This window comes from Chiloscyllium punctatum, chromosome 15, assembly GCF_047496795.1.
Source record: "Chiloscyllium punctatum isolate Juve2018m chromosome 15, sChiPun1.3, whole genome shotgun sequence".
Lineage (NCBI taxonomy): Eukaryota > Metazoa > Chordata > Chondrichthyes > Orectolobiformes > Hemiscylliidae > Chiloscyllium > Chiloscyllium punctatum.
The window spans coordinates 18,825,704-18,969,882 of NC_092753.1; the positions used below are offsets into that span (position 1 = coordinate 18,825,704).

The window sequence follows — 144,179 nt, forward strand, 5'->3', positions numbered from 1 at the left end:
AGCTCGCGGACACCTCCTCCTATTGCCCCCTTGACCATGACGCCACCTCCCACCACCAAACCATCATCTCCCAGACCATCCATAACCTCATCACCTCAGGGGATCTCCCATCCACCGCCTACAACCTCATAATCCCACAACCCTTCACCACCAGTTTCTACCTCCTGCCCAAAATCCACAAACCTGAATGCCCCGGCCGACCCATTGTCTCAGCCTGCTCCTGCCCCACCGAACTCATCTCTGCATACCTTGACATGGTCCTGTCCCCCTTAGTCCAAGAACTCCCCACCTCTGTTCGGGACACCACCCATGCCATCCACCTCCTCCAGGATTTTCGCTTCCCTGGCCCCCAATGCCTTATCTTCACCATGGACATCCAGTTCTTAAAAACCTCCATCCCCCATCACGAAGGCCTCAAAGCCCTCTGCTTCTTCCTTTCCCACCGAACCAACCAGTACCCTTCCACTGACACCCTCCTTCGACTGACTGAACTGGTCCTCACTCTGAACAACTTCTCTTTCCAATCCTCCCACTTCCTCCAAACCAAAGGAGTAGCCATGGGCACCCGCATGGGCCCCAGCTATGCCGACCTCTTCATCGGATATGTGGAACATTTCATCTTCCGAGGCTACAATGGCTCAACTTCCCCTCCCACTCCACCAAGGACATGGAGGTCCTTGGACTCCTCCATCACCAGACCATAGCAACACGACGGCTGGAGGAAGAGCGCCTCATTTTCCGCCTAGGAACCCTCCACCCACAAGGGATGAACTCAGATTTCTCCAGTCTCCTCATTTCCCCTCTCCCACCTTGTCTCAGTCAAATCCCTCGAACTCAGCACCGCCTTCCTAACCTGCAATCTTCTTCCTGACCTCTCCGCCCCCACCCCCCACTCCGGCCTATCACCCTCACCTTAACCTCCTTCCACCAATCACATTTCCAACACGCCTTCCCCAAGTCCCTCCTCCCTACCTTTTATCTTAGCCTGCTTGGCACACTCTCCTCATTCCTGAAGAAGGGCTCATGCCCGAAACATCCTGTTCCTTGGATGCTGCCTGACCTGCTGCGCTTTTCCAGCAACACATTTTCAGCTCATCTAGTGATCCCCAGAATAACATGTACATGTGTTCTGGCAGTTCGGTTCACTCTATGTGACATCAAGAAATGGTTGAAGGCATTGGATAGTGCTCAGGCTATGAGCCCTGACAACATTACGGCAATGGGTGGGTGGTGGCATAGTGGCTTAGCAGTTAGCACTGCTGCCTCAAAGCACCAGTTCAATTCCTGCCTATCTGTGTGGAGTTTGTGTATTCTCCCCGTGCTTGCGTGGGTTTCATCCGGGTGCTCCGGTTTCCTCCCACAGTACAAAGATGTGCCGATCAGGTGAATTGGCCATGTTACATTGCCCACAGTGTTAGGTATGTTAGTCAGGGGTAAATATAGGGTAGGGGAATGGATTTTGGTGGGTTTGATCTTGGGAGGGGCAGTGTGGACTTGTTGGGATGAAGGACCTGTTTCCACACTGTAGTGAATCTAATCTAATAGTAGTGAAGAGCTGTGCTCCAGAACTTGCAGCTCCAAAGGCTAAACTCATCCAGTGCCATTGCAACACTGTATTAACCCAAAAAAGTGGAAAACTGTGCATATATGTCCCGAACGCAAAATGCAAGACAAATCTAACCCAGGCAATTACTGCACCATTAGTCTACTCTTGAATTTCAGTAAAATGATGGAAAGCACCAGTCAATATTTCCATCAGGCAGCACCTGCTTTTATTGTTCAGTGACACCCAGTTAGAGTTCAGTCAGGGCCACTCAGCTTCTGATCTCATTGTTTCAAAAATGACAGTGTTCTGTGTGAGACATGGTTTGGAGATGTCGGTGTTGGACTGGGGTGTACAAAGATAAAAATCACACAACACCAGGTTATAGTCCAACAGGTTTAATTGGAAGCACGCTCCTTCCAATTAAAGCTGTTGGACTATAACCTGGTGTTGTGTGATTTTTAACTGTGTGAGACAGGCTGTGTGTCAATTCTTGATTGCGCATTTGTGCTTCTGTACATGTGAGTGAGTTTGTAAGCATGTGTGCTTTTTTGATTGTGCAACTCCATGCACGTGTTTAGATTAGATTCCCTACAGTGTGGAAACACATGATTTGGCCCAACAAGTCCACACTGACCCTTTGAAGAGTATCCCACCCTCCTCTGACAAACTCACCTAACACGATGGTCAATTTAGCATGGCCATTTCACCTGAACGACATATCTTTGGATTGTGGGAGAAAACCGGAGCAAACCCACACAGACACAGGGAGAATGCGCAAACTCCACACAGGCAGTTGCCCAAGGCTGGGATCGAACCTGGTACGCTGGTGCTGTGAGGCAGCAGTGTCAACCACTGAGCCACATGTGAGCACATGAGGGCCTCTATATGTGTGAATGCAAGCCTGAAGTTGTGTGTATACATGTGTGTTTCTTGAGTATGAATGAGTACGTGCGAGTGTATTACTGCCTGTGAGTGTCTGAGTGTATGGGTGTGTGTGACAGAGTTTGGGTGTGTGTGACTCTGTGAGTGTGAGGGAGTTTGCATTTCTGTGTCTGTTTACTTGTTTGAGTGTGGAGAAACGGTGTTAATAGTCGGATTTGTTGAAGTATTTGTGGAAAGTTGGTTGGGAGGCATGGTGTAACAGTGGTTAGCACTGCTGCCTCATAGTGCCAGAAACTCAGGTTCAATCTCGGTGTGTGGCTTTTGCACATTCTCCCTGTGTCTGTTGGGGTTTGTAGCAGTTTCCTCGCACTTCCTAAAAAAATGTGCAGCAGGTCAGGTGAATGAGCTGTGCTAAATTGCCCATGGTGAAGGGGTAAATATAGGGGGGTGGGTCGTGGGTCTGTGTGGACTTATTGGGCCAAAGGGCCTGTATCCACGTTGCAAGTAATCTAGTTTTTATACACATCCGGACGACACAAGTTTCCATACAAAGGGAGATGCTTTATTATCATACAGACAGTGAGAGATTCTCAGTGACACAAAAGAACTCGTGTAGCTACTTGTGGTGGTACTTTGCAACGAACTCTGCTCCACACATGGAGGCAGGATATTTTACAGGAATAATACAGAGTTCGACAAGTCACATGGTTGATTGCTGTTACATTGTTTAAGACAGGTAATTACAATTTTACAATGTCCAGTGATTGCCAATTTCCTGTGATAACTAGCGAATGGTTTACAGGGACTGGTTATTGTATTCTTCATCAGCATATGTTGATGGGTAGAGATTTAGACAGAAGGATTTTGCTTTGTTATCATTGTTGGATTCACACACCTACGTTAATAGGTAGGGGACACATAATAATGGGAACAGGAGTTAGTTAATAAGGTAATGGCCAAGGCTATCAGTCTTATCCAGGGAAGACAAACACCTTTGCCTGAGGCTGGAACTGAATTTCACATGCATGGCTCCAGAGGATTCGGTTCTCCGGGAGTCAGCCAGCAGTGGAATGCTTAACCCTTGAGTTCCCAGAATGTCAGGAAAAAGAAGTAAAAATTGAACTCCTTCTTTTCTGGCTTTCTAACTTCCTCACATTTGTGACATTTATCACATTTCTCTCACTCAAAAGATGTTGCCAGAAATGATGAGTTTCTGCAGAATATTGTGTATCCTGATTGGTTCTGGTCTCCAACAGGTTTTTTTTTGTTTTCAATCTGTGACAGACCAATTTGTTTACATTTAGTTCCAGTATAGTCTTCAAAAAAAAAATCAACAATCGACATATCAATAAAATGGTCTGAAAGTTAATATGAATTAGGTCATGATTGTCATTCTGATGCAAAGTATGTGTTTAGTATCTCCCCATCTCCTGCAGCTCCACACAAAGGCCGCCTTACTGATCTTTAAGGGACCCTATTCTCTCCCTAGTTACCCTTTTGTCCTTAATGTATTTGTACAATCCCTTTGGATTCTCCTGAACCCTATTTGCCAAAACTATCCTGTGTCCCCTTTTTGCCCTCCTGATTTCCCTCTTAAGTATTCTCCTACTGCCTTTGTACCCTTCTAGAGATTCATTGGATTTCTCCTGTCATATGCTTCCTTCTTTTTCTGAACTAAACCCTCAGTCCAGTGTTCCTGACACCTGCCAACCTTGCCTTTCACTCTAACATGTACATACTGTCTCTGGACTATCATTATCTCATTTTTGAAGGCTTTCCATTTTCCAGCCGTCCCTCTACCAACGAACATCTGCCCCCTAATCAACTTTTGAAAGTTCTTGCCTCATACCATCAAAATTGGCCTTCCCCCAATTTAGAATTTTAACTTTCAGATCTGGTCTATCCTTTTCTATCATGACTTTAAGATTGATGAGGAGGTGCCTGTGTTGGACTAGGGTAGACAATGTTTAAAAATCACATAACATTAAGGTTATAGTCCAACAAGTTTATTTCGAGGCACTAGCTTTCGGACCGCCGCTCCATCATAAGGTAGATAGTGGGGCAGGATCATAAGACTTGGAATTTATAGCAAAAGATAATCGTATCATGCAACTGATACGACATATTGAGCAAACCTAGATTGCTGTTAAATTTTTCATCTTGCAGATTTCGGTTCATTAGTATGTAAATCCCAGAACTTCATTTAAGTCACATTCTCGAGATGACTTAAGGTTTTATTTAAAAAAGGGTGATATCTCAGCTCAGAGAATGCATTAAAGGTGTGAGGTTAGAGTCTGTCTGTATCCCAATCTTGAGTCAGACTGGTTCTATTTTCAAAGTAGGAATTTATAAAATGTCAGATGGATTGACTGCCTGCAGACTGTGTGCTTTTTGAGTAGAAATAGAATGTATTTCCAAATACAATTTTACAAATGCAAATTCACACCAGAGACTTATATGTGTGTGTGCGAGCAGGTGAGGGAAAGAGAGAGAAAGAGAGAGAGACAGAGAGAGAGTGAGTGAGACAGAGCGTATGTATGAGAGAGGATCTGTGTGAGTGTGTGTATGTAAGTGTGTGTGTGTGTGTGTGTGTGTGTGTGTGTGTGTGTGTGCTTGTGTAAGAGTTTATAGCGCACTGGGGTCACCTGCAGTGTGACGTGAACCCCAGGTCCTAGTTGAGGTCATCCCCATCGGTACCCAACTTTTCTATTAGCCTCAGCTCGTCTGCTCTATGTTGTCAAAGCAAACAGTGTGTCAGAATATTTGATAAGTAATCAAACTGGAAGGCTGTGGCTAGTGATGTCCCAAAGGGATCTGTGGTGGGGCCCTCAATTATTCGCCATTTCATTTACACTTTGGTAATGGTACCAAAAATCAAATATCCAAGTTTGCTGAAGACACAAAATTGGGCAAAATTGGAGCAAGTGTAATCAAATTGCAGCATAATGTTAATAGATGAGGTGAATGGGCAAAGCTGAGAGTGATGGATTTCAATGCAAACTAATGAGAAATTACCCATTTGGTTCGAACAAGGATAGATTAGGATTATTTTTAGAAGGCAATTTGTTGAATGCAGTGAACGTCCAACAAGATTTTGAGGTTCAGTTTCAGAAAATAATCAAGGCAGCTAATGGAATGCTGGCCTTCAAATCTAAAAAGCTGGAGTAAGGGGATGCATATGGTATGGAAAATCCTAGTTAGATCCCACTTAGATTACTGTGAGCAGAGCTGGGCATCATACATTAGGAAGACTGTTTTAGCTCTGGTGGGAGTTCAACATAGGTTTACAAGGATGATACCTGGGATTCAGGAGTCCAGATATGCAATCAATTTAATCAAATTAGGCTTTTATTCTCCAGAATTTAGATGGTTCAGGAATTAGTTTATTGAGCTCTCCAGCAAATTAACAGGAAAAGACAGAGTTGATAGAGATAACTTTTGCCACTGGTTAAAGTTTCTAGAAACGGGGGCATAGTGTAAGAATTAGGGCCAGGCTATTAACGAGGGACGGTGGTAAGCACTTAGTCACACAAGACTTCAGGAGAATTGAATTCTCTTCCTCAAATTGGTGGTTGTTCCTCATTCAATTGTTAAATTGAAATCTGAGATAAACATTTTTAGAAGCAAGGGTTTCCAGGAATATAGGTCCAAGGCATATGGAGTTAGGCCATGGATCTGGCTTTTGAATTGTGGAATACGCTCCAGGGGCAAAACAGCCCGTTCTTGTTCCTCTGTTTCGAAACCAACTTTCCAATCATGCAAATATGAGTCCATCGTTACCTTTCACTTTGGTGTCATTATCAATCTAACCTGTTACTTTACCTTGCTACCACACAGTTACATGGGGTCATGGAACGAGAGACAGTTTATAGCAAAGAAAGAAGCATTGTCATTGTGTCAGTAAAAACTAAATCAACTCTTGTCCAACACCAGGTCAGATCTTCAGGCTAACGTTCTCACAACTGTGCTATTTCAGCCAAGAACATATACCACTATTCCTGTGATCCATTTGAGCTACATCACAAATGCTATCTCAATTAATAATATTGTTCCTTCAAAGATAATCAGTTAAGTTCATCAGTCACGATCTTCTCTTAACGAGTCCATGCTGACTCTCCTGGATTAAAATTTCACACTCTATTTGATCATTTCTATTGTAGGTCAGAGATTTTCCAATAATTTTCTCACCACAGGAAATATAATAGCAGCTGGTCTCCACTCCTTATTTCTAACTTGAACTGTCCGATACAAGGGGAACAAGCCAGGGTGGGCTGTCCTAGAGGAGGCCGGAAGGTGTGTCAGGGTGGACTGAGAGCTGGAAGGGGCATGAGGTAGGTCAAGAGCTGGAAGGGGTGTAGGGGCAGGTTGCCTTAGAGTGGCCGGAAGGTGGGAGGGACTGGTGGGTTGCTTGTGGTCTATATTGTATACATTTTTTAAAACGTAATTGGACTGTCTTATATGTACAAATATTATTGGTAGTGTTTTGTAATGATTGAAAGTGGGATTTGAGGTTTGTCCTCATTTCCCTGAAAACTGGTTGAACTGGTAGGGTTGGGGCCTGGCTTTGCCACTACTTTCCCTTGTAAAATTGCTGTTTCTCTGTGTGCAGCTGTTAATGGTAATTCATTTGCAAACTGTGCATTGTTTAATAAAATAAAAGAAACATAGTCTGTCGGGAAATAGATGGTGACATCTTGCAAAATGTTGAGATTACAGAGGAGGAAGTGCTGGATGTCTTGAAATGGTTAAAGGTGGATAAATCCCTTGGACCTGATCAGGTGTACGCGCGAACTCTGTGGGAAGCTAGAGAAGTGATTGCTGGGCCTCTTGCTGAGATAGTTGTATCATCGATTGTCACAGGTAAGGTGCAGGAAGACGGGAGATTGGCAAACATAGTGCCACTGTTTAAGAAGGGTGGTAAAGACAAGCCAGGGAACTATAGACCGGTGAGCCTGACCTCGGTGGTGGGCAAGTTGTTGGAGGGAATCCTGAGGGACAGGATGTACTTGCATTTGGAAAGGCAAGGACTGATTAGGGATAGTCAACAAGGCTTTGTGTTTGAGAAATCAAGTCAGGCAAACTTGATTGAGTTTTTTTGAAGCAGTAACAAAGCGGATTGACGAGGACAGAGTAGTAGATGTAAACTATATGGACTTCAGTAAGGCGTTCGACAAGGTTCCCCATGGGAGACTGGTTAGCAACTTTAGATCACATGGAATACAGGGAGAACTAGCCATTTGGATACAGAACTGGCTCAAGGGTAGAAGACAGAGGGTGGCGTTGAGTGGTTGTTTTTTAGACAGGAGGCCTCTGACCAGTGGAGTGCCTCAAGGATCGGTGCTGGGTCCACTACTTTTTGTCATTTACATAAATGATTTGGATGTGAGCATAAGAGGTACAATTAGTAAGTTTGTGGATGACACCAAAAGTGGACATGTAGTGGACAGCAAAGCGGGTTACCTCAGATTACAACGGGATCTGGACCAGATGGGCCAATTGAATGAGAAGTGGCAGATAGAGTTTAATTCAGATAAATGTGAGGTGCGGCATTTTCGGAAAGCAAGTCTTAGCAGGACTTATACGCTTAATGGTAAGGTCCTAGAGAGTATTGTTGAACAAAGAAACCTTGGAGTGCAGGTTCATAGTTCCTTAAAAGTGGAGTCGCAGGTAGACAGGATAGCAAAGGAGGCATTTCGTACGCTTTCCTTTATTGGTCAGAGTATTGAGTACAGGAGTTGGGAGGTCATGTTGCGGCTGTTGGAATATTGTGTGCAAATCTGGTCTCCTTCCTATCAGAAATATTTTGTGAAACTTGAAAGGGATCAGAAAAGATTTACAAGGATGTTGCCAGGGTTGGAAGATCGGAGCTACAGGGAAAGGCTGAACAGGCTTGAGCTGTTTTCCCTGGAGCGTCGGAGGCTGAGGGGTGACCTTATAGAGGGGCACCTATGAGGGGCATGGATAGGATAAAGAGACAAAGACAGCTCCCTGGGGTCGGGGAGACCAGAAGTAGAAGGCAGAGATTTAGGGTGACAGGGGAAAGATATAAAAGAGACTTAAGGGGCAACATTTTACGGAGAGGGTGGCACGTGTATGGAATGAGCTGCCATAGGATGTGGTGGGCACTGGTACAATTACAACATTGACGAGGCAGTTGGTGGGTATATGAATAGGAAGGGTTGGAGCGATATGGGCCAGGTGCTGGCAAGTGGGACTAGATTGGGTTGGGATATCTGGTCGGCATGGACATGTTGGACCGAACGGTCTGTTTCCATTCAAGACATCTCTGTGACTCTATGACTCTGACTTAAATATCACACAACACCAGGGTATAGTCCAACAGATTTAAGTGGAAGCTCGAGATTTCGGACAACCACCTGGTGAAGGAGCAACGCTCAAAAAGCTAGTGCTACCAATTGAACCTGTTGGACTATCACCTGGTGTTGTGTGATTTTTAACTTTGCATATTCCAATCCAACACTGGCATCTCCAAAACATACGCTCCTGATAAAAAAAACACTTACTGCTGAATGACACCTTCCCCTCTTCTACAAAGTAAAAGAGAAAACTGCAAATCATACAATGGCATCGAACTTCAAATTAATACATATTCCTCAAGAGGGTTCTGTTTCGGGAACTGTTACCCAGAATTCACTCCTCTCCACAGTTACTGCAGGATGGCCTCACTCTGACAAATCCTTTTGTCTTCCAAAAACCCTTCCTAAGTTTTAACACCCGAAAGAACTGCGGACGCTGTAAATCAGAAACCAAACCCGAAGTCAGTGGTAAAGGTGTATGAAGAGAAATCAGAGTTCACGTTTCGGTCCGATGAACATTTCTGAGAACTTCACAAGTTTTAAATGTGTGATCGTTCCAGGGTTGCCCTGGGATTTTCGTGCTATTTTTGTTATTGATTGATTTCAGATGATGATAAATCCGAAATGCTGCTTTATGTGTCTTAAAAAGTGAGGCGGGGCATCAGGAGACCGATCCACTCAGTAAAACACGGTCTTTTATGACTTCTCAATTCTAATATTTCACTGCAAAATTTCCAACAAAACAACAACGAAATTTAGAGTCAAGAACTATTATGGCACATCAGCTGATTTCTAGAGCGCTTCTGGCCGTAGCGATGGTGGTATAGTGGTGAGCATAGCTGCCTTCCAAACAGTTGACCCGGGTTCGATTCTCGGCCATCGCAAGCAGTGCATTTTAAAACCACTCCACAACCAAAAGAGCCGATCGATTCAGTGGTAATGAAACACCTCCATCTGCACATCACATTGAATCTGCCAGATCTCTGGAGTGCAGACACAACTTTGAAGTTGAGGATGTCCCCAGGAGGATTAAGGAGTCAAGTCGATCACGGTTCAAATAAACTAGAGTCATGGCAGAATTCCTTGGTTTTCCATCTTATTTCGAAAGAAATGTTTCCGGATTTCACTCATTTCAACATTACTCTCATTTTGTTTTTTGTGAACGACAGCCCAATATCAAGTGAAATGTGGGTGGACAGTTCACAAATATCCAAACAACGTTATTTCTCATATCGAATCGGTAATGTTATTGTTTTAGGTGCAGGTCAGAAATAGGAGGAGTGGACACCAGCTGCTTTTATATTTCCAGTATGAGAAAATGACTCGATAAAACTCTGAGAGATGATAGAAATGACCACACAGTGAGTGAAAGTTTAATCCAGGATAAAGTTAAAAATCACACAACACCAGATTACAGTCCAACAGCTTTATTTGGAAGCACTAGTTTTAGGAGTGCTCCGAAAGCTACTTGGACGATAACCTGGTATTGTGTGATTTTGAACTTTGTCCTCCCCAGTCCACCACAGGCTCCTCCACGTCATCATCCGTGATAGTCATCATGGATTTGTTAAGGGAAGGTAGTGTCTGATGAAGGTGACTGATTTTCTTTGAAGGATAAAGAATGGATGGAGTGTATCCGCTGTAGATCAACCTGATGATAAGAAGGACCATAAGACGCAGTATTTATAGCAAAAGTATTACAGTTTCATGCAGCTGAAATGATATATTAAACACATTTAGGTTAAGCCTTTCATCTTTATAATGGGTTTACTAGTTTCCGTTCCTTTATATAAGAACCTCAGAACCTTTTTAAAGTTACGTTGTCGAGATAACTTCAGGTTGTCTAACAAAAGATGCCATCTCAGCTCAGACAATGCATTAAAGGTGTGAGGTTAAAGTCAGTCTGTGTCGCAATCTTGAGTCAGACTGGTTCTAGCCTCCCAGTCGGAGAGCACTTCAGCTCTCTGTGCCTTTCGGTCTCCGACCCCTGGGTGACAATCCTCCAAGGCAGACTATGGGACAGCCAACAATGCAGAGGCATTGCCAAGCAGAGGTTGATAGTCAAGTTCGGTACCCATGGGGATGACTTTAACTGGGCCCTTTGGTTCATGTCACACGACACGTGACAACACTGCACTGTATACTATTTCACGGACACGCACAAGCACACGCACACACACAAAAGCACACTCCTAACGACCCACACACTCATGCATACCCTCTCTCAAACACAAGCTCACTCTCATAAACTCACTCAAACACTTCCACATTCACAGCCACTCACGCACCTTCTCACAAACTGATACCCCAGTACACTCACACACATGCACCGACACACACTCTCACAGACCCGCATATCCCTACATGCACACACATACAGACACACACACAGACACACACACCCACACATGCACGCACACACACACACACACGCAGCCACACACACACACGCATGCACGCACACACACACGCAGCCACACACACACGCATGCACGCACACACCCACACACACACGCAGACACACACACACGCATGCACCCACACACACAGGACACACACCACACATGCACCTATGCACACACATGCAGCAACACACTCACACACGGCCACACACACCCAAACATGCACCCTCACTCACACACAGTGATTCTGGGTTCTCATGACTCTCAGCTGGAGACTATCATTGCCTGCAGACCCGACCTTCATCCCCCCACCACACCATGAAGGTTAACACTTGGTCATGCCCTTACACAGCCGTCTGTGCCCTCCCTTGACCCCGTCCTTTCCATCTTGTCCACCGCCCCTCCATACCCCTCTACCTTATTCCTGCGCTGGGTTTCTCTGACAATGTCAATTTCACTTCCGATGTCAATTTCAATTCCTATGTCAATTTCACCGCACTGCGTTTTCTTTTTCCCCTCACGATCCGGGATCACCCTACTCTGTGCTTGCTGACCCTTTGTGTCGCAGAGAATTCTCCGCTCAGACTAGTGGGGTCATTACACAAGTGAAAATGTACAAACTGATAGTGAGAATGCTACTGTTCTACATTGGTGATTGGTTTATCAACAAGTCACAAACATTCTGCGTTTCTGGTATCAACAGGAGGATATAAACTGTTGTTATAATGGAAATTAAAGTCTATGTACTTGTTACAGATTTGAGCATTAAATAAAATCACTTCTGTGACCTCTAAATAGGAGTTAAAAATCACACAACATTAGGTTATAGTCCAACAGGTTTATTTAGAAGCACGAGGTTTCAGAACGCTGCATGTTCATCAGATGGTTGTGGAGAATAAGGTTGTAAGACACAGTTTGGAGCAAAAGTTTACAGTGTGATGTAACTGAAATTATATATTGAAAAAGACCCAGATGTTTGTTAAGTCTGTCATCTGTTAGAATGACCATGTTAGTTTCACTTATTTCATATGTAAATTGCAAAACCTGGTATGACATCCAGCTTTCTGATTCTTGTTGGAGGAGGATTCATCTGACGTAAGTGAAGTATTCCATCACTGTGTTGACTTACACCTTGTAGATGTGGGAAAGAGTTTGTGGATTTAAGAGGCAAATACTGACTCACACACAAATATCTGAAGGATTCTATCAAAAATAAGACATCTACATACTAAAAATTAAAATAAAAAGCCTTATAATAAGATTTTGAATTAAAAGTTATGTCCCAGAATCCAGCATTTCTATTCTTGAGCATGTTGTTTCATAACAGCAGTGCGGGCAGTAATGTTCAATATGGAGATGTGAGGAAATGATGGTACATTGATATTCTCACCACATCAATACTCTCGAACCCTACATTAATGCTTTGGGGACAGGGGTTCAAATCCTACCATGGTAGATGGCATAATATAAATTCAATAAAAATCTGGAATAAAAAGCAAGTCCAAAATCAATCATGTAAATATTGCTGATTGTCATATAAATCAAACACGTCTGGTTCACTAATGTTTATTTAGTAATGATTTGGAAATGCCAGTGTTGGACTGGGGTGTATAAAGTTAAAAATCACACAACACCAGGTTATAGTCCAACAGGTTTTACTGGAAGCACTAGCTTTCGGAGCACTGCTCCTTCATCAGGTTTATTTCATAGTCATCCTTATCTAGCCTGGTCTACAAGTCACTAAAGACCCACTGCAATGTAGCTGACTCATAACTACTCTGTGGGCCGAGTCAGTAACATTTACACTCCCTGTAAAGGAATATAAATCTTATACCTCCTAGCTTCTGGAGTAGAGTCAATGAGGGGCCACTTGTGGTGCAGTGTGTGTCCTACCTCAAAGGCAGGAAACCCAAGTTTACGCCCTCACTACTCCAGAGCTATGTCATAACATTACATTACCTACAGGGTGGAAACAGGCTATTTGGCCCAACAAGTCCACACCGACCCTCTGAAGAGCAACCCACCCTGACTACTGCACCTAACCTATGGGTAATTTAGCATGACCAATTCACCTGACCTGCACATCTTTGGACTTTGGGAAGAAATCGGAGCACCCAGAGGAAACCCACGCAGACATGGGGAGAAGGCACAAGCTCCACACAGTCACCCAAAGCAAGAATCAAATCCAGGTCTCTGGCACTGTGAGGCTAACCACTGAGCCACCGTGCCGCAACATCTCTGAAGAGGATGGTTAAGAAATATCTAATATTGATAAACTCCAGTCCCAAACAGACATTTAGACTCACAGACATTTGCAGCCCATTATTTCTGTGATGTGACTCTTAATACCATTTTCCAATAGTTGGCCTGTATCTAAATATGACTTCATGATAAGCTAATGTCTCACTCAACCACCCTTTGAAGCAGAGCCAAAATGTGTGGTGCTGGAAAAGCACAGCAGGTCAGGCAGCATCCGAGAAGTAGGAGAGTCAAAATTTCAGACATAGGCATTCAATCAGGACATTCCTGATGAAGAGCTTATGCCCAAAATGTCGACTCTCCTGCTCCTCGGATGCTGCCTGACCTGCTGTGCTTTTCCAGCATCATGGTTTTTGACTTTGACCTCCAGCATCTGCAGTCCTCACTTTCTCCCACCTTTTGAAGCAGTGACTCTCTCGACTCTCTCTGCTCTGAGTGAAAATAATTCTCATTCACTCTCCTCTCGGTCTTCGATCTTAAATCAATGCTCCCTGGTTATTGATCTATCTAGTAATGGGAAACATTCCCTCCCATCCTTATCTATGTCTCACACAACCTTGCATGTTTCTATAAGATCCTCTCCCAATCTTTACTGCTCCAAGAAAATCAACCACTGTCTCTCCAAACTTTTCTCATTGCTCAGACCCTGAGTCCAGGTGATATCCTGGTAAATTTCCCAATGCTGTCACATCCTTCTTATAATATGGTGACCAGACTGCAAAAAACATAAAGCTAGCACATAAAACATAAATTTAGGGGAGAGTGGGCTAGGTTTATTGGGCATATGGACAAAAAGCTATGGTGACAAATAGAAAGCTGGAAACATTGAAAGCAACAATTGAAAAATATTCAACAACAAAAAAAAATCAATTTAAAAACAAAACCCCACTAGGAAAGGTCCACCATGGCCTTCTAAGGAAGACAAAGATAATATTTGAAAGAAGGTGCAAATAAATGTGGCCATAGAATCATACAGCACAGAAATTGACCCTTTGGTCCAACTCATCCAAGCTGACCAGGTTTCTTAAAGTGAACTAGTCCCATTTGCCTGAATTTGGCCCACTTCCCTCTGAACCTTTCCTAATCGTGTACTGTCCAATGTCTTTGAAATGTTGTGAACTATACCTGCATCCACCACTTCCTACGGCAGTTTGTTCCACACATGGACCACCTTCTGTGTGAATAAGTTGTCATTCAGTTCCTTGTTAAATCTTTCTCTTCTCACCTTTAAAATATGCCCCAAGTTTTGAAGTCCCCCAACTGAGGAAATAACTTTTCTATTCACCTTTTCTATGCCCCTTTATACGGTCATCCCTCAACCTCCTACATGCCAGTGAAAACCATTCCAGTCTCCCCTTATAACTCAAATCCTTCAGTCACAACAACATCATGATAAATCTTTTCTAAACCCTCTCCAATTTAATAATATCCTTCCTATATCAGGGTGACCAGAAATGTGCACTGTCCTCCCAAGAGGACTTACCAATGTCTTGTACAAAATGATGTCCCAACTCCTATATTCAATGGTCTGAGCAATGATGGCAAGCAAGCCTTCTTAAACCTCTTGTCTACCTGTGACACAACTTTCAAAGAACTATGTACCTGAACCCCTAGATCTCTGTTCTACAACAGTACTCGGGGTGCTACCATTAATTATAAATCCTGTCCTGGTTCACTTTATCAAAATGCATTTATTCAAATTAAATTCCAACTGCCACTCAGCCTGTTGACCCAACCGATCAAAATTCTACTGTACTCTTGGCGAATTTCCACTATCGACTCCACCACCAGTTTTGGTGTCATCCACAAACCTACTAATCCTTCCTCCTAAACTCTCATCCAACTCGAAGTTCTTGAGAAGATTTGTAGCTCAGGTTGTAGACTTGTTCGCTGAACTGGTAGGTTTGATTGCAGGCATTTCGTCATGGGAAGCATCATCAGGGCGCCTCTAATGAAGCATTGGTAGATTAGATTAGATTACTTACAGTGTGGTAACAGGCCCTTTGGCCCAACAAGTCCACACCGACCCACCGAAGCGCAACCCACCCAGACCCATTCCCCTACATTTACCCTTCATTTAACACTACGGGCAATTTAACATGGCCAATTCACCTAACTGCACATTTTTGGATTGCGGGAGGAAACTGGAGCATCCGGAGGAAACCTACGCTGACACGGGGAGAATGTGCAAACTCCACACATAGAGTCACCTGAGACGGGAATCGAACCCAGGTCTGCTGGCGCTGTGAGGCAGCAGTGCTAACCACTGTGCCACCCATTTCCTGTGTTCTTCCCACTTGATATTTGTGTGTTTGCTGAGGTAGGTGGTAACATTTCTGGTAATGTTTCTTAGTGGTTGGAATATGGGATCTGACTCAAAATGTTTGTTAATGGAATGCCAGGTTGAGTGCCAGACCTCCAGGAATTTCTGTGCATTTCTTTGCCATACGTCAAGGACATTTCTGAAACAAACACCAGACTACTCTGACCCCTAGGTATTATGGTAGCCCGCAAATCAGCAATTACGCTACAACAGCTACTGATGAGCATAAAGGATCCCATACCTGCAACTAACAGAATCAACATTATATACAAAATACCATGGAAAGATTGCCACAAAAGGCACACTGGAAAAAAAACTAGCCATCAGGATACATGAACACCAACTAGCCACCAAGATATATGATCAACTATCACTTGTGTCCATACACATGGACAATGAAGGAGACCAATTTGACTGGGACACACGTACCTATCCACGGACAAGCCAAAGACATGCATGGGAATCCCTGAAGGCCTGCCACTCAACCTTGAACTCCATTAACAAACATGTAGAATTATACCCCATACACCAACAACTAAGAAACAAAACCAGATATGAAACAACCCACCTCAGCAAACCGGAAGACATAAATAACAACCAGGACAGAACACCAACGCTTCACGGGAGATGGACTGATTATGTTACCTGATACGGTGTTGAAAAGTCTGCAAACAAACTTTCCAACAAGCAAGTCAACAACCTCTGATCCAAATCGTTTTGATGAACAGCAGTGGACCCAGCACCGAAACTTGCTGAACACCACTGGTTACCAGCCTCCAGTCTAAAATTAACTCTACAATCTTCCTCTGTTTTCTATTGTCAAGCTAATTTTGTATCCAATTGTATCCCATGTGATCTAACTATACTAATTAGTCTACCATGTAGAACATTATCAAAGGTTTTACTAAAGTCTATGTCAACAACATCTAATGCTCTACTTTTATTAATCCTTTTAATTACGTCCTCAAAAACCTCAATCAAATTGATGGGACACAATTTCCCAATCACAAAGCTATGCTGACTAACCTTAATCTGTCTTTACCTCTCCAAATGCAATGTATTTTATAATTTTATTTTTATAAATATGATATTTTATAATCTCTTCAACAACTGGCTCGAGGGAAGAAGACAGTGTGCTGACGCATGATTGCCTTCAGATTGGGGGCGTGTGACCAGCAGTGTGCCACAAGGATCAGTGCTGGGTTCATTGCTTTGTGTCATTTATATAAATAATATGGATGTGAAGTGTCGTTAGTCAGTTTGCAGGTGACCGCAGAATTGGAGGTGTAGTGGACAGCGAAGAAGGTTACCTCAGATTACAACAGGATCTTGACCAGATGGGCCAATGGGCTTAGGAGTGGCAGATGGAGTTTAATTTAGATAAATGTGAGGTGCAGCATTTAGGAAAGGCAAATCAGGGCAGGACTTGTATACTTAACACTAAGGTCCTGGGGAGTGCTGCTGAACAAACAGACCTTGGAGTGAAGGTTCATAGTTCTTTGAAAGTGGAGTCGCAGGTAGATAGGATAGTGAAGGTGGTGTTTGGTCAGAGCATTGAGTAAAGGAGTTGGGAGATCATGTTGCGGCTGTACAGGACCTTGGTTAGGCCACTTTTGGGATACGGTGTGCAATTTTGCTCTTCCTGCTATAAGATGGATGTTGTGAAACTTGAAAGGGTTCTGAAAAGACTTACAAGGATTTTGCTAGGGTTAGAGAGTTTGAGCAAAAGGGAAAGGCTGAATGGGTGGGGCAATTTTCATTGGAGTATCTGAGGCTGGGCGGTGACCTTTTCGAGGTTTATAAAATCATGCAGGGGCATGGATAGGACAAATAGACAAGGTCTTTTCCCTGAGATGGGGGAGCTCCAGAATTAGAGGGCATAGGTTGAGGGTGAGAGGGGAGATATTTAAAAGGGACCTAAGAGGCAACTTTTCCACATAGAGGGTGGTGCATGTATGGAATACGCTGCCAGAGGAAGTGGTGGAAGCTGGTACAATTACGACATTAAAAGGCATCTGGATGAGCACATGAATAGGAGGCATTTAGATGGATCTGGACCAAGTGCTGGCAAATAGAACTAGATTAGTTTAGGATATCTGGTCAGCATGGATGAGTTGGACTGGAAGGGTCTGTTTCTGTGCTGTACATCTCTATGACTCTATAACTCCATGTGGCACCGATGACAGATTCACTGGTCTATAGTTCCCTGGCTTCTCCTTCGAGCCTTCCTTAAATTAAAGGCACATTAGTTGACCTGCAGTCCTCTAGTGCCCCATAGATATCTATGGTAGTGGGCCCACAATTTCTTCTCTGTCTATCCACAACGTCCTGGGATACACTTGATCAGGTCCCAGAGATTTATCCACGTTTAAGTGTTTTTAAGATTTCCAGCACCTCCTCTTCTGTAATGTGGATTGTTTTCAAAACATCAATATTTATTCTCAGTTCTCTCGCCTTCATGTTTCTCCACAGTAAAAACTGGCACAAAATTTAGTATGCCTGCCATCATCTGTGGTTCCACACAAAGATAACCTCATCCATCTTTAAGGTGCCTTATTTTTTCCTTAGCTGCTCTTAACATATGCGTTGAATCTCTGGATTACTGTTAACCTTATCTGCCATGGCAATCTCATCTCCTTTTGTCCCCTGATTTCCCTCTTAATAATGGACCTATCTATCTTTCTTGAAATACTCTTCAAAGGATTCACTTGATCCCAGTTGTCTATACCTAACATATGCCTCCTTATACTTGTTCAAACAGAGCCTCAATGAAGGCGGCATTTGGTATACATGCCGTTATTGCATAGTGCATTGAGTATAGACTTTGGGAGGTCATGTTGCAGCTGTACAGGACATTTGTTAGGCCATTATTAAAATACTGTGCGCAATTCTGGCCTCCCTGCTATGAGAAGGATGTTGTGAAATTTGTAAGGGTTTAGGAAAGTTTTACAAGGATGTTGCCAGGATTGGAGGATTTGAGCAATAAGGAGAGGTGGAATACACTGGGGCTATTTTCCCTGGGGGCTGAGGGGTGACCTTACAGAGGTTTATAAAATCATGAGGGGCATGAATAGGGTAAATGCACAAGGTACTTTCCTCGGGGTGGGCGAGTCAAAAGCTTGAGGGCACAGGTTTAGCATGAGAGGGGAAAGATTTAAAAGGGGCAGTTTTTTCACGCAGAGGGTGGTGCATGTATCGAATGAGCTGCCTGAGAAATTGTTGGAGGCTAGTACAATTACAACACTTAAAAGGCCTCTGGATGGGTATATGAATAGGAAGGGTTTAGAGGGATATAGGCCAAGTGCTGGTGAATGGGACTAGATTAATTTAGGGTATCTGGTTGGCATAGACGAGTTGGACCGAAGTCTGTGCTGTATGTCTCTATGACTTTATGTCTTCATCCACTGAACCGGAATTTACCAGCTTTACTCTAACAGGAACATAATGGTGTCCAGAAAGAAAAGCACTGCCAAGATGCTGCAGGAATTAAAATCCCAAGTTTGTGATGATTTTTGCATCCCCAGGATTAAGAGGCGATTGGTGAAATCTCTCTTTTTCTGGAACAGTCTCAGTGGAATGGAATTTGTTTTTAGTCACTTGTGGGACATGAGCATCACTAGCTGGCCAGCATTTATCACCAGTGCCCAGTGGCTCTTGAGAAGTTGGTGATGAGCTGCCTTCCTGAATTGCTGCAGTCCATGAGATATAGGTAGACCCCTCAGGGAGGGAATTCCATGATTTTGACCCAGCGACAGTGTAGGAATGGCAATATATTTCCAAGTCAGGATGGTGAGTGTCTTGGAGTGGAACTTGAGGGGTTGGGGTTCAATGTATCTGCTGCCCTTGTCCTTCTAAATGGAAATGGTCATGGATGCTTAGATATCTATTAATCTGTCTCTTCACCTTCAGGGATCTGTGGGCAAGACCCCTGTTCCTCTGAGTTTCCTAGTGTCCTATCATTCACTGAGTACTCCCCTTGTCTTGTAACACAGGAACAGGAGATCATTCCGTTCCTCAATCCTGTTATACAGGAACAGGCAGGAGACCAGTCAGTCCCCCAGCAGATAAGATCAGTGAGCTCAGAATAAACCTTGGCTGATGGTAGGGAGATGGAGCAATCTGGGATCATCTTGCTGTGTGTGAAGCCTGCACCCTCACCCCGCATCCCTTATGACAACCCGTGAAAAGAATGAGTTCTGAAGTCAGACAGAATCTTTTGCTTTATTTAGGAATCGAAACGAACTTGTTGCGATGCCTTTGCCCCATCTCACCTTCGTTCCTAAATTCCCATGCGTCGACTGGTACACTCTCCGTGGTTCGCTGAGGATCAGCCCACTGTCTTTTAGTGCAGAGCGGAATCGCTGGACCTGCAGAGCACAGAGAGATGGAGATGAGGTGAGTTTATTCGCTGATAGCCCCTTGCTGCCCTCCCTCTCTCTACCCCACAAGGTAGCTGTCCCTTCTCTGCCCAATCCTGAGGCAGTGATTCTTCTCCTACTGTCAAATCTACCCTCTTCTTCTGTAATACCTCTCCCAGACAACTATCCCTATGGGATTGTGATTCCTACCTCAATCGATGAGCCTAAAAAAATTCTGATTGTTTCCTCCTCCCCCACAACATTTCTTTCATTATTCCAGGGTTTTGTGATTGCTATTTCGACTGACAAACTCCCATTTTTATCCCAGGTTAAAACTCAGTTTAGAAGATTGCGATACTGCAGACTTGAACTGTTTCCTGAGATGTAAGGGACAAGGAGAAATTGTTATGAAGGAATTAAAGGCAACATGCCAATTAACCATCCCTGGGAGAAAAAGGAGTCAAAGCAACATAAATAACCCGTTTCCAGGGTTAGCAAAGTTAATTGTTTGACAACCAGCTGTCTTGTGACTAATAGGTAATTAATATTCCCTGCATGAGGGATGTACTGAAGTGAAGGGGTTACTGGCACAACATGCAATGTTTTGAATAGAAAGTTGGCATCAAGTGTAACAAGGAACAGAAAAGCTACTCCCAATAAGAAGGCAATCCAAAGACTTGAATACTCCAGAATCAATATTGTGGATGAACAAATCTAAAGGAGCATCAATCATGTCACATCACAAGGCAGAAAATTCTAGTAGATTTCAGATTCAGGATTCCTCAGCAGCAGAACTCTGAAGAACGGCACTGTACAAGGATGATACCCTGGACATCCAAAGACAGACATTGTAGGTCGGAATCGTAGCTAAATTCCACCATGAATCAGGTAATACCCAAGCTGGGTTGTGAGGCCTAACTCGCTGACCGGAGGTCCTTATTTTGGCTGCCACGTGCAATAAAGATTAAGTACAGACTAACCTCAATTATCCGTATTTCAGATTATCCGAACAAGGTCTCAAGGTCAAATAAAAATATTACATCAAAGAGGTAGGTGAATTTGGATTGCCTGTACTGAAGAACATGTGAAAACACTGGCAAAATCAAAGAAACACAATCACCTCAAGCAACAATGAGTGGAGTTTTTGGTTTCACGTAAGGATTATTTACACAGTCCTTTTCAAACGTAAGTGCTTTATTTCCGTCACTTTACTGGGCAGTTCTTGAAATAAATTGCCGAGAAAGTAAACATGCGCAAGGCAGTGCTTCTGATTTCCTACTGTGACACTGAGTTCACAGAAACTTGACAAATGCTCTTGTGATTGTAGAAGCTGTTCAGGACCTTGCTTCATGCAGGGATTTCATATATTTATGTGATGTTAAGGGTTTAAGTCCTTCTCAGTTTAACCTGCAATTTGCAGAATGCAAAGATTAGTTTGTTCAAATAGCAGACTCATCAAAATTATTGATTGAAACAAACTGTCTGGTAGAGCACTGCAATCCGAACGAGAAGGTGCTCGCCCAACTCATTCAGATAATAGAGGTTCCTCTGTTTTAATACTGGATTGTCTTGGAGATTCCTTAGTAAGTAGCCAAATTAAAGGTAGCTTGTGGTAATTCACCCACAAGATCTAATTGAAGTTTGTAAGATGCTAAAGGAGATTAACAAAGTAGACGCAGAGAAGATGTTTCCCCTTGTGGGGCAATGTAGGTTAAGAGGCTGAAAGATTTGGGAGGATGTCCTGCAACATTGAGTCAAAGTTAAAATCAGATCGGCCATGATCTTATTGAATGGCAGAGTAAGCTGGAGGAGCTGAGTGGCTTCCTTACGGTCCTCGTTCATATGAGAGGTCATCGTTTTAGGCTTAACATGTGGCACGTTTAATAATAGACATGACGAGGGTTGGTACCTGGGACTTCGATGTTGTGGCCATTACAGAGACGTGGGTAGAACAGGGACAGGAATAGCTGTTGCAGGTTCCAGGGTTTAAATGTTTTAGTAGGGTCAGAGATGGGGGTAAAAGAGGGGGAGGTGTGGCATTGCTTGTCAAGGATAGTATTACAGCAGTAGAAAGGGTGATGGAGGAAGACTTGCCATCTGAGGTAGTGTGGGCGGAGGTTAGAAATAGGAAAGGTGAGGTCACCCTGTTAGGAGTTTTCTACAGGCCTCCTAATTGTCCGAGAGAAGTAGAGGAAAGTATTGCCAGGATGATTCAGGAGAAGAGTGAAAGTAGCAGGGTGGTTGTTATGGGGGACTTTAACTTCCCAGATATTGACTGGGAAAGCTATAGCTCGAGTTCGTTAGATGGGTCGGTGTTTGTCCAATGTGTGCAGGAGGGTTTCCTGACACAATATGTAGACAGGCCAACAAGAGGTGAGGCTATACTGGATTTGGTTCTAGGTTATGAACCAGGCCAGGTGTTAGACTTGGAGGTAGGTGAGCACTTCGGGGGCAGTGACCACAACTCGGTGACTTTTACTCTAGTGATGGAGAGGGATAAGTGTGCACTGCAGGCCAACAGTTATAGCTGGGGGCAGGGAAATTATGATGCGATGAGGCATGACTTAGGATGCGTGGATTGGAAAAATAGGCTTCAAGGGAAGAACACAAATGATATGTGGAGATTGTTCAAGGAACAGCTAATGGGTGGCCTTGATAAGTATGTACCAGTCAGGCAGGGAGTAAAGGGTCTTGTGAGGGAGCCATGGTTTAATAAGGAATTGGAATGCCTTGTGAAAGGGAAGAGGGCGGCCTAAGGTTCAGTTGGGGCGATTGAGAGTTATAAGGTAGCCAGGAAGGATCTAAAGAGAGAGCTAAGAGCAGCGAGAAGGGGTAATGAAAAGTCCTTAGTTGGTAGGATTAGGGAAAACCCAAAGGCTTTCTACATGTATGTCAGGAATAAAAGGATGACTAGGGTAGGTATCGGTCCAGTCAAGGATAGGAGTGGGAAGTTGTGTGTGTGGAGGTGGAGGAGATTGGTGAGACACTGAATCAAAACTTTTCTTCAGTATTCACTCAGGAACAGGACACTGTTGCTGATGTGAATATTGAGTCACAAGTGATTAGAATGGATGGCCTTGAGGTACGTAGGGAAGAGGTCGGGGGAATACTGGAAAGGATGAAAATAGATAAGTCCCCTGGGCCTGATGGCATTTATCCTAGGATCCTCTGGGAAGCTAGTGAGGAGATAGCGGATCCATTGGCCTTGATTTTTATGTCGTCATTGTCTACGGGAATAGTGCCAGAAGACTGGAGGATAGCAAATGTGGTCCCCTTGTTCAAGAAGGGGAGCAGGGATAGCCCGAGTAACTATAGGCCAGTGAGTGTCACTTCTGTTGTGGGCAAAGTCTTAGAGAGAATTGTAAGGGATAGGATTTAATGAACATCTGGATAGGAATAATGTGATCAAGGATAGTCAGCATGGCTTTGTGAAGGGCAGGTCGTGCCTCACAAACCTTATTGAATTCTTTGAGAAGGTGACCAAGGAAGTGGACGAGGGTAAAGCAGTAGATGTGGTGTATATGGATTTTAGCAAGGCGTTCGATAAAGTATCCCATGGCAGGCTAATGCAAAAACTACGGAGATATGGCATTAAGGGTGCATTAGAGGCTTGGATTAGGAATTGGATGGCTGGAAGGAGACAGAGGGTAGTAGTTGATGGTATAGTTCATCTTGGAGCGCAGTTACTAGCGGTGTTCCAGAAGGATCTGTTTTGGGACCATTGCTGTTTGTCATTTTTATAAATGACCTGGAGGAGGGGCTTGAAGGCTGGGTGAGCAAGTTTGCAGATGACACGAAAGTCTGTGGAGTTGTGGACAGCGAAGAAGGATGTGGCAGGTTACAGCGCGATATAGATAAGTTGCAGAGCTGGGCAGTAAGGTGGCAAATGGAATTCAATGTCGCTAAGTGTGAAGTCATTCACTTTGCTAGGAGTAACAAGAAGATGGATTACTGGGCTAATGGTAGACTACTTGGTAGTGTGGATGAGCAGAGGGATCTTGGTGTCCATGCACACAGATCTTTGAAAGTTGCCACCCAGGTAAATAGTGCTGTGATGAAGGCATATGGTGTACTGGGCTTTATTGGTAGAGGAATTGAGTTCCGGAGTCCTGAGGTCATGTTGCAGTTGTATAAGACTCTGGTGTGGCCTCATCTGGAGTATTGTGTGCAGTTTTGGTTGCCATACTATAGGAAGGATGTGGAGGCATTGGAACGAGTGCAGAGAAGGTTTACCAGGATGTTGCCTGGCATGGTAGGAAGATCATTGAGGAAAGGCTGAGGCACTTGGGGACTTTTCTCATTGGAGAAAAGAAGGTTTAGGGGAGATTTGATAGAGGTGTACAAGATGATTAGGGGTTTAGATAGGGTTGACAGTGAGAACCTGTTTCCGCGTATGGAGTCAGCTGTTACGAGGGGACACAGCTTTAAATTAAGGGGTGGTAGGTATAGGACAGATGTTAGGGGTAGATTTTTTACTCAGCGGATTGTGAATTCATGGAATGCCCTGCCAGTAGCAGTGGTGGACTCTCCCTCTTTATGGTCATTTAAGCGGGCATTGGACAAGCATATGGAGGTTATTGGGCTAGTGTAGGTTAGGTAGGCTTCGGTCGGCGCAACATAGAGGGCCGAAGGGCCTGTACTGCGCTGTATTTTTCTATGTTCTATGTTCTCATAAGGGGATTTGCTTCTCCAGAGTGTGACAGTCACTGAATAAATTTGAGGTGGTAGACAATTTTTTAGTCAGTAATGGTTTCAAGACAGTGGGCAGGACTGTGGAGTTGAGGCCGGATGCAATCAGCCACAATCCTGTTTAAGTGATTCACCCATCTTTCCTCCTAAACTAATCAGGACCCTCATTCTCTTAAAGTTCTCGGGACTTTCCGACTCTGCCCGGTATTCCCAAGGGATAGCCCGGAATTGGAGGTAGCCGATCCCGGCCTCAAGGCAGCGTTGAGCTAGCACACGGCCCACAGTCTCGGCTGCAGTGACGTCCCGGGTGCTGTATAGGTGCTTCTTGATGGACCACTCTTGGGTCGAAGCTGAGATGACCACCTCGCCCTGACTGCTTGCTGCCTGCACACAGGCTGTGACGTGCCTCTGGCTCTTCCTGAAACGCAAGCTGGCATCAGGCAGTAGAGAGAGAGAAAAATCAATGACAAAGGAAATGAGAGATATCAGCAGCAAATCATCCTGTGAGACACCACTTACCAGAACTGCACTCCCCTACTCCAGCCCCAACACACTGGTATGCTTCCAAACAAAAACGTGGAAAACTTACCCGAACGTGTCGATATCAAATCAATGGTGGGATGAAGACAAGTTCAGCGAATGGGCAAATGCAAGGTGGTATAATATATTTCAACGAGAGGTCCGGTAGCAAAAACAGGAAAAAAAATGAATGTTGATCAACTGAGAAAGGAGACGCTACAAGAGCAGGGTGTCCCTCATACACGCAAGTCTTTGAAAGTCAGTGTTGCCGGAGCAGCAGGCAGTGAAGGTACGTTGGCTTTGATGGTGAGAGGATTGGATTACAGGAGCAGAGATGCCTTTCTACAATTGTACAGTGTGAGTCCATACCGTGGTGTATCGCGTGCAGTTTTGGGTTTCTTATCTGAGGAAGTACACAGGGTAGCACTAAGGAGGAATGCCTCCATCTACAGAGTGGAGAGCTTGTGGAAGTCTCTGCAGCAAAAAAACATTACATGAGGCTAAAACATCACATAGACATAGAGTCAAAGGCAGAGACAGCACGGCAACAGACCCTTCAGTCCAACTCATCCAAGCCTATCAGATTAATCTAATCCCATTTGCCAGTCTTTAGCCCATATGCCTCTAACTCCTTCCTATTCATATACCTATTCAAATGCATTTTAAATGTTGTAATTGTACCAGCCTCCACCACTTCCTCTGGCAGCGCATTCGATACACATACCACCCTCTGCATGAAAAAAGTTGCCCCTTAGGTTCCTTTTAAATCTTTTCCCTTTCCTCTAGTTTTGGACTTCCCTACCCTGAGAAAACACCCAGGCTATTCACCCTATCCATACCCCTCTTGATTTTTGAAACCTCCACATGTGTCAACCCTCCGCTCCAGGGAAAAAACATTCCTAACCATTCGGCCTCTCCCTATAGCTCAAACCCTCCAATCCTGGTAACGCTCTTGTAAATCTTTTCTGCACCCTTCAACTTGAACAGCATCTTCCCTACTGCAGGGGGACCAGAATTGAACGCAGTATTCCAAAACTGGCCGAACCAATATCCTGTCCAGTCACAGCATGACATCCCAATACTCAATGCACTGACCAATAAAGGCAAGTGTATTAAATGCCTTCTTCACTACTTTATCTACTTGTGACTCCACTTTCAAGGAACTGAGTGAATCTGCACCCCCAGAACTTTGTTCAGCAACACTGCCAAGACTTTACCATTAAGTGTCCAAGTCCTGTCCTGATTTGCCTTGCCAAAAATGTAGTACCTCACATTTATCTAAACTAAATTCCATCTACCACTATTCAGTTCATTTGCTCAACTGATCAAGGTCCTGTTGTACTCTGGAGAAAGTGAGGACGGCAGATGCTGGAGATCAGAGTCAAGAGTGTGGTGCTGGAAAAGCACAGCAGGTCAGGCAGCATATGCGGAGCAGGAGAATCAACTTTTTGAGCATAAGCTCTTCATCAGGAATGAGGCTTGTGGGTCGGGGCTGAGAGATAAATGGGAGGGGGGCTGGGGTTGGGAGGAGGTAGCTGGGATTGGGAGGAGGTAGCTGGGAAAACGATAGGTGGATGAAGTTGAGGGAGGTGATAGGTTAGAGGGGGCAGTGATGGACGGTCCGGAGGGTGGTGCTGAGTTAGAGCCTTGGGACTGGGACTGGGACTGGGACTGGGTTGGGGGCGGGGGGCACGGATGAGGAAACTGTTGAAATCCATGTTTATCCCGTGTGGTTGCAGGGTCCCAAGGCAGAATGAGGCATTCCTCCTCCAGGCTCTTGAGTAGTGTTTGGACAAATAGGCAGAAAAATAGCCACTAGGATACATGAACAAATAGCCACAAAAAGACACGACTCATTCTCACTAGTATCCTTACATACAGATGAGGAAGGACACCACTTCGACTGGGACAACACATCCATCCTAGGACAAGCCAAACAGAGACACGCATGAGAATTCCTAGAAGCATGGCATTCCAACCAGAACTCTATCAACACACACATTGACTTGGACCCCATTTACCATCCCCTGAGTAAAAAAACAGGAAATGACATCACCAACCCAAGGAAACTTGAAGACATAAATAGAAAGCGGGACGTAACACCAGCACTTCACCAGAGGCTCATTGATGATGTTACCCAGTATGGTGTCAGAATGTCTGAAAACAAACCTTCCAGCTCAGCGAGCAAACTTACATCCAGAACCTCAACCTGAGCTACAAATATTCTCAAACTCGCCTACTGACCATTCCTCCCCTACTTCCATCCAAATCATTTATATAAATGACAAAAAGCAATGGAGCCAGCTGATTCTTGCAGTACACTTCGGATCACAGGCCTCCAATCTGAATAACAACCCTCCAGCACCATCCTCTGTGTCTTCAAGCCAATTTTGTATCCAATTGGCTAGCTTTTCCTGGCTTCCATGTGATCTAACCATGCGAACCTGTCTACCATGAAGAACCTTGGCGAATGCCTTGCTTAAATCTGTATAGATAACATCTGCCTTCTTCAATCGTCTTTGTCACTTCATCAAAAACTCAATTAAGTTGGTGAGATATCATTTCTCATGCACAAAACCATGTTGACTATCCCTAATCAGTCCTTGGCTTTCCAAATGCACATAGATCCTATCCCTCACAATCCCCTCCAACAACTTACCCACCACTGACATCAGTTCCCTGGCTTTTGCTTACCACCTTTCTTAAATAATGACACCACATGAGCCACCCTCCAATCTACTGGCACTTCATTCGTGGCTATCGATGATACAAATATATCAGCAAGGGACCCAAAAATCATTTCCCATACTTCTGAGGCGTTAGATAAAGTCCTTGGGATTACAGGAATGAAATGGGATCAGGGAACCGGGTTGGCTGATCAGCCATGATCACATGGATTGTTAAAAGGGGTAAACAGCCTCCTCCTTTGCTTATACTGTATGTTTCTATGAACCCTGTGTGACCTTATTTCTAAGTCAATGAATGTGAACATGGCGCGACAGCTAGCAATTTGGAAAACAAGTAGTCCTTTGGCCTTTTTAGGAGTAGTAGTGAGTGCAGCCGTTAAACTGTCGTCCATTTTCTTCCACGCAGTTTTGGTGAGATGGAATATTCCATCTAGTTTTGACATTCCTGATAAATGGCTTTCCCCCGGAACGTCAACTCTCCTGCTCCTCGGATGCTGCGTGACCTGCCATGTTTTTCCAGCGCCACACTTTTCGACTCTAGTTTTGAGGCACAGTCTCAGAGTAAAAGGGAAGCATGAGGAGGAATTTCTTCTCTCAGAGGGGAGTGAATCTGCGGAACTCTTGACCATAGAGGGCGGTCGAGGCTGAGTCATTAATTATATTGAAGGCTGCGATGAGATTTTTAATCTGGAAGGGATCAAAGATTATAAAGAAAGACAGGAGAGTGGAGTTGATAATTGCCAAATCAGCCATGACCCCATCGGACGAAAGAGTACATTCAATTGGCTGACCTCTGTTCCAACATCATATGGACTGTCAGGTAGATACTGCGGTTACTCAGGGAACACAGCAACTAACGTGCAGACAGCAAGAACTGACTAACAGCACTGTGATATCGGGCTGATTGCCTGTTTTCACCAACTGGACACAAGTTTTAAAGATTCAGATTGGCATTCACAGTGCTTCTTCCAAGGAGGTCACGAAATCTTTAATATAGACTTCAGACAGCAGTCAGCCAGTTAGATGTCACAGAGGGACACAGTCTGGCACTCCCTCAGCACTGACCCTCCAACAGTGTGCTACTCCAGTACAACAGTTCTCACATCAGCCCAGATACCAGTGGTTAGATTTCTGCTCTCCCATCTAACCCAGAATCTCGGAAGTCTGAGACAAGAGGACTATTCACTGAAGAATTTTCACATTCACTCGGCCAGAGGCAGAACTCAGGGACAAAGAGCTGACAGCCACTGGCAATGGAAACGGGAAATTGGCAGAAACTGACACAGCAGTGAACCTGCACAGTTACTGCCTTTGCTGTTTGAATTCGTGAATCACTGGACATTGGAATACATCTGGGAAAACAAACAAGTGAAATTCACAACTAATCTTGGAGGAACCTGTTTGGGAGAGGGGACAGCACAGAAACAGGTAAGTGGATATTTTAAGCATGGCCTTACAGTAAATCTGCAGTTGTGAGTAGAGTTGGTTTTTTATTATGTTTTTTTGAGATATGCCTCTTGATTAAACTTAAAATATAAGCCACAAGTATTAATTTAACCTGGAGCAGTGTTTTGTAGAGGAATAAGACAGTGCTATTTTCTGTGTCTGTAGACTAAAAGCAAAAATGGCCTTTAGTAGAGTGATATGCTCTTCTTGTCGGATGTAGGAGTACAGGGAGAGTTGAAGGGTAACTGAGGATTATATCTGCAATATATGACGTTGATTACGAATCCTTTCAAATTGAATGGATCGTTTGGAGAGACAGTTCGAGGTAATGAGGAATTTACAAGAGCAGGGAGACATGATGGATGGCAGTTATAGGAAGAGGGAAAAGATGCAGATACAGTCACATAGATTGGTTAACTCCAGGAAAGGTAAGAGAGGTAGACAGTTGGTGCAGAAGTCTTCTGTGGCTATCCCTATTTCAAATAAGTATGCTGTTTTGGAACATGTGGGGTTGATGGATTCTCAGGGAAACGTAGCAAACAGCCAAGATTCTGGTACTGAGACCAGTTCTATTGCAATGACAGGTACATCAGGTTCCAAGAGATCGATTGAATTTGAGGACTGTCGAGAATTAGAGGACAGATGGTCCTGTGGCCAGCAGCATAAAATCAGAATGGTGTGTTGCATTCCTGGTGCCAGAGTCATGGATGTCTCAGAGGGGATGCAGAATGTTCTCAAGTGGAAGAGGGGCCAGCAGGAGGTCATTGGAACCAATGACATAGGAAGGGAAAAGGTTGAGATTCTGAAAGGAGATTCCAGGGAGTTAGGCAGTAATTTAAAAAGGAGGCCCATGAGAGTACTAATATCTGGATTACTCCTGGTGCTATGAGCTAGTGAGGGCAGGAATAGGAGGATAGAGCAGATGAATGCATGGCTGAGGAGCAGGTGCACGGGAGAAGGATTCACAATTTTGGATCATTGGAAGCTATTTTGGGGTAGAGGTGACCTGCACAAGAAGGATGGATTGTACCTAAATTGGAACAGGACTAATATACTGGCAGGGAGATTTGTTAGAGCTGCTTGGGAGGATTTAAACTAGTATGATGGGGGTGTGGGACCCAGGGAGATAGTGAGGAAAGAGATCAATCTGAGACTGGTACAGTTGAGAACAAAGGCGAGTCAAACAGTAAGGGCAGGCAGGAACAAAGCAGAGAACAGAGTAGGACTGATAAATTAAACAGCATTTATTTCAATGCAAGAGGCCTAACAGGGAAGGCAGATGAACTGAGGGCATGGTTAGGAACATGGGACTGGGATATCATAACAATTAGAGAAACATAGCTCAGGGATGGACAGAACTGGCAGCTTTCTGTTCCAGGATACAAATGCTAGGAAGGATAGAAAGGGAGGCAACAGAGGAGGGGGAGTGGCGTTTATGATTAGGGATAGCATTACTGCTGTACTGAGGGAGGATATTCCTGAAAATACATCCAGGGAAGTTATTTGGGTGGAACTGAAATAAGAAAGGGCTTGTTGGGCTTGTATTATAGACTCCCTCATAGCCAGAGGGAAATTGAGAAACAAATTTGTAAGGAGATCTCAGAACTAGAGCATATAAGCTTCGGGTGAGAGGGGAAGACATAAAAGGGGCAACTTTTTCACACAGAGGGTGGTGCGTGTATGAAATGAGCTGCCAGAGGAAGTGGTGGAGGCTGGTACAATTACAACATTTAAAAGGCAATGAATGGGTATACGAATAGGAATGGTTTGGAGGGATATGGGCCAGGTGCTGGGAGGTGCCAGACTGGGTTGAGATATCTGGTCGGTATGGACAAGTTGGACTGTTCCCATGCTGTACATCTCTATGACTCTTTGACTTGCTATCTGAATGCTCATCATTTGGAGATGCCACTGCTGGACTGAGGTGTACAAAGTTAAAAATCACACAACACCAGGTTATAGTCCAACGGGTTTAATCGGCCACCGCCGATCGCTCCAGCTGCAACCGGAGAGCGGCCAGCACAGTCGCCATTGCGCTAGGAACCCCGCCCCCTAACATCACTACGGGACACGTAGCCCCGCCCCTGACTTCACTACGGGACACGTAGCCACGCCCCCTGACCTCACTCCCAGACACTCAGCACTGTCCCCTGAAGCATCCCCCTCCGCCAATGGACACCAAGCCCCGACCACTTATTCCCCGCCCTGGCAACTAAGCCCCGACCCCTAACGCCTCACCCGGATTGCCAAGCCACGCCCACGGGCAACCAAGCCCCGCCCCCCTGGACATCCTCCCCGGACACCTCGCCTGGCCTCCGACGCTTCTGCTGGATTCCGCGCCCCGCCCACGGACGTCTCTTCCCCAATATCAAGCCCCGCCCCAGGACGCCTGTCCCGGATGCCACGCCCCGCCCGGCGACCGATCCCCGTCGTCCCCTGACAACTTGAACTGGTCACTAGCCCCGCCCCCTGACCGCTTAGGCGGAAGCTGGCCTTCACGGCAGTGACGGAACCGTCGCAGTGGGCGGGGCTTCCTTTCGTATCCTTCATTTGATTGGCGTTTGGATGAAGTCCCATCTCCAATCCACACACCATCCCCTTCCCTCACAACTATCCTCCAATCTGTCCCCATTCCACACATCATCCTCAATCTCTCATAACTGGCCTCATCCCCTGCTGTTATTAGACTGCTGCAAGGACCCCTCTCAGTTAAAATAATGTTGATATTGCTGTTGTTGAAACTGCTTTGTGCACCTTCTGTGCAGTGTAACGTGTATGCCTGGCTCTGCCCAGACACCCTCTGATCTATATGTCCTTGCTTGTTATGATCTCCATGTACTGCTCACAAAACAAAACTGCACTTAGATTACGACAAAAAATACTGCAGGAGGCTGGAGGACACAGCAAGCAAGGCAGCATCAGGAGGTCTTGAAGAAGAGTTATACCCGAAACATCGACATCTCCACCTCCTGATGCTGCCTGGCTTGCTGTGTTCTTCCAGCCTCCTGCCTGTTTATTTCACTCTACTTGGGTACACGTGACTACAATAAATCAAGATGTGGAGGCACATTCTCTCCCAGTCAGGGAACACTTCAGCAGTCAGGGACATCCGGCCTCAGATCTTCAGGGGACTGTCCTCCAAGGCCGACTTCGGGATACGCAACATTGCACTGTGGCCGGGCAGAGGCTCATATAAGTTTGGTACCCATGAGGATAGCTTCAACCAGGATTTTGGGTTCATGCCACACTACAGGGGACCGCACTACACAATACCCACACACTGTTACATACTAACATGGACCCTATCATACACACACATACACCACCCACACTCACACCCATGTACACACTCTCTCACAGGCTTATTCTCCGTCATACTCATGCACACACTCTACTAAGAATGCACACACGCAAACACACCCTCTCACAAGCATTAACACTTACATGCACACACTCACAGTCTTTACCACACACCCACATAAAATCACTCAGAATCTTTGAGACTTACATGCACGCACACACTCATGTAAGTCTATGGGGTGATTTTGCGTTTACAGTATTGTAATTGCAGATAGATTCTATTTTGTTCAAAAAGCACACAATTTGCAAGCAGTCAATGCAAGCAGTCAATCCATGTAACATTTTACAAATTCCTACTTTGGAAATAGAACCAGTCTGGCTCAAGATTAAGATACAGACAGGCTCTAACTTCACACAGTTAATGCATTGTCTGAGCTGAAATGTCATCTCTTTTCTAATAAAGCCTGAAGTTATCTCAAGCATGTGACTTGAAAGAAGTTCTGGGATTTACATATTAATGAACTGAAACCTGCAGCCCATTCTAAAAGATGAAAGACTTAACAGCAATCTAGGTTTGTTCAACATATCATTTCAGTTGCATGACACTGTGATCTTTTTCTATAAAGTCTGTGTCTTATAGTCCTGCTCCACAGCTCCCTCATGAAGGAGCAGTGCTGTGAATGCTGGTACTTCCAAATAAACCTGTTGGACTACAACCTGGTGCCGTGTGATTTTTAACAATCTCCATCCCCTGCCTTCATCCTCCACACTATCACATATCTCATATCATTCCCATCCCTACACTGTTCCAAACCTCCACACCATCCTCATTCCACACACCATGTCCATCATTACTCTCACTTTCCCACACCATTTCTCTCATCCCATTGGACAATCTCCACGTCAAGCAACACATTCATCCCAACTATTAGCCCCAATCGAATTGGCCATTCCCCTCATCCAAGGTAACTGTCTATAATTTTCAGTGAGGCCCCACATCATCTATCTACTCAGCCTTGTGTTCTGGCTCAGATTCCTCAACTTCTCCTCATATGACAACCCAGAACCATTCTTGTAGACCTTCTCTGGCACTTCCTTGGGTAACACATCCCTCCTTTGACACAGGGCTCATAGCTGCTCACAGTGTAGAAAATGCCGTCTGACCAGAACTTTGTACAGCCTCAACAGTTCACTTCTGCTCTTGTCTTCTAGTCCATTCAAAACAAATGCAAACATTGCATTTGCCTTCCTAACTGTTCACTGAATCCACTTGATACCTCAAAAGATTTCTGAATTAAAACTCTGAAATACAGTATCCACATCCTTCATCCTGTGTCCGACTGCCCACCTCACCATCACTGCTATGTTATTGGCGAGTTTCCATGTTCATCACCAAACCTCCTCTGCACTATCTCCCACATCCTATTGGCCATTCCCAGAATCCAACATTACTGGCATCCCAATGGTCAGTTACCATGGCCATCATAGCACTCCATACCTAACCCACCATCACTCTAAACCCAGCATGCACATCTCCATGTCCAGTCTCCATGTACGTTATCACTCTCTTTCTCACATATACCTCACCAAAATTCCCATCCTATTGGCATTCATGCCATCATTCCTCTGCCTCACCGCCCACATCATCACACCAACACCAATGGCCAATCACCATGTCCATTATTACTCTGACAGCTCACCATTGTTGCAAGCCCAGTCACTCATCTCCGGAGGCAGCATCATTCTGTCTTCTGTGATGATACTATGGCTTTATGTATTGTATTATGACACGGTGGTGAACTCCTCTGTTAATTAAACGAAACACCCAAAAAAGTTCACCTCACCTCATAATCTGTTAAAATATGAGTAATAGAGAACATCCAAATTCCACTATTTAGAGAAAATAACATTAATTTATTCCTTAACTCTAAAACTGAACATTAAACAACAATTCACAACTCTAAGCTCCTTCCTCCCTCTCTTAACTGCTTATTGTCTGCCTACAATTCTATAACAATGAACTCTTCCGATGAAAAAATATTAATATTACATCAATTTAGTTTCAAAACCATACAGTGGCTGTCGTCTCCAGTGTCTGTCTTCTTTTGGCTGAAGATCTCTCTTGGTTGCTTTCTGCCTTTTAATGTGAAGATATTTCATATGAAGAAGATACCTCTGACAGAGAGTGTTTTTGAATGGCAGTCTTTCTTGATAGCAGTTACTCTCTCAATAACAGTTGCTCTGTCAGAGTTTCTAAATGCCGGCTTTTTTTTTAAATACCCCAACATCAGATCATCTCACTGGTTGTATGTTTGCAAAAACAATAAATACAAACGCGATTGGGTTTTAGTATCCTGGGGCATAATTCAAAATGATTGGTTAAGTTTGAATTCTTGTCAAAGCAGCAACCAACTCATGTATCCATTTCACAGCCAAATTATACATATTTTCAAATTTCCAATACTCTCTGAAACTGCCATCTAGTCACCACAGCTGCGTGTCAGCTCTCAGTTCAGAACAGCATTTACTCTCTCTTAAACTTCAACTTCATAACACCTCCCCCGCCCGACTCCGTTCAGAAAAAGATGGACCATCATAATGAAACAACTGCTTCATCTTTTTTCTAATTCTTAAATCCCATTACAATAAAATACATAAGCAATTAATTTAAGATCATATTAAATTTCTGCACACATATACATAACATAAGGTATCTGTCCAATCTTAGTTGTAATTTATCTGTTGAATTCACAATAACACGTGCTGTCAGATGAAATTCCTTGATGGCCTTTGTCTTTGCGATCCTTGAGGTCAGCCTTCCATGACAGATTTTATGCCCCAAAAGCATCACCTCGGTTTTCGCAAATTCTGTTTTCTTTACATTTATTAGTGTTTAATTTCTCTTAATTGTTCAAAGAGCTCTGCCAACTGTACCATGTGATCTTTCCATGACTCGCTAAACATCAATATATCATCCAGATAAACTGCACAGTTTGTTTACTCAGCCACGACTCTGTTCATAAATCTTTGGGATGTGGCTGGTGTGTTCTTCATTCCATTTTGAATTGATATAGCCCATTTGGGATGACAAACGCAGAAACCTCTTTCACTTTCTCTGATAAAGGTACCTGTCAATAACCACACAGTAAGTCCAACTTTCTGATGTAACTAGTTTATCCAACCTTCACACTACAGTCCTCCAATCTTGTATGAGTCTGGTTTTGTTACGGCATTGATCTTCCAATAGTCCACACAAAACCATTGAGTCTTGTCAGGTTTGGGAACTATCACGTTCGGCGAACTCCACTTGCTCTGACTCAGTTCGAAGATATCTCCGTTAAGCATCACATCCACTTCCTTCTGGACCTGTGTGGCTTTGAAATGAAGAAGTCTGCAGGGGTGTTATTTTATGCATCAGCATTCCCAACTTCCAGCTCATGCACAACAGTATTAGTCCTCCTCATCTTATTCCTGCATATGTTGTCATGCTGCTGCACCAATCATTTCAACTGGATTCTTTGCTCCTGAGACAGAGAGTTCATTCACCTATCCCACTCCTCAAGGACTTCCTCACTGAGACAATGAAATGTCCCCCCTACCTCCACGTGGATTGGATTCGCAGACGCGGAGTGTGAGGAGCGTTGAGAGACAGCCTGTATAACCTCGCTCCTGTCGTAGCCCAAGGGTCTCGCGTGTTGGGGAAATGGCTCAATCATAATATAGGAGGCCTGCGGAGGCTCTCTCTGTGGATGGGCACCGTTTCGCTGAGTACCTGAGGGTAGTGCATGGGTGGACTGCTACAAGAGGGGCTGTGATCCAATAATCCCTTGTCCAGTGTCCCTGCTCTCTGTGTCCCCTGCATTGATCGGTATTCCTGCCCCGACATTACTGTGCCTGGCTACGACTTCCTCCCAGTCTAATGGTTCCTCTGTTTTTGCCGTTTTTGTTTTCTAAGAAAACTCTTGAGAAGTTTTAGAAACTGAAAGAACTGCAGAATTATGTGGGGCATGGATAGGATAAATAGACAAAGTCGTTTCCCTGGGGTCGGGGAGTCCAGAACTAGAGGGCATAGGTTTAGTGTGAGAGGCGAAAGATATAAAAGTGACCAAAGGGTCAACGCTTTCATCCAGAGCTTGGTACGTGTGTGGAATGAGCTGCCAGAGGAAGTGGCGGAGGCTGGTACATTTGCAACATTTTCGAGGCATTTGGATGGGTATATGAATAGGAAGGGTTTGGAAGGATATGGGCCGGGTGCTGGCAGGTGGGACTAGATTGGGTTGGGATATCAGGTCGGCATGGGCAGGATGGACCGAAGGGTCTGTTTCCGAGCTGTACATCTCTATCTCGATGACTATGACAACGCTGTAAATCATAAACCAAACCCGAAGTCGGTGGTAGAGCTGTATGAAGAGAAATCAGAGTTGACGTTTCGGTCCGGTGAACCTTTCTGAGAACTTCACAAGTTTTAATTGTGTGATCGTTCCAGGGTTGCCCAGGGATTTTCGTGCTATTTTTGTTATTGATTGATTTCAGATGATGAGAAATCCGAAATGCTGCTTTGTGTGTATTAAAAAGGGAGGCGGGGCATCAGGAGACCGATCCACTCAGTAAAACTCGGTCTTTGATGACTTCTCAATTCTAATATTTCACTGCAAAATTTCCAACAAAACAACAACGAAATTTAGAGTCAAGAACTATTATGGCACTTCAGCAGATTTTTAGAACGCCTGTGGTTGTATAGGTGGTGCTATAGTGGTGAGCATAGCTGCCTTTCAACTTGTTAACTCGGGTTCGATTCCCGGCCGTCGCAAGCTGTGCATTTTAACACCACTCCACAACCAAAAGAGCCGATCGATTCAGTGGTCATGAAACACCTCCGTCTGCACATCACATTGAGTCTGCCAGACCTCTGGAGTGCAGACACAACTTTGAAGTTGAGGATGTCCCCAGGAGGATTAAGGAGTCAAGTCGATCATGGTTCAAAGAAATTGGAGTCATGGCTGAATTCCTTGGTTATCCATCTTATTTCGAAAGAAATGTTTGCGGATTTCTCTCATTTCAACATTACTCTCATTTTGTTTTTTGTCAACTACAGCCTAATATCAAGTGAATTGTGGGTGGACAGTTCACAAATATCCAAACAACGTTATTTCTCATATCGAATCGGTAATGTTATTGTTTTAGGTGCAGGTCAGAAATAGGAGGAGTGGACACCAGCTGCTTTTATATTTCCAGTATGAGAAAATGATTCGATAAAACTCTGAGAGATGATAGAAGTGACCACACAGTGAGCGAAAGTTTAATCCAGGAGAAAGATAAAAATCACACAACACCAGAGTATAGTCCAACAGCTTTATTTGGAAGCACTAGTTTTAGGAGTGCTCCGAAAGCTACTTGGACGATAACCTGGTATTGTGTGATTTTGAACTTTGTCCTCCCCAGTCCACCACAGGCTCCTCCACGTCAATTTCCGAGATAGTCATCATGGATTTGTTAAGGGAAGGTCGTGTCTGATGAAGGTGACCGATTTTCTTTGAAGGATAAAGAATGGATGGAGTGTTTCCGATGTAGATCAACCTGATGATAAGAAGGACCATAAGACGCAGTATTTATAGCAAAAAGATTACAGTTTCATGCAGCTGAAATGATATATTAAACACATTTAGATTAAGCCTTTCATCTTTTATAATGGGTTTACTAGTTTCCGTTCTTTAATATAAGAACCTCAGAACCTTTTTAAAGTTACGTTGTCGAGATAACTTCAGTTTGTCTAACAAGAGATGCCATCTCAGCTCAGCTGGGGTATCAGTTTGTGAGAAGGTGCGTGAGTGGTTGTGAATGTGGAAGTGTGTGAGTGAGTTTATGAGAGAGAGCTTGTGTTTGAGAGAGGTTATATACATGAGTGTGTGGGTTGGCAGGAGTGTGCTTTTGTGTGTGTGCGTGTACTTGTGAGTGTCGGTGAAACAGTATACAGTGCAGTGTTGTCACGTGTCGTGTGACATGAACCAAAGTGCCCAGTTAAAGTCATCCCCATGGGTACCGAACTTGACTATCAGCCTCTGCTTGGCTACTTTGCATTGTTGCCTGTCCCATAGTCTGCCTTGGAGGATGGTCACCCAGGGGTCCGAGACGGAAAGGCACAAAGCGCTGAAGTGCTCTCCGACTGGGAGGCTAGAACCAGTCTGACTCAAGATTGGGACACAGACAGACTTTAACCTCACACCTTTAATGCATTGTCTGAGCTGAGATGGCATCTCTTGTTGGACAACCTGAAGTGATCTCGACAACGTAACTTTAAAAAGGTTCTGAGGTTCTCATATTAAGGCATGGAAACTGGCAAACCCATAATCAAAGAAGAAAGGCTTAAACTAAGTGTGTTTAATATATCATTTCAGCTGCATGAAACTGTAATCCTTTTGCGATAAATACTGCGTCTTATGCTCCTTCTTATCATCAGGTTGATCTACATCGGAAAAACTCCATCCATTCTTTATCCTTCAAAGAAAATCAGTCACCTTCATCAGACACTACCTTCCCTTAACAAATCCATGATGACTATCTCGGATGATGACGTGGAGGAGCCTGTGGTGGACTGGGGAGGACAAAGTTCAAAATCACACAATACCAGGTTATCGTCCAAGTAGCTTTCGGAGCACTCCTAAAACTAGTGCTTCCAAATAAAGCTGTTGTACTGTAATCTAGTGCTGTGTGATTTTTAACTTTATCCTGGATTAAACTTTCACTCACTATGTGGTCATTTCTATCATCTCTCAGAGTTTTATCGAGTCATTTACTCATACTGGAAATATGAAGCAGCTGGTGTCCACTCGTCCTATTTCTGACCTGCACCTAAAACAATAACATTACCGATTCGATATGATAAATAACATTGTTTGGATATTAGTGAACTGTCCACCCACATTTCACTTGATATTAGGCTGTAGTTCACAAAAATCAAAATGAGGGTAATGTTGAAATGAGTGAAATCCGGAAACATTTCTTTCGAAGTAAGATGGAAAACCAAGGAATTCTGCCATGCCTCGAGTTTATTTGAACCGTGATCGAATTGACTCCTTCATCCTCCTGGGGACATCCTCAACTTCAAAGTTGTGTCTGCACTCCAGAGGTCTGGCAGACTCAATGTGATGTGCAGACGGAGGTGTTTCATTCCCACTGAATCGATCGGCTCTTTTGGTTGTGGAGTGGTGTTAAAATGCACTGCTTGCGATGGACGGGAATTGAACCCGTGTCAACAGCTTGGAAGGAAGCTATGCTCACCACCACACTACCATCCCCACATCCAAGGGTGCCCTACAAATCAGCTGATGTGCAATAATAGTTCTTGACTCTAAATTTCGTTGTTGTTTTTTTGGAAATTTTGCAGTGAAATATTAGAATTGAGAATTCATAAAAGACCGAGTTTTACTGAGTGGATCGGTCTCCTGATGCCCCGCCTCACTTTTTAATACACACAAAGGAGCATTTCGGATTTCTCATCATCTGAAATCAATCAATAACAAAAAGAGCACGAAAATCCCAGGGCAACGTTGGAACGATCACACAAATAAAACTTGTGAAGTTCTCACAAATGTTCACCGGACCGAAACGTGAACTCTGATTTCTCTTCATACAGCTTTACCACCGACTTCGGGTTTGGTTTCTGACTTCCAGCGTCCGTAGTTCTTTCGGGTGTTAAAACTTGTGAAGGGTGTTTGGAAGACAAAAGGATCTGTCAGAGTGAGGCCACGCTGCAGTATATGTGGAGAGTAGGGGATTCCGGGTAACAGTTCCGGAAACAGAACCCTCTCGAGAAATATGTATTAATTTGAAGTTCGATCCCGTTGATAGATTTGCAGTTTTCTCTTTTACTTTGTTGAAGAGGTGGAGGTGTCAGTCAGCAGTAAGGGGTTTTCACGGGAGGTGCATGATTTGGAGATGCCAGTGTTGGACTGGGGGAAAACAAAGTTAAAAATCACACAACACCAGGTTATAGTCCAATAGGTTTAATTGGAAGCACTAGCTTTCGGAGCGCTGCTCCTTCATCAGGTGGTTGTCCAAAATCTAGAGCTTCCAATTAAATCTGTTGGACTATAACCTGGTGTTGTGTGATGTTTAAGTTAGAGTCATAGAGTCGTAGAGATGTATTGAATGGAAACAGACCGTTCGGTCCAACATGTCCATGCCGACCAGATATCCCAACCCAATCTAGTCCCACTTGCCAGCACCCGGCCCATATCCCTCCAAACCCTTCCTATTCATATACCCACCAAAATGCCTCTTAAATGTTGCAATTGTACTAGTGTCCACCACATCCTCTGGCAGCTCATTCCATACACGTACCACCCTCTGTGTAAAATGTTGCCCCTTCAGTCTCTTTTATATGTTTCCCCTGTCACCCTAAACCTATGCCTTCTACTTCTGGTCTCCTCGACCCCAGGGAGCAGACTTTGTCTATTTATCCTATCCATGCCCCTCATAATTTTATACACGTCTATAAGGTCACCCCTCAGCCTCCGATGCTCCAGGGAAAACAGCCCCAGCCTGTTCAGCCTTTCCCTGTAGCTCTGATCTTCCAAACCTGGCAACATCCTTGTAAATCTTTTCTGAACCCTTTCAAGTTTCACAAAATCTTTCTGAAAGGAAGGAGACCAGAATTGCACGCAATATTCCAACAGCCGCAACATGACCTCCCAACTCCTGTACTCAATACTCTGACCAATAAAGGAAAGCATACAAAACGCCTTTCTTGATATCCTGTCTCCCTGCGACTCCACTTTTAAGGAGCTATGAACCTGCACTCCAAGGTCTCTTTGTTCAACAACACTCTCTAGGACCTTACCATTAAGTGTATAAGTCCTGCTAAGATTTGCTTTCCGAAAATGCCGCACCTCACATTTTTCTGAATTAAACTATATCTGCCACGTCTCAGTCCATTGGCCCATCTGGTCCAGATCCTGTTGTAATCTGAGGTAACCCTCTTTGCTGTCAACTACATCTCCAATTTTGGTGTCATCCACAAACTTACTAATTGTCCCTCTTATGCTCACATCCAAATCATTTATGTAAATGACAAAAAGTCGTGGACCCAGCACCGATCCTTGAGGCACTCCACTGGTCACAGGCCTCCTGTCTAAAAAATAACCACCCAACGCCACCCTCTGTCTTCTACCCCTGAGCCAGTTCTGTATCCAAATGGCTCGTTCTCCCTGTATTCCATGTGATCTAAAGTTGCTAACGTTTCTCCCATGTGGAACCTTGTCGAACGCCTTGTCGAACTTAAACATCACACAATATAGATTACATCTACCACTCTGTCCTCGTCAATCCTCTTTTTTACTGCTTCAAAAAAACTCAATCAAGTTTGCCTGACTTGATTTCTCACACACAAAGCCTTGTTGACTATCCCTAATCAGTCCTTGCCTTTCCAAATACATGTACATCCTGTCCCTCAGGATTCCCTCCAACAACTTGCCCACCACCGAGGTCAGGCTCACCAGTCTATAGTTCCCTGGCTTGTCTTCACCACCCTTCTTCAACAGTGACACCACGTTTGCCTATCTTCAGTCTTCCGGCATCTTACCTGTGACTATCGATGATTCAACTATCTCAGCAAGAGACCCAGCAATCACTTCTCTAGCTTCCCACAGAGTCCTCGTGTACACCTGATCAGGTCCTAGGGATTTATCCACCTTTAACCGTTTCAAGACATCCAGCACTTCCTCCCCTGTAATCTCAACATTTCGCAAGATGTCACCATTTATTTCCCTACAGTCTATGTTTGTTTTTATCTTATTAAATAATACGCAGTTTGCAAAAGAATTAACATTAACAGCTGCACACAGAGAAACAGCAATTTTACGAGGGAAAGGAGTAGCAAAGCCAGGCCCCAACCCTACCAGTTCAAGCAGTTTTCAGGGAAATGAGGACAAACCTCAAATCCCACTTTCAATCATTACAAAACACTACCAAAAATATTTGTGCATACAAGACAGTCCAATTACGTTTTAAAAAATGTATACAATATAGACCACAAGCAACCCACCAGTCCCTCCCACCTTCTGGCCACTCGAAAGGCAGCCTGCCCCTACACCCCTTCCAGTTCTCGGCCTACCTCATGCCCCTTCCAGCTCTCAGTCCACCCTGACACCCTTTCCGGCCTCCTCTAGGACAGCCCACCCTGGTTTGTTCTCCTTGTATCGGACGGTTCAAGTTAGAAATAAGGTGTGGAGCCCACCTGCTATTATATTTCCTGTGGTGAGAAAATGATTGGAAAATCTCTGAGCTACAATAGAAATGATCAAATAGAGTGTGAAATTTTAATCCAGGAGAGTCAGCATGGACTCGTTAAGAGAACATCGTGACTGATGAACTTAACTGATTATCTTTGAAGGAACAAGATTATTAATTGAGATAGCATTTGTGATGTAGTTCAAACGGATCACAGAAATAGTGGTATATGTTCTTGGCTGAAATAGCTCAGTTGTGAGAACGTTAGCCTGAAGATCTGACCTGGTGTTGGACAAGAGTTGATTTGGTTTTTACTGACACAATGACAATGCTTCTTTCTTTGCTATAAACTGTCTCTCGTTCCATGACCCCGTGTAACAGTGTGGTAGCAAGGTAAAGTAACAGGTTAGGTTGATAATGACACCAAAGTGAACGGTAATGATGGACTCATATTTGCATGATTGGAAAGTTGGTTTCGAAACAGAGGTACAAGGATGTGCTGTTTTGCCCCTGAAGCATATTCCACCATTCAAAAGCCAGATCCATGGCCTAACTCCATATGCCTTGGGCCTATATTCCTTGAAACCCTTCCTTCTAAAAATGTTTATCTCAGATTTCAATTTAACAATTGAATGAGGAACAACCACCCATTTGAGGAAGAGAATTCAATTCTCCTGAAGTCTTGTGTGACTAAGTGCTTACCACCGTCCCTCGTGAATGGCCTGGCCCTAATTCTTACACTATGCCCCTGTTTCTAGAATCTTTAACCAGTGGCAAAAGTTATCTCTATCAACTCTGTCTTTTCCTGTTAATTTGCTGAAGAGCTCAATTAACTCATTCCTGAACCATCTAAATTCTGGAGAATAAAAGCCTAATTTGATTAAATTGATTGCATATCTTGACCCCTGAATCCCAGGTATCATCTTTGTAAATCTGTGTTGAGCTCCCACCAGAGCTAAAACAGTCTTCCTAATGTATGATGCCCAGCTCTGCTCACAGTACTCTAAGTGGGATCTAACTAGGATTTTACATACCATATGTATCCCCTTACTCCAGCTTTTTAGATTTGAAGGCCAGCATTCCATTAGCTGCCTTGATTATTTTCTGAAACGGAACCTCAAAATCTTGTTGGACGTTCACTGTATTAAACAAATTGCCTTCTAAAAATAATCCTAATCTATCCTTGTTCGAACCAAATGGGTAATTTCACATTTTTTGCATTGAAATCAATCAGTCTCAGCTTTGCCCATTCACCTCATCTATTAATATTATGCTGCAATTTGATTACACTTGATCCAATTTTGCCCAATTTTGTGTCTTCAGCAACATTGGATATTTGATTTTTGATACAATTACCAAATTGTTCATGAAATGGCGAATAATTGAGGGCCCCACCACAGATCCCTTTGCGACATCACTAGCCACAACCTTCCAGTTTGATTACTTACCGAATATTCTGACTCCTTGTTTGCTGCGACAACATAGAGCAGACGAGCTGAGGCTGATAGCCAAGTTGGGTACCCATGGGGATGACCTCAACTAGGACCTGGGGTTCATGTCACACTGCAGGTGACCCCAGTGCGCTATAAATCCTTACACAAGCACACACACACACACGTACAAACACACACTCACACAGATCCTCTCTCATACGTACGCTCTGTCTCATTCACTCTCTCTCTGTCTCTCTCTCTTTCTCTCTCTTTCCCTCACCTGCTCGCACACACACATATAAGTCTCTGGTGTGAATTTGCATTTGTAAAATTGTATTTGGAAATACATTCTATTTTTGCTCAAAAAGCACACAGTCTGCAGGCAGTCAATCCATTTGACATTTTATAAATTCCTACTTTGAAAATAGAACCAGTCTGACTCAAGATTGGAATACAGACAAACTCTAACCTCACACCTTTAATGCATTATCTGAGCTGAGATATCACCTTTTTAAAAATAAACCCTGAGTCATCTCGAGAATGTGACTTAAATGAAGTTCTGGGATTTACATATTAATGAACCGAAATCTGCAAGATGAAAAATTTAACAGCAATCTAGGTTTGCTCAATATGTCGTATCAGTTGCATGATACGATGATCTTTTGCTATAAATTCTAAGTCTTATGATCCTGCCCCACTATCTACCTGATGATGGAACGGCGCTCCGAAAGCTAGTGCCTCCAGATAAACTTGTTGGACTATAACCTGGTGTTATGTAATTTTTAAACATTGTCTACCTTAGTCCAACACAGGCACCTACTCATCAGTCTTAAAGTCATGATAGAAAAGGATAGACCAGATCTGAAAGTTAAAATTTTAAATTGGGGGAAGGCCAATTTTGATGGTATGAGGAAAGAACTTTCAAAAGTTGATTAGGTGGCGGATGTTTGTTGATAGAGGGACGGCTGGAAAATGGGAAGACTTCAAAAATGAGATAATGATAGTCCAGAGACAGTGTGTACCTGTTAGAGTGAAAGACAAGGTTGGCAGGTGTCAGGAACACTGGACTGAGGTTTTAGTTCAGAAAAAGAAGGAAGCATATGGCCGGAGAAATCCAATGAATCCCTAGAAGGGTATAAAGGCAGTAGGAGTATACTTAAGAGGGAAACCAGGAGCGCAAAAAGGGGACACGGGATAGTTTTGGCAAATAGGGTTAAGGAGAATCAAAAAGGGATTCTACAAATACATTAATGACAAAAGGGTAACTAGGGAGAGAATAGGGTCCCTTAAAGATCAGCAAGGCAGCCTTTGTGTGGAGCTGCAGGAGATGGGGAGATACTAATCACATAATTTGCATCAGAATGACAATCACGATCTAGTTCATATTAACTTCCAGCCCATTTTATTGATAAGTCGATTGTTGATTTTCTTTTGAAGCCTATACTGGAACTAAATATAAACAAATTGGTCTGTTACTGAATGAAAAACCAAAAAAAAAACTGTTGGAGACCAGAAACAATCAGAATACACAATATTCTGCAGAAACTCATCATATCTGGCAACATCTTTTGAGTGAGAGAAATGTGATAAATGTCACAAATGTGAGGAAGTTAGAAAGCCAGAAAAGCAGGAGTTCCATTTTTACTTCTTTTTCCTGACATTCTGGGAACTCAAGGGTTAAGCATTCCACTGCTGGCTGACTCCCGGAGGAACGAATCCTCTGGAGCCATACATGTGGATTTCACTTCCAGCCTCAGGCAAAGGTGTTTGTCTTCCCTGGATAAGACTGATAGCCTTGGCCATAACCTTATTAACTGCCTCCTGTTCCCATTATCATGTTTCCCCTACCTATTAACATAGGTGTGTGAATGAGAACAAAGCAAAATCCTTCTGTCTAAATCTCTTCCCATTAACATATGCTGATGAAGAATACAATAACCAGTCCCTGGAAACCATTCGCTAGTTATCACAGGAAATTGGCAATCACTGGGTCTTGTATTATTCCTATAAAATATCCTGCCTCCGTGTGTGGAGCAGAGATTCGTTACAAAGTACCACCACAAGTAGCTACACGACTTCTTTTGTGTCACTGAGAATCTCTCACTGTCTGTCTGATAATAAAGCATCTCCCTTTGTATGGAAACTTGTGTCGTCCAGATTTGTAGAAAAACTGGATTACTTGCAGTGTGGAAACAGCCCCTTCGGCCCAATAAATCCACACCGACCCACGACCCACCCCCCTACATTTACCCCTTCACCATGGGCAGTTTAGCACAGCTCGTTCACCTGACCTGCACATTTTTTTAGGAAGTGGGTGGAAACTGCTCCAAACCCACACAGACACAGGGAAAATGTGCAAACGATACACAGAGTCACCTGACACAGGAATTGAACCTGAGTCTCCAGCACTGTGAAGCAGCAGTGCTAACCACTGTGCCACCATGCCAGCCAACAAGCTTTCAACAAATACTTCAACAAATCCGACTGTTAACTCCGTTTCTCCACACTCAAACAAGTAAACAGACACAGACATGCAAACTCCCTCACACTCACAGAATCACACACACCCAAACTCTGTCACACACACACATACACTCAGACACTCACAGACAATAATACACTCACACGTACTCATTCATGCTCAAGCAAACGCACATGTATACACACAAATTCAAGCTTGCATTCACACAGGCAGATGCACTCACGTGCTCGCATGTGGCTCAGTGGTTCCGACTGCTGCCTCATAGCACCAGTGTTCCGCGTTCGATCCCAGGCTTGGGCAACTGTCTGCGTGGAGTTTGCGCATTCTCCCTGTGTCTGTGTGGGTTTGATCTGGTTTTCTCCCACAATCCAAAGATGTGTTGGTCAGGTGAATTGGCCGTGCTAAATTAACCACAGTGTTAGGTGAGTTTGTCAGAGGAGGGTGGGTTGCTCTTCAGAGGGTCGGTGTGGACTTGTTGGGCCAAATCGCCTGTTTCCACACTGTAGGGAATCTAATCTAAACACGTGCATGGAGTTGCACAATCAAAAAAGCACACATGCTAACAAACTCACTCACATGTACAGTAGCACAAACGCGTAGTCAAGAATTGGCACACAGCATGTCTCACACAGTTAAAAATCACACAACACCAGGTTATAGTCCAACAGCTTTAACTGGAAGGAGCGTGCTTCCAATTAAACTTGTTGGAGTATAACCTGGTGTTGTGTGATTTTTAACTTTGTACACCCCAGTCCAACACTGACATCTCCAAACCATGTCTCACACAGAACACTGTCATTTTTGAAACAATGAGATCGGAAGCTGAGTGGCCCTGACTGAACTCTAACTGGGTGTCACTGAACAATAAAAGCAGGTGCTGCTTGATGGAAATATTGACTGGTGCTTTCCATCATTTTACTGAAATTCAAGAGTGGACTAATGGTGCAGTAATTGCCTGGCTTAGATTTGTCTTGCATTTTGCGTTAGGGACATATATGCACAGTTTTCCACTTTGTTGTGTTAATACAGTGTTGCAATGGCACTGGATGAGTTTAGCCTTTGGAGCTGCAAGTTCTGGAGCACAGCTCTCCACTACTATTAGATTAGATTCACTACAACGTGGAAACAGGTCCTTCAACCCAACAAGTCCACACTGCCCCTCCCAAGATCAAACCCACCCAAATTCATTCCCCTACCCTATATTTACCCCCGACTCATATACATAACACTGTGGGCAATGTAACATGGCCAATTCACCTGATCGGCACATCTTTGGACTGTGGGAGGAAACTTACGCAGGCACAGGTAGAATACACAAACTCCACACAGATAGGCAAGAATTGAACCCAGGTCCCTGGTGCTGTGAGGCAACAATGCTAACCACTAAGCCACTATGCCACCCCCCACCCATTGCTGTAATGTTGTCAGGGCTCATAGCCTGGGTACTATCCAGTGCCTTCAATCATTTCTTGATGTCACATAGAGTGAACTGACCTGCCAGAACATTTGTACATGTTATTCTGGAGATCACTAGATGAGCTGAAAATGTGTTGCTGGAAAAGCGCAGCAGGTCTGGCAGCATCCAAGGAGCAGGAGAATCGACGTTTCGGGCATGAGCCCTTCTTCAGGAATGAGGAGAGCGTGCCAAGCAAGCTAAGATAAAAGGTAGGGAGGAGGGACTTGGGGGAGAGGCGGTTGAAATGCGATTGGTGGAAGGAGGTTAAGGTGAGGATGATAGGCCGGAATTGGGGGTGGTGGCGGAGAGGTCAGGAAGAAGATTGCAGGTTAGGAAGGTGGTGCTGAGTTCGAGGGATTTGACTGAGACAAGGTGGAGTGAGGGGAAATGAGGAAACTGGAGAAATCTGAGTTCATCCCTTGTGGGTGGAGGGTTCCTAGGTGGAAAATGAGGCACTCTTCCTCTAGCCGTCGTGTTCCTCTGGTCTGGTGATGGAGGAGTCCAAGGACCTGCATGTCCTTGGTGGAATGGGAGGGGAAGTTGAAGTGTTGAGCCACAGGGTGGTTAGGTTGTTTGGTTCGGGTGTCCCAGAGGTGTTCTCGTATAGAGGAGGCCACATCGGGTGCAGCGGATGCAGTAAATGATGTGTGCGGAGGTGCAGGTGAATTTGTAGCGGATATGGAAGGATCATACAGAGGAGGCCACATTGGAGAGACAGGCCGCCCACTTGCGGAAATCAAGTCAGGTCAAGAGGGCAATGCCGAGTTGGAAGTTTGGATCCGGGATAACGTGGGGAGAGGGGAAATTAGGAAACTGGCGCAATCCACATTGCTCCCATGTGGTTGGAGGGTCCCTACCATCCAAGATGAGGCATTCTCCTTCCAGTCGTCGGGTGGTTAGGGTTTGGTAGTGGAGGAGGCCCGGGGCCTACACGTGGAGTGGAAGGTGAGGTATCAAGTTTGGCCTGATCCTGACATGCTCCGCTGCAATCTTCATTGAGTAGAAAGTGAGGACTGCAGATGCTGGAGATCAGAGCTTAAAAATGTGTTGCTGGAAAAGCGCAGCAGGTCAGGCAGCATCCAAGGAGCAGGAGAATCAACGTTTCGGGCATAGGCCCTTCTTCAGGAATGAGGAGGGTATGCCAAGCAGGCTAAGATAAAAGGTAGGGAGGAGGGACTTGGGGAGGGGTGTTGGGAATGCGATAGGTGGAAGGGGGTTAAGGTGAGGGTGATAGGCCGGAGAGGGGGTGGGGCAGAGAGGTCGGGAAGAAGATTGCAGGTCAAGAAGACGGTGCTGAGTCTGAGGGTTGGGACTGAGATAAGGTGGGGGGAGGGGAAATGAGAAAGCTGGAGAAATCTGCATTCATCCCTTGCAGTTGGAGGGTTCCTAGGCAGAAGATGAGGCGCTCTTCCTCCAGCCATCGTGTTGCCATGGTCTGGCGATGGAGGATGCCAAGAATCTGCAATAAGACTTCTGCCTATTTCCCACTGTCCATGACCAATAAGACTCCAGCCCTATTTCCTATTGTCAGTGATCAATCAGACTCCTGCCCTGTTTCCTACCATCCATGATCAATAATAATCCTGCCCTATTTCCCACTGTCCATGACCAATAAGGCTCCTGCACTATTTCCCACTGTCTGTGGCCAATAGGGCTCTTGCTGTCTGGCTCCTTGTCTGATTCCCTCCTGTTGCACACTCCCGGGATTCCCGTTTTTCCTCTCCCCCTTCCCGCTCCTCAATACAGTTTGAGATGAATGCTTTGTGTCTTGTGATGCTCGCTCTCTCTTTCTCTTCATTCGCTGGCCTGAGACTGAGAGTCATGCTTCACCATTTCTCCTACATTTACGAAACCTGGAAAACAATTCTAATTTAACATTGTTTCCATCTGTTACTTAAATAGATCTGTCGTTTAAATTGAAAGAATGTGCGATATTGGATGGCGCAATATATTAGATCACTTACAGCGTGGAAACAGGCCCACACCACCCGACCGAAGCACAACCCACCCCTACATCTACCCCTTACCTAACACGACAGGCAATTTAGCATGGCCATTTCACCTGATCTGCACATATTTGGAGCACCCGGAGAAAACCCACACAGACACAGACACTCAACACATTCAATCGCCTGAGGCAGGAATTGAACCCGGGTCTCTGGTGCAGTGAGGCAGCAGTGCTAACCACTGTGCCACCATGGCACCCGAAAAATTCATGTAAAAATATGCGTTAAAAATTCATGGCTATATGTGTTCAGAGCACAATGCTGACTCAAAAATATGTTTGTGTCGATCAGAGAGGAAGTGCTTTCAAAAAACAAGAGAATGCTCTGGCTGTTGTCTGCAGTGCTGATATTCTGTAAGTTCCAAATTACCAGACAACCCTTCTCAATCATTTACAAACAACCTGGGCATTATTTCTTTGTGTTTATTTGTTATTGCAGAGGTGTCTTTATTCATCCCAAAGAGGTCACTGTCACTGGCTACTTCCATTGCTGTTCAGAGATTGGTGCAGAAATCAGTCTTGAATTGCTGCAGTCCATGGGGGTCAGGTATACCCAGTGTGCAAACTCACTGCACCACTGCAATTTTGAGAGCTTGGGATTCCTTACCCCAGTCAGGGACTCGCCCTCCCTTTCAGAGAGGATCAGTCACTGAAGTTTGACACTATTCTGCCCCTTCTGATAACAATTGAATTGCTCATCTTAATCTATTTTTATATGATGATCATTTGTTGGATTTTCAGACACCTTCACCTCACATTCTTTGAATGTTAACATGGAACATATTGCAGAAAGAAACATCAGAGAAACAGGGGGTACATTTAAGAGAGGTTCCATGCTTCAGCAAATAATTCCTAGCTGATCCTCTCTCTCAAAGGCTGAGTTAAACGGGATGTTGCAATAAATTGGAACAACATTATTAGTTTGCAATAGAGTCAACTGGGTTTTCAGATGGGTTGTCAGTCTGTGTTCTGTAATCTTTTGTTTGTGTTTCATTTGATAGACTGTAAGTTAATTCTGTTTTGCTTAAAACTGATTGGTTTGAACCAGCAACATAATTCCTGGAATATCTACCTTACATCTGCATAAAACAAGTGACCATCTGGGCTACCTTCTTAAAAAGTTTGGAAGGGGTCTGGTCTGATCCATTACAGATTGGAGTCCCTTTTTTAGGATTTATTCTCTCGTTCCAATTTAGGACTAGGGTTGCTAGACTCAAAAGCAGCAAGTGGTAGTGTTAGTGTCTTTTGTTCCGCATGTTATATTTGGTTAGTTTAAACAGTGCTTGGTGTGGTAATGGATCTTCCAGTCACTAGGAATGTTCTGGAGGTGGAAGAAATGACATTGGGGCTTTCCAGAAGGTGAAAAAGGCAAAGCTGCTGGAAATCACAGTCAAGCTGGAGCTGAAATTGCTGCGTCTCTGAAAAAAGATTTGGTTATTACAAAAATCGCTCAACATTTAAATGTGCTGCAAATGCCATTAGAATCTTTGGAAATGGCTCTTGACATTGCTAAGGACGTCCTGGGGTTTGCAGGTGTTTCCCAAATTTGCCTAGAAAGTTTAGAAAGACAGAGGAAGGACATACATTTAGAATTAACAAATACGTTAGGATTGGGTTTGTCCCAAAACCAAAGCTGAAATGGTAATGGAGTTGGTCAATTGCTTGGATATATCAAAGAAAGAGGCAAGTGCAGTGGAGTTAGAAAAATTCAAATTGCAAGTTAGGCAACAACAGTTAGAAGACAAAGAAGAGGAAGAAGACATGAAACTGTTTGAATTCCAATTAAAAGCAGAGGAAAGAAAACATGAATGGATCGCATGAGCAGAACAAAAGGAAAAGGAAAGAGAGAGGAAAGGGAGAAAGAGAGAGAGTTTGAACTTCAGAAATTGGTACTTACAAAGAAAAGTTGGCTTAAAAGGGTAGAGGTGAATGCAGAAGGTAAGCTTAATGAGGATGACCAAACCCATCATAACAAAAGGCCTGGTGGGGATCTGTTCAAATATATACAAACATTGTCTAAATTTGATGAGAAAGATGTAGAAGCCTTTTTCACCTCATTTGAGCAAGTGGCAAAACAAATGAAGTGGCCAGTGACCATGTGGGTTTTGTTGATCCAAACAAAGCTCGTAGGTAGAGCTAGTGAGGTATTTGAATCACTATCACAAGAGGCATCTGGGGAATTTGAGGATGTGAAGAAAGACATCTTAAGTACATATGAGCTTGTGCCAGAACACTACAGATAACATTTCAGGAATCCTAAGGAGGGACCCTGGTCAAACATACTCTTCAGTTTGAAAGGATCAAACAACATACATTTGATAGGTGGTTGAAGGCAATAAAAATCGAGCATACCCATGACATCCTTCCGAGGATGATTATTTTGGAGGAGTTCAGAAATGCACTTCCAGCAATAATGAGAACTCATGGAAGAACAGAGAGTTAAAACAACGAGTAGCTGAAATGGCTGATGATTGCGAGATGGTTCTTAAATCAAAGTTTGGTTTCCAACAATTTCAACCCATGAGGGATAGAAACTGGGGGAAGAGAGAAATCCTCACATGATAATGGAACTGAAGACCTCAGTGAAGATTGTAAGGATAACCTACCACAGGGTAAAAAGAAAACCGTGATGGGGAAAGAGAAGTTAAAAATCTCTGGTGCTTTCACTGAAATAAAGGAGGCCACATGAACTCACAGTGTTGGTCAGTAAAGAAAAGCACTGGGAAAATAGGATAAGCCCGTGAATTTTGTTGGAGTTGTAAAGTAAAGCACAATGGAGACCGGAATGCACAAGCTGATTGGAGGTTGGTTCAGGAGGAAGTGCCAGATCTTCTAAAACCATATACTTGTGAAGGTAAAGTTTACTCACATATTCAGGGAGCAGCAGGATTTTGAATGATGAGATATATACCTCCGAAGGACCAGTGCCAGAAAATGTGCTAGTAAGTGGAACTCACGGTGAGACAAGAGGGCTCAAGTATTTAAAGTGAGGTTAGAGTGCAAAGTGAAGAAGTGACAGTCGAAGTACTGGAAAAACTCTCAGCTCCAGGACTACAATTTGTGCTTGCTAACGATATAGCTGGTTCACAGGTAGGAGTGCTGCCTACTGTGGTTGATAAGCCCAGTGGACAATCAGGCAACTGAGCTATTACAAGAAGCATGCCCTGGGATTCTTCCTGACTGTGTGGTAAGGAGGTCGCAATGTCAGTCGTTCAAACAGGAGAGATCAAAGAGAAGTAAGAAACAGGAAATGAAATTATCAGACACGCTGGTATGATCAGATGGTTGAGAACAAAACAGGAGCAGATGGATGACAAAGCAGACATCTTTAGTTCAGAGCAATACCCTTTGTTTGGAAGGGTGTATGAGCTACAGCAGGAAGATGAAAAACTGAAGCAATTGTATCGAAAAACATACACAGAAGAGAAACTGAATGTATCCCTGTGTACTACTATCTTAAAAATAATGTCTTCATGAGGAAATGGAGACCATCACGTATTCAGGAGGATGAGAAATGGGCAGAAGTTCGTCAAGTTTTATTGACAGTGGGTTATAGAAAGGAGGTGGTACTGGAGGTGCATGAAATACCAGTAGAAGGTCATTTAGAGTCATAGAGTCATAGAGATGTACAGCATGGAAACAGACCCTTCAGTCCAACCTGTGCTAAAATACAAATATATTATTACTGACCTGGACTGCACAAGGAGGTAGGTGAATTTTTCCAGACGTGCCGTACATGTCAAGTATTTGGAAAAAAACACAGGCAATAATAAAATCATTACCTTTAATACCCATTCCTGCATTTGAGGAACTTTCCACAAGAGTCTTGACTGATTATGTAAGACCCCTACCTGAAACAAAAGGTGGGAATCAATATTTGGTAACATTGATGGATGTGTCCACTAGATTTCTGGAGACATTCCATGAGGCAATATTACAGCTAAAAGGATTGTAGAAGAGTTATTCAAAGTTTTCTCAAGAATGGGCTGAGGAGTGGCAGATGGAGTTTAATTTAGATAAATAAGAGGTGCTGCATTTTGGGAAAGCAAATCCCAGCAGGACTACTGCACTTAATGGTAAGGTCCAAGGGAGTGTTGCTGAACAAAGAGACCTTGGAGTGCAGGTTCATAGCTTCTTGAAACTGGAGTTGCAGGTAGATAGGATAGTGAAGAAGGCGTTTGGTATGCTTTCCTTTATTGGTCAGAGTATTGAGTACAGGAGTTGGGACGTCATGTTGAGGCTGTACAGGACATTGGTGAGGCCACTTTTGGAATATTGCGTGCAATTCTGTGATTCAAAGATGTTGTGAAACTTGAAAGGACTCAGAAAAGATTTACAAGTATGTTGTCAAGGTTGGAGGATTAAGGTATAGGGCAAAGTTGAATAGGCTGGGGCTGTTTTCCCTGGAATGTCGGAGGCTGAGGGGTGACCATATAGAGGTTTGTAAAATCATGAGGGGCATGGATACGGTAAATAGACAAGGTCTTTTCCCTGAGGTGGGGGAGTTCAGAACTCGAGGGCATAGGTTTAGGGTGAGAGGAGAAAGATATAAGACTCAAGGGGCAACTTTTTCATGCAGTGGGTGGTGCGTGTGTGGAATGAGCTGCCAGAGGAAGTGATTGAGGCTGATACAATTATAACATTTAAAGGGCATCTGGAAGGGTATATGAATAGGAAGGGTTGGGAGGATATGGGCCAGGTGCTCCCAGGTGGAACTAGATTAGATTGGGATATCTGGTTGGCATGGACGAGTTGGACTGAAGGGTCTGATTCCATGCTGTACATCTTGATGACTCTATGACTCTGTATGGGCTACCCAAAAAGATACAATCAGATAAAGGGTTCAACTTCACGTCAAAATTATTCAAGGAAGAAATGGACAGCTTAGGAATTAAACAATTCAAATCCAATGCATACCATCCAGAATCACAGGGAGTGCTGGAAAGGTGGCATGAGATATCAAAGACCATGTTCAGGGCTTATAGTCAACACTACCCAGATGATTAGGGTAAAGGATTTCCATTTGTACTATCTGTAAATCGAACAAATTCAATCCATTTGAATTAGTTTTTGGGCATGAAGTGAGAGGGCCACTAAAATTGATTAAGGAGAAATTGGTAAGCCAGAATTCAGAGACCACATGTTTGAACTATGTGTCAAATTGTATGGAATGACTAAATGGAGTGGGGGTGCTGGCTACATAGCTTTTAAAAAACATCACAACATATAATGAAACAGGAAGTAGCCAATGAGTTAAAAACTCACAATTTTGCTATTGGAGATAAAGTTACTTCCAATGGTAGATGAACCTTTTAAATGAAGGTTTAATGGACCTTATTACGTTAAAATGAGAGTGAGTGAGGTGACCTATTTGATAAAGACTCCAGACAGAAAGAAATCTTGTCGAGTATGTCATGTGAATCTATTCAAAAGATATTTTGATCAGGAAGGAAAGCAAAAGGGGAATGTGAAACGAGTTACAACACAGAGTGAAGAACTAGTTTAGAGGATTCTGAATTGGACATTCCTCAAATTAAATTGGACAATGAGGAAGTTGTCAAAAATTGAGATAAATTATTGAGTTACCTTCAGGAAGTGAATCAAAATGACCTGCAAGAGTTATTACTATCAGCTGGGGAATTATGCGGAAATAAGCTGGAAAGTACGAAGCTGGGAAGGGAGTAACTAAAGTCTTTAAGAGCATAAGAACTAGGAGCAAGAGTAGGCCCTTCGAGCCTGCTCCACCAATCAGTAAGATCAGCTGGTCTTTGAGTCGATTTGTAGCTCAGGTTGAGGTTCTGGATGTAGGTTTGCTCGCTCAGCTGGAATGTTCATTGTCAGACATTTCATCACCATACTTTAACTTCCGGATGCAGCACTGGGGGTGCAGCCCACTTTCTATTTACATGTTTAGGTTTCCTTGGGTTAGTCGTGCCATTTCCGGTGGTGATGTCATTTCCTATGGTGATGTCATTTCCTGTTTTTTTTCTCAGGGGGTTGGTAAATATGATCCAAGTCAATGTGTTTGTTGATAGAGTTCCGGTTGGAATGCCATGCTTCTAGGAATTCTCCTGCATGTCTCTGTTGGGCATGACCTAGGATGGATGTGTTGTCCCAGTTGAAGTGGAGTCCTTCCTCTTGTAAGGGTACTCGTGAAAGAGGGTCATGTCTTTTTGTGGCTAGTTGATGTTCATGTATCCGGATGGCTAGTTTTCTAGATAGAGTGGGATGGATTTTCAGATTGGTTGCTCCTCTACACTCTACATTCTGTTCTCTTTTCTGTTCATGTTTCATTCAGTAGGCTGTAAATAAATTCTGTTTTGTTTAAAACTGAGTGGTTTGACCAGATGCTTGAGTCCTGGAATATCCACCTTCCATCTGCCTAAGTTAACAAAAAATGTTAAGGTCTAGGCTACCTTCTTAAATGTTTTGTCGGGGTCCATAACATAAGTCCAGTTCAGTTTCTTGTCCAGCCTAAATGTTCATCATGGGGAATTTAAATATGGTCATGTCGTTGAATTATAAGCAGAGATGGTGACATTCTGTGCTCCTGGTGACAGTAATCGTATGTCACCTGAGTGGCACAAATCCACTCAGATCATGCTAGTCTGCTAAAGTAGCTCATTGAGCACCATTCTATATGGAGTATTGGTCAAGTCACCTGATTTATAAGTATCTGCTGAGTTACTCACCTTTGAAGATCACCACTGTTATGCAGAAGGCCACAAGCTGAGGCATGAAGAGACGAGGCAGAAATATGCCAACTACCTTTGACTTCAGAGGTCTGCCACTATTTGTCCATCCATTATCACTTCCTTGGCAAATTCCAGCCAAACTCTACTGGAACAAACATAGATTACGAGGCCACTTTTCATCCTGATAACACTTTCAGTTTCCACCTTCCCATTAATGTACGTGACTAAGCAGTACACCTGAAAGCCTAAGTAAGATATAACAGACATGAACTTACTATGTGAAGCCCACAATAATTTTCCACTTCTCTGTCCGTTTCTTGCAGCAAATGTTTTTTGACAATTATGATTCTCTCCAGAGGAAATTGTGGCCTTTCGAAATGCATCTCTGTCTACATGGTGGGCATGGCAGTAGCAGATCTATTTGTCATGATCTTCAATGTGATTGTGTACTTGATATTTAATTATCACTTTCCATATTCCTTTCTGTGATACACTGCTGTATGTAAGTTTGTCTTGCACATAGCTTGTGCTACACTGGATATGTCAGTGTGGTTCATAGTCACATTCACATTTGATTGATTTGTGGCGATCTGTTGTGATGACTTGAAAGAAAAGTACTGCACCAAGAGAATTGCAACTACAGTTATAGCAACATCTTCAGTCCTGACTTGTTTAATGGGTATTCCTATGTTGTTTTCATATGAAGCTGAACAAATAATTAACAATGTGCACTGGGGGTGCAGGACAAAAGCAGCTGTTTTTACAATACCTGCATGGTCAGTGTATAGTTGGATGCAGTCATTGTCAGTCGTTTTGCTTCCTTTTGCTCTCATGTCCTTGTTTAATTCTTTGACTGTGAGACGTATTTTATTGGCTAACAGAACACGCAAGGGACTCCGAGCTAAAAGCACCGAGAGTCAGAGTGATCCAGAGGTGAGAGGTCGGAGGAAATCCATCATATTACTCTTCACTGTGTCAGGCAGCTTTATTCTGTTGTGGTTAACATCTGTTGGAAATTTTGCAGCCACCAGACTATCAAGCAATGTCTACTATCAAGGTGATTACTCCAATCCTGGATATATCGCCACGGAAACAGAATATCTGCTTGTGTATTTAATATCCTGTACAAACACGTGCATTTATGCAGCAACCCAGAGGAAATTCAGAGACGAGCTGAGAAATGTTCTAAAGTATCTTTGGGATAAATATCTTGATCCCTTTTTAAAAATAAGGAACACGTGAATTTAAACCAAAAATAAATCTTGTAACTAAAACAACATTTCATTTGTTTTTCTGCATGAGAATGTCAATCGTCCTGACAACCTGACAATAGGAAATGTTGGGAATGGCATGAATGTTCTTTAATAAAAGCTGAAATGGTACATTTGAAAGTTATATTTTCAATAACTTTCCATTGATTGTCCAAAGTAAATGATGGATGACACTGACATCAAGTCTGGCCTGGTCTGACCTGGATGTCGGCAAGCAAGTATCTCTCGATGTTTCAGGAACCTGTCCCTCTGCGCAGTTGTAGTCGGCCGAGTCAGGCTATTAATGTGAGGGGTCCAACAACTAGAATGAACTCAAAGCTCAGGTATCCCATGTAAACACAAGTTTCTGACCTTACCAAAGTGACAAGACAGCACAGTGGCTTAGTGGTAAGCACTACTGCCTCACAGTGCCAGGGGCAAAGTTCAATTCTAGCCTCAGTTTGTTTGCACATACTCTGGTTTCCTCCCAAAGTGCCAAGATGTGCAGGTTCAGTGGAATGGCCATGCTAAATTGCCATTAGTTATGGAAATTACAGGGATAAGGTTGGTGTGGACATAATGGGCTGAATAGTTTGCTTCCACACTGTAGGGATTCTGATTTTATTAAATGTTATTTGATGTTACGTACTTTCAAATGAGGGTTTCTCAACTATTCTGAGAAATCTCCTTACTCTTGAGCAAACACTTCCAACATCCACACAGAACCAGATTGTGTGCGATGTGAAACTAAAAGATTTAGTGAAAGGTTTGTGGGTAGCATGATGGTTCAGTGGTTCGGACTGCCAGGGAGATGGACTTGATCCCATCCTCCAGCGATTGTGTGGAGTTTCCACATTTTCCCCGAATCTGCAGGGTTTTTTCCAGGTGGTCCGGTTTCCACCCACAGTCCAAAGATGCACAGCTTAGGTGGATTGACCATGATAAATCGCCAAGGAACTGTAAGCTAAGTAGACTGACATTGAGAAATGCAGGGTTACGGGGATAAGGTGGGAGTTGGGTCTGATTAGATTTCCTACAGAGTGGCAACAGGTCCTTTGGCCCAACAAGTCCATACCAACCCTCCAAAGAGTAGCCCACACAGACTCATTCCCCTATCCTATATTTACCCATGACTAATGCACCTTGCAATTTAGCGCAACCAATTCACCAAGCTGGCACATCTTTTGGATTGTGAGTGGAACCCGGAGAACCCATAGGAAACCCACGCAGACACAGCGAGAATGTGCATACTCCACACAGGCAATCGCCTGAAGTGGGAATCGAAGCCGGGTCCCTGGCACTGTGAGGCAGCAACGCTAACCACTGAGCCACCGTGCCACCTCTGGGCAGAGCTCTCTTCTGAGTGTTGGTTTGAACTAAATTGGCTGAATGGCCTCCTTCCACACTGTAGGGATTCTAAAAAGTCATTAACATTTCATCTCAGAAGTTTTTAAAAAGCCCTGATTCTTCTGCTTGAAAGCAGGATAATGTCCTTCCATCATCAACAAAGAATTTGGAGGGGAGTGGTTGTGGTAACCAGAGTTACAGATTTGAGGATGGGGTAACAGGTGTACAGGCAGATAGAGTGTGCAGAGAGTCTGTGAGGAAAGACAGACAGTTGATAGGGCAAAGTTGCAGTCGGTGTGATGGGGTGAAGTATGTCCATTTTAATGCAAGACGTGTCAGGAATAAGGATGATGAACTTAGAGCATGGATCTGGACTTGGAGCTAACGTGCTGTGGCCATTACATAGGCTTGGATCTCACAGGGACAGGAATGGTTGTTGGATGTTCCAGGGTTTAAGTGTTTCAAAAGGAATAGGGAGGGAGGTAAAAGAGGTGGGGGAGTGGGATTCCTAATCAGGGATAGTATCACAGCTGCAGAAAGGGAGGTTGTTGAGGAGGGTTTGCCAACTGAATAATTATGGTGCAAGTCAGAAACAGGAAAGGAGCAATCACTTTATTGGGAGTTTCCTATAGACCTCCTCACAGTAACAGAGACACGGAGAAGCACATTGGGAGGCAGATTTTGGAACAGTGCAGAAGTAGCAGGGTTGTTACCATGGGTGACTTCAACTTCCTCAATATTGATTGAATCTGACTTAGCGCAAAGAGTTTGGATGGAGCAGATTTTGTCAGGTGTGTCCAGGATGTAGATAGGCTGACAAGAGAGGAGGCCATGTTGGATTTGGTGCTTGAAATGAACCAGGTCTGGTGTCAGATCTTTCAGTGGGAAAGCATTTCAGTGATAGCGATCCTAACTCCCTGATCTTTACTACGGTCGTGGAGAAGAATTGGAGCAGATAGTGTGGGGAGGTATTTAATTTGGGAAAGGGGGAATTACAAAGCTATTAGGCATGAACTGTGGAGCATAAATTGGGAACAGATGTTCTCAGGGAAATGTGGAGGTCGATAATGTGGAGGTTGTTTAAGGAGCACTTACTGCAAATGCTGGATAGGTTTGTCCCACTGAGGCAAGAAAAGGATGATAGGGTGAATGAATCTTGGGTGACAAGGGATATGGAACATCCAGTCAAGAGGAAGAAATAAGCTTACTTAAGGTTGAGGAGGCAAGGATCAGACAGGACTCTAGAGGGCTACAAGGCAGCCAGGAAGGAACTAAAGGATGGACTGAGGAGAGCTGGAAGGAGCATGAGAAAGCTTTACTGTGTAGAATTAAGGAAAACCCTACGGCATTCTACACTTATGTGAGGAAGAAGAGGATGGCCAAAGTGAGAGAAGTGCCAATCAGGAATAGTGTAGGGAATGTATGCTTCGGGTCGGGGGAGGTAGGGGACATCTTTAATGAATACTTTGCATCAGTATTCACTACTGAGAGGGACCTTGTCGTTTGTGAGGACAGTGTGAAACAGGCTGATATTAGGTTGATGTTAAGTTGATATTAGGTTGAAACAGGTTGATGTTAAGAAGGAGGATGTGCTGGAAATTTTGGAAAACATGAGAATAGATAAATTCCCTGAGGCAGACGGGATATACTCAAGGTTTCAGCGGGAAGTGAGGGAAGAGATCGCTGTGCGTTTGGCGATGATCTGTGCGTCCACACTGTCCAGTGGAGTAGTACCAGATGATTGGAAGGTAGCAAATGTTATTGCCTTGTTCAAGAAAGGGAATGGGGATAATCCTGGGAATTACAGACCGTTCAGTCTTACGTTGGTGTCGGACAAAGTATTGGAGATGATTCTGAGAGACAGGATTTATGATTAGTTGGAAAGCATAGTTTGATTAGAGATAGTCAGCTTGGCTTTGTGAGGGGCACATCATGCCTCATTGAAATATTTGAGAGATCTTATTGAACCTTATTGAATTATTTGAGGATATGACAAAATGTATTGATGAAAGTAGAGCAATGGATGTGGTTTATATGGATTCTAGCAACTTATTTAATAAGGTTCCCCATGGGAGGCTCATTCAGAAAGTATGGAGGACTTGAATACAGGGAATTTGACTGTCTAGATACAGAATTGGCTGGCCCATAGAAGACAGAGGGTGATAGTAGATGGAAAGTATTCAGTGTGGAGCTTAGTGACCAGTGGCATTCCACTGTGATCTGTCTAGGAACTCTGCTTTTTGTGAGTTTTATAAATGGCTTGGCTGAGGAAGTGGAAGTAAGTTTTTTGATGACACGATGGTTGGTGGAGTTGTGGATAGAGTGGAGGGCTGTTGCAGGTTGCAACAGGACATTAACAGGATGCAGAAATGGACTAAGAAATGGCAGATTGAGTTCAACCTGGAAAATTGCCAAGTGATTCATTTTGGAAGGTCAAATTTGAATGCAGAATACAGGGCTAAAGGCAGGATTCTTGGCAGTGTGGAGGAACAAAGGGATCTTGGGGTCCACAAGTCCCTCAAAGTTGCCACCCAAGTTGATAGGGTTGTTAAGATGGCATATTGGTTTTCATTAGCAGGGGGATTGAGTTTAAGAGCCATGAGGTTATGCTGCAGCTCTATAAAACCCTACTTAGAATACTCTTGGTTGCCTGATTATAGGAAGGATGTAGATGCTTTAGAGAGGGTGGAGAGGAGGGTTACCAACATACTGCCTGGATTGGAGGGCTTGTCTTATGAAGAGAGGTTGTGGGAGCTCAAGCTTTTCTTATTGGAGCAAAGACGGATGAGAGGTGATTTGATAGAGATGTACAAGATGTTGAGGGGGTTAGATAGAGTGGATAGCCAGAGACTTTTTCCCAGGGCAGAAATGGCTATCACAAGAGGGCATAATTTTAAGGTGATTGGAGGAAGGTAAAGGGGAGGTGTCAGAGGGAGGTTCTTTACTCAGAGAGTAGTGGGTGTGTGGAATGCACCGCCAACGGTGGTAGTAGAGTCAGAGACATTAGGGACATTTAACCAACTCTTGGATAGGGACATGGAAGATAATACAACAAGGGGCATGTAGGTCAGTTCGATCTTAAGTAGGATAAAAGGTCAGCACAACATCGAGGGCCGAAAGGCCTGTACTGTGCTGTACTGTTCTATGTTCTATAATGCTTAAGAAATTCCATTGTTCTATCAACATTTGTGGACATAAAAGATTCGATCTGCTCTTCATTTACTGGACATCCTCTATCGTGCTCCCACATGTGTGGAGAGTTTGTGTCTTGCCTACTGAGCACTTAACAGAGAGCACAAAAGTCTCCCTTTCACATCCTAATTAACACCATATTTTACATGTTATTGTTGCTTTAACCTTCTTTAACAAGGTGTGGGGAGTTAGAGATGGGGGAAACAAAGGTATCTTTCCTCCAGCAGACAAGAGTTAGAAGCATTTGGTATGGACATGTGCTCCTCACTGGCACGGAAACAGAGAGAGGGAGAGACACGAAATTAGACAGAAACAGAAACAAAGATCAGGACATAGACAGAAGCCATTTCATAGAGACAGAGAGAGATGCAGGCAGAGACAGAGTGACAATTTTAAGAAATGAACCTGTGCAGACAAACCCTGAATCTTTCTCGCATTAATGTTGGAAATTTGGTGAGAGGTACTATCTTGTTACAGGACAATGGGTGGGAGACAGTGGAACATTTCTCAAAGACACTGAACCAGTGTCATTCATTCAGATAGTGTCTGCTGATGCCTCTTCCTGGCCCCTTTTTCTTTCCTCATGGTTCTGGTCCTCCAAGTGTCACCTCCTTGTAAATCCAACCATGCACATGGTGGCCATCTTGGAATGATGTCAACACTTGTGTACCATTCGATGTCTGAACATTTCTTTGACTCAACAGCGGCATTTGCTGTTACCATGGAGCATGCTCACCATGTGACGCTTTAAAACATGTACGCACGGACTTCAGGCGAACACAGCAGGGTGGGGGTTGATCAGGTCAAGGGCCAAAGAGACTGGGAGGTGTGGAGAAGTAAGGAAGAGATCAGGACAAGGGATAGAGAGACTGGAACAGCAGGGAGAACAGAGAGATCAGGACAAGGGCAAAGACACTTGGACTAGGTAGGGGTGAGCAAAGAGGTCAGTGGAGTGATCCTGAATGGGGAGGAAGAAATTGTGACAGGGGAAGAGGTCAGGACTGGGGAGCAATAGATCGGAATTCAGAAGCATGAGATAGGAACAGAAACAGAAATTGCTGGAAAAGCTCAGTACGTTTGGCAGCAACTGTGATATGAAATCAGAGTTAACTTTTCAGGTCCAGTAGACCCTTCTTCAGAACTGATGGTAGTTCGGATAAAGTTAGTTTTTATGCAGAAGATAGGCTGGTGTAGGAGGTAAGCAGTAAATGATAGGTGGAGGCAAAGCCCAAAAAGAGGAGCAGTTAGATAGTTGTTAACAATCACCTTGGGAGAAAGAATGGCTGCTGATTAGATGAGATTATCCTGCAGTGTGGAAACAGTCCTTCGGCTCAACAAGTCCACAGCAACCCACCGAAGAGTAACCCACCCAGACCCATTTCCCTCTGACTAATGTACCTAACACTATGGACTATTTAGCATGGCCAATTCACCTGACCTGCACATCTTTGGACGGAAACCAGCACAGACACGGGGAGAATGTGCAAACTCCACATAGACAGTCACCTGAGGCTGGAATCAAACCTGGGAGCCTGGTGCTGTGAGGCAGTAGTGTTAACCACTGAGCCACCATGCCAATCTATTTATGGCTACCAATGGGTTGTGTGTAATCGCAGAACACATGATCATAAAGCCTGATGTCTGGGAGTTGGGGGAAGGCGCCTCAAGTCCTGAAATTGTTGAACTCGGTATTGAGTCTAGAGGGCTGTCGAGCTCGCAAGCAGAAAATAAGGTACTGTTCATCCAGCTGAGCTTCACTGGAACACAGCTGTAAGCCTGAGGCAGAGATGTTGACCAGGAAACAAGGGGATATGTTGACGTGGAAGCCAAGAGGAAGGTCAGGGTCATTTTTACGGACAGAATAAGACCACAAAACCATAAGACATTGGAACATCAATTTGGCCATTCACCCCATCGGGTCTGCTCCAATAAGTTTCTCAACCCCATTCTCCTGTTCTCAGTCTTGTACTCACTGACCTGGCCTCCACAGCCTTCTGTGGTAATGAATTCCACAGATGCATCACTCTCTGGCTGAAGACGTTTCACCTTATTTCCATTCTAAAACCTTTCCTTGATTCTAAGGCTATGCACTCAGGTCTTAATTTCTCTTAGCAATGGAAACATTTTCCCAACACCCACTCTGTCCAGACCATTCAGTATTCCGTATGTTTCAATTAGATCCCACCCACCACCCCCACCCCGGATCTTTCTAAACACCATCTATTATAAACCCAGAGACCTCAAACACTCCTCATATGTTAGATTTTTCATTCCTGGGACCATTCTCGTGGACCTCCTCTGAACACACTCCACGGCCAGTACATCCTTCCTGAAATATGGGGCCCAAAACTGCACACAATACTCCAAATATAGTCTGACCAGAGTTATAGAGCCTCAGAAGTATGACCCTGCTTTTATATTCAAGTCATCTCATAATAAATGCCATAATTGCGTTTGCCTTCCTAACTACTGACTCAACCTGCAAGTTTACCTTGAGAGAATCCTGGACTAGAACTCCCAAGTCTCTTTGCACTTCAGGGTTCTGAATTTTCTCCTCCTTTAGAAAACAGTCCATGTCCCTATTCTTCCTACCAAAGTGTATGACCTCACACTTTCCCATGTTGTCCTCCATCTGCCACTTCTATGCCCACTCTTCTAAATTGTCCAAATCCTTCTGCAGCCTCCATGTCTCCTCGATGCTACCTGTCCCTCTACCTATCTTTATGTTGTCTGTAAGCTTAGCCAGAATCCCCTCAGTTCCTTCATCTAGATCATTAATGTATAAAGTGAAAGATTGTGGTCCCAACACTGAGCCTTGCGGAACACCACTTGTCGCCAGCTGCCATCCTGAGAAGGACCCTTTTATCCCCACTCTCTGCTTTCTGCCAGACAGCCAGGCTTCTATCTATGCTAGCACGTTGCCTCTGACACCACGGGCCCTTATCTTACTCAGTAGCCTCCAATGTGTCACCTTGTTAAAGGTCTTCTTGAAGTCCCGGCAGACAACATCCATTGGCTCTCCTTGGTCTAACCTGTTTGCAACATCCACAAAGAATTCTAGCAGATTTGTCAGACTTGACCTCCCCTTGATTAAAGAGAAAGTGAGGACTGCAGATGCTGGAGTTCAGAGCTGAAAATGTGTTGCTGGAAAAGTGCAGCAGGTCAGGCAGCATCCATGGAGCAGGAGAATCGACGTTTCGGGCATGAGCCCTTCTTCAGGAATGATCGACGTTTCGGGCATGAACCCTTATTCAGGATTCCTGAAGAAGGGCTCATGCCCGAAACGTCGATTCTCCTGCTCCTTGGATGCTGCCTGACCTGCTGCGCTTTTCCAGCAACACATTTTCAGCTTCCCTTGATTAAACCATGCTTCACCTAGAAGGTGTGTTTGGGCCATTGGATACTAAAGAGGAAGGAGGTAAACAGTCAGGTGTTATTCCTTCTGCAATTGCAAAAGTGCCATGGGGCTGTGAGTGTTTGGGGGTTGGGGTGGTGCAGAGGGTTGGGGAGCGAAGAGGAAGTGTCTTAGAGGGAATGATTCCTGAAGAAGTCTGAGAGTGGAGGGAGTGAAAATATGTGTCTGATGGTGGCATCCCATTGGATGTGACAGAAATGGCAGCTAATGATCATCTGGGTGTGAATGCTGGTGGAATGACAGGTGAGGACAAGGGACACCCTATCACCATTGTGGGAAGGAAGAGAGGTCTGAAGTGTAGGAGATGGGTCAGACCCTGTTGAGGGCCTTGATACAATGGTTTTGGGGAATCTTCAGTTAAGGATGAATTAGACTTTTCGGAGGCCCCCTTGTTGAAGCTGGCATCATCAGAACAGATGTGACTAAGATGGAGGAACTGGAAGAATATATTAGCGTCTTTCCAGAAAGCAGGGTGTGAAGATGTATTGTCAAGGTAATTGTGGAAGTCAGTGGATTTATACTGGTGGCCAGCCTATCCCCAGAAATGGAAACAGAGATGTCGAGGAAGGGAAGGGCAGAGTCAGAGATGGACCACGTGAATGTGAGAAATTGGAAGTTAAATTGACAAGAGGGACAAGTAGCACCGAAGATATCATCGATATATATCGGAGAAAGAGTTGTGGGTGGGGGTCAGAATAGGAGCAGATCAAGAACATTACTAGCTCACAAAGATATAACTGGGACTCATGCAGGTAATCATGGCCATGCATCTGGCCTGAAGAAGGGGACAGAGTTAAAAGAGAAGTTGTTCAGAGTGAGGATGAGCTTGGCCAGGCGCAGGAGGGCAGTGGTGGATAGGGAGAGTTCAGGCCGTTTTATCCAAGGGAGAAGTGGAGAGTCCAAGTGGAGAAGTGGGAAAAGATGAGGAAAGGGACTGCACATGCATAGTAAGGAGGGGGCAGCTGGAGTCTGCAAACTGGAAATTCTGAAATGGGTATAAAGCTTTAAAGGGATTGTGGAATGTAAGTAGACAAGGAGAGAAAAAAAGGCATGAAATAGAGATTGGGGGTAAGAGGTTGTGATGGGGGTGGTGGGGGTGGGGAGGGAAGATGTCAGATCTTGGACAGAAAGGAATCAGCTCAGGGATTTGGACGCCTAGCGTTTGTGCATACCAAACTGCATTCCCTCCCCACAGTCTCTGTCCAACTGCCTGACCTGCACCCTCTATAGTTCCTATGTTACCCATTCACCATATGTGGAAAATCGCTCTGTATCTCCATCAGTTTACAATTCCCTACCTCCTCACTGAGTCCCAGCTCCTGGGATGTAGGACACAGTGAGCAGGTGCAGAGACAAACTGGCCTGTTGACTGACTGCTTTAACACACAGCAAGATCCAAATTAGCAGGTATTCCTTGCAATCCCCTCACTGTGAGAGTTGTTTTATCTTCCCCTCTCACCACTGTCTCCTTCAGATTTGACAGCATGGGAGTAAAGCAAAGGAGAGATGGGGAACAGAAAGAGGCATTGCATTAACTATACATACCATGTGGCACTGAGTCCAAATCTAACCCAGTCAGGGGTACACAGCAGAGAGAGATTCCAAGCAAAAGAGGCAGGTCAGAGGGAGACAACTCAACAGAGTGACTCAACAGCAGCACTTCCGATCAAACTGATTGGGTCCTAAAGGACATAGTTGGATTGAGACTGAAGTGGGTGGTAAGTGAAACGGGAAAAACATACTTGACCTCATGCTCACCTACCTGCCAACTGCAAATGTATCTACCGAGAGCAGTATCAGTAAGAGTGTCCACTATGTAGTTCTGAGAACAGTACAGCACAGGAACATGCTCCCCATATTATGCTGAACATGAAACCAAATTAAACTAATCGCTTCTGTGTGCCCTTGGCCCTCATCCCTCCATTTCCTGCATATTCATGTACTCATCGAAAAGCCCCTGAAATGATCCTATCATAATTGGCTCCATCACTGCCAATTAATTGGACTTTTGCCTATCTCTTGAAGACCTTTTCAAATTCTTTATTAACCTCATTGCAGGTAATACAAAAGAATATTGATTTTTTGCAAGTTGGTACAATGTTAGTTCCAACAAATTTATGTGGTTACACTTAATGTTAGAATTCTTTAACTGACAAGTTGTGAGCAGTTTCTTTCTTGCCTTATTAATAAACAGCCCTACCTTTACCATTGGGTGTCTTACAATGTTTTCATTCAACCCACATTCCAATGTCTGCCAGTTTCTGTTCCTGTGTTTCAATTCTCCCTGTAATAACATCGGGCTGCTTTTCCTGTCTGAGACTGATTTGCTTGCATAATTTTATTTGAGTCCTTTCTCCTAATGCTTTTAGTGATTTTTGTTTTGTATCTAGGTAATGCTATAACTATTCCAGAATCTATATCAATGAATATTTGAAGGGTGTAAACTAAACCTTTTATTAGTATTGTGACAGATCCTTAGGCCTTCAACATGCACCATCCTATGAAACCCAATCTGAAGCCCATCTAACCTACACTATTCCAATCTCGTGCATATGCCTATCCAAAGACAATTTAAATGCCCTTAGAGTTGGCGAGTCTACAAATGTTGCAGGCAGTGCATTCCACGTCCCGACTACTCTCTGAGGAAAGAAACAACCTCTGACATCTGTCCTTTATCTATCACCCCTCAATTTAAAGCTATGTCCCCTTGTACTAGCCAGCACCATCTGAGGAAAAAGGCTCTTGCTGTCAACCTGATCAAAACCTCCAATTATCTTATATGTCTCAATTAAGTCACCTCTCAACCTTCTTCTCTCTAAAGAAAATAGTCACAACTTTTCCTCGTAAGACTTTCCCTCCATACCAGGAAACATCCTAGTAAATCTCCTCTGAACCCTTTCCAAAGCTTCCACATCCTTCCTATAATGCGGTGACCAGAATGGCACACAATACTCCAAGTGGGGCTGCACCAGAGGTTTGTACAGTGACCAGAACTGTACACAATATTACGAGTGTGGCCACTCCAGAGTTTTGTACAGCTGCAGTATGACCTTATGGCTCCAAAACTCAATCCCTCTACTAATAAAAGCTAACACACCGTATGCCTTCTTAACAGCCCTGTCTACCTGGGTGGCAACTTTCAAGGATCTATGTACCTGGACACCGAGAATCTCTCTGCTCATCTACACTGCCAAGAATCTTACCATTCGCCCAATACTTGGTATTCCTGTTCCTCCTTCCAAAGTGAATCACCTCACACTTTTCTGCATTAAACTCCATTTGCTACTTCTCAGCCAAGTTCTGCAGCTTATCTATGTCTCTCTGTAACCCACAATATCCTTCGGCACTATCCACAACTCGACCGACCTTAGTGTCATCTGCAAATTTACTAACCCATCCTTCTACAACTATCCAGGTCATTAATAAAAATGACAAACAGCTGTGGACCCAAAACAGATCCTTGCAGTACACCACTAGTAACTGAACTCCAGGATAAACATTTCCTATCAACCGCCAACCTCTGTCTTCTTTCAGTTAGCCACTTTCTGATCCAAACAGCTAACTCACCCTCAATCCCATGCCTCTGTATTTTATGCAATAGCCTACCATGGGGAAAGTTATCAAACATCTTACTGAATTCCATATACACCACATCAACCACTTTACCTTCATCTACCTGTTTGGTCACCTTCTCAAAGAACTCTCAAAGGTTTGTGAGGCGTGACCTCCCTTCACAAAACCGTGTTGACTATCCCTAACCAACTTATTTCTATTCAGATGATTATAAATTCTATCTCTTATAACCCTTTTCAACACTTTATCCGCAACTGAAGTAAGACTCCCTGGTCTATAATTTCCAGGGTTGTCTCTACTCCCCTTTTTGAACAAGGGAACAACATTTGCTGTCCCCCAGTCTTCTGGCACTACTCCTATCAACAATGATGACATAAAGATCAAAGTCAAAGGCTCTGCAATCTCCTCGGCTTCCCAGAGAATCCTAGGATAAATCCCATACAGTCCAGGGGACTTATCTATATTCACACTTTCCAGAATTGCTAACACCTCCTCCTTCTGTACTGCAATCCCATCTAGTCTTGTAGCCTGCACTTTTGTATCCTCCACGATAACCTTTTTTTTCCCAGTGTGAATATTGATGAAAAATGGTCATTTAGCACTTCCCCATATCCTCTGACTCCACGCACAACTTCTCACTACTGTCCTTGATTTTCCCTAATCTTACTCTATTTATTCTTTTGTTCCTGATATACCTATAGAAAGCTTTAGGGTTTTCCCTGATCCTACCCACCAATGACTTCTCATGTCCCCTCCTGGTTCTTCTTAGTTCTCTCTTTAGGTCTTTCCTGGCTAATGTGTAATTCTCACTCACCCTAACCGAGCCATCATATTTCATCCTGATGTAAGCTTTCTTCTTCTTCTTGACCAGAGATTCAACTTCCTTCATAAACCAAGGCTCCCGCGCTCAACAACCTCCTCCCTGCCTGACAGTTACATACTCATTTAAGACACGCAGGAGCTGTTCCCTAAATAAGTTCACATTTCTAGTGTGTCCATTTCCTGTAGTTTTCTTCCCCATCTAATGCATCCTAAATCTTGTCTCATCGCATCATAATTGCCTTTCCCCCAGCTATAACTCTTGCCCTGCGGTATGTACCTATCTCTTTCCATCGCTAAGGTAAACATAACCGAATTGTGGTCACTATCACCAAAATGCTAACTACCTCCAAACAGTTTCCAATATGGTATACTTGTTGTTGAGGGGAACGGCCACAGGGGATCCCTGCACTGCCTGCCAGTTCCCTTTCCGTCCCCTGACTGGAACCCATCTGCCTTCTTGTACCTGAAGTGTGACTACCTCCCTGTAACTCCTCTCAATAACCCTCTCCGCCTCCTGAATGATCCGAAGTTCATCCAGCTCCAGCTCCAGTACCCCAACGTGGTTTTCGAGGAGCTGGAGTTGGATGCACTTCCCGCAGATATAGTCAGCAGGGACACAAGTGGTGACCCTCATTCTGCAGGAGGAACATTGAACTGCCCCAATCTCCATCCCCACTGTTCTAAATTCCCAACGAGATGACTGAAAACTGAAAAAAAGCTAAACCAGTCACCTTATCAATTGGTGCACAGAACCTTTTATTTTGGTTAGAGGAGGAGGTTGGGTGGGAGACACTACCCAAGGAGTATTTTAGGTAAAGAAACCGCCCAATTAAAAAGCCTCACTTACTCAGCAGTCAAGTGTCTGCTCTGGCTCGTGTGTGCTCTGCCTATACATGAAGCAAGTTTCTAAACTTTACTCCCACCTTCCCATCGGGCCTCTGGTCCTCGCTGTCGCTCCTTCCACTGCAACTGATCTTGGTAAAGACCCCAGCAATCTTTTGGCTTACCTCTTTCAATAACCTGGGGTAGATACCATTGGGCCCTGGGGACTTATTCACCTTAATATCCTTCTGAAAACTCAGACTCCTCTTCACAGAGAGAATATCCTCTATTGCATTGTGTGGCACCACCACAGTGCTAGACGGAACATAATTCGAAAATATAGACAAAAAACAACAGATGCTGGAATTCAACACATTCAAGCAGCAAGTTGGAAGATCACAGTAAGGCAGGCAGCACCAGGAATGTGGAACAACACAGCAAGGCAGGTAGCACCAGGAGGGTGGAACAACACAGCAAGGCAGGCAGCACCAGGAGGGTGGAACAACACAACAAGGCAGGTAGCACCAGGAGGGTGGAACAACACAGTAAGACAGGCAGCACCAGGAGGGTGGAACAACACAGTAAGGCAGGCAGGACCAGGAGGGTGGAGAAATCAACGTTTCATGTCTAGCCCTTCTTTAATCCTTTGATTCTGAGCGTCCACCATCGGATAATCCGCCACACTCCAGGTACATTCCCCCTTTTGGCAGGGATCCTGACCTGTTGCTTTGATCTTTGGATCAACAAGGAGGGATTGTGGAAGCTGTTTTTGCAAGCCTGCCTGTTTGCAGCCATTTTAGTCAGACATTATATTGATCACACCGGGCTTGGCCCCTTGCCCTGGGTGACCCCTAGCATACTAGTACATTCTGCATTAACCACATAAATTGCACTCTTCCCACATAACGTCTGCTTTTTATCTGCAGCTACCTGCGAAGCAAAAGCGCAGCCCTGCCAGATTTTATAAATGGTCAAATCTAGCCTCTGGAATGTGCATTGACTCAAGATCTGAGAACAATAGCTTGTTATGTACAGTCGAAGATGAGGCCGACCTCAGACTCTGCCTGGTGTATTGTCATGAATGCCCTCTAGTGACTGTCCTGTAGTTGGTGTCTGATTGAGCAACTGGCAGCTAGTTCTCTCTTGTACTATATAAATCCACAGTGATCTGGAACGCTTTGAAGTAATACCGGACTGTACTAAGAAAAGGTGGGCTCCCTATTGTCTGAGTCTGGAGAATTTCTTCAGCAACTTCAAACGTTGATTTCTCCACCTCTTAATGGTGCCTGGCATGCTGTGTTCTTCCAGCCTCCTGCTTGTCTACCTTTGAATGGACATGGCCACTCAAGACTGGGAACCCATGCGGCACTGTGGGCCATTGACAGCAGTCGATTTCTACTCCAAAATAATCTACAACCTCATGGCCTCGATCTCTTCATAGCTGCCTCTTACCCGCCCTCGATCTCTTCATAGCGCCTCTTACCCGTTCTCGATCTCTCCATAGCCAACTGCCGCCGTGACATCAACTGCCTCAACTTCTCCGGCCCTCTTACCCACTCCAACCTCTCAGCCTCGCAACGTGCAGCCCTCCACTCCCTCCGCTCCAAACCCAACCTCACTATCAAACCAGCAGACAAGGGAGGCGCGGTGGTAGTTTGGCGCACTGATCTTTACATTGCTGAGGCTAAATGCCAGCTCGCGGACACGTCCTCCTATTGCCCCCTTGACCATGACGCCACCTCCCACCACCAAACCATCATCTCCCAGACCATCCATAACCTCATCACCTCAGGGGATCTCCTATCCACCACCTCCAACCTCATAGTCCCACAACCCTGCACCGCCAGTTTCTACCTCCTGCCCAAAATCCACAAACCTGAATGCCGGGGTCAACCCATTGTCTCAGCCTGCTCCTGCCCCACCGAACTTATCTATGCATACCTTGACATGGTCCTGTCCCCCTTAGTCCAAGAACTCCCCACCTCCGTTCGGGACACCACCCATGCCCTCCACCTCCTCCATGATTTTCGCTTCCCTGACCCCCACCGCCTTGTCTTCACCATGGACATCCAGTCCCTAAACACCTCCATCCCCCATCACGAAGGCCTCAAAGCCCTCCATTTCTTCCTTTCCCGCCGAAACAACCAGCACCCTTCCACTGACACTCTCCTTCGACTGACTGAACTGGTCCTCACTCTGGACAACCTCTCTTTCCAATCCTCCCACTTCCTCCAAACCAAAGGAGTAGTCATGGGCACCCACATGGGCCCCAGCTATGCCGACCTCTTCATCTGATATGTGGAACAGTTCATCTTCTGAGGCTACACTGGCTCAACTTCCCCTCCCACTCCACCAAGGACATGCAGGTCCTTGGACTCCTCCATCACCAGTCCATAGCAACACGACAGCTGGAGGAAGAGTGCCTCATTTTCCGTCTAGGAACCCTCCACCCACAAGGGATGAACTCAGATTTCTCCAGTTTCCTCATTTCCCCTCCCCCACCTTGTCTCAGTCAAATCCCTTGAATTCAGCACCGCCTTCGTAACCTGCAATCTTCTTCCTGACCTCTCCGCGCCCACCCCCCACTCCAGCCTATCACCCTCACCTTAACCTCCTTCCACCTATCACATTTCCAACACCCCTCCCCCAAGTCCCTCCTCCCGACCTTTTATCTTAGCCTGCTTGGCACACTCTCCTCATTTCTGAAGAAGGGCTCATGCCCGAAACATTCTGCTCCTTGGATGCTGCCTGACCTGCTGCGCTTTTCCAGCAACACATTTTCAGCTCATCTAGTGATCCCCAGAATAACATGTACAAGTCTTCTGGCAGTTCAGTTCACTCTATGTGACATCAAGAAATGGTTGAAGGCATTGGAAAGTGCTCAGGCGATCAGCCCTGACAGCATTACAGCAATGGATGCCTCACAGCACCAGGGACATGGATTCAATTCCTGCCTATCTGTGTGGAGTTTGTGTATTCTCCCCGTGCCTGCGTGGGTTTCCACCTGGTGCTCCGGTTTCCTCCCACAGTCCAAAGATGTGCCCATCAGGTGAATTGGCCATGTTACATTGCCCACAGTGTTAGGTATGTTAGTCAGGGGTAAATATAGGGGAGGGGAATGGATTTGGGTGGGTTTGATCTTAGGAGGGGCAGTGTGGATTTGTTGGGCTAAAGGACCTCTTTCCACACTGTAGCGAATCTAATCTGATAGTAGTGAAGAGCTGTGCTCCAGAACTTGCAGCTCCAAAGGCTAAACTCATCCAGTGCCATTGCAACACTGTATTAACCCAACAAAGTGGAAAACTGTGCATATAGGTCCCGAACGAAAAAAGCAAGAGAAATCTAACCCAGGCAATTACTGCACCATTAGTCTACTCTTGATTATCAGTAAAATGATGGAAAGCACCAGTCAATATTTCCATCAGGCAGCACCTGCTTTTATTGTTTAGTGACACCCAGTTAGTGTTCAGTCAGGGCCACTCAGCTTCCGATCTCATTGTTTCAAAAATGACAGTGTTCTGTGTGAGACATGGTTTGGAGATGTCGGTGTTGGACTGGGGTGTACAAAGTTAAAAATCACACAACACCAGGTTATAGTCCAACAGGTTTAATTGGAAGCACGCTCCTTCCAATTAAAGCTGTTGGACTATAACCTGGTGTTGTATGATTTTTAACTGTGTGAGACAGGCTGTGTGCCAATTCTTGATTGCGCGTTTGTGCTTCTGTGCATGTGAGTGAGTTTGTAAGCATGTGTGCTTTTTTGATTGTGCAACTCCATGCACGTGTTTAGATTAGATTCCCTACAGTGTGGAAACAGGCGATTTGGCCCAACTAGTCCACACCAACCCTCAGAAGAGTAACCCACCCTCCTCTGACAAACTCACCTAACATTATGGTCAATTTAGCATGGCCAATTCACCTCACTGACATATTTTTGGATTGTGGGAGAAAACCGGAGCAAACCCGCACAGACACAGGGAGAATATGCAAACTCCACACAGACAGTTGCCCAAGGCTGGGATCGAGCCTGGTATGCTGGTGCTGTGAGGCAGCAAAGTCAACCACTGAGCCACATGTGAGCACATGAATGCGTCTGTATGTGTGAATGCAAACCTGAATTTGTGTGTATACATGTGTGTTTGCTTGAGCATGAATGAGTACATGCGAGTGTATTATTGTCTGTGAGTGTCTGAGTGTGTGACAGAGTTTGGACTCTGTGAGTGTGAGGGAGTTTGCATGTCTGTGTCTGTTTACTTGTTTGAGTGTGGAGAAACGGAGTTAATCGTCTGATTTGTTGAAGTATTTGTTGGCGATTTGTTGGGTGGCATGGTGGCACAGTGGTTAGCACTGCTGCTTCACGTTGCTGGAAGCACAAGTTCAATCCCTGTGTCAGGTGACTCTGTGTGTGGCTTTTGCACATTCTCCCTGTGTCTGTGTGGGTTTGCAGCAGTTTCCTCCCACTACCTAAAAAAATGTGCAGGTCAGGTGAATTAGCTGTGCTAAATTGCCCATGGTGAAGGGCTAAGTATATGGGGGTGGCTCGCGGGTCGGTGTGGACTTATTGGGCCGAAGGGCCTGTTTCTAAACTGCAAGTAGTCTAGTTTTTCTACAAATCCGGACAACACAAGTTTCCGTACAAAGGGAGATGCTTTATTATCAGACAGACAGTGAGAGATTCTCAGTGACACAAAAGAAGTCGTGCAGCTACTTGTGGTGGTACTTTGCAACGAATCTCTGCTCCACACACGGAGGCAGGATATTTTATAGGAATAATACAGCGGTCGACAAGTCACATGATTGATTGCTGTTACATTGTTTAAGACAGGTAATTACAATTTTACAATGTCCAGTGATTGCAAATTTCTTGTGATAACTAGCGAATGGTTTACAGGGACTAGTTATTGTATTCTTCATCAGCATATGTTGATGGGTAGAGATTTAGACAGAAGGATTTTGCTTTGTTCTCATTGTTGGATTCACACACCTATGTTAATAGGTAGGGGACACATAATAATGGGAACAGGAGGCAGTTAATAAGGTTATGGCCAAGGCTATCAGTCTTATCCAGGGAAGACAAACACCTTTGCCTGAGGCTGGAAGTGAAATCCACATGCATGGCTCCAGAGGATTCGGTTCTCCGGGAGTCAGCCAGCAGTGGAATGCTTAACCCTTGAGTTCCCAGGATGTCAGGAAAAAGAAGTAAAAATGGAACTCCTTCTTTTCTGGCTTTCTAACTTCCTCACATTTGTGACATTTATCACATTTCTCTCACTCAAAAGATGTTGCCAGAAATGATGGGTTTCTGCAGAATATTGTGTATCCTGATTGGTTCTGGTCTCAAACAGGTTTATTTTTGTTTTCATTCTGTGACAGACCAATTTGTTTACATTTAGTTCCAGCACAGGTTTCAAAATAAAATCAACAATCGACTTATCAATAAAATGGGCTGAAAGTTAATATGAATTAGGTCATGATTGTCATTCTGATGCAAAGTATGTGTTTAGTATCTCCCCATCTCCTGCAGCTCCACACAAAGGCCGCCTTGCTGATCTTTAAGGGACCCTATTCTCTCCCTAGTTACCCTTTTGTCCTTAATGTATTTGTCGAATCCCTTTGGATTCTCCTTAACCCTACTTGCCAAAATTATCCTGTGTCCCCTTTTTGCCCTCTTGATTTCCCTCTTAAGTATAGTGCTACTGCCTTTATACTCTTCCAGGGATTCATTGGATTTCTCCTGTCATATGCTTCCTTCTTTTTCTGAACGAAAACCTCAGTCCAGTGTTCCTGACACCTGCCAACCTTGCCTTTCACTCTAACAGGTACATACTGTCTCTGGACTACCATTATCTCATTTTTGAAGGCTTCCCATTTTCCAGCCGTCCCTCTACCAACGAACATCCGCCACCTAATCAACTTTTGAAAGTTCTTGCCTCATTACATCAAAATTGGCCTTCCTCCAATTTAGAATTTTAACTTTCAGATCTGGTCTATCCTTTTCTATCATGACTTTAAGACTGATGAGGAGGTGCCTGTGTTGGACTAGGGTAGACAATGTTTAAAAATCACATAACACCAGTTTATAGTCCAACAAGTTTATTTCGAGGCACTAGCTTTCGGAGCACCGCTCCATCATCAGGTAGATAGTGGGGCAGGATCATTAGACTTAGAATTTATAGCAAAAGATCATCATATCATGGAACTGATACGACATATTGAGCAAACCTAGATTGCTGTTAAATTTTTCATCTGGCAGATTTCGGTTCATTAATTTGTAAATCCCAGAACTTCATTTAAGTCACATTCCTGAGATGACTAAGGTTTTATTTTAAAAAAGGTGATATCTCAGCTCAGATAATGCATTAAAGGTGTGAGGTTAGAGTTTGTCTGTATCCCAATCTTGAGTCATACTGGTTCTATTTTCAAAGTTGGAATTTATAAAATGTCAGATGGATTGACTGCCTGCAGACTGTGTGCTTTTTGAGCAAAAATAGAATGTATTTCGAAATACAATTTTACAAATGCAAATTCACACCAGAGACTTATTTGTGTGTGTGCGAGCAGGTGAGGGAAAGAGAGAGAAAGAGAGGCAGAGAGACAGAGAGAGAGTGAATGAGACAGAGCGCATGTATGAGAGAGGATCTGTGTGAGTGTGTGTATGTAAGTGTGTGTGTGTGTGTGCTTGTGTAAGAATTTATAGCGCACTGGGGTCACCTGCAGTGTGACGTGAACCCCAGGTCCTAGATGAGGTCATCCCCATGGGTACCCAACTTGGCTATCAGCCTCAGCTCGTCTGCTGTAAGTTGTCGCAGCAAACAGGGAGTCAGAATATTCGGTAAGTAATCAAACTGGAAGGTTGTGGGTAGTGATGTCCCAAAGGGATCTGTGGTGGGGCCCTCAATTATTCGCCATTTCATGAACACTTTGGTAATGGTACCAAAAATCAAATATCCAAGGTTGCTGAAGACACAAAATTGGGCAAAATTGGAGCAAGTGTAATCAAATTGCAGCATAATATTAATAGATGAGGTGAATGGGCAAAGCTGAGACTGATGGATTTCAATGCAAACAAATGAGAAATTACCCATTTGGTTCGAACAAGGATAGATTAGGATTATTTTTAGAAGACAATTTATTTAATGCAGTGAACGTCCAACAAGATTTTGAAGTTCAGTTTCAGAAAATAATTCAGGCAGCTAATGGAATGCTGGCCTTCAAATCTAAAAAGCTGGAGTAAGGGGATGCATATGGTATGGAAAATCCTAGTTAGATCCCACTTAGAGTACTGTGAGCAGAGCTGGGCATCATACATTAGGAAGACTGTTTTAGCTATGGTGGGAGTTCAACATAGGTTTACAAGGATGATACCTGGGATTCAGGGGTCAAGATATGCAATCAATTTCATCAAATTACGCTTTTATTCTCCAGAATTTAGATGGTTCAGGAATGAGTTTATTGAGCTCTTCAGCAAATTAACAGGAAAAGACAGAGTTGATAGAGATAACTTTTTCCACTGGATAATGATTCTGGAAACAGGGGCATCGTGGAAGAATTAGGGCCAGGCCATTCACGAGGGACGGTGGTAAGCACTTAGTCACACAAGACTTCAGGAGAATTGAATTCTCTTCCTCAAATGGGTGGTTGTTCCTCATTCAATTGTTAAATTGAAATCTGAGATAAACATTTTTAGAAGGAAGGGTTTCAAGGAATATAGGCACCAAGGCAAATGGAGTTAGGCCATGGATCTGGCTTTTGAATGGTGGAATATGCTCCAGGGGCAAAACAGCCCATCCTTGTTCCTCTGTTTCGAAACCAACTTTCCAGTCATGCAAATATGAGTCCATCATTACCGTTCACTTTGGTGTCATTAACAATCTAACCTGTTACTTTACCTTGCTACCACACTGTTACATGGGGTCATGGAACTAGAGACAGTTTATCGCAAAAAAAGAAGCATTGTCATTGCGTCAGTAAAAACCAAATCACCTCTTGTCCAACACCAGGTCAGATCTTCAGGCTAACGTTCTCACAACTGAGCTATTTCAGCCAAGAACATATACCACTATTCCTGTGATCCGTTTGACCTACATCACAAATGCTATCTCAATTAATAATCTTGTTCCTTTGAAGATAATCAGATAAGTTCATCAGTCACGATCTTCTCTTAATGAGTCCATGCTGACTCTCCTGGATTAAAATTTCACACTCTATTTGATCATTTCTATTGTAGCTCAGAGATTTTCCAATCATTTTCTCACCACAGGAAATATAATAGCAGCTGGACTCCACTCATTATTTCTAACTTGAACTTTCCGATACAAGGGGAACAAACCAGGGTGGGCTGTCCTAGAGGAGGCCGGAAGGTGTGTCAGGGTGGACTGAGGGCTGGAAGGGACATGAGGTAGGCCGAGAGCTAGAAGGGGTGTAGGGGCAGGTTGCCTTCGAGTGGCTGGAAGGTGGGAGGGACTGGTGGGTAGCTTGTGGTCTATATTGTATACATTTTTTAAAACGTAATTGGACTGTCTTATTTGTACAAATATTATTGGTCGTGTTTGGTAATGATTGAAAGTGGGATTTGAGGTTTGTCCTCATATCCCTGAAAACTGGTTGAACTGGGAGGGTTGGGGCTTGGTTTTGCCACTCCTTTCCCTCATAAAATTGCTGTTTCTCTGTGCACAGCTGTTAATATTAATTCTTTTGCAAACTGCGTATTGTTTAATAACATAAAAAAAACGTAGACTGTAGGGAAATAGATGGTGACATCTTGCAAAATGTCGAGATTACAGAGGAGGAAGTGCTGGATGTCTTGAAATGGTTAAAGGTGGATAAATCCCGAGGACCTGATCAGGTGTACCCGAGAACTCTGTGGGAAGCTAGAGAAGTGATTGCTGGGCCTCTTGCTGAGATAGTTGTATCATCGATAGTCAAAGGTAAGGTGCCGGAAGACTGGAGATTGGCAAACGTGGTGCCACTGTTTAAGAAGGGTGGTAAAGACAAGCCAGGGAACTATAGACCGGTGAGCCTGACCTCGCTGGTGGGCAAGTTGTTGGAGGGAGTCCTGAGGGATAAAGTTAAAAATCACACAACACCAGATTACAGCCCAACAGCTTTATTTGGAAGCACTAGTTTTAGGAGTGCTCCGAAAGCTACTTGGACGATAACCTGGTATTGTGTGATTTTGAACTTTGTCCTCCCCAGTCCACCACAGGCTCCTCCACGTCATCATCCGAGATAGTCATCATGGATTTGTTAAGGGAAGGTCGTGTCTGATGAAGGTGACTGATTTTCTTTGAAGGATAAAGAATGGATGGAGTGTATCCGATGGAGATCAACCTGATGATAAGAAGGACAATAAGACGCAGTATTTATAGCAAAAGGATTACAGTTTCATGCAGCTGAAATGATATATTAAACAATTTAGGTTAAGCCTTTCATCTTTTATAATGGGTTTACTAGTTTCCGTTCTTTAATATAAGAACCTCAGAACCTTTTTAAAGTTACGTTGTCGAGATAACTTCAGGTTGTCTAACAAGAGATGCCATCTCAGCTCAGACAATGCATTAAAGGTGTGAGGTTAAAGTCTGTCTGTGTCCCAATTTAGAGTCAGACTGTTTGTAGCCTCCCAGTCGGAGAGCACTTCAGCGCTCTGTGCCTTTCGGTCTCAGACCCCTGGGTGACAATCCTCCAAGGCAGACTATGGGACAGCCAACAATGCAAAGTGGCCAAGCAGAGGCTGATCGTCAAGTTCGGTACCCAATGGGATGACTTTAACTGGGCACTTTGGTTCATGTCACACGACACGTGACAACACTGCATTGTATACTATTTCACCGACACTCACAAGTACACGCACACACACAAAAGCACACTCCTACCGACCCACACACATGCATACCCTCTCTCAAACACAAGCTCTCTCTCATACACTCACTCAAACACTTCCACATTCACAGCCACTCACGCACCTTCTCACAAACTGATAACCCAGTACACTCAAACACATGCACCTACACACACTCTCACAGACCCGCATATCCTACATGCACACACACACAGACACACACACACAGCCACACACACGCACACAGGCACCCACACACACACACACACTGATTCCGGGTTCTCATGACTCTCAGCTGGAGACTATCATTGCCTGCAGACCCGACCTTCATCCCCCCACTACACCATGAAGGGTAACACTTGTTCATGCCCTTACACAGCCGTCTGTGCCCTCCCTTGACCCCGTCCTTTCCATCTTGCCCACCGCCCCTCTATGCCCCTCTACCTCCTTCCTCAGCTGGGTTGCTCTGACAATGTCAATTTCACTTCCTATGTCAATGTCACTGCACTACGTTTTATTTTTCCCCTCACGAACCGGGATCACCCTACTCTGTGCTTGCTGACCCCACCCCCTACGTTTGCCCTCCCGGATAGCGCTTTGTGTTTCGTTGGACCCGCGGGAGTAGCTGCGGACGTTCTGCTTAAACCTGAGCGGATAACACTGTTCTACTCGCAGACAGGGAGGTCTGCAGATGCTGGAGCCCGAAACATCGATTTCCCTGCTGTGCGTTTCCAGCAACACACTCTCGACACTGTTCTGCCACGACCCTGTCTCGGTTCCACACAATCCCATTCATCATTAAGGCGCCACGGCATCCCAAGGACTTGGGACCCATGGGAACTAAATGATGACAGCGGCCTCAGCACTCTGCACCCCCTGACCTTGGAAAGCCCATCTTGGTTCAGGTTACCGATCTAGGGCAGGGAGGGTTTTGCGTGCACTGCCTTCCCACATCAGTGGAAGCGACCTTCACTAAACAGCTGCCCATGACTACCCCTTGCTGTGAAGTTAAACATCACACAACACCAGGTTATAGTCCAACAGATTTAATTGGAAGCTCTAGATTTCGGACAACCACCTGATGAAGGAGCAGCGCTCCGAAAGCTAGTGCTTCCAATTAAACCTGTTGGACTATAACCTGGTGTTGTGTGATTTTTAACTTTCTATACCCCAGTCCAACACTGGCATCTCCAAATCATGCCCTCCTGTGAAAACCCCTTACTGCTGACTGACACCTCCCCGTCTTCTACAAAGTAAAAGAGAAACCTGCAAATCTATCAACGGGATCGAACTTCAAATTAATACATATTCCTCGAGAGGGTTCTGCTTCCCGAACTGTTACCCGGAATTCCCTCCTCTCCACAATTACTGCAGCGTGGCCTCAGTCTAATGGTTCCTCTGTTTTTGCCGTTTTTGTTTTCTAAGAAAACTCTTGAGAAGTTTTAGATACTGAAAGAACTGCAGAATTATGTGGGGCATGGATAGGATTAATAGACAAAGTCTTTTCCCTGGAGTCGGGGAGTCCAGAACTAGAGGGCATAGGTTTAGTGTGAGAGGCGAAAGATATAAAAGCGACCAAAGGGGCAACGCTTTCATCCAGAGGGTGGTACGTGTGTGGAATGAGCTGCCAGAGGAAGTGGCGGAGGCTGGTACAATTGCAACATTTTCGAGGCATTCGGATGGGTATATGAAAAGGAAGAGTCTGGAAGGATATGGGCTGGGTGCTGGCAGGTGGGACTAGATTGGGTTGGGATATCTGGTCGGCATGGGTAGGTTGGACCGAAGGGTCTGTTTCCGAGCTGTACATCTCTATCTCGATGACTATGACTACGCTGTAAATCAGAAACCAAACCCGAAGTCGGTGGTAAAGCTGCATGAAGAGAAATCAGATTTCACGTTTCGGTCCGGTGAACCTTTCTGAGAACTTGACAAGTTTTAATTGTGTGATCGTTCCAGGGTTGCCCTGGGATTTTCGTGCTATTTTTGTTATTGATTGATTTCAGATGATGAGAAATCCGAAATGCTGCTTTGTGTGTATTAAAAAGTAAGGCGGGTCATCAGGAGACCGATCCACTCAGTAACACTCGGTCTTTGATGACTTCTCAATTCTAATATTTCACTGCAAAATTTCCAACAAAACAACAACGAAATTTAGAGTCAAGAACTATTATGGCACATCAGCTGATTTCTAGAGTGCTTGTGGCTGTAGCGATGGTGGTATTGTGGTGAGCATAGCTGCCTTCCAAGTAGTTGACCCGCGTTCGATTCCCGGCCATCGCAAGCAGTGCATTTTAACACCACTCCACAACCCAAAGAGCCGATCGATTCAGTGGGAATGAAACACCTTTGTCTGCACATCACATTGAGTCTGCCAGACCTCTGGAGTGCAGACACAACTTTGAAGTTGAGGATGTCCCCAGGAGGATTAAGGAGTCAAGTCGATCACGGTTCAAAGAAACTAGAGTCATGGCAGAATTCCTTGGTTTTCCATCTTATTTCGAAAGAAATGTTTCCGGATTTCACTCATTTCAACATTACTCTCATTTTGTTTTTTGTGAACTACAGCCTAATATCAAGTGAAATGTGGGTGGACATTTCACAAATATCCAAACAACGTTATTTCTCATATCGAATCGGTAATGTTATTGTTTTAGGTGCAGGTCAGAAATAGGAGGAGTGGACACCAGCTGCTTTTATATTTCCAGTATGAGAAAATGACTCGATAAAACTCTGAGAGATGATAGAAATGACCACACAGTGAGTGAAAGTTTAATCCAGGATAAAGTTAAAAATCACACAACACCAGATTACAGTCCAACAGCTTTATTTGGAAGCACTAGTTTTAGGAGTGCTCCGAAAGCTACTTGGACGATAACCTGGTATTGTGTGATTTTGAACTTTGTCCTCCCCAGTCCACCACAGGCTCCTCCACGTCAATTTCCGAGATAGTCATCATGGATTTGTTAAGGGAAGGTCGTGTCTGATGAAGGTGACTGATTTTTTTTGAAGGATAAAGAATGGATGGAGTGTATCCGATGTAGATCAACCTGATGATAAGAAGGACCATAAGACGCAGTATTTATAGCAAAAGGATTACAGTTTCATGCAGCTGAAATGATATATTAAACACATTTAGGTTAAGCATTTCATCTTTTATAATGGGTTTACTAGTTTCCCTTCTTTAATATAAGAACCTCAGAACCTTTTTAAAGTTATGTTGTCGAGATAACTTCAGGTTGTCTAACAAGAGATGCCATCTCAGCTCAGACAATGCATTAAAGGTGTGAGGTTAAAGTCTGTCTGTGTCCCAATCTTGAGTCAGACAGGTTCTGGCCTCCCAGTCGGAGAGCACTTCAGCGCTCTGTGCCTTTCGGTCTCGGACCCCTGGATGACAATCCTCCAAGGCAGACTATGGGACAGCCAACAATGCAAAGTGGCCAAGCAGAGGCTGATAGTCAAGTTCGGTACCCATGGGGATGACTTTAACTGGGCATTTTGGTTCATGTCACACGACACGTGACAACGCTGCACTGTATACTATTTCACGTACACGCACAAGCACACGCAAACACACAAAAGCACACTCCTACCGACCCACACAATCATGCATACCCTCTCTCAAACACAAGCTCTCTCTCATAAATTCACTCAAACACTTCCACATTCACAGCCACTCACGCGCCTTCTCACAAACTGATACCCCAGTACTCTCACACACATGCATCTACACACACTCTCACAGATCCGCATGTCCCCACATGCACACACACACAGACACACACACAGCCACACACGCACCCACACACACACACGCAGCCACACACACACAGAAACACACACACGCATGCACACACACACACGCATGCAGCCACACACACAGACACACACACACGCAGCCAGACACACACAAACATGCACCCACACACACGCGCACACACACACACGCAGACACACACATCCAAACATGCACCCACACCCACACACAGCCGCCCCCATACACAGTGATTCTGGGTTCTCATTACTCGAAGCTGGAGATAATCATTGCCTGCAGACTCGACCTTCATCCCCCACCACACCATGAAGGTTAACATTTGGTCATGCCCTTACACAGCCGTCTCTGCCCTCCCTTGACCCCGTCCTTTCCATCTTGCCCACCGCCCCTCCATACCCCTCTACCTCCTTCCTGCGCTGGGTTGCTCTGACAATGTCAATTTTAATTCCTATGTCAATTTCACCGCACTGCGTTTTCTTTTTCCCCTCACGAACCGGGATTACCCTACTCTGTGCTTGCTGACCCCTTGTGTCTCAGAGAATTGTCCGCTCAGACTAGTGGGGTCATTACACAAGTGAAAATGCAGAAACTGATCGTGAGAATGCTGCTGTTCTACATTGGTGATTGGTTCATCAACAAGTCACAAACATTCTGCGTTTCTGGTATCAACAGGAGGATATAAACTGTTGCTGTAATGGAAATTAAAATCTATGTACTTGTTACAGATTTGAGCATTAAATAAAATCACTTCTGTGACCTCTAAATAGGAGTTAAAAATCACACAACACTAGGTTATAGTCCAACAGGTTTATTTAGAAGCACTAGGTTTCAGAACGCTGCTTGGTCATCAGATGGTTGTGGAGAATAAGGTTGTAAGACACAGTTTATAGCAAAAGTTTACAGTGCGATGTAACTGAAAGTTTATATTGAAAAAGACCCAGATGTTTGTTAAGTCTGTCATCTGTTAGAATGACCATGTTAGTTTCACTTATTTCATATGTAAATTGCAAAACCTGGTATGACATCCAGCTTTCTGATTCTTGTTGGAGGAGGATTCATCTGACGTAAGTGAAGTATTCCATCACTGTGTTGACTTACACCTTGTAGATGTGGGAAAGAGTTTGTGGATTTAAGAGGCAAATACTTACTCACACACAAATATCTGAAGGATTCTATCAAAAATAAGAAATCTACATACTAAAAATTAAAATAAAAAGCCTGATAATAAGATATTGAATTAAAAGTAATGTCGCAGGATCCAGCATTTCTATTCTTGAGCATGTTGTTTCACAACAGCAGTGCGGGCAGTATTGTTCAATATGGAGATGTGAGGAAATGATGGTATATTGATATTCTCACCACATCAATACTCTCGAACCCTACGTTAATGCTTTGGGGACATGGGTTCAAATCCCACCATGGTAGATGGCATAATATAAATTCAATAAAAATCTGGAATAAAAAGCAAGTCCAAAATCAACCATGTAAATAATGCTGATTGTCAAATAAATCAAACACGTCTGGTTCACTAATGTTTATTTAGTAATGATTTGGAAATGCGGGTGTTGGATTGGGGTGTATAAAGTTAAAAATCACACAACACCAGGTTATAGTCCAACAGGTTTAACTGGAAGCACTAGCTTTCGGAGCGCTGCTCCTTCATCAGGTTTATTTCATAGTCATCCTTATCGAGCCTGGCCGACAAGTCACGAAAGACCCACTGCAATGTAGCTGACTCATAACTACCCTGTGGGCCTAGTCAGTAACATTTACACTCCCTGCAAGGAATAACCACGGTGGCACAGTGATTAGCACTGCTGCCTCACAGCGCCTGAGACCCGAATTCAATTCCCGCCTCAGGCGACTGATTGTGTGGAGTTTGCACGTTCTCCCCGTGTCTGCGTGGGTTTCCTCCGGGTGCTCCATAATGTTAGGCTCCATAGTCCATAGTGTTAGGTAAGGGGTAAATGTAGATGTAGGGGTATGGGTGGGTTACGCTTCGGCGGGGTGGTGTGGACTTGTTGGGCCGAAGGGCCTGTTTCCACACTGTAAGTAACCTAATCTAAATCTTTCATCAGGTTTATTTCATAGTCATCCTTATCTAGCCTGGCCTACAAGTCACGAAAGACCCACTGCAATGTAGCTGACTCATAACTACCCTGTGGGCCTAGTCAGTAACATTTACACTCCCTATAAAGGAATATAAATCTTATACCTCCTAGCTTCTGGAGTAGAGTCAATGAGGGGTCACTTGTGGTGCGGTGTGAGTGTCCTAACTCAAAGGCAGGAAACACAAGTTTAAGTCCTCACTGCTCCAGAGCTATGTCATAACATTACATTACCGACAGGGTGGAAACAGGCTATTTGGCCCAACAAGTCCACACCGAACCTCCGAAGAGCAACCCACCCTGACTACTGCACCTAACCTGTGGGTAATTTAGCATGACCAATTCACCTGACCTGCACATCTTTGGACTTTGGGAGGAAATCAGAGCACCCAGAGGAAACCCACGCAGATACGGGGAGAAGGCACAAGCTCCACACAGTCACCCAAAGCAAGAATCAAATCCAGGTCTCTTGCACTGTGAGGCTAACCACTGAGCCACCGTGCTGCAACATCTCTGAAGAGGAGGGTTAAGAAATATCTAATATTGATAAACTCCATTCCCAAACAGAGATTTAGACTCATAGACATTTGCAGCCCATTATTTCCGTGATGTGACTCTTAATACCATTTTCCAATAGTTGGCCTGTATCTAAATATGGCTTCATGATAAGGTAATGTCTCACTCAACCACCCTTTGAAGCAGAGCCAAAATGTGTGGTGCTGGAAAAGCACAACAGGTCAGGCAGCATCCGAGAAGTAGGGGAGTCAAAATTTCAGACATAGGCCTTCAATCAGGACATTCCTGATGAAGAACTTATGCCCAAAATGTCGATCCTCCTGCTCCTCGGATGCTGCCTGACCTGCTGTGCTTTTCCAGCATCATGATTTTTGACTTTGACCTCTAGCATCTGCAGTCCTCACTTTCTCCCATCTTTTGAAGCAGTGACTCTCTCGACTCTCTCTGCTCTGAGTGAAAATAATTCTCATTCACTCTCCTCTAGGTCTTCGATCTTAAATCAATGCTCCCTGGTTACTGACCTATCCAGTAATGGAAAACATTCCCTCCCATCCTTATCTATGTCTCACACAACCTTGCATGTTTCTATAAGATCCTCTCCCAATCTTTACTGCTCCAAGAAAATCAACCACTGTCTGTCCAAACTTTTCTCATTGCTCAGACCCTGAGTCCAGGTGATATCCTGGTAAATTTCCCAATGCTGTCACATCCTTCTTATAATATCGTGACCAGACTGCAAAAAACATAAAGCTAGCACATAAAACATAAATTTAGGGGAGAGTGGGCTAGGTTTATTGGGCATATGGACAAAAAGCTATGGTGACAAATAGAAAGCTGGAAACATTGAAAGCAACAATTGAAAAATACTCAACAACAACAAAAAAAATCAATTTAAAAACAAAACCCCACTAGGAAAGGTCAACCATGGCCTTCTAAGGAAGACAAAGATAATATTTGAAAGAAGGTGCAAAAAAATGTGGCCATAGAATCATACAGCACAGAAACTGACCCTTTGGTCCAACTCATCCAAGCTGACCAGGTTTCTTAAAGTGAACTAGTCCCATTTGCCTGAATTTGGCCCATTTCCCTCTGAACATGTCCTAATCATGTACTGTCCAATGTCTTTGAAATGTTGTGAACTATACCTGCATCCACCACTTCCTCGGCAGTTTGTTCCACACATCGACCACCTTCGGTGTGAATAAGTTGTCATTCAGTTCCTTGTTAAATCTTTCTCTTCTCACCTTTAAAATATGCCCCAAGTTTTGAAGTCCCCCCAACGTAGGAAAGACCTTTTCTATTCACCTTTTCTATGCCCCTTTATAAGGTCATCCCTCAACCTCCTAAATGCCAGTGAAAACCATTCCAGTCTCCCCTTATAACTCAAATCCTTCAGTCACAACATCATGATAAATCTTTTCTAAACCCTCTCCAATTTAATAATATCCTTCCTATATCAGGGTGACCAGAAATGTGCACTGTACTCCCAAGAGGCCTTACCAATGTCTTGTACAAAATGATGTCCCAACTCCTATATTCAATGGTCTGAGCAATGATGGCAAGCAAGCCTTCTTAAACCTCTTGTCTCCCTGTGACACAACTTTCAAAGAACTATGTACCTGAACCTCTAGGTCTCTCTGTTCTACAACAGTACTCGGGGTGCTACCATTAATTATAAATCCTGTCCTGGTTCACTTTATCAAAATGCATTTATTCAAATTAAATTCCAACTGCCACTCAGCCTGTTGACCCAACCGATCAAAAGTCTACTGTACTCTTGGCGAATTTCCACTATCGACGACACCACCAGTTTTGGTGTCATTCACAAACCTACTAATCCTTCCTCCTAAACTCTCATCCAACTCAAAATTCTTGAGAAGATTTGTAGCTCAGGTTGTAGACGAGCTTGCTGACTTGCTCGCTGAACTGGTAAGTTTGTTTGCAGGCATTTCGTCATGGGTAGCATCATCAGGGCGCCTCGAGTGAAGCATTGGTTGATTCGATTAGATTGCTTACAGTGTGGTAACAGGCTCTTTGGCCCAACAAGTCCACACCGACCAGCCGAAGCACAACCCATTAAGACCCATTCCCCTACATTTACCCCTTCACCTAACACTAGGGGCAATTTAGCATGGCCAATTCACGTAACCTGCACATTTTTGGATTGCGGGAGGAAACTGGAGCATCCGGAGGAAACCCACGCAGACACAGGGAGAATGTGCAAACTCCACACAGAGAGTCACCTGAGACGGGAATCGAATCCAGGTCTGCTGGCGCTGTGAGGCAGCAGTGCTAACCACTGTGCCACCCATTTTCTGTGTTCTTTCCACTTGATATTTGTGCGTTTGTTGAGGTAGGTGGTAACATTTCTGGTAATGTTTCTTAGTGGTTGGAATATGGGATCTGACTCAAAATGTTTGTTAATGGAATGCCAGGTTGAGTGCCAGACCTCCAGGAATTTCTGTGCATTTCTTTGCCATACGTCAAGGACATTTCTGAAACAAACACCAGACTACTCTGACCCTTGGGTATTATGGTAGCCCACAAATCAGCAATTACGCTACAACAGCGACTGATGAGCATAAAGGATCCCATACCTGCAACTAACAGAATCAACATTATATACAAAATACCATGGAAAGATTGCCACAAAAGGCACACTGGAAAAAAACTAGCCATCAGGATACATGAACACCAACTAGCCACCAAGATATATGATTAACTATCACTTGTGTCCATACACATGGACAAAGAAGGAGACCAATTTGACTGGGACACACGTACCTATCCACGGACAAGCCAAAGACATGCATGGGAATCCCTGGAGGCCTGGCACCCCAACTAGAACTCCATTAACAAACATGTAGAATTATACCCCATACATCAACAACTAAGAAACAAAACCAGATATGAAACCACCCACCTCAGCAAACCGGGAGACAGAAATAACAACTAAGACAGAACACCAACGCTTCACAGGAGATGAACTGATTATGTTACCTAATACGGTGTTGAAAAGTCTGCAAACAAACTTTCCAACAAGCAAGTCAACAACCTCTGATCCAAATCGTTTTGATGAACAACAGTGGACCCAGCACCGAAACTTGCTGAACACCACTGGTTACCGGCCTCCAGTGTAAAAACAACTCTACAATCTTCCTCTGTTTTCTATTGTCAAGCTAATTTTGTATCCAATTGTATCCCATGTGATCTAACTATACTAATTAGTCTACCATGTAGAACATTATCAAAAGTTTTACTAAAGTCTATGTCAACAACATCGAATGCTCTACCTTTATTAATCCTTTTAATTACGTCCTCAAAAACCTCAATCAAATTGATGGGACACAATTTCCCAATCACAAAGCCATGCTGACTATCCTTAATCTGTCTTTACCTCTCCAAATGCAATGTATTTTATAATTTTATTTTTATAAATATGATATTTTATAATCTCTTCAACAACTGGCTCGAAGGTAGAAGACAGTGTGCTGACGTATGATTGCCTTCAGATTGGGGGCCTGTGACCAGCAGTGTGCCACAAGGATCGGTGCTGGGTTCATTGCTTTGTGTCATTTATATAAATAATATGGATGTGAAGTGTCGTTAGTCAGTTTGCAGATGACCGCAGAATTGGAGGTGTAGTGGACAGCGAAGAATGTTACCTCAGATTACAACAGGATCTTGACCAGATGGGCCAATGGGCTTAGGAGTGGCAGATGGAGTTTAATTTAGATAAACGTGAGATGCAGCATTTAGGAAAGGCAAATCAGGGTAGGACTTGTATACTTAACACTAAGGTCCTGGGGAGTGCTGCTGAACAAAAAGACCTTGGAGTGCAGGTTCATAGTTCTTTGAAAGTGGAGTCGCAGATCGATAGGATAGTGAAGAAGGTGTTTGGTCAGAGCATTGAGTAAAGGAGTTGGGAGATCATGTTGCAGCTGTACAGGACTTTGGTTAGGCCACTTTTGGGATACGGCGTGCAATTCTGCTCTTCCTGCTATAAGATGGATGCTGTGAAACTTGAAAGGGTTCTGAAAAGACATACAAGGATTTTGCTAGGGTTAGAGAGTTTGAGCTATAGGGAAAGGCTGAATGGGTGGGGCAATTTTCATTGGAGTATCTGAGGCTGAGGGGTGACCTTATAGAGGTTTATAAAATCATGCGGGGCATGGATAGGACAAATAGACAAGGTCTTTTCCCTGAGATGGGGGAACTCCAGAATTAGAGGGCATAGGTTGAGGGTGAGAGGGGAGATATTTAAAAGGGACCTAAGAGGGTGGTGCATGTATGGAATACGCTGCCAGAGGAAGTGGTGGAAGCTGGTACAATTATGACATTAAAAGGCATCTGGATGAGCACATGAATAGGAGGCATTTAGATGGATCTGGGCCAAGTGCTGGCAAATAGAACTAGATTAGTTTAGGATATCTGGTCGGCATGGATGAGTTGGACCGAAGGGTCTGTTTCTGTGCTGTACATCTCTATGACTCTATAACTCCATGTGGCTGGTGGCAGATTCACTGGTCTATAGTTACCTGGCTTCTCCTTAGAGCCTTTCTTTAAATAAAGGCACATTAGTCGACCTGCAGTCCTCTAGTGCCCCATAGATATCTATTGTAGGGGGCCCACAATTTCTTCTCTGTCTATCCACAACGTCCTGGGATACACTTGATCAGGTCCCAGAGATTTATCCACCTTTATGTGTTTTTAAGGTCTCCAGCACCTCCTCTTCTGTAATGTGGATTGTTTTCAAAACATCAATATTTATTCTCAGTTCTCTCGCCTTCATGTTTCTCCACAGTAAAAACTGGCACAAAATTTAGTATGCCTGAAATCATCTGTGGTTCCACACAAAGATAACCTCATCCATCTTTAAGGTGCCTTATTTTTTCCTTAGCTGCTCTTAACATATGTGTTGAATCTCTGGATTATTGTTAACCTTACCTGCCATGGCTATCTCATCTCCTTTTGTCCCCTGATTTCCCTCTTAATAATAGACCTATCTATCTCTCTTGAAATACTCTTCAAAGGATTCACTTGATCCCAGTTGTCTATACCTAACATATGCTCCTTATACTTGTTCAAACAAAGCCTCAATGAAGGCGACATTTGGTATACATGCCGTTATTGCATAGTGCATTGAGTATAGACTTTGGGAGGTCATGTTGCAGCTGTACAGGACATTTATTAGGCCATTATTAACATACTGTGTGCAATTCTGGCCTCCCTGCTATGAGAAGGATGTTGTGAAATTTGTAAGGGTTTGGGAAAGATTTACAAGAATGTTGCCAGGATTGGAGGATTTGAGCGAGAAGGAGAGGCGGAATACACTGGGGCAATTTTCCCTGGAGGCTGAGGGGTGACCTTACAGAGGTTTATAAAATCATGAGGGGCATGAATAGGGTAAATACACAAGGTACTTTCCTCGGGTTGGGCGAGTCAAAAGCTTGAGGCCACAGCTTGAGAGCACGAGAGGGGAAAGATTTAAAAGGGACCGAAGGGGCAGTTTTTTCACGCAGAGGGTGGTGCGTGTATGGAATGAGCTGCCCGAGAAATTGTTGGAGACTAGTACAATTACAACACTTAAAAGGCCTCTGGATGAGTATATGAATAGGAAGTGTTTAGAGGGATATGGGCCAAGTGCTGGTGAATGGGACTAGATTAATTTAGGATATCTGGTTGGCATAGACGAGTTGGACCGAAGTCTGTGCTGTATGTCTCTGCGACTTTATGTCTTCATCCACTGTACCGGCATTTACCAGCTTTACTCTAACAGGAACATAATGGTGTCCAGAAAGAAAAGCACTGCCAAGATGCTGCAGGGATTAAAATCCCAAATTTGTGATGATTTTTGCATCCCCAGGATTAAGAGGCGATTGGTGAAATCTCTCATTTTCTGGAACAGTCTCAGTGGAATGGTTTTTTTTTTCGTCACTTGTGGGACATGAGCATCACTAGCTGGCCAGCATTTATCACCAGTGCCCAGTGGCTCTTGAGAAGTTGGTGATGAGCTGCCTTCCTGAATTGCTGTACTCCATGAGATATAGGTAGACCCCTCAGGGAGGGAATTCCATGATTTTGACCCAGCGACAGTGTAGGAATGGCAATATATTTCCAAGTCAGGATGGCGAGTGTCTTGGAGTGGAACTTGAGGGGTTGGGGTTCCATGTATCTGCTGCCCTTGTCCTTGTAAATGGAAATGGTCATGGATGCTTAGCTATCTACTAATCTGTCTCTTCACCTTCAGGGATCTGTGGGCAAGACCCCTGTTCCTCTGAGTTTCCTAGTGTCCTATCATTCACTGAGTACTCCCCTTGTCTTGTAACACAGGAACAGGAGATCATTCAGTTCCTCAATCCTGTTACACAGGAACAGGCAGGAGACCAGTCAGTCCCCCAGAAGATAAGATCAGTGATCTCAGAATAAACCTTGGCTGATGGCAGGGAGATGGAGCAATCTGGGGTCATCTTGCTGTGTGTGAAGCCTGCACCCTCACCCCGCATCCCTTATGACGACCCGTGAAAAGAATGAGTTCTGAAGTCAGACAGAATCTTTTGCTTTATTTAGGAATCGAAAGGAACTTGTTGCGATGCCTTTGACCCATCTCACCTTCGTTCACAAATTCCCATGCGTCGACTGGTACACTCTCCGTGGTTCGCTGAGGATCAGCCCACTGTCTTTTAGCGCAGAGCGGAATCGCTGGACCTACAGAGCACAGAGAGATGGAGATGAGGTGAGCTTATTCGCTGATAGCCCCTTGCTGCCCTCCCTCTCTCTACCCCACAGGATAGCTGTCCCTTCTCTGCCCAATCCTGAGGCAGTGATTCTTCTCCTCCAATCAAATCTACCCTCTTCTTCTTTAATACCTCTCCCAGACAACTATCCCTATGGGATTGTGATTCCTCCCTCATTCGATGAGCCAAAGAAAATTCTGATTGTTTCCTCCTCCCCCACAACATTTCTTTCATTATTCCAGGGTTTTGTGATTGCTATTTGGACTGACAAACTCCCATTTTTATCCCAGGTTAAAACTCAGTTTAGAAGATTGCGATACTGCAGACTTGAACTGTTTCCTGAGATGTAAGGGACAAGGAGAAATTGTTATGAAGGAATTAAAGGCAACATGCCAATTAACCATCCCTGGGAGAAAAAGGAGTCAAAGCAACATAAATAACCCGTTTCCAGGTTTAGCAAAGTTAATTGTTTGACAACCAGCTGTCTTGTGACTAATAGGTAATTAATATTCCCTGCATGAGGGATGTGCTGAAGTGAAGGGGTTACTGGCACAACATGCAATGTTTTGAATAGAAAGTTGGCATCAAGTGTAACAAGGAACAGAGAAGCTACTCCCAACAAGAAGGCAATCCAAAGACTTGAATACTCCAGAATCAATATTGTGATGAACAAATCTAAAGGAGCATCAATCATGTCACATCACAAGGCAGAAAATTCTAGAAGATTTCAGATTCAGGATTCCTCAGCAGCAGAACTCTGAAGAACGGTATTGTACAAGGATGATACCCTGGACATCCAAAGCCAGACATCGTAGGTCGGAATCGTAGCTAAATTCCACCATGAATCAGGTAATACCCAAGCTGGGTTGTGAGGCCTAACTCGCTGACCTGAGGTCCTTATTTTGGCTGCCACGTGCAATAAAGATTAAGTACAGACTAACCTCAATTATCCGTATTTCGGATTATCCGAACAAGGTCTCAAGGTCTAATAAAAACATTACATCAAAGAGGTAGGTGAATTTGGATTGCCTGTACTGAAGAACATGTGAAAACACTGGCAAAATCAAAGAAACACAATTACCTAAAGCAACAATGACTGGAGTTTTTTGTTTCACGGAAGGGTTAGTTACACAATCCTTTTCAAAGGTAAGTGCTTCATTTCCGTCACTTTCCTGGGCAGTTCTTGAAAAAAATTGCCGAGAAAGTAAACACGTGCAAGGCAGTGCTTCTGATTTCTTACTGTGACACTGAGTTCACAGAAACTTGACAAATGCTCTTGTGATTGTAGAAGCTGTTCAGGACCTTGCTTTATGCAGGGATTTCATATATTTATGTGATGTTAAGGGTTTAAGTCCTTCTCAGTCTAAACTGCAATTTGCAGAATGCAAAGATTAGTTTGTTCAAATAGCAGACTCATCAAAATTATTGATTGAAACAAACTCTCTGGTAGAGCACTGCGATCCGAACGAAAAGTGCTCGCCCAACTCATTCAGATAATAGAGTTTTAATACTGTTTTAATACTGGATTGTCTTGGAGATTCCTTAGTAAGTAGCCAAATTAAAGGTAGCTTGTGGTAATTCACCCACAAGATCTAATTGAAGTTTGTAAGATGCTAAAGGAGATTAACAAAGTAGACGCAGAGAAGATGTTTCCCCTTGTGGGGCAATGTAGGTTAAGAGGCTGAAAGATTTGGGAGGATGTCCTGCAACATTGAGTCAAAGTTAAAATCAGATCGGCCATGATCTTATTGAACGGCAGAGTAAGCTGGAGGAGCTGAGTGGCTTCCTTATGTTCCTCGTTCATATGAGAGGTCATCGTTTTAGGCTTAACATGTGGCACGTTTAATAACAGACATGACGAGGGTTGGTACCTGGGACTTCGATGATGTGGCCATTACAGAGACGTGGGTAGAACAGGGACAGGAATGGCTGTTGCAGGTTCCAGGGTTTAAATGTTTTAGTAGGGTCAGAGATGGGGGTAAAAGAGGGGGAGGTGTGGCATTGCTTGCCAAGGATAGTATTATAGCAGTAGAAAGGGTGATGGAGGAAGACTTGCCATCTGAGGTAGTGTGCGCGGAGGTTAGAAGTAGGAAAGGTGAGGTCACCCTGTTAGGAGTTTTCTACAGGCCTCCTAATAGTCCGAGAGAAGTAGAGGAAAGTATTGCCAGGATGATTCAGGAGAAGAGTGAAAGTAGCAGGGTGGTTGTTATGGGGGACTTTAACTTCCCAGATATTGACTGGGAAAGCTATAGCTCGACTTCGTTAGGTGGGTTGGTGTTTGTCCAATGTGTGCAGGAGGGTTTCCTGACACAATATGTAGACAGGCCAACAAGAGGTGAGGCTATACTGGATTTGGTTCTAGGTAATGAACCAGGCCAGGTGTTAGACTTGGAGGTAGGTGAGCACTTCGGGGGCAGTGACCACAACTCGGTGACTTTTACTCTAGTGATGGAGAGGGATAAGTGTGCACTGCAGGGTAACAGTTATAGCTGGGGGCAGGGAAATTATGATGCGGTGAGGCATGACTGAGGATGCGTGGATTGGAAAAATAGGCTTCAAGGGAAGAACACAAATGATATGTGGAGATTGTTCAAGGAACAGCTAATGGGTGTCCTTGATAAGTATATACCAGTCAGGCAGGGAGTAAAGGGTGTTGCGAGGGAGCCATGGTTTAATAAGGAATTGGAATCCCTTGTGAAAGGGAAGAGGGCGGCCTATGTAAAGATGAGGCGTGAAGGTTCAGTTGGGGCGATTGAGAGTTATAAGGTAGCCAGGAAGGATCTAAAGAGAGAGCTAAGAGCAGCGGGAAGGGGACATGAAATGTCCTTCGTTGGTAGGTTTAGGGAAAACCCAAAGGCTTTCTATAGGTATGTCAGGAATAAAAGGATGACTAGGGTAGGTATCGGTCCAGTCAAGGATAGGAGTGGGAAATTGTGTGTGGAGGTGGAGGAGATTGGTGAGACACTAAATCAATACTTTTCGTCAGTATTCACTCAGGAACAGGACACTGTTGCTGATGTGAATATTGAGTCACAAGTGATTAGAATGGATGGCCTTGAGGTACGTAGGGAAGAGGTCTGGGGAAATCTGGAAAGGATGAAAACAGATAAGTCCCCTGGGCCTGATGGCATTTATCTTAGGATCCTCTGGGAAGCTAGGGAGGAGATAGCGGAGCCATTGGCCTTGATTTTTATGTCGTCGTTGTCTCTGGGAATAGTGCCAGAAGACTGGAGGATAGCGAATGTGGTCCCCTTGTTCAAGAAGGGGAGCAGGGATAGCCCGAGTGACTATAGGCCAGTGAGTCTCACTTCTGTTGTGGGCAAAGTCTGAGAGAGAATTGTAAGGGATAGGATTTAATGAACATCTGGATAGGAATAATGTGATCAAGGATAGTCAGCATGGTTTTGTGAAGGGCAGGTCGTGCCTCACAAACCTTATTGAATTCTTTGAGAAGGTGACCAAGGAAGTGGACGAGGGTAAAGCAGTAGATGTGGTGTATCTGGATTTTAGCAAGGCGTTCGATAAGGTATCCCATGGCAGGCTAATGCAAAAACTACGGAGGTATGGCATTGAGGGTGCATTAGAGGTTTGGATTAGGAATTGGCTGCCTGGAAGGAGACAGAGGGTTGTAGTTGATGGTGTAGTTCATCTTGGAGCGCAGTTACTAGCGGTGTTCCAGAAGGATCTGTTTTGGGACCATTGCTGTTTGTCATTTTTATAAATGACCTGGAGGAGGGGCTTGAAGGCTGCGTGAGCAAGTTTGCGGATGACACGAAAGTCTGTGGAGTTGTGGACAGCGAAGGAGGATGTGGCAGTTTACAGCGCGATATAGATAAGTTGCAAAGCTGGGCAGTAAGGTGGCAAATGGAATTCAATGTAGCTAAGTGTGAAGTCATTCACTTTGGTAGCAGTAACAAGATGATGGATTACTGGGCTAATGGTAGACTACTTGGGTAGTGTGGATAAGCAGAGGGATCTTGGCGTCCATGTACACAGATCTTTGAAAGTTGCCACCCAGGTAAATAGTGCAGTGAAGAAGGCATATGGTGTACTGGGCTTTGTTGGTAGAGAAATTGAGTTCCGGAGTCCTGAGGTCATGTTGCAGTTGTATAAGACTCTGGTGTGGCCTCATCTGGAGTATTGAGTGCAGTTTTGGTCGCCATACTATAGGAAGGATGTGGAGGCATTGGACCGAGTGCAGAGGAGGTTTACCAGGATGTTGCCTGGCATGGTAGGAAGATCATATGAGGAAAGGCTGAGGCACTTGGGACTTTCTCACTGGAGAAAAGAAGGTTTGGGGAGATTTGATAGAGGTGTACAAGATGATTAGGGGTTTAGATAGGGTTGACAGTGAGAACCTTTTTCCACGTATGGAGTCAGCTGTCACTGGGGGACACAGCTTTAAATTAAGGGGTGGTAGGTATAGGACAGATGTTAGGGGTAGAGTTTTTACTCAGTGGGTTGTGAATTCATGGAATGCCCTGCCAGTAGCAGTGGTGGACTCTCCCTCTTTATGGTCATTTAAGCAGGCACTGGATAAGCATATGGAGGTTATTGGGCTGGTGTAGGTTCGGTAGGCTTCGGTCAACACAACATCGAGGGCCGAAGGGCCTGGACTGCGCTGTATTTTTCTATGTTCTATGTTCTCATAAGGGGATTTGCTTCTCCAGAGTGTGACAGTCACTGAATAAATTTGAGGTGGTAGACAATTTTTTAGTCAGTAATGGTTTCAAGACAGTGGGCAGGACTGTGGAGTTGAGGCCGGATGCAATCAGCCACAATCCTGTTTAAGTAAATCACCCATCTTTCCTCCTAAACTAATCAGGACCCTCATTCTCTTAAAGTTCTCGGGACTTACCGACTCTGCCCGGTATTCCCAAGGGATAGCCCGGAATTGGAGGTAGCCGATCCCGGCCTCAAGGCAGCATTGAGCGAGCACACGGCCCTCAGTCTCGGCTGCAGTGACGTCCCGGGTGCTGTATAGGTGCTTCTTGATGGACCACTCTTGGGTCGAAGCTGAGATGACCACCTCGCCCTGACTGCTTGCTGCCTCCACAGGCTGTGACGTGCCTCAGGCTCTTCCTGAAACGCAAGCTGGCATCAGGGAGTAGAGAGAGAGAAAAATCAATGACAAAGGAAATGAGAGATATCAGCAGCAAATCATCCTGTGAGGCACCACTTACCAGAACTGCACTCCCCTACTCCAGCTCCACCACACTAGTATGCTTCCAAAAAAACATGTGGAAAACTTGCCCGAACGTGTCGAAATCAAATCAATGGTGCGATCAAGACAAGTTCAGCGAATGGGCAAATGCAAGGTGGTATAATATATTTCAACGAGAGGTCCGGTAGCAAAAACAGGAAAAAAAATGAATGTTGATCAACTGAGAAAGGAGACGTTACAAGAGCAGGGTGTCCCTCATACACGCAAGTCTTTGAAAGTCAGCGTTGCCGGAGCAGCAGGCAGTGAAGGTACGTTGGCTTTGATGGTGAGAGGATTGGATTACAGGAGCAGAGATGCCTTTCTACAATTGTACAGTGTGAGTCCATACCGTGGTGTATTGCGTGCAGTTTTGGGTTTCTTATCTGAGGAAGTACACAGGGTAGGACTAAGGAGGAATGCCTCCATCTACAGAGTGGAGAGCTTGTGGAAGTCTCTGCAGCAAAAAAAACATTACATGAGGCTAAAACATCACATAGACATAGAGTAAAAGACATATACAGCACGGAAACAGACCCTTCGGTCCAACTCATCCAAGCCTATCAGATTAATCTAATCCCATTTGCCAGTCTTTAGCCCATATGCCTCTAACTCCTTCCTATTCATATACCTATCCAAATGCATTTTAAATGTTGTAATTGTACCAGCCTCCACCACTTCCTCTGGCAGCTCATTCGATACACATACCACCCTCTGCATGAAAAAAAGTTGCCCCTTAGGTTCCTTTTAAATCTTTTCCCTTTCCTCTAGTTTTGGACTTCCCTACCCTGAGAAAACACCCAGGCTATTCACCCTATCCATACCCCTCTTGACTTTAGAAACCTCCATATGTGTCAACCCTCCGCTCCAGGGAAAAAACATTCCTAACTCTTGTAAATCTTTTCTGCACCCTTCAACTTGAACAGCATCTTCCCTACTGCAGGGGGACCAGAATTGAACGCAGTATTCCAAAACTGGCCGAACCAATATCCTGTCCAGTCACAGCATGACATCCCAATACTCAATGCACTGACCAATAAAGGCAAGTGTATTAAATGCCTTCTTCACTACTTTATCTACTTGTGACTCCACTTTCAAGGAACTGAGTGAATCTGCACCCCCAGAACTTTGTTCAGCAACACTGCCAAGACTTTATCCTTAAGTGTCCAAGTCCTGTCCTAATTTGCCTTACCAAAAATGTAGTACCTCACATTTATCTAAACTAAATTCCATCTACCACTATTCAGTTCATTTGCCCAACTGATCAAGGTCCTGTTGTACTCTGGAGAAAGTGAGGACGGCAGATGCTGGAGATCAGAGTCAAGAGTGTGGTGCTGGAAAAGCACAGCAGGTCAGGCAGCATCCGCGGAGCAGGAGAATCAACTTTTTGAGCATAAGCTCTTCATCAGGAATGAGGCTTGTGGGTCGGGGATGAGAGATAAATGGGAGGGGGGCTGGGGTTGGGAGGAGGTAGCTGGGAAAACGATAGGTGGATGAAGTTGAGGGAGGTGATAGGTTAGAGGGGGCAGTGATAGACGGTCCGGAGGGTGGTGCTGAGTTAGAGCCTTGGGACTGGGAGTGGGACTGGGACTGGGTTGGGGGTGGGGGGGTGGGGGAGGCACGGATGAGGAAACTGTTGAAATCCATGTTTATCCCGTGTGGTTGCAGGGTCCCAAGGCAGAATGAGGCATTCCTCCTCCAGGCTCTTGAGTAGTGTTTGGACAAATAGGCAGAAAAATAGCCACTAGGATACATGAACAACTATCCACAAAAAGACACGACTCATTCTCACTCGTATCCTTACATACAGATGAGGAAGGACACCACTTCGACTGGGACAACACATCCATTCTAGGACAAGCCAAACAGAGACACGCATGGGAATTCCTAGAAGCATGGCATTCCAACCGGAACTCTATCAACACACACATTGACTTGGACCCCATTTACCATCCCCTGAGTAAAAAAACAGGAAATGACATCACCAACCCAAGGAAACTTGAAGACATAAATAGAAAGCGGGACGTAACACCAGCACTTCACCAGAGGCTCATTGATGATGTTACCCAGTATGGTGTCAGAATGTCTGAAAACAAACCTTCCAGCTCAGCGAGCAAACTTACATCCAGAACCTCAACCTGAGCTACAAATATTCTCAAAACTCGCCTACTGACCATTCCTCCCCTACTTCCATCCAAATCATTTATATAAATGACAAAAAGCAATGGAGCCAGCTGATTCTTGCAGTACACTTCGGATCACAGGCCTCCAGTCTGAATAACAACCCTCCAGCACCATCCTCTGTGTCTTCAAGCCAATTTTGTATCCAATTGGCTAGCTTTTCCTGGCTTCCATGTGATCTAACCATGCGAACCTGTCTACCATGCAGAACCTTGGCGAATGCCTTGCTTAAATCTGTATAGATAACATCTGCCTTCTTCAATCGTCTTTGTCACTTCATCAAAAACTCAATTAAATTGGTGAGATACCATTTCTCATGCACAAAACCATGTTGACTATCCCTAATAAGTCCTTGGCTTTCCAAATGCACATAGATCCTATCCCTCACAATCCCCTCCAACAACTTACCCACCACTGACATCAGTTCCCTGGCTTTTGCTTAACACCTTTCTTAAATAATGACACCACATTAGCCACCCTCCAATCTACTGGCACTTCATTCGTGGCTATCGATGAAACAAATATATCAGCAAGGGACCCAAAAATCACTTCCCATACTTCTGAGGCGTTAGATAAAGTCCTTGGGATTACAGGAATGAAATGGGATCAGGGAACCGGGTTGGCTGATCAGCCATGATCACATGAATTGTTAAAAGGGGTAAACAGCCTCCTCCTTTGCTTATACTGTATGTTTCTATGAGCCCTGTGTGACCTTATTTCTAAGTCAATGAATGTGAACATGGCGCTACAGCTAGCAATTTGGAAAACAAGTAGTCCTTTGGCCTTTTTATGAGTAGTAGTGAGTCCAGCCGTTAAACTGTCGTCCATTTTCTTCCACGCAATTTTGGTGAGATGGAATATTCCATCTAGTTTTGACATTCCTGATAAAGGGCTTACCCCCAGAACGTCGACTCTCCTGCTCCTCGGATGCTGCATGACCTGCCATGTTTTTCCAGCGCCACACTTTTCGACTCTAGTTTTGAGGCACAGTCTCAGAATAAAAGGGAAGCATGAGGAGGAATTTCTTCTCTCAGAGGGGAGTGAATCTGCGGAACTCTTGACCACAGAGGGCGGTCGAGGCTGAGTCATTAATTACATTGAAGGCTGCGATGAGACTTTTAATCTGGAAGGGATCAAAGATTATAAAGAACGACAGGAGAGTGGAGTTGATAATTGCCAAATCAGCCATGACCCCATCGGACAAAAGAGTACATTCAATTGGCTGACCTCTGTTCCAACATCATATGGACTGTCAGGTAGATACTGCGGTTACTCAGGGAACACAGCAACTAACGTGCAGACAGCAAGAACTGACTAACAGCACTGTGATATCGGGCTGATTGCCTGTTTTCACCAACTGGACACAAGTTTTAAAGATTCAGATTGGCATTCACAGTGCTTCTTCCAAGGAGGTCACGAAATCTTTAATATGGACTTCAGACAGCAGTCAGCCAGTTAGATGTCACAGAGGGACACAGTCTGGCACTCCCTCAGCACTGACCCTCGAACAGTGTGCTACTCCAGTACAACAGTTCTGACATCAGCCCAGATACCAGTGGTTAGATTTCTGCTCTCCCATCTAACCCAGAATCTCGGTAGTCTGAGACAAGAGGACTATTCACTGAAGAATTTTCACATTCACTCGGCCAGAGGCAGAACTCAGGGACAAAGAGCTGACAGCCACTGGCAATGGAAACGGGAAATTGGCAGAAACTGACACAGCAGTGAACCTGCACAGTTACTGCCTTTGCTGTTTGAATTCGTGAATCACTGGACATTGGAATACATCTGGGAAAACAAACAAGTGAAATTCACAACTAATCTTGGAGGAACCTGTTTGGGAGAGGGGCCAGCACAGAACCAGGTAAGTGGATATTTTAAGCATGGCCTTACAGTAAATCTGCAGTTGTGAGTAGAGTTGGTGTTTTATTATGTTTTTTTGAGATATGCCTCTTGATTAAACTTAAAATATAAGCCACAAGTATTAATTTAACCTGGAGCAGTGTTTTGTAGAGGAATAAGACAGTGCTATTTTCTGTGTCTGTAGACTAAAAGCAAAAATGGCCTTTAGTAGAGTGATATGCTCTTCTTGTCGGATGTAGGAGTTCAGGGAGAGTTTAAGGGTTACTGAGGACTATATCTGCAATATATGCCGTTGATTAAGAATCCTTTCAAATTGAATGGATCGGTTGGAGAGACAGTTCGAGGTAATGAGGAATTTACAAGAGCAGGGAGACATGATGGATGGCAGTTATAGGAAGAGGGAAAAGATGCAGATACAGTCACATAGATTGGTTAACTCCAGGAAAGGTAAGAGTGGGAGACAGTTAGTGCAGGAGTCTTCTGTGGCTATCCCCATTTCAAATAAGTATGCTGTTTTGGAACATGTGGGGTTGATGATTCTCAGGGAAACGTAGCAAACAGCCAAGATTCTGGTACTGAGACCAGTTCTAATGCAATGACAGGTACATCAGGTTCCAAGAGATCGATTGAATTTGAGGACTGTCTAGAATTTGAGGACAGATGGTCCTGTGGCCAGCAGCATAAAATCAGAATGGTGTGTTGCATTCCTGGTGCCAGAGTCAAGGATGTCTCAGAGGGGATGCAGAATGTTCTCAAGTGGAAGAGGGGCCAGCAGGAGGTCATTGGAACCAATGACATAGGAAGGGAAAAGGTTGAGATTCTGAAAGGAGATTACAGGGAGTTAGGCAGGAATTTAAAAAGGAGGCCCATGAGAGTACTAATATCTGGATTACTCCTGGTGCTATGAGCTAGTGAGGGCAGGAATAGGAGGATAGAGCAGATGAATGCATGGCTGAGGAGCAGGTGCACGGGAGAAGGATTCAAAATTTTGGATCATTGGAAGCTCTTTTGGGGTAGAGGTGACCTGCACAAGAAGGATGGATTGCACCTAAATTGGAAGAGGACTAATATACTGGCAGAGAGATTTGTTAGAGCTGCTTGGGAGGATTTAAACTAGTATGATGGGGGTGTGGGACCCAGGGAGATAGTGAGGAAAGAGATCAATCTGAGACTGGTACAGTTGAGAACAAATGCGAGTCAAACAGTAAGGGCAGGCAGGAACAAAGCAGAGAACAGAGTAGGACTGATAAATTAAACTGCATTTATTTCAATGCAAGAGGCCTAACAGGGAAGGCAGATGAACTGAGGGCATGGTTAGGAACATGGGACTGGGATATCATAACAATTAGAGAAACATAGCTCAGGGATGGACAGAACTGGCAGCTTAATGTTCCAGGATACAAATGCTAGGAAGGATAGAAAGGGAGGCAACAGAGGAGGGGGAGTGGCGTTTTTGATAAGGGATAGCATTACTGCTGTACTGAGGGAGGATATTCTCGAAAATACATCCAGGGAAGTTATTTGGGTGGAACTGTAATAAGAAAGGGCTTGTTGGGCTTGTATTATAGACTCCCTCATAGCCAGAGAGAAATTGAGAAACAAATTTGTAAGGAGATCTCAGAACTAGAGCAATAAGCTTAGGGTGAGAGGGGAAGACATAAAAAAGACCTAAGGGGCAACCTTTTCACACAGAGGGTGGTGCGTGTATGAAATGAGCTGCCAGAGGAAGTGGTGGAGGCTGGTACAATTACAACATTTAAAAGGCAATGAATGGGTATATGAATAGGAATGGTTTGGAGGGATATGGGCCACGTGCTGGGAGGTGCCAGACTGGGTTGAGATATCTGGTCGGTATGGACAAGTTGGACTGTTCCCATGCTGTACATCTCTATGACTCTTTGACTTGCTATCTGAATGCTCATCATTTGGAGATGCCACTGATGGACTGAGGTGTACAAAGTTAAAAATCACACAACACCAGGTTATAGTCCAACGGGTTTAATTGGAAGCACACTAGCTTTCGGAGCGCCGCTCCATCATCACAACCACCTGAAGAAGGACGAGCGACACTCCGAAAGATAGTGCTCCCAATTAAACCTGTTGGGACTATAACCGGGTGTTGTGTGATTTTTAACTTTGTATCGGAATGCTGTTGAGAAACTGAGGGCAGAAGCTGGAAGAGGGGGAAGCGGACAGATACATTCAAGGGCAAAGCGAAGGAAGATGGAGTGGATTTTTCCCGATAGCGGTGTACAAGTTAATGAGAGGCTTAGATAGAGTAGGTAGCCAGAGATTTCCCCACCCCCCACCCCCGGGCAGAAATGGGTGACACAAGAGGTCATAATTTTAAGGTGACTGCAGGAAGGTATAGGGGCGATGTGAGAGGTAGGTTCTTTATTCAGGGAGCGGTGGGTGTGTGGAATGCACTGCCAGCGGTGGTAGAAAAGTCAGTGACATTAGGGACATTTAAGCAACTGCTGGACAAGCACATGGACGGCAGTAATTTGCAGGGTGTGTAGATGTGGTTGATGTTAGATAAATGCTCAGCACAACATGGTGGGCCGAAGGGCCTGTACTGTTCTGTCCCATGTGGTGTCCGGTGCTCACCGGTGCCAGTAGCTGCCCCTCGGCCAGGTGCTCTGCCAGCCGTTGTCCTTCCTCGCCAGCGCCAGACGCTCCAGGTTCCGGGGGTTGCGGTTCACAAATCGCGGCGAGACCGTCTCGTTCTCTCGCGTGTCCGGGGCTATCGAGGCTTCAGCCGAGGCCGACATCAACCGCCAACCTTCAGGCCCAGAGAGAGAGAGACGGGGTTAATGCAGGGGCACATGGGTCATCACTGCTGACAATGGCCGGGTGACAGGGGCATGACTCTGCCCACCCCGTACCTGCTCGAGCGGGAGCCGCCGCCGCCGCTCGCTCCAGCTGCAACCCGAGAGCGGCCACCACCGCCGCCATTGCGCTGAGAACCCCGCCCCCTGACGTCACGACGGGACACGTAGCCCCGCCCCTCGACCTCACTCCCAGACACTCAGCACTGTCCCCTGAAGCCTCGCCCTCCGCCCATGGACACCAAGCCCCGCCCACTTATTCCCCGCCCTGGCAACTAAGCCCCGCCCCGGCAACTAAGCCCCGCCCCCCAACGCCTCACCCGGTTTGCCAACCCACGCCCCCTGGCAACCAAGCCCCGCCCCCCTGGACATCCTCCCCGGACACCTCGCCTGGCCTCCGACGCCTCTCCTGGATACCGCGCCCCGCCCACTGACGTCTTTTCCCCAATATCAAGCCCCGCCCCACCCGGAGACCCATCCCCGTCGGACCCTGACACCATTGACTAGTCACTAGCCCCGCCCCCTGACCGCTCAGCCGGAAGCTGGCCCTCACGGCAGTGACGGAACCGTCGCAGTGGGCGGGGCTTCCGTTCGTATCCTTCATTTGATTGGCGTTTGGATGAAGTCCCATCTCCAATCCACACACCATCCCCTTCCCTCACAACTATCCTCCAATCTGTCCCCATTCCACACATCATCCTCAATCTCTCAGAACTGGCCTCATTACCTGCTGTTATTACACTGCTGCAAGGACCCCTCTCAGTTAAAATAATGTTGATATTGCTGTTGTTGAAACTGCTTTGTGCACCTTCTGTGCAGTGTAACGTGTATGCCTGGCTCTGCCCAGACACCCTCTGATCTATATGTCCTTGCTTGTTATGATCTCCATGTACTGCTCACAAAACAAAGCTGCACTTAGATTACGACAAAAAATACTGCAGGAGGCTGGAGGACACAGCAAGCAAGGCAGCATCAGGAGGTCTTGAAGAAGAGTTATACCCGAAACATCGACATCTCCACCTCCTGATGCTGCCTGGCTTGCTGTGTTCTTCCAGCCTCCTGCCTGTTTATTTCACTCTACTTGGGTACACGTGACTACAATAAATCAAGATGTGGAGGCACATTCTCTCCCAGTCAGGGAACACTTCAGCAGTCAGGGACATCCGGCCTCAGATCTTCAGGGGACTGTCCTCCAAGGCCGACTTCGGGATACGCAACATTGCACTGTGGCCGGGCAGAGGCTCATATAAGTTTGGTACCCATGAGGATAGCTTCAACCAGGATTTTGGGTTCATGCCACACTACAGGGGACCGCACTACACAATACCCACACACTGTTACATACTCACATGGACCCTATCATATACACACATACACCACCCACACTCACACCCATGTACACACTCTCTCACAGGCTTATTCTCCGTCATACTCATGCACACACTCTACCAAGAATGCACACACGCAAACACACCCTCTCACAAGCATTAACACTTACATGCACACACTCACAGTCTTTACCACACACCCACATAAAATCACTCAGAGTCTCTGAGACTTACATGCACGCACACACTCATGTAAGTCTATGGGGTGATTTTGCGTTTACAGTATTGTAATTGCAGATAGATTCTATTTTGTTCAAAAAGCACACAATTTGCAAGCAGTCAATGCAAGCAAGTCAATCCATGTAACATTTTACAAATTCCTACTTTGGAAATAGAACCAGTCTGGCTCAAGATTAAGATACAGACAGGCTCTAACTTCACACAGTTAATGCATTGTCTGAGCTGAAATGTCATCTCTTTTCTAATAAAGCCTGAAGTTATCTCAAGCATGTGACTTGAAAGAAGTTCTGGGATTTACATATTAATGAACTGAAACCTGCAGCCCATTCTAAAAGATGAAAGACTTAACAGCAATCTAGGTTTGTTCAACATATCATTTCAGTTGCATGACACTGTGATCTTTTTCTATAAAGTCTGTGTCTTATAGTCCTGCTCCACAGCTCCCTCATGAAGGAGCAGTGCTGTGAATGCTGGTACTTCCAAATAAACCTGTTGGACTACAACCTGGTGCCGTGTGATTTTTAACAATCTCCATCCCCTGTCTTCATCTTCCACACTATCACATAACTCATATCATCCCCATCCCTACACTGTTCCAAACCTCCACACCATCCTCATTCCACACACCATGTCCATCATTACTCTCACTTTCCCACACCATTTCTCTCATCCCATTGGACAATCTCCACGTCAAGCAACACATTCATCCCAACTATTAGCCCCCATCGAATTGGCCATTCCCCTCATCCAAGGTAACTGTCTATAATTTTCAGTGAGGCCCCACATCATCTATCTACTCAGCCTTGTGTTCTGGCTCAGATTCCTCAACTTCTCCTCATATGACAACCCAGAACCATTCTTGTAGACCTTCTCTGTCACTTCCTTGGGTAACACATCCCTCCTTTGACACAGGGCTCATAGCTGCTCACAATGTAGAAAATGCCGTCTGACCAGAACTTTGTACAGCCTCAACAGTTCACTTCTGCTCTTGTATTCTAGTCCATTCAAAACAAATGCAAACATTGCATTTGCCTTCCTAACTGTTCACTGAATCCACTTGATACCTCAAAAGATTTCTGAATTAAAACTCTGAAATACAGTATCCACATCCTTCATCCTGTGTCCTACTGCCCACCTCACCATCACTACTATGTTATTGGCGAGTTTCCATGTTCATCACCAAACCACCTCTGCACTATCTCCCACATCCTATTGGCCATTCCCAGAATCCAACATTACTGGCATCCCAATGGTCAGTTACCATGGCCATCATAGCACTCCATACCTAACCCACCATCACTCTAAACCCAGCATGCACATCTCCATGTCCAGTCTCCATGTACATTATCACTCTCTTTCTCACACATACCTCACCAACATTCCCATCCTATTGGCATTCATGCCATCATTCCTCTGCCTGACCGCCCACATCATCACACCAACACCAATGGCCAATCACCATGTCCATTATTACTCTGACAGCTCACCATTGTTGCAAGCCCAGTCACTCATCTCCGGAGGCAGCATCATTCTGTCTTCTGTGATGATACTATGGCTTTATGTATTGTATTATGACACGGTGGTGAACTCCTCTGTTAATTAAACGAAACACCCAAAAAGGTTCACCTCACCTCATAATCTGTTAAAATATGAGTAATAGAGAACATCCAAATTCCACTATTTAGAGAAAATAACATTAATTTATTCCTTAACTCTAAAAGTGAACATTAAACAACAATTCACAACTCTAAGCACCTTCCTCCCTCTCTTTACTGCTTATTGTCTGCCTACAATTCTATAACAATGAACTCTTCCAATAAAAAAAATATATTAATATTACATCAATTTAGTTTCAAAACCATATAATGGCTGTCGTCTCCGGTGTCTGTCTTCTTTTGGCTGAAGATCTCTCTGGGTTGCTTTCTGCCTTTTAATGTGAAGATATTTCATATGAAGAAGATACCTCTGACAGAGAGTGTTTTTGAATGGCAGTCTTTCTTGATAACAGTTACTCTCTCAATAACAGTTGCTCTGTCAGACTTTCTAAATGCAGGCTTTTTTTTTTAATACCCCAAACATCAGATCGTCTCACTGGTTGTATGTTTGCAAAAACAATAAATACAAACGCGATTGGGTTTAGGTATCCTGGGGCATAATTCAAAATCATTGGTTAAGTTTGAATTCTTGTCAAAGCAGCAACCAACTCATGTATCCATTTCACAGCCAAATTATACATATTTTCAAATTTCCAATACTCTCTGAAACTGCCATCTAGTCACCACAGGTGCGTGTCAGCTCTCAGTTCAGAACAGCATTTACTCTCTCTTAAACTTCTACTTCATAACACCTCCCCCCCCCCCCCCCCCCCCCCGGTTAAGAAAAAGATGGACCATCATAATGAAACAACTGCTTCATCTTTTTTCTAATTCTTAAATCCCATTACAATAAAATACATAAGACATTAATTTAAGATCATATTAAATTTCTGCACACATATGCATAACATAAGGTATCTGTCCAATCTTAGTTGTAATTTATCTGTTGAATTCACAATAACACGTGCTGTCAGATGAAATTCCTTGATGGCCTTGGACTTTGCGATCCTTGAGGTCAACCTTCCATGACAGATTTTATGCCCCAAAAGCATCACCTCGGTTTTCGCAAATTCTGTTTTCTTTACATTTATTACGGTTTTATTTCTCTTAATTGTTCAAAGAGCTCTGCCAACTGTACCATGTGATCTTTCCATGACTTGCTAAACATCAATATATCATCCAGATAAACTGCACAGTTTGTTAACTCAGCCACGACTCTGTTCATAAATCTTTGGGAAGTGGCTGGTGTGTTCTTCATTCCACTTTGAATTGATATAGCCCATTTGGAATGACAAACGCAGAAACCTCTTTCACTTTCTCTGATAAAGGTACCTGTCAATAACCACACAGTAAGTCCAACTTTCTGATGTAACTAGTTTATCCAACCTTCACCCTACAGTCCTCCAATCTTGTATGAGTCTGATTTTGTTACGGCATTGATCTTCCAATAGTCCACACAAAACCATTCAGTCTTGTCAGGTTTGGGAACTATCACGATCGGCGAACTCCACTTGCTCTGACTCAGTTCGAAGATATCTCCGTTAAGCATAACATCCACTTCCTTCTGGACCTGTGTGGCTTTGAAATGAAGAAGTCTGCAGGGTTGTTATTTTATGCATCAGCATTCCCAACTTCCAACTCATGCACAACAGTATTAGTCCTCCTCATCTTATTCCTGCATATGTTGTCCTGCTGCTGCACCAATCATTTCAACTTGATTCTTTGCTCCTGAGACAGAGAGTTCATTAACCTATCCCACTCCTCAAGGACTTCCTCACTGAGACAATGAAATGTCCCCCCTACCTCCACGTGGATTGGATTCGCAGACGGGGAGTGTGAGGAGCGTTTAGAGACAGCCTGCAAAACCTCGCTCCTGCAGTAGCCCAAGGGTCTCGCGTGTTGGGGAAATGGCTCAATCGTAATATAGGAGGCCTGCGGATGCTCTCTCTGTGGATGGGCACCGTTTCGCTGATTACCTGAGGGTAGTGCATGGGTGGACTGCTACAAGAGGGGCTGTGATCCAATAATCCCTTGTCCAGTGACCCTGCTCTCTGTGTCCCCTGCATTGATCGGTATTCCTGTCCCGACATCACTGCGCCTGGCTACGACTTCCTCCCAGTCTAATGCTTCCTCTATTTTTGCCGTTTTTGTTTTCTAAGAAAACTCTTGAGAAGTTTTAGAAACTGAAAGAACTGCAGAATTATGTGGGGCATGGATAGGATAAATAGACAAAGTCTTTTCCCTGGGGTCGGGGAGTCCAGAACTAGAGGGCATAGGTTTAGTGTGAGAGGCGAAAGATATAAAAGCGACCAAAGGGTCAACGCTTTCATCCAGAGGGTGGTACGTGTGTGGAATGAGCTGCCAGAGGAAGTGGCGGAGGCTGGTACAATTGCAACATTTTCGAGGCATTTGGATGGGTATATGAATAGGAAGGGTTTGGAAGGATATGGGCCGGGTGCTGGCAGGTGGGACTAGATTGGGTTGGGATATCTGGTCGGCATGGGCAGGTTGGACCGAAGGGTCTGTTTCCGAGCTGTACATCTCTATCTCGATGACTATGTCTACGCTGTAAATCAGAAACCAAACCCGAAGTCGGTGGTAAAGCTGTATGAAGAGAAATCAGAGTTCACGTTTCGGTCCGGTGAACCTTTCTGAGAACTTGACAAGTTTTAATTGTGTGATCGTTCCAGGGTTCCCCTGGGATTTTCGTGCTATTTCTGTTATTGATTGATTTCAGACGATGAGAAATCCGAAATGCTGCTTTGTGTGTATTAAAAAGTGAGGCGGGGCATCAGGAGACCGATCCACTCAGTAAAACTCGGTCTTTGATGACTTCTCAATTCTAATATTTCACTGCAAAATTTCCAACAAAACAACAACGAAATTTCGAGTCAAGAACTATTATGGCACATCAGCGGATTTCTGGAGCGCTGCAGGCTGTAGCGGTGGTGGTATAGTGGTGAGCGTAGCTGCCTTCCAAGCAGTTGATCCGGGTTCGATTCCCGGCCATCGCAAGCAGTGCATTTTAACACCACTCCACAACCAAAAGAGCCGATCGATTCAGTGGGAATGAAACACCTCCGTCTGCACATCACATTGAGTCTGCCAGACCTCTGGAGTGCAGACACAACTTTGAAGTTGAGGATGTCCCCAGGAGGATTAAGGAGTCAAGTCGAGCACGGTTCAAAGAAACACGAGTCATGGCAGAATTCCTTGGTTTTCCATCTTATTTCGAAAGAAATGTTTCCGGATTTCACTCATTTCAACATTACTCTCATTTTGTTTTTTGTGAACTACAGCCTAATATCAAGTGAAATGTGGGTGGACAGTTCACAAATATCCAAACAACGTTATTTCTCATATCGAATCGGTCATGTTATTGTTCTAGGTGCAGGTCAGAAATAGGAGGAGTGGACACCAGCTGCTTTTATATTTCCAGTATGAGAAAATGATTCGATAAAACTCTGAGAGATGATAGAAGTGACCACACAGTGAATGAAAGTTTAATCCAGGATAAAGTTAAAAATCACACAACACCAGATTACAGTCCAACAGCTTTACTTGGAAGCACTAGTTTTAGGAGTGCTCCCAAAGCTACTTGGACGATAACCTGGTATTGTGTGATTTTGAACTTTGTCCTCCCCAGTCCACCACAGGCTCCTCCACGTCATCATCCGATATAGTCATCATGGATTTGTTAAGGGAAGGTAGTGTCTGATGAAGGTGACTGATTTTCTTTGAAGGATAAAGAATGGATGGAGGGTATCCGATGTAGATCAACCTGATGATAAGAAGGACCATAAGACGCAGTATTTATAGCAAAAGGATTACAGTTTAATGCAGCTGAAATGATATATTAAACACATTTAGGTTAAGCCTTTCATCTTTTATAATGGGTTTACTAGTTTCTGTTCTTTAATATAAGAACCTCAGAACCTTTTCAAAGTTACGTTGTCGAGATAACTTCAGGTTGTCTAACAAGAGATGCCATCTCAGCTCAGACAATGCATTAAAGGTGTGAGGTTAAAGTCTGTCTGTGTCCCAATCTTGAGTCAGACTGGTTCTAGCCTCCCAGTCGGAGAGCACTTCAGCGCTCTGTGCCTTTCGGTCTCGGACAACTGGGTGACAATCCTCCAAGGCAGACTATGGGACAGCCAACAATGCAAAGTGGCCATGCAGAGGCTGATAGTCAAGTTCGGTACCCATGGGGATGACTTTAACTGGGCACTTTGGTTCACGTCACACGACACGTGACAACACTGCACTGTATACTATTTCACGGACACTCACAAGTACACGCACACACACAAAAGCACACTCCTACCGACCCACACACACATGCATACCCTCTCTCAAACACAAGCTCTCTCTCATAAACTCACTCAAACACTTCCACATTCACAGCCACTCACGCACATTCTCACAAATTGATACCACATTACACTCACACACATGCACCTACACACACTCTTACAGACCCGCATATCCCTACATGCACACACACACACAGAGATACACACACACAGCCACACACACCCACACATGCACCCACACACACACACATGCACGCACCCACACACGCAGACACACACACACACACAGGACACACAACCACACATGCACCCACACACACACACATGCAGCCACACACACACGCATGCACCCACACACGCAGACACACACACACACACACACACACACAGTCCCCCCCCCCAACACACACTGATTCCGGGTTCTCACGACTCTCAGCTGGAGACTATCATTGCCTGCAGACCCGACCTTCATCCCCCCACGACACCATGAAGGGTAACACTTGTTCATGCCCTTACACAGCCGTCTGTGCCCTCCCTTGACCCCGTCCTTTCCATCTTGCCCACCGCCCCTCCATGACGCTCTACCTCCTTCCTGCGCAGGGTTGCTCTGACAATGTCAATTTCACGTCCTTTGTCAATTTCACTTCCTTTGTCAATTTCACCGCACTACGTTTTCTTTTTCCCCTCACGAACCGGGATCACTCTACGCTGTGCTTGCTGACCCCACCCCCTACGTTTGCCTTCCCGGATAGCGCTTTGTGTTTCGTTGGACCCGCAGGAGTAGCTGCGGATGTTCTGCTTAAACCTGAGCGGATAACACTGTTCTGCTCGGAGACAGGGAGGTCTGCAGATGCTGGAGCCCGAAACATCGATTACCCTGCTGTGCGTTTCCAGCAACACACTCTCGACACTGTTCTGCCACGACCCTGTCTCGGTTCCACACAATCCCATTCATCATTAAGGCGCCACGGCATCCCAAGGACTTGGGACCCATGGGAACTAAATTATGACAGCGGCCTCAGCACTCTGCACCCCCTGACCTTGGAAAGCCCATCTTGGTTCAGGTTACCTATCTAGGGCAGGGAGGGTTTTGCGTGCACTGCCTTCCCACATCAGTGGAAGCGACCTTCACTAAACAGCTGCCCATGACTACCCCTTGCTGTGAAGTTAAACATCACACAACACCAGGTTATAGTCCAACAGATTTAATTGGAAGCTCGAGATTTCGGACAACCACCTGATGAAGGAGCAGCGCTCCGAAAGCTAGTGCTTCCAATTAAACCTGTTGGTCTATAACCTGGTGTTGTGTGATTTTTAACTTTCTATACCCCAGTCCAACACTGGCATCTCCAAATCATGCCCTCCTGTGAAAACCCCTTACTGCTGACTGACACCTCCCCCTCTTCTACAAAGTAAAAGAGAAACCTGCAAATCTATCAACGGGATCGAACTTCAAATTAATACATATTCCTCGAGAGGGTTCTGCTTCCCGAACTGTTACCCGGAATTCCCTCCTCTCCACAATTACTGCAGCGTGGCCTCAGTCTAATGGTTCCTCTGTTTTTGCCGTTTTTGTTTTCTAAGAAAACTCTTGAGAAGTTTTAGAAACTGAAAGAACTGCAGAATTATGTGGGGCATGGATAGGATAAATAGACAAATTCTTTTCCTGGGGTCGGGGAGCCCAGAACTAGAGGGCATAGGTTTAGTGTGAGAGGCGAAAGATATAAAAGCGACCAAAGGGTCAACGCTTTCATCCAGAGGGTGGTACGTGTATGGAATGAGCTGCCAGAGGAAGTGGCGGAGGCTGGTACAATTGCAACATTTTCGAGGCATTTGGATGGGTATATGAATAGGAAGGGTTTGGAAGGATATGGGCCGGGTGCTGGCAGGTGGGACTAGATTGGGTTGGGATATCTGGTCGGCATGGGCAGGTTGGACCGAAGGGTCTGTTTCCGAGCTGTACATCTCTATCTCGATGACTATGTCTACGCTGTAAATCAGAAACCAAACCCGAAGTCGGTGGTAAAGCTGTATGAAGAGAAATCAGAGTTGACGTTTCGGTCCGGTGAACCTTTCTGAGAACTTGACAAGTTTTAATTGTGTGATCGTTCCAGGGTTGCCCTGGGATTTTCGTGCTATTTCTGTTATTGATTGATTTCAGATGATGAGAAATCCGAAATGCTGCTTTGTGTGTATTAAAAAGTGAGGCGGGGTATCAGGAGACCGATCCACTCAGTAAAACTCGGTCTTTGATGACTTCTCAATTCTAATATTTCACTGCAAAATTTCCAACAAAACAACAACGAAATTTCGAGTCAAGTACTATTATGGCACATCAGCTGATTTCTAGATAGCTTTTGGCTGTAGCGTTGGTGGTGTAGTGGTGAGCATAGCTGCCTTCCAAGAAGTTGACCCGGGTTCGATACCCGGGTTCGATTCCCGGCCGTCACAAGCAGTGCATTTTAACACCACTCCACAACCAAAAGAGCCGATCGATTCAGTGGGAATGAAACACCTCCGTCTGCACATCACATTGAGTCTGCCAGACCTCTGGAGTGCAGACACAACTTTGAAGATGAGGATGTCCCCAGGAGGATTAAGGAGTCAAGTCGAGCACGGTTCAAAGAAACACGAGTCATGGCAGAATTCCTTGGTTTTCCATCTTATTACGAAAGAAATGTTTTCGGATTTCACTCATTTCAACATTACTCTCATTTTGTTTTTTGTGAACTACAGCCGAATATCAAGTGAAATGTGGGTGGACAGTTCACAAATATCCAAACAACGTTATTTCTCATACCGAATCGGTAATGTTATTGTTTTAGGTGCAGGTCAGAAATAGGAGGAGTGGACACCAGCTGCTTTTATATTTCCAGTATGAGAAAATGATTCGATAAAACTCTGAGAGATGATAGAAATGACCACAGAGTGAGTGAAAGTTTAATCCAGGATAAAGTTAAAAATCACACAACACCAGATTAAAGGTGTTAAATGCATTAAAGGTGTGAGGTTAAAGTCTGTCTGTGTCCCAATCTTGAGTCAGACTGGTTCTAGCCTCCCAGTCGGAGAGCACTTCAGCACACTGTGCCTTTCGGTCTCGGACCCCTGGGTGACAATCCTCCAAGGCAGACTATGGGACAGCCAACAATGCAAAGTGGCCAAGCAGAGGCTGATAGTCAAGTTCGGTACCCATGGGGATGACTTTAACTGGGCACTTTGGTTCACGTCACACGACACGTGACAACACTGCACTGTATACTATTTCACGGACACTCACAAGTACACGCACACACACAAAAGCACACTCCTACCGACCCACACACACATGCATACCCTCTCTCAAACACAAGCTCACTCTCATAAACTCACTCAAACACTTCCACATTCACAGCCACTCACGCACCTTCTCACAAACTGATACCCCAGTACACTCACACACATGCACCGACACACACTCTCACAGACCCTCATATCCCTACATGCACACACATACAGACACACACACAGACACACACACCCACACATGCACGCACACACACACACACACACGCGCCGCCACACACACACGCATGCACGCACACACTCACACACGCAGCCACACACACACGCATGCACCCACACACACAGGACACACACCACACATGCACCTATGCACACACATGCAGCAACACACTCACACACGGCCACACACACCCAAACATGCACCCACACTCACACACAGTGATTCTGGGTTCTCATGACTCTCAGCTGGAGACTATCATTGCCTGCAGACCCGACCTTCATCCCCCCACCACACCATGAAGGTAAACTCTTGGTCATGCCCTTACACAGCCGTCTGTGCCCTCCCTTGACCCCGTCCTTTCCATCTTGTCCACCGCCCCTCCATACCCCTCTACCTCCTTCCTGCGCTGTGTTTCTCTGACAATGTCAATTTCACTTCCGATGTCAATTTCAATTCCTATGTCAATTTCACCGCACTGCGTTTTCTTTTTCCCCTCACGATCCGGGATCACCCTACTCTGTGCTTGCTGACCCCTTGTGTCGCAGAGAATTCTCCGCTCAGACTAGTGGGGTCATTACACAAGTGAAAATGTACAAACTGATAGTGAGAATGCTACTGTTCTACATTGGTGATTGGTTTATCAACAAGTCACAAACATTCTGCGTTTCTGTTATCAACAGGAGGAGATAAACTGTTGTTATAATGGAAATTAAAGTCTATGTACTTGTTACAGATTTGAGCATTAAATAAAATCACTTCTGTGACCTCTAAATAGGAGTTAAAAATCACACAACATTAGGTTATAGTCCAACAGGTTTATTTAGAAGCACGAGGTTTCAGAACGCTGCATGTTCATCAGATGGTTGTGGAGAATAAGGTTGTAAGACACAGTTTAGAGCAAAAGTTTACAGTGTGATGTAACTGAAATTATATATTGAAAAAGACCCAGATGTTTGTTAAGTCTGTCATCTGTTAGAATGACCATGTTAGTTTCACTTATTTCATATGTAAATTGCAAAACCTGGTATGACATCCAGCTTTCTGATTCTTGTTGGAGGAGGATTCATCTGACGTAAGTGAAGTATTCCATCACTGTGTTGACTTACACCTTGTAGATGTGGGAAAGAGTTTGTGGATTTAAGAGGCAAATACTTACTCACACACAAATATCTGAAGGATTCTATCAAAAATAAGAAATCTACATACTAAAAATTAAAATTAAAAGCCTTATAATAAGATATTGAATCACAGATAAAAAGTAATGTCCCAGAATCCAGCATTTCTATTCTTGAGCATGTTGTTTCACAACAGCAGTGCGGGCAGTATTGTTCAATATGGAGATGTGAGGAAATGATGGTATATTGATATTCTCACCACATCAATACTCTCGAACCCTACATTAATGCTTTGGGGACATGGGTTCAAATCCCACCATGGTAGATGGCATAATATAAATTCAGTAAAAATCTGGAATAAAAAGCAAGTCCAAAATCAACCATGTAAATAATGCTGATTGTCATATAAATCAAACACGTCTGGTTCACTAATGTTTATTTAGTAATGATTTGGAAATGCCGGTGTTGGACTGGGGTGTATAAAGTTAAAAATCACACAACACCAGGTTATAGTCCAACAGGTTTAACTGGAAGCACTAGCTTTCGGAGCACTGCTCCTTCATCAGGTTTATTTCATAGTCATCCTTATCTAGCCTGGCCTACAAGTCACTAAAGACCCACTGCAACGTAGCTGACTCATAACTACTCTGTGGACCTAGTAAGTAACATTTACACTCCCTGTAAAGGAATATAAATCTTATACCTCCGAGCTTATGGAGTAGAGTCAATGAGGGGCCACTTGTATTTACGCCCTCACTACTCCAGAGCTATGTCATAACATTACATTACCTACAGGGTGGAAACTGGCTATTTGGCCCAACAAGTCCACACCGACCCTCTGAAGAGCAACCCACCCTGACTACTGCACCTAACCGATGGGTAATTTAGCATGACCAATTCACCTGACCTGCACATCTTTGGACTTTGGGAAGAAATCGGAGCCCCCAGAGGAAACCCACGCAGACATGGGGAGAAGGCACAAGCTCCACACAGTCACCCAAAGCAAGAATCAAATCCAGGTCTCTGGCACTGTGAGGCTAACCACTGAGCCACCGTGCCGCAACATCTCTGAAGAGGATGGTTAAGAAATATCTAATATTGATAAACTCCAGTCCCAAACAGAGATTTAGACTCATAGACATTTGCAGCCCATTATTTCTGTGATGTGACTCTTAATACCATTTTCCAATAGTTGCCCTGTATCTAAATATGACTTCATGATAAGGTAATGTCTCACTCAACCACCCTTTGAAGCAGAGCCAAAATGTGTGGTGCTGGAAAAGCACAGCAGGTCAGGCAGCATCCGAGAAGTAGGAGAGTCAAAATTACAGACATAGGCATTCAATCAGGACATTCCTGATGAAGAGCTTATGCCCAAAATGTCGACTCTCCTGCTCCTCGGATGCTGCCTGACCTGCTGTGCTTTTCCAGCATCATGGTTTTTGACTTTGACCTCTAGCATCTGCAGTCCTCACTTTCTCCCACCTTTTGAAGCAGTGACTCTTTAGACTCTCTCTGCTCTGAGTGAAAATAATTCTCATTCACTCTCCTCTCGGTCTTCGATCTTAAATCAATGCTCCCTGGTTATTGACCTATCTAGTAATGGGAAACATTCCCTCCCATCCTTATCTATGTCTCACACAACCTTGCATGTTTCTATAAGATCCTCTCCCAATCTTTACTGCTCCAAGAAAATCAACCACTGTCTCTCCAAACTTTTCTCATTGCTCAGACCCTGAGTCCAGGTGATATCCTGGTAAATTTCCCAATGCTGTCACATCCTTCTTATAATATCGTGACCAGACTGCAAAAAACATAAAGCTAGCACATAAAACATAAATTTAGGGGAGAGTGGGCTCGGTTTATTGGGCATATGGACAAAAAGCTATGGTGACAAATAGAAAGCTGGAAACATTGAAAGCAACAATTGAAAAATATTCAACAACAAAAAAAAATCAATTTAAAAACAAAACCCCACTAGGAAAGGTCCACCATGGCCTTCTAAGGAAGACAAAGATAATATTTGAAAGAATGTGCAAAGAAATGTGGCCATAGAATCATACAGCACAGAAACTGACCCTTTGGTCCAACTCATCCAAGCTGACCAGGTTTCTTAAAGTGAACTCGTCCCATTTGCCTGCATTTGGCCCATTTCCCTCTGAACCTTTCCTAATCATGTACTGTCCAATGTCTTTGAAATGTTGTGAACTATACCTGCATCCACCACTTCCTATGGCAGTTTGTTCCACACATGGACCACCTTCTGTGTGAATAAGTTGTCATTCAGTTCCTTGTTAAATCTTTCTCTTCTCACCTTTAAAATATGCCCCAAGTTTTGAAGTCCCCCAACTGAGGAAAGAAGTTTTCTATTCACCTTTTCTATGCCCCTTTATAAGGTCATCCCTCAACCTCCTACATGCCAGTGAAAACCATTCCAGTCACCCCTTATAACTCAAATCCTTCAGTCACAACAACATCATGATAAATCTTTTCTAAACCCTCTCCAATTTAATAATATCCTTCCTATATCAGCGTGACCAGAAATGTGCACTGTCCTCCCAAGAGGACTTACCAATGTCTTGTACAAAATAATGTCCCAACTCCTATATTCAATGGTCTGAGCAATGATGGCAAGCAAGCCTTCTTAAACCTCTTGTCTACCTGTTACACAACTTTCAAAGAACTATGTACCTGAACCCCTAGGTCTCTCTGTTCTACAACAGTACTCGGGGTGCTACCATTAGTTATAAATCCTGTCCTGGTTCACTTTATCGAAATGCATTTATTCAAATTAAATTCCAACTGCCACTCAGCCTGTTGACCCAACCGATCAAAATTCTACTGTACTCTTGGCGAATTTCCACTATCGACTACACCACCAGTTTTGGTGTCATCCTACTAATCCTTCCTCCTAAACTCTCATCCAACTCGAAGTTCCTGAGAAGATTTGTAGCTCAGGTTGTAGACTTGTTCGCTGAACTGGTAGGTTTGATTGCAGGCATTTCGTCATGGGTAGCATCATCAGGGCGCCTCTAGTGAAGCATTGGTAGATTAGATTAGATTACTTACAGTGTGGTAACAGGCCCTTTGGCCCAACAAGTCCACACCGACCCGCCGAATCGCAACCCACCCAGACCCATTCCCCTACTACGGGCAATTTAGCATGGCCAATTCACCGAACTGCACATTTTTGGATTGCGGGAAGAAACTGGAGCATCCGGAGGAAACCCACGCAGACACGGGGAGAATGTGCAAACTCCACACAGAGAGTCACCTGAGACGGGAATCGAACCCAGTTCTGCTGGCGCTGTGAGGCAGCAGTGCTCACCACTGTGCCACCCATTTCCTGTGTTCTTCCCACTTGATTTTGTGTGTTTGCTGAGGTAGGTGGTAACATTTCTAGTAATGTTTCTTAGTGGTTGGAATATGGGATCTGACTCAAAATGTTTGTTAATGGAATGCCAGGTTGAGTGCCAGACCTCCAGGAATTTCTGTGCATTTCTTTGCCATATGTCAAGGACATTTCTGAAACAAACACCAGACTACTCTGACCCCTAGGTATTATGGTAGCCCACAAATCAGCAATTACGCTACAACAGCTACTGATGAGCATAAAGGATCCCATACCTGCAACTAACAGAATCAACATTATATACAAAATACAATGGAAAGATTGCCACAAAAGGCACACTGGAAAAAAAACTAGCCAGCAGGATACATGAAAACCAACTAGCCACCAAGATATATGATCAACTATCACTTGTGTCCATACACATGGACAAAGAAGGAGACCAATTTGACTGGGACACAGGTACCTATCCACGGACAAGCCAAAGACATGCATGGGAATCCCTGAAGGCCTGCCACTCAACCTTGAACTCCATTAACAAACATGTAGAATTATACCCCATACACCAACAACTAAGAAACAAAACCAGATATGAAACAACCCACCTCAGCAAACCGGAAGACATAAATAACAACCAGGACAGAACACCAACGCTTCACGGGAGATGGACTGATTATGTTACCTGATACGGTGTTGAAAAGTCTGCAAACAAACTTTCCAACAAGCAAGTCAACAACCTCTGATCCAAATCGTTTTGATGAACAGCAGTGGACCCAGCACCGAAACTTGCTGAACACCACTGGTTACCGGCCTCGAGTCTAAAAACAACTCTACAATCTTCCTCTGTTTTCTATTGTCAAGCTAATTTTGTATCCAATTGTATCCCATGTGATCTAACTATACTAATTAGTCTACCATGTAGAACATTATCAAAGATTTTACTAAAGTCTATGTCAACAACATCTAATGCTCTACTTTTATTAATCCTTTTAATTACGTCCTCAAAAACCTCAATCAATTTGATGGGACACAATTTCCTAATCACAAAGCTATGCTGACTAACCTTAATCTGTCTTTACCTCTCCAAATGCAATGTATTTTATAATTTTATTTTTATAAATATGATATTTTATAATCTCTTCAACAACTGGCTCGAGGGTAGAAGACAGTGTGCTGACGTATGATTGCCTTCAGATTGGGGGCGTGTGACCAGCAGTGTGCCACAAGGATCGGTGCTGGGTTCATTGCTTTGTGTCATTTATATAAATAATATGGATGTGAAGTGTTGTTCGTCAGTTTGCAGTTGACCGCAGAATTGGAGGTGTAGTGGACAGCGAAGAATGTTACCTCAGATTACAACAGGATCTTGACTAGATGGGCCAATGGGCTTAGGAGTGGCAGATGGAGTTTAATTTAGATAAATATGAGGTGCAGCATTTAGGAAAGGCAAATCAGGGCAGGACTTGGAAACTTAACACTAAGGTCCTGGGGAGTGCTGCTGAACAAACAGACCTTGGAGTGCAGGTTCATAGTTCTTTGAAAGTGGAGTCACAGGTAGATAGGATAGTGAAGGTGGTGTTTGGTCAGAGCATTGAGTAAAGGAGTTGGGAAATCATGTTGCGGCTGTACAGGACCTTGGTTAGGCCACTTTTGGGATACGGTGTGCAATTTTGCTCTTCCTGCTATAAGATGGATGTTGTGAAACTTGAAAGGGTTCTGAAAAGACTTACAACGATTTTGCTAGGGTTAGAGAGTTTGAGCAAAAGGGAAAGGCTGAATGGGTGGGGCAATTTTCATTGGAGTATCTGAGGCTGAGGGGTGACCTTATAGAGGTTTATAAAATCATGCAGGGGCATGGATAGGACAAATAGACAAGGTCTTTTCCCTGAGATGGGGGAACTCCAGAATTAGAGGGCATAGGTTGAGGGTGAGAGGGGAGATATTTAAAAGGGACCTAAGAGGCAACTTTTCCACATAGAGGGTGGTGCATGTATGGAAGACGCTGCCAGAGGAAGTGGTGGAAGCTGGTACAATTACGACATTAAAAGGCATCTGGATGAGCACATGAATTGGAGGCATTCAGATGGATCTGGGCCAAGTGCTGGCAAATAGAACTAGATTAGTTTAGGATATCTGGTCAGCATGGATGAGTTGGACTGGAAGGGTCTGTTTCTGTGCTGTACATCTCTATGACTCTATAACTCCATGTGGCACCGATGACAGATTCACTGGTCTATAGTTCCATGGCTTCTCCTCAGAGCCTTTCTTTAAATAAAGGCACATCAGTCGACCTGCAGTCCTCTAGTGCCCCATAGATATCTATGGTAGGGGGCCCACAATTTCTTCTCTGTCTATCCACAACGTCCTGGGATACACTTGATCAGGTCCCAGAGATTTATCCACCTTTATGTGTTTTTAAGATCTCCAGTACCTCCTCTTCTGTAATGTGGATTGTTTTCAAAACATCAATATTTATTCTCAGTTCTCTCGCCTTCATGTTTCTCCACAGTAAAAACTGGCACAAAATTTAGTAAGCCTGCCATCATCTGTGGTTCCACACAAAGATAACCTCATCCATCTTTAAGGTGCCTTATTTTTTCCTTAGCTGCTCTTAACATATGTGTTGAATCTCTGGATTATTGTTAACCTTATCTGCCATGGCTATCTCATCTCCTTTTGTCCCCTGATTTCCCTCTTAATAATGGACCTATCTATCTCTCTTGAAATACTCTTCAAAGGATTCACTTGATCCCAGTTGTCTATACCTAACATATGCCTCCTTATACTTGTTCAAACAGAGCCTCAATGAAGGCGGCATTTGGTATACATGCCGTTATTGCATAGTGCATTGAGTATAGACTTTGGGAGGTCATGTTGCAGCTGTACAGGACATTTATTAGGCCATTATTAAAATACTGTGTGCAATTCTGGCCTCCCTGCTATGAGAAGGATGTTGTGAAATTTGTAAGGGTTTAGGAAAGTTTTACAAGGATGTTGCCAGGATTGGAGGATTTGAGCTATAAGGAGAGGCGGAATACACTGGGGCTATTTTCCCTGGAGGCTGAGGGGTGACCTTACAGAGGTTTATAAAATCATGAGGGGCATGAATAGGGTAAATACACAAGGTACTTTCCTCGGGTTTGGCGAGTCAAAAGCTTGAGGCCACAGGTTTAGCATGAGAGGGGAAAGATTTAAAAGGGGCAGTTTTTTCACGCAGAGGGTGGTGCATGTATGGAATGAGCTGCCTGAGAAATTGTTGGAGACTAGTACAATTACAACACTTAAAAGGCCTCTGGATGGGTATATGCATAAGAAGGGTTTAGAGGGATATGGGCCAAGTGCTGGTGAATGGGACTAGATTAATATAGGATATCTGGTTGGCATAGACGAGTTGGATCGAAGTCTGTGCTGTATGTCTCTGCGACTTTATGTCTTCATCCACTGTACCTGCATTTACCAGCTTTACTCTAACAGGAACATAATGGTGTCCAGAAAGAAAAGCACTGCCAACATGCTGCAGGGATGAAAATCCCAAATTTGTGATGATTTTTGCATCCCCAGGATTAAGAGGCGATTGGTGAAATCTCTCATTTTCTGGAACAGTCTCAGTGGAATGGAATTATTTTTAGTCACTTGTGGGACATGAGCATCACTAGCTGGCCAGCATTTATCACCAGTGCCCAGTGGCTCTTGAGAAGTTGGTGATGAGCTGCCTTCCTGAATTGCTGCAGACCATGAGATATAGGTAGACCCCTCAGGGAGGGAATTCCATGATTTTGACCCAGCGACAGTGTAGGAATGGCAATATATTTCCAAGTCAGGATGGTGAGTGTCTTGGAGTGGAACTTGAGGGGTTGGGGTTCCATGTAACTGCTGCCCTTGTCCTTGTAAATGGAAATGGTCATGGATGCTTAGATATCTACTGATCTGTCTCTTCACCTTCAGGGATCTGTGGGCAAGACCCCTGTTCCTCTGAGTTTCCTAGTGTCCTATCATTCACTGAGTACTCCCCTTGTCTTGTAACACAAGAACAGGAGATCATTCAGTTCCTCAATCCTGTTACACAGGAATAGGAAGGAGACCAGTCAGTCCCCCAGCAGATAAGATCAGTGAGCTCAGAATAAACCTTGGCTGATGGTAGGGAGATGGAGCAATCTGGGGTCATCTTGCTGTGTGTGAAGCCTGCACCCTCACCCCGCATCCCTTATGACGACCCGTGAAATGAATGAGTTCTGAAGTCAGACAGAATCTTTTGCTTTATTTAGGAATCGAAAGGAACTTGTTGCAATGCCTTTGCCCCATCTCACCTTCGTTCCCAAATTCCCATGCGTCGACTGGTACACTCTCCGTGGTTCGCTGAGGATCAGCCAACTGTCTTTTAGCGCAGAGCGGAATCGCTGGACCTACAGAGCACAGAGAGATGGAGATGAGGTGAGTTTATTCGCTGATAGCCCCTTGCTGCCCTCCCTCTCTCTACCCCACAGGGTAGCTGTCCCTTCTCTGCCCAATCCTGAGGCAGTGATTCTTCTCCTCCAATCAAATCTACCCTCTTCTTCTTTTATACCTCTCCCAGACAACTATCCGTATGGGATTGTGATTCCTCCCTCAATCGATGAGCCTAAGAAAATTCTGATTGTTTCCTCCTCCCCCACAACATTTCTTTCATTATTCCAGGGTTTTGTGATTGCTATTTGAACTGACAAACTCCCATTTTTATCCCAGGTTAAAACTCAGTTTAGAAGATTGCGATACTGCAGACTTGAACTGTTTCCTGAGATGTAAGGGACAAGGAGAAATTGTTATGAAGGAATTAAAGGCAACATGCCAATTAACCATCCCTGGGAGAAAAAGGAGTCAAAGCAACATAAATAACCCGTTTCCAGGGTTAGCAAAGTTAATTGTTTGACAACCAGCTGTCTTGTGACTAATAGGTAATTAATATTCCCTGCATGAGGGATATGCTGAAGTGAAGGGGTTACTGACACAACATGCAATGTTTTGAATAGAAAGTTGGCATCAAGTGTAACAAGGAACAGAGAAGCTACTCCCAACAAGAAGGCAATCCAAAGACTTGAATACTCCAGAATCAATATTGTGGATGAACAAATCTAAAGGAGCATCAATCATGTCACATCACAAGGCAGAAAATTCTAGAAGATTTCAGATTCAGGATTCCTCAGCAGCAGAACTCTGAAGAACGGTATTGTACAATGATGATACCCTGGACATCCAAAGCCAGACATCCTAGGTCGGAATCGTAGCTAAATTCCACCATGAATCAGGTAATACCCAAGCTGAGTTGTGAGGCCGAACTCGCTGACCTGAGGTCCTTATTTTGGCTGCCACGTGCAATAAAGATTAAGTACAGACTAACCTCAATTATCCGTATTTCGGATTATCCGAACAAGGTCTCAAGGTCTAATAAAAACATTACATCAAAGAGGTAGGTGAATTTGGATTGCCTGTACTGAAGAACATGTGAAAACACTGGCAAAATCAAAGAAACACAATCACCTCAAGCAACAATGACTGGAGTTTTTTGTTTCACGTAAGGGTTGTTACACAGTCCTTTTCAAACGTAAGTGCTTTATTTCCGTCACTTTACTGGGCAGTTCTTGAAATAAATTGCCGAGAAAGTAAACACGTGCAAGGCAGTGCTTCTGATTTCTTACTGTGACACTGAGTTCACAGAAACTTGACAAATGCTCTTGTGATTGTAGAAGCTGTTCAGGACCTTGCTTAATGCAGGGATTTCATATATTTATGTGATGTTAAGGGTTTAAGTCCTTCTCAGTTTAACCTGCAATTTGCAGAATGCAAAGATTAGTTTGTTCAAATAGCAGACTCATCAAAATTATTGATTGAAACAAACTGTCTGGTAAAGCACTGCGATCCGAACAAGAAGGTGCTCGCCCAACTCATTCAGATAATAGAGGTTCCTCTGTTTTAACACTTGATTGTCTTGGAGATTCCTTAGTAAGTAGCCAAATTAAAGGTAGCTTGTGGTAATTCACCCACAAGATCTAATTGAAGTTTGTAAGATGCTAAAGGAGATTAACAAAGTAGACGCAGAGAAGATGTTTCCCCTTGTGGGGCAATGTAGGTTAAGAGGCTGAAAGATTTGGGAGGATGTACTGCAACATTGAGTCAAAGTTAAAATCAGATCGGCCATGATCTTATTGAACGGCAGAGTAAGCTGGAGGAGCTGAGTGGCTTCCTTACAGTCCTCGTTCATATGAGAGGTCATCGTTTTAGGCTTAACATGTGGCACGTTTAATAACAGACATGACGAGGGTTGGTACCTGGGACTTCGATGATGTGGCCATTACAGAGACGTGGGTAGAACAGGGACAGGAATGGCTGTTGCAGGTTCCAGGGTTTAAATGTTTTAGTAGGGTCAGAGATGGGGGTAAAAGAGGGGGAGGTGTGGCATTGCTTGCCAAGGATAGTATTACAGCAGTAGAAAGGGTGATGGAGGAAGACTTGCCATCTGAGGTAGTGTGCGCGGAGGTTAGAAATAGGAAAGGTGAGGTGACCCTGTTAGGAGTTTTCTCCAGGCCTCCTAATAGTCCGAGAGAAGTAGAGGAAAGTATTGCCAGGATGATTCAGGAGAAGAGTGAAAGTAGCAGGGTGGTTGTTATGGGGGACTTTAACTTCCCAGATATTGACTGGGAAAGCTATAGCTCGAGTTCGTTAGGTGGGTCGGTGTTTGTCCAATGTGTGCAGGAGGGTTTCCTGACACAATATGTAGACAGGCCAACAAGAGGTGAGGCTATACTGGATTTGGTTCTAGGTAATGAACCAGGCCAGGTGTTAGACTTGGAGGTAGGTGAGCACTTCGGGGGCAGTGACCACAACTCGGTGACTTTTACTCTAGTGATGGAGAGGGATAAGTGTGCACTGCAGGGTAACAGTTATAGCTGGGGGCAGGGAAATTATGATGCGGTGAGGCATGACTGAGGATGCGTGGATTGGAAAAATAGGCTTCAAGGGAAGAACACAAATGATATGTGGAGATTGTTCAAGGAAGAGCTAATGGGTGTCCTTGATAAGTATGTACCAGTCAGGCAGGGAGTAAAGGGTCTTGTGAGGGAGCCGTGGTTTAATAAGGAATTGGAATCCCTTGTGAAAGGGAAGAGGGTGGCCTATGTAAAGATGAGGCGTGAAGGTTCAGTTGGGGCGATTTAGAGTTATAAGGTAGCCAGGAAGGATCTAAAGAGAGAGCTAAGAGCAGCGAGAAGGGGACATGAAATGTCCTTCGTTGGTAGGATTAGGGAAAACCCAAAGGCTTTCTATAGGTATGTCAGGAATAAAAGGATGACTAGGGTAGGTATTGGTCCAGTCAAGGATAGTAGTGGGAAATTGTGTGTGGCGGCGGAGGAGATTGGTGAGACACTAAATCAATACTTTTCGTCAGTATTCACTCAGGAACAGGACACTGTTGCTGATGTGAATATTGAGTCACAAGTGATTAGAATGGATGGCATTGAGGTACGTAGGGAAGAGGTCTGGGGAATACTGGAAAGGATGAAAATAGATAAGTCCCCTGGGCCTGATGGCATTTATCTTAGGATCCTCTGGGAAGCTAGGGAGGAGATAGCGGAGCCATTGGCCTTGATTTTTATGTCGTCGTTGTCTACGGGAATAGTGCCAGAAGACTGGAGGATAGCGAATGTGGTCCCCTTGTTCAAGAAGGGGAGCAGGGATAGCCCGAGTGACTATAGGCCAGTGAGTCTCACTTTTGTTGTGGGCAAAGTCTGAGAGAGAATTGTAAGGGATAGGATTTAATGAACATCTGGATAGGAATAATGTGATCAAGGATAGTCAGCAAGGTTTTGTGAAGGGCAGGTCGTGCCTCACAAACCTTACTGAATTCTTTGAGAAGGTGACCAAGGAAGTGGATGAGGGTAAAGCAGTAGATGTGGTGTATATGGATTTTAGCAAGGCGTTCGATAAGGTATCCCATGGCAGGCTAATGCAAAAACTACGGAGGTATGGCATTGAGGGTGCATTAGAGGTTTGGATTAGGAATTAGCTGGCTGGAAGGAGACAGAGGGTAGTAGTTGATGGTATAGTTCATCTTGGAGTGCAGTTACTAGCGGTGTTCCAGAAAGATCTGTTTTGGGACCATTGCTGTTTGTCATTTTTATAAATGACCTGGAGGAGGGGCTTGAAGGCTGCGTGAGCAAGTTTGCGGATGACACGAAAGTCTGTGGAGTTGTGGACAGCGAAGGCTGATGTGGCAGGTTACAGCGCGATACAGATAAGTTGCAGAGCTGTGCAGTAAGGTGGCAAATGGAATTCAATGTAGCTAAGTGTGAAGTCATTCACTTTGGTAGGAGTAACAAGATGATGGATTACTGGGCTAATGGTAGACTACTTGGTAGTGTGGATAAGCAGAGGGATCTTGGCGTCCATGTACACAGATCTTTGAAAGTTGCCACCCAGGTAAATAGTGCAGTGAAGAAGGCATATGGTGCACTGGGCTTTGTTGGTAGAGGAATTGAGTTCCGGAGTCCTGAGGTCATGTTGCAGTTGTATAAGACTCTGGTGTGGCCTCATCTGGAGTATTGAGTGCAGTTTTGGTCGCCATACTATAGGAAGGATGTGGAGGCATTGGAACGAGTGCAGAGGAGGTTTACCAGGATGTTGCCTGGCATGGTAGGAAGATCATATGAGGAAAGGCTGAGGCACTTGGGACTTTTCTCACTGGAGAAAAGAAGGTTTGGGGAGATTTGATAGAGGTGTACAAGATGATTAGGGGTTTAGATAGGGTTGACAGTGAGAACCTTTTTCCACGTATGGAGTCAGCTGTTACTAGGGGACACAGCTTTAAATTAAGGGGTGGTAGGTATAGGACAGATGTTAGGGGTAGATTTTTTACGCAGCGGGTTGTGAATTCATGAAATGCCCTGCCAGTAGCAGTGGTGGACTCTCCCTCTTTATGGTCATTTAAGCAGGCACTGGACAAGCATATGGAGGTTATTGGGCTAGTGTAGGTTAGGTAGGCTTCGGTCGGCGCAACATCGAGGGCCGAAGGGCCTGGACTGCGCTGTATTTTTCTATGTTCTATGTTCTCATAAGGGTATTTGCTTCTCCAGAGTGTGACAGTCACTGAATAAATTTGAGGTGGTAGACAATTTTTTAGTCAGTAATGGTTTCAAGACAGTGGGCAGGACTGTGGAGTTGAGGCCGGATGCAATCAGCCACAATCCTGTTTAAGTGAATCACCCATCTTTCCTCCTAAACTAATCAGGACCCTCATTCTCTTAAAGTTCTCGGGACTTTCCGACTCTGCCTGGTATTCCCAAGGGATAGCCCGGAATTGGAGGTAGCCGATCCCGGCCTCAAGGCAGCGTTGAGCTAGCACACGGCCCACAGTCTCGGCTGCAGTGACGTCCCGGGTGCTGTATAGGTGCTTCTTGATGGACCACTCTTGGGTCGAAGCTGAGATGACCACCTCGCCCTGACTGCTTGCTGTCTCCACACAGGCTGTGACGTGCCTCTGGCTCTTCCTGAAACGCAACCTGGCATCAAGCAGTAGAGAGACAGAAAAATCAATGACAAAGGAAATGAGAGATATCAGCAGCAAATCATTCTGTGAGGCACCACTTACCACAACTGCACTCCCCTACTCCATTTCCAACACACTGGTATGCTTCCAAAAAAAATGTGGAAAACTTGCCCGAACGTGTCGAAATCAAATCAATGGTACAATCAAGACAAGTTCAGCGAATGGGCAAATGCAATTTGGTTTAATATATTTCAACGAGAGGTCCGGTAGCAAAAACAGGAAAAAAAATGAATGTTGATCAACTGAGAAAGGAGACGTTACAAGAGCAGGGTGTCCCTCATACACGCAAGTCTTTGAAAGTCAGCGTTGCCGGAGCACCAGGCAGTGAAGGTACGTTGGCTTTGATGGTGAGAGGATTGGATTACAGGAGCAGAGATGCCTTTCTACAATTGTACAGTGTGAGTCCATACCGTGGTGAATTGCGTGCAGTTTTGGGTTTCTTATCTGAGGAAGTACACAGGGTAGGACTAAGGAGGAATGCCTCCATCTACAGAGTGGAGAGCTTGTGGAAGTCTCTGCAGCAAAAAAAAACATTACATGAGGCTAAAACATCACATAGACAGAGTCAAAGGCATATACAGCACGGAAATAGACCCTTCGGTCCAACTCATCCAAGCCTATCAGATTAATCTAATCCCATTTGCCAGTCTTTAGCCCATATGCCTCTAACTCCTTCCTATTCATATACCTATCCAAATGCATTTTAAATGTTGTAATTGTACCAGCCTCCACCACTTCCTCTGGCAGCTCATTCGATACACATACCACCCTCTGCATGAAAAAAGTTGCCCCTTAGGTTCCTTTTAAATCTTTTCCCTTTCCTCTAGTTTTGGACTTCCCTACCCTGAGAAAACACCCAGGCTATTCACCCTATCCATACCCCTCTTGATTTTAGAAACCTCCATATGTGTCAACCCTCCGCTCCAGGGAAAAAACATTCCTAACTCTTGTAAATCTTTTCTGCACCCTTCAACTTGAACAGCATCTTCCCTACTGCAGGGGGACCAGAATTGAACGCAGTATTCCAGAACTGGCCGAACCAATATCCTGTCCAGTCACAGCATGACATCCCAATACTCAATGCACTGACCAATAAAGGCAAGTGTATTAAATGCCTTCTTCACTACTTTATCTACTTGTGACTCCACTTTCAAGGAACTGAGTGAATCTGCACCCCCAGAACTTTGTTCAGCAACACTGCCAAGACTCTATCCTTAAGTGTCCAAGTCCTGTCCTAATTTGCCTGACCAAAAATGTAGTACCTCACATTTATCTAAACTAAATTCCATCTACCACTATTCAGTTCATTTGCCCAACTGATCAAGGTCCTGTTGTACTCTGGAGAAAGTGAGGACGGCAGATGCTGGAGATCAGAGTCAAGAGTGTGGTGCTGGAAAAGCACAGCAGGTCAGGCAGCATCCGCGGAGCAGGAGAATCAACTTTTTGAGCATAAGCTCTTCATCAGGAATGAGGCTTGTGGGTCGGGGCTGAGAGATAAATGGGAGAGGGGCTGGGGTTGGGAGGAGGTAGCTGGAAAAACGATAGGTGGATGAAGTTGAGGGAGGTGATAGGTTAGAGGGGGCAGTGATGGACGGTCCGGAGGGTGGTGCTGAGTTAGAGCCTTGGGACTGGGACTGGGACTGGGACTGGGTTGGGTGTGGGGGGGTGGGGAGGGAGGCACGGATGAGGAAACTGTTGAAATCCATGTTTATCCCGTGTGGTTGCAGGGTCCCAAGGCAGAATGAGGCATTCCTCCTCCAGGCTCTTGAGTAGTGTTTGGACAAATAAGCAGAAAAATAGCCACTAGGATACATGAACAACTAGCCACAAAAAGACACGACTCATTCTCACTCGTATCCTTACATACAGATGAGGAAGGACACCACTTCGACTGGGACAACACATCCATCCTAGGACAAGCCAAACAGAGACACGCATGAGAATTCCTAGAAGCATGGCATTCCAACCGGAACTCTATCAACACACACATTGACTTGGACCCCATTTACCATCCCCTGAGGAAAAAAACAGGAAATTACATCACCACCCCAAGGAAACTTGAAGACATAAATAGAAAGCGGGACGTAACACCAGCACTTCACCAGACGCTCATTGATGATGTTACCCAGTATGGTGTCAGAATGTCTGAAAACAAACCTTCCAGCTCAGCGAGCAAACTTACATCCAGAACCTCAACCTGAGCTACAAATATTCTCAAACTCACCTACTGACCATTCCTCCCCTACTTCCATCCAAATCATTTATATAAATGACAAAAAGCAATGGAGCCAGCTGATTCTTGCAGTACACTTCGGATCACAGGCCTCCAATCTGAATAACAACCCTCCAGCACCATCCTCTGTGTCTTCAAGCCAATTTTGTATCCAATTGGCTAGCTTTTCCTGGCTTCCATGTGATCTAACCATGCGAACCTGTCTACCATGCAGAACCTTGGCGAATGCCTTGCTTAAATCTGTATAGATAACATCTGCCTTCTTCAATCGTCTTTGTCACTTCATCAAAAACTCAATTAAGTTGGTGAGATACCATTTCTCATGCACAAAACCATGTTGACTATCCCTAATAAGTCCTTGGCTTTCCAAATGCACATAGATCCTATCCCTCACAATCCCCTCCAACAACTTACCCACCACTGACATCAGTTCCCTTGCTTTTGCTTACCACCTTTCTTAAATAAAGACACCACATTAGCCACCCTCCAATCTACTGGCACTTCATTCGTGGCTATCGATGATACAAATATATCAGCAAGGGACCCAAAAATCACTTCCCATACTTCTGAGGCGTTAGATAAAGTCCTTGGGATTACAGGAATGAAATGGGATCAGGGAACCGGGTTGGCTGATCAGCCATGATCACATGGATTGTTAAAAGGGGTAAACAGCCTCCTCCTTTGCTTATACTGTATGTTTCTATGAGCCCTGTGTGACCTTATTTCTAAGTCAATGAATGTGAACATGGCGCGACAGCTAGCAATTTGGAAAACAAGTAGTCCTTTGACCTTTTTATGAGTAGTCGTGAGTCCAGCCGTTAAACTGTCGTCCATTTTCTTCCACGCAATTTTGGTGAGATGGAATATTCCATCTAGTTTTGACATTCCTGATAAAGGGCTTCCCCCCGGAACGTCGACTCTCCTGCTCCTCGGATGCTGCATGACCTGCCATGTTTTTCCAGCGCCACACTTTTCGACTCTAGTTTTGAGGCACAGTCTCAGAATAAAAGGGAAGCATGAGGAGGAATTTCTTCTCTCAGAGGGGAGTGAATCTGCGGAACTCTTGACCACAGAGGGCGGTCGAGGCTGAGTCATTAATTATATTGAAGGCTGCGATGAGATTTTTAATCTGGAAGGGATCAAAGATTATAAAGAAAGACAGGAGAGTGGAGTTGATAATTGCCAAATCAGCCATGACCCCATCGGACAAAAGAGTACATTCAATTGGCTGACCTCTGTTCCAGCATCATCTGGACTGTCAGGTAGATACTGCGGTTACTCAGGGAACACAGCAACTAACGTGCAGACAGCAAGAACTGACTAACAGCACTGTGATATCGGGCTGATTGCCTGTTTTCACCAACTGGACACAAGTTTTAAAGATTCAGATTGGCATTCACAGTGCTTCTTCCAAGGACGTCACGAAATCTTTAATATGGACTTCAGACAGCAATCAGCCAGTTAGATGTCACAGAGGGACACAGTCTGGCACTCCCTCAGCACTGACCCTCCAACAGTGTGCTACTCCAGTACAACAGTTCTCACATCAGCCCAGATACCAGTGGTTAGATTTCTGCTCTCCCATCTAACCCAGAATCTCGGAAGTCTGAGACAAGAGGACTATTCACTGAAGAATTTTCACATTCACTCGGTCAGAGGCAGAACTCAGTGACAAAGAGCTGACAGCCACTGGCAATGGAAACAGGAAATTGGCAGAAACTGACACAGCAGTGAACCTGCACAGTTACTGCCTTTGCTGTTTGAATTCGTGAATCACTGGACATTGGAATACATCTGGGAAAACAAACAAGTGAAATTCACAACTAATCTTGGAGGAACCTGTTTGGGAGAGGGGACAGCACAGAAACAGGTACGTGGATATTTTAAGCATGGCCTTACAGTAAATCTGCAGTTGTGAGTAGAGTTGGTGTTTTATTATGTTTTTTTGAGATATGTCTCTTGATTAAACTTAAAATATAAGCCACAAGTATTAATTTAACCTGGTGCAGTGTTTTGTAGAGGAATAAGACAGTGCTATTTTCTGTGTCTGTCGACTAAAAGCAAAAATGGCCTTTAGTGGAGTGATATGCTCTTCTTGTCGGATGTAGGAGTTCAGGGAGAGTTTAAGGGTTACTGAGGACTATATCTGCAATATATGCCGTTGATTACGAATCCTTTCAAATTGAATGGATCGGTTGGAGAGACAGTTCGAGGTAATGAGGAATTTACAAGAGCAGGGAGACATGATGGATGGCAGTTATAGGAAGAGGGAAAAGATGCAGATACAGTCACATAGATTGGTTAACTCCAGGAAAGGTAAGAGAGGTAGACAGTTAGTGCAGGAGTCTTCTGTGGCTATCCCCATTTCAAATAAGTATGCTGTTTTGGAACATGTGGGGTTGATGGATTCTCAGGGAAACGTATCAAACAGCCAAGATTCTGGTATTGAGACCAGTTCTAATGCAATCACAGGTACATCAGGTTCCAAGAGATCGATTGAATTTGAGGACTGTCTAGAATTTGAGGACAGATGGTCCTGTGGCCAGCAGCATAAAATCAGAATGGTGTGTTGCATTCCTGGTGCCAGAGTCAAGGATGTCTCAGAGGGGATGCAGAATGTTCTCAAGTGGAAGAGGGGCCAGCAGGAGGTCATTGGAACCAATGACATAGGAAGGGAAAAGGTTGAGATTCTGAAAGGAGATTACAGGGAGTTAGGCAGGAATTTAAAAAGGAGGCCCATGAGAGTACTAATATCTGGATTACTCCTGGTGCTATGAGCTAGTGAGGGCAGGAATAGGAGGATAGAGCAGATGAATGCATGGCTGAGGAGCAGGTGCACGGGAGAAGGATTCAAAAGTTTTGATCATTGGAAGCTCTTTTGGGGTAGAGGTGACCTGCACAAGAAGGATGGATTGTACCTAAATTGGAAGAGGACTAATATACTGGCAGGGAGATTTGTTAGCGCTGCTTGGGAGGATTTAAACTAGTATGTTGGGGGTGTGGGACCCAGGGAGATAGTGAGGAAAGAGATCAATCTGAGACTGGTACAGTTGAGAACAAAGGCGAGTCAAACAGTAAGGGCAGGCAGGAACAAAGCAGAGAACAGAGTAGGACTGATAAATTAAACTGCATTTATTTCAATGCAAGAGGCCTAACAGGGAAGGCAGATGAACTGAGGGCATGGTTAGGAACGTGGGACTGGGATATATTAACAATTAGATACACATAGCTCAGGGATGGACAGAACTGGCAGCTTAATGTTCCAGGATACAAATGCTAGGAAGGATAGAAAGGGAGGCAACAGAGGAGGGGGAGTGGCGTTTTTGATAAGGGATAGCATTACTGCTGTACTGAGGGAGGATATTCCCGAAAATACATCCAGGGAAGTTATTTGGGTGGAACTAAAATAAGAAAGGGCTTGTTGTGCTTGTATTAGAGACTCCCTCATAGCCAGAGGGAAATTGAGAAACAAATTTGTAAGGAGATCTCAGAACTAGAGCATATAAGCTTAGGGTGAGAGGGGAAGACATAAAAGAGACCTAAGTGGCAACTTTTTCACACAGAGGGTGGTGCATGTATGAAATGAGCTGCCAGAGGAAGTGGTGGAGGCTGGTACAATTCCAACGCCTGTCCCGGATACCACACCCCGCCCGGAGACCGAGCCCCGTCGTCCCGTGACACCTTGAACTGGTCACTAGCCCCGCCCCTGACCGCTAAGCCGGAAGCTGGCCTTCACGGCAATGACGGAACCGTCGCAGTGGGCGGGGCTTCCATTCGTATCCTTCATTTGATTGGCGTTTGGATGAAGTCCCATCTCCAATCCACACACCATCCCCTTCCCTCACAACTATCCTCCAATCTGTCCCCATTCCACACATCATCCTCAATCTCTCATAACTGGCCTCATCCCCTGCTGTTATTAGACTGCTGCAAGGACCCCTCTCAGTTAAAATAATGTTGATATTGCTGTTGTTGAAACTGCTTTGTGCACCTTCTGTGCAGTGTAACGTGTATGCCTGGCTCTGCCCAGACACCCTCTGATCTATATGTCCTTGCTTGTTATGATCTGCTTGTTCTGCTCACAAAACAAAGCTGCACTTAGATTACGACAAAAAATACTGCAGGAGGCTGGAGGACACAGCAAGCAAGGCAGCATCAGGAGGTCTTGAAGAAGAGTTATACCCGAAACATCGACATCTCCACCTCCTGATGCTGCCTGGCTTGCTGTGTTCTTCGAGCCTCCTGCTTGTTTATTTCACTCTACTTGGGTACACGTGACTACAATAAATCAAGATGTGGAGGCACATTCTCTCCCAGTCAGGGAACACTTCAGCAGTCAGGGACATCCGGCCTCAGATCTTCAGGGGACTGTCCTCCAAGGCCGACTTCGGGATACGCAACATTGCACTGTGGCCGGTCAGAGGCTCATATAAGTTTGGTACCCATGAAGATAGCTTCAACCAGGATTTTGGGTTCATGCCACACTACAGGGGACCGCACTACACAATACCCACACACTGTTACATACTCACATGGACCCTATCATACACACACATACACCACCCACACTCACACCCATGTACACACTCTCTCACAGGCTTATTCTCCGTCATACTCATGCACACACTCTACCAAGAATGCACACACGCAAACACACCTTCTCACAAGCATTAACACTTACATGCACACACTCACAGTCTTTACCCATATAAAATCATTCAGAGTCTCTGAGACTTACATGCACGCACACACTCATATAAGTCTATGGGGTGATTTTGCGTTTACAGTATTGTAATTGCAGATAGATTCTATTTTGTTCAAAAAGCACACAATTTGCAAGCAGTCAATGCAAGCAGTCAATCCATGTAACATTTTACAAATTCCTACTTTGGAAATAGAACCAGTCTGGCTCAAGTTTAAGATACAGACAGGCTCTAACTTCACACAGTTAATGCATTGTCTGAGCTGAAATGTCATCTCTTTTCTAATAAAGCCTGAAGTTATCTCAAGCATGTGACTTGAAAGAAGTTCTGGGATTTATATATTAATGAACTGAAACCTGCAGCCCATTCTAAAAGATGAAAGACTTAACAGCAATCTAGGTTTGTTCAACATATCATTTCAGTTGCATGACACTGTGATCTTTTTCTATAAAGTCTGTGTCTTATAGTCCTGCTCCACAGCTCCCTCATGAAGGAGCAGTGCTGTGAATGCTGGTACTTCCAAATAAACCTGTTGGACTACAACCTGGTGCCGTGTGATTTTTAACAATCTCCATCCCCTGTCTTCATCCTCCAGACTATCACATATTTCATATCGACCCCATCCCTACACTGTTCCAAACCTCCAACACCATCCTCATTCCACACACCATGTCCATCATTACTCTCACTTTCCCACACCATTTCTCTCATCCCATTGGACAATCTCCACGTCAAGCAACACATTCATCCCAACTATTAGCCCCCATCGAATTGGCCATTCCCCTCATCCAAGGTAACTGTCTATAATTTTCAGTGAGGCCCCACATCATCTATCTACTCAGCATTGTGTTCTGGCTCAGATTCCTCAACTTCTCCTCATATGACAACCCAGAACCATTCTTGTAGACCTTCTCTGTCACTTCCTTGGGTAACACATCCCTCCTTTGACACAGGGCTCATAGCTGCTCAGAATGTAGAAAATGCCGTCTGACCAGAACTTTGTACAGCCTCAACAGTTCACTTCTGCTCTTGTATTCTAGTCCATTCAAAACAAATGCAAACATTGCATTTGCCTTCCTAACTGTTCACTGAATCCACTTGATACCTCAAAAGATTTCTGAATTAAAACTCTGAAATACAGTATCCACATCCTTCATCCTGTGTCCTACTGCCCACCTCACCATCACTGCTATGTTATTGGCGAGTTTCCATGATCATCACCAAACCTCCTCTGCACTATCTCCCACATCCTATTGGCCATTCCCAGAATCCAACATTACTGGCATCCCAATGGTCAGTTACCATGGCCATCATAGCACTCCATACCTAACCCACCATCACTCTAAACCCAGCATGCACATCTCCATGTCCAGTCTCCATGTACATTATCACTCTCTTTCTCACATATACCTCACCAACATTCCCATCCTATTGGCATTCATGCCATCATTCCTCTGCCTGACCGCCCACATCATCACACCAACGCCAATGGCCAATCACCATGTCCATTATTACTCTGACAGCTCACCATTGTTGCAAGCCCAGTCACTCATCTCCGGAGGCAGCATCATTCTGTCTTCTGTGATGATACTATGGCTTTATGCATTGTATTATGACATGGTGGTGAACTCCTCTGTTAATTAAACGAAACACCCAAAAAAGTTCACCTCACCTCATAATCTGTTAAAATATGAGTAATAGAGAACATCCAAATTCCACTATTTAGAGAAAATAACATTAATTTATTCCTTATCTCTAAAAGTGAACATTAAACAACAATTCACAACTCTAAGCTCCTTCCTCCCTCTCTTAACTGCTTATTGTCTGCCTACAATTCTGTAACAATGAACTCTTCCAATAAAAAAAAAATAATATTACATCAATTTAGTTTCAAAACCATATACTGGCAGTCGTCTCCGGTGTCTGTTTTCTTTTGGCTGAAGATCTCTCTGGGTTGCTTTCTGTTTTTAATGTGAAGATATTTCATGTGAAGAAGATACCTCTGACAGAGAGTGTTTTTGAATGGCAGTCTTTCTTGATAGCAGTTACTCTCTCAATAACAGTTGCTCTGTCAGACTTTCTAAAAGCCGGCTTTTTTTTAATACCCCAACATCAGATCGTCTCACTGGTTGTATGTTTGCAAAAACAATAAATACAAACGCGATTGGTTTTTAGTATCCTGGGGCATAATTCAAAATGATTGGTTAAGTTTGAATTCTTGTCAAAGCAGCAACCAACTCATGTATCCATTTCACAGCCAAATTATACATATTTTCAAATTTCCAATACTCTCTGAAACTGTCATCTAGTCACCACTGGTGCGTGTCAGCTCTCAGTTCAGAACAGCATTTACTCTGTCTTAAACTTCAACTTCATAACACCTCCCCCCCCCGTTAAGAAAAAGATGGACCATCATAATGAAACAACTGCTTCATCTTTTTTCTAATTCTTAAATCCTATTACAATAAAATACATAAGACATTAATTTAAGATCATATTAAATTTCTGCACACATATACATAACATAAGATATCTGTCCAATCTTAGTTGTAATTTATCTGTTGAATTCACAATAACACGTGCTGTCAGATGAAATTCCTTGATGGCCTTTGTCTTTGCGATCCTTGAGGTCAACCTTCCATGACAGATTTTATGCCCCAAAAGCATCACCTCGGTTTTCGCAAATACTGTTTTCTTAACATTTATTACGGTTTTATTTCTCTTAATTGTTCAAAGAGCTCTGCCAACTGTACCATGTGATCTTTCCATGACTCACTAAACATCAATATATCATCCAGATAAACTGCACAGTTTGTTAACTCAGCCACGACTCTGTTCATAAATCTTTGGGATGTGGCTGGTGTGTTCTTCATTCCACTTTGAATTGATATAGCCCATTTGGAATGACAAACGCAGAAACCTCTTTCACTTTCTCTGATAAAGGTACCTGTCAATAACCACACAGTAAGTCCAACTTTCTGATGTAACTAGTTTATCCAACCTTCACCCTACAGTCCTCCAATCTTGTATGATTGTTGTCTGATTTTGTTCCGGCATTGATCTTCCAATAGTCCACACAAAACCATTGAGTCTTGTCAGGTTTGGGAACTATCACGATCGGCGAACTCCACTTGCTCTGACTCAGTTCGAAGATATCTCCGTTAAGCATCACATCCACTTCCTTCTGGACCTGTGTGGCTTTGAAATGAAGAAGTCTGCAGGGGTGTTATTTTATGCATCAGCATTCCCAACTTCCAGCTCATGCACAACAGTATTAGTCCTCCTCATCTTATTCCTGTATATGTTGTCATGCTGCTGCACCAATCATTTCAACTGGATTCTTTGCTCCTGAGACAGAGAGTTCATTAACCTATCCCACTCCTCAAGGACTTCCTCACTGAGACAATGAAATGTCCCCCCTACCTCCACGTGGATTGGATTCACAGACGCGGAGTGTGAGGAGCGTTTAGAGACAGCCTGCAAAACCTCGCTCCTGTAGGAGCCCAAGGGTCTCGCGTGTTGGGGAAATGGCTCAATCATAATATAGGAGGCCTGCGGAGGCTCTCTCTGTGGATGGGCACCGTTTCGCTGAGTACCTGACGGTAGTGCATGGGTGGACTGCTACAAGAGGGGCTGTGATCCAATAATCCCTTGTCCAATGTCCCTGCTCTCTGTGTCCCCTGCATTGATCGGTATTCCTGCCCCGACATTACTGTGCCTGGCTACGACTTCCTCCCAGTCTAATGGTTCCTCTGTTTTTGCCGTTTTTGTTTTCTAAGAAAACTCTTGAGGAGTTTTATAAACTGAAAGAACTGCAGAATTATGTGGGGCATGGATAGGATAAATAGACAAAGTCTTTTCCCTGGGGTCGGGGAGTCCAGAACTCGAGGGCATAGGTTTAGTGTGAGAGGCGAAAAATATAAAAGCGACCAAAGGGTCAACGCTTTCATCCAGAGGGTGGTACGTGTGTGGAATGAGCTGCCAGAGGAAGTGGCGGAGGCTGGTACAATTGCAACATTTTCGAGGCATTTGGATGGGTATATGAATAGGAAGGGTTTGGAAGGATATGGGCCGGGTGCTGGCAGGTGGGACTAGATTGGGTTGGGATATCAGGTCGGCATGGGCAGGTTGGACCGAAGGGTCAGTTTCCGAGCTGTACATCTCTATCTCGATGACTATGACAACGCTGTAAATCAGAAACCAAACCCAAAGTCGGTGGTAAAGCTGTATGAAGAGAAATCAGAGTTGACGTTTCGGTCCGGTGAACCTTTCTGAGAACTTCACAAGTTTTACTGTGTGATCGTTCCAGGGTTGCCCAGGGATTTTCGTGCTATTTTTGTTATTGATTGATTTCAGATGATGAGAAATCCGAAATGCTGCTTTGTGTGTATTAAAAAGTGAGGCGGGGCATCAGGAGACCGATCCACTCAGTAAAACTCGGTCTTTGATGACTTCTCAATTCTAATATTTCACTGCAAAATTTCCAACAAAACAACAACGAAATTTAGAGTCAAGAACTATTATGGCACTTCAGCTGATTTCTAGAACGCCTGTGGTTGTATCGGTGGTGCTATAGTGGTGAGCATAGCTGCCTTCCACGCAGTTAACTCGGGTGCGATTCCCGGCCGTCGCAAGCTGTGCATTTTAACACCACTCCACAACCAAAAGAGCCGATCGATTCAGTGGTAATGAAACACCTCCGTCTGCACATCACATTGAGTCTGCCAGACCTCTGGAGTGCAGACACAACTTTGAAGTTGAGGATGTCCCCAGGAGGATTAAGGAGTCAAGTCGATCACGGTTCAAAGACATTGGAGTCATGGCAGAATTCCTTGGTTATCCATCTTATTTCGAAAGAAATGTTTGCGGATTTCACTCATTTCAACATTACTCTCATTTTGTTTTTTGTCAACTACAGCATAATATCAAGTGAAATGTGGGTGGACAGTTCACAAATATCCAAACAACGTTATTTCTCATATCGAATCGGTAATGTTATTGTTTTAGGTGCAGGTCAGAAATAGGAGGAGTGGACACCAGCTGCTTTTATATTTCCAGTATGAGAAAATGATTCGATAAAACTCTGAGAGATGATAGAAGTGACCACACAGTGAGTGAAAGTTTAATCCAGGATAAAGATAAAAATCACACAACACCAGATTACAGTCCAACAGCTTTATTTGGAAGCACTAGTTTTAGGAGTGCTGCGAAAGCGACTTGGACGATAACCTGGTATTGTGTGATTTTGAACTTTGTCCTCCCCAGTCCACCACAGGCCTCTCCACGTCATCATCCGGGATAGTCATCATGGATTTGTTAAGGGAAGGTAGTGTCTGATGAAGGTGACTGATTTTCTTTGAAGGATAAAGAATGGATGGAGTGTTTCCGATGTAGATCAACCTGATGATAAGAAGGACCATAAGACGCAGTATTTATAGCAAAAGGATTACAGTTTCATGCAGCTGAAATGATATATTAAACACATTTAGGTTAAGCCTTTCATCTTTTATAATGGGTTTACTAGTTTCCGTTCTTTCATATAAGAACCTCAGAACCTTTTTAAAGTTACGTTGTCGAGATAACATCAGTTTTTCTAACAAGAGATGTCATCTCAGCTCAGCTGGGGTATCAGTTTGTGAGAAGGTGCGTGAGTGGTTGTGAATGTGGAAGTGTGTGAGTGAGTTTATGAGAGAGAGCTTGTGTTTGAGAGAGGTTATATACATGAGTGTGTGGGTTG

At 44.4% G+C, this 144,179-nt stretch overlaps 1 protein-coding gene, 1 long non-coding RNA gene and 2 other non-coding genes across 4 annotated transcripts; 2 read left to right on the plus strand and 2 right to left on the minus strand.

Moving 5' to 3' along the window:
• Positions 1 to 9,557: 9,557 nt before the first annotated feature.
• trnag-ucc (transfer RNA glycine (anticodon UCC)) lies at positions 9,558 to 9,629 on the plus strand. The gene has a single exon. It is a non-coding gene; the product is annotated as a tRNA-Gly (tRNA).
• A 2,361-nt stretch (positions 9,630 to 11,990) lies between these two features.
• On the minus strand, positions 11,991 to 23,863 carry LOC140486100 (uncharacterized). Its single transcript, XR_011962522.1, has 3 exons — positions 21,208 to 23,863; positions 20,001 to 20,096; positions 11,991 to 12,278 (listed from the first exon to the last, which is right to left on the minus strand). It is a non-coding gene; the product is annotated as an uncharacterized lncRNA (long non-coding RNA).
• Positions 23,864 to 24,866: 1,003 nt separating this feature from the next.
• On the minus strand, positions 24,867 to 106,647 carry LOC140486099 (large ribosomal subunit protein uL18m-like). The gene is made up of 3 exons (XM_072584756.1): positions 106,548 to 106,647; positions 106,270 to 106,444; positions 24,867 to 25,206 (listed from the first exon to the last, which is right to left on the minus strand). The coding sequence occupies exons 1-3, from the start codon at positions 106,615 to 106,617 to the stop codon at positions 24,882 to 24,884; spliced, it is 570 nt and encodes a 189-aa protein (XP_072440857.1). The 5' UTR covers positions 106,618 to 106,647; the 3' UTR covers positions 24,867 to 24,881.
• A 5,948-nt stretch (positions 106,648 to 112,595) lies between these two features.
• trnag-ucc (transfer RNA glycine (anticodon UCC)) lies at positions 112,596 to 112,667 on the plus strand. The gene has a single exon. It is a non-coding gene; the product is annotated as a tRNA-Gly (tRNA).
• The last annotated feature ends 31,512 nt before the right edge of the window (positions 112,668 to 144,179 follow it).

Coding starts and splice junctions, on each gene's coding strand:
- LOC140486099 (XM_072584756.1), bottom strand. CDS start 106,617: ATGGCGGCGGTGGTGGCCGCTCTCGGGTTGCAGCTGGAGCGAGCGGCG. Junction 106,445..106,547: donor GGCGGCTCCCGCTCGAGCAG/GTACGGGGTGGG, acceptor CTGGGCCTGAAG/GTTGGCGGTTGATGTCGGCC. Junction 25,207..106,269: donor AGGGGCAGCTACTGGCACCG/GTGAGCACCGGA, acceptor GCCTGATGCCAG/CTTGCGTTTCAGGAAGAGCC.